Source organism: Vigna unguiculata, chromosome 5, assembly GCF_004118075.2.
Source record: "Vigna unguiculata cultivar IT97K-499-35 chromosome 5, ASM411807v1, whole genome shotgun sequence".
Classification (NCBI taxonomy): domain Eukaryota; kingdom Viridiplantae; phylum Streptophyta; class Magnoliopsida; order Fabales; family Fabaceae; genus Vigna; species Vigna unguiculata.
The window spans coordinates 3074941-3189460 of record NC_040283.1 but is presented as its reverse complement, the minus strand read 5'-3'; the positions used below and the strand labels follow the sequence as shown (position 1 = coordinate 3189460).

Here is a 114520-nt window from a genome sequence, read left to right as displayed (position 1 = left end):
TGTAAAAATAAATTCAATAATATAATTTTAAATACTCAAATATAATGACGAATTCTCAATAAATGTTTTAGGGGTGTTAAAGCTTTTATAAAGATATAAAAAAAAAAAAAAATTGGGATGCCTAGGCCTCACTCTATCGATACTAAGTTCTGTTTTTGTTGAAATATCTCCTCTTACAATATAGGTTGTTTGAGTTGTTAAGATGAACTTTTAACTCTAACAATACTTATGGATTTTAAATGAGACATAAGTCAATTTGATAAAGAAGATTAAAACCACTTCGATTCAAAACCTTAAACAATAAATTTATGACTTGATATTTCTTCTAGACTATCGCGTTTGTGTGTGTATGTATTTTTTAAATATGCATAATATTATATTAGTAGGTGATGATAATATAATGTTATTAAGTTAATATATAAAATAAAATTATTTATTTAAAATAAAGCAAAACATACTAAAAAATATGTGAGAATAACAGTTGATAAATAAAGAAAAAAAAAGAAACAAAGATACATCATTTTATAAAAAAACTTATAAAAGTAATAGTTAATTTTCAAAAATTTAATAAATAATAATATTTTAAAGGATAAAATTGATATTTTGAAATGTAGACAAAAAAAAGAAAATATTCTATATTGTAATAGATATAAGTCTTAAATTTACCCTTAAATTTCCAATAAATAATATAACATAACGGAAGTAAAAGGTGCACTGAACCTTTGCCCTCACTTACATTTTTCATTGTAGCCTCGCACTGCTATTGCGCTCTCATGAACTCAAGAAGTCCTGAAGTGTCGTGAAAAAGAAAAAAAAAAGTTTATCTTCACAAATTGATTATATTGAGAAAATACAATAAATAAATTTCTATGATTCCTATTACAATATCTAACAGCGTCTTAAATATAAAAAAAAAATGGTGGATAAGAAAAGGAAATGAAAGTTTATAAGAAATAATTTAACTACAATTAAAATTACTAACAAATAAATATTCCAATTATTAAATTACTTTTTAAATTTATAATAAAAAATTAAATTACAACACACAAAATTATTTTAATTGTGACAATTTTTTTAAATACTACAATTTTTATTTAGATATAGATAAAATATTATAAATTAAAGAAATAAATAATAAAACATCAAATATACAAAAGAACAATAGAAAGAATACTAATTGACGGTCGAAAGATCTTTTTACTTAATTAGTTATGATTGTAACTCGTGAAACATAACTCGAAATAAAACTAGCAATTCTAATATAACTCAAATTTATAATAAAAAATAATTATAACAAAATTTATTTTTCACTATTAATTTTTTCTTAAAATTAAAATTTAATTAATGGTAGAGACAAACGAGTTTGAATTGAAAGAGATAAGATATATATATATAAAGAAGATTATCTTATACAAATAATCATAGAGAAAAGGATACAGGTTGACTTGTTTGAAAGAAATTTTGTTATAGTTAAAATTTATTAAATATAAATTCAAAGAAGAGAGAAATTATTGAAAGTGTCCAATTATGAGAGGGAAGAATGTTTATTTATAATTTCTAATAGTTTATAAAATAATGTTTTGTGTATGTGTACAATTTAGAGAGGGGTTTGTAATATATGGCATTAGCTATGAACACGTTAAAAATCAGTGTGGTCGTTGAAACATATGCATCTGATCCTTTTAAGAAGAAAATGAATAATCTTATTTATATATAATTACAGAAACCATGAATCTAAATAAACATATTTTATCTGACGTTATACCGTGCACCTTAAATTAAGAGTCGAAATTAAAATCAGAATTCAAAATTACACGTAATTACAAAAATTAAAAATTGAAATTACTGAAAAAAAATTAAGTATCAGTATTATAAAATTCATAAAATACAGGATCAAAAAATTACAACTAAATATAATAATATGATATATGTTAGTTGGGGATATAACATTTGAATGTTTGTTGATGACAATTAGATGTTATGTTGATTATGTAAAAGAAGTCAAAAGATAGATCCTACCTAAACTAATAATATGCTAAGATCAAATGAAAGTTATTCAAAATCTATTTTATTAAATTGTGCGAGAATTAGTGTTATATGTAGGAGTATAAATTGTGTTGTGATATAATTTTGTATAGATTCAAGTTTTTTTCAGAAAGCAGTATAGAGCATTTAACACTGAAGTGAAATTCTAGAAATTAGTTCCTGCACAACAAGAAGTGTAGCATGTTTGGTAAGATAAAAACAGTGGCGGAGGATCACTGGGGCAGGGGTGGCCATGGCTCCTCCCCTCCCCCACAATTTTTAATTTTTTATATTATATATATATATATATATATATATATATATATTAATTATTTTCAATTTTTCAATTTTTTATTATATATAACATATAAAAATTGATAAAAATTAAATGAGATATATTTTTATTTATTTTATAAGACATAATATTTAATGTTAATAAATATTAAAATATAAAATCAAATGTAATAAATAATAAAAATATTTATTAAGATATTTTTTATTTATTTTTATTGTATTTTTCATTTTTTCACAAGTTATATTGATTTCACATTTTCACATGTTTTCTTTTTGTTTTGAGAAAAAAAAAAGTTAAATACAAACTTATTTTTTTCTCTTTCATTTGTGAAGACAAAAGGTAACTCTCTGACATTACTTGATAGTGAAATATTTGTTTAATAGTTAATATTATTTTTTACCTCATGAGCCTTATATTTATTTTTTATGATTATAGGAAAAAAAATGATTGTACTATGTGTTTTTTCATAATCAGCTTTTAATGGGAATGGATTGTCATTGATTTTTTTCCTTTTAGTAACTTAATTTTTATTTTTTTAATTATATTATGATAAATTATTTTTTAATCTTAAACTTAAAAAAAAAAATAGGTATATTGATGAAGAATAAAAGAATAAATTTATTTCTTAAAAGTGATAAAAAGAAAGCTATTGGTGAAGATGAAATCAATACAAATTCAATATCTTAACTTTATGTATCCTGAATCATGATACAAATAATCATATTGTTCTATTAGAGAAACGTGTTTTATATTAATATTTTGGAACATGTTTATCTTTACATTGAAAAAGAAATAGTTGAAAATTTTAATTTTGACTCAATTATGGATGAGTTCAAAAATCTGAAAAACAAAGGACAATTCTTTGTATATGTGTGATTTCTTTTGTAAATACACGATTATACTAAATTATTTATACATTTGTATTGTGTTAATGACAATAATTAAATATATAAATTTTAAATTTTGAGTATATTATTTTGGCTTCCCCAATATTATTAGTCAAGATCCACTGGATAAAAATATTAGGAAAATGAACACAAAATAGAAAAAAAAAAAAAACCTATAATAGTCAACTGTGGATCAACCTTTCCTACCGATCAGAGTGATGCACAATGTTGGTGTCAAGAAGAAATTCTAAGACACTGCACTAAAAAAGTTTACAGTTATTTTCATATCTTGCATAGGAACAAATAAGAGGTTGAAAAATGACGAATAAACCACTCCAACCTTCAACTTTGAAAACTTGAAAAAAAGCTAAAACGGATATTTGAAGTTTGTCCAAAAGACCCACGAGGAAGGCAGTTAAAAAATGACGAAAATATTAACAAAGGGAACACGTGTCAAATAAAAAAGATGGACAGTTTGAAAAATAGATAGTTGTAAAAATTTTAAGGATGGACATTTAGGAGTTTTACCTAATACCTTCTTTTTTATATTTATAGTTGATGATTACTTTTATTAACACAAAAATACATAATTACCCTTTAATATAATGTTATGATCGAGATAATTAACATAAAATTACTATATTAATAAGTCAATGAATTAGTCAAATCAATATAAATATATATATATATATATATATATATATATATATAAAAGGTCCTTTTAAGAGATCAAATATATATAGGAAAATTAAAAAATAAGTAGAGATTCCACCTATACAGACCATATCAACTATCAATAAAAAGTAAAGAATATTTTATTTAATCGAGTATAAATCACTGGTTAAAGAATTAAAAGTAAAATTCTTTAAAATACATTTACCTTTTGGTAAAGAATTTCAATGATTCTAAAAAATTAAAATATTTAGTAATTAAATTATTTGGAATTGAATCTTTTTTTATTTTTTAAATAATTAGTCTAGATAAAATAATTGAAATATTTTAATTTTTTTTTTGGATAAAATAAGTTAATTTTTAATTTTACTTAGCTTGATCTTCGATTCTATACAACCCTTTTGACTTTTGGTTCAAGTTGACTCAAACTTTCAATCTCACTTGGTTTAACTTGGATCAATTCAAATCGATTCGACCTTAGCCGATTTAGACCTTCGGCCTAGGTCGCCCAACTTCACATTTGGTTCAGTTTGACCATTTGCACAAACAAACTCGGTTCAACCTAAAATTCGGATTGACCTTCGATCTAACTTGACTTGGCTTGTCTTGATTTTCGTGTCGGTCCGGCTTAACCTACTATCCATGCCAGCTCGACAAATCGGCTTGACTTTCCGAGCTGACTCAACTTGACTTTTTAGATTTGTAGATTTTTTTTTGTCTTAACCAATGAACAATTCTATGACTTGGAGAATTTCAACTTCATCTTTTGAATGAATATAAAATTCTACTATTTTAGTTATTTAATTTTTTTTTTAAAAATGACATGTTTGAATGAGTAAACTAAAATAAAATTATTTAAATCAATGAACTCTTTTAAATTTGTTTCATTCAAACACAACATTAAATTTCCTATGTAAGTATCGAAAAACAAGAAACATCTGAAAAATAGTGTGACATTTTGTGATAAATTTATAAACAGAAATCCATCAGTAAATTTTTAGAGACACCAACTGCGAATACGAAAATCCAAATTAAATATACATCTACCGACAATATCCACTACAATTAAAAAGCGTAATTTTTTTTTTTCAAATAGAATAAAGCACTGGTTAAATAATTAAAAAAATCTTTTTTATGTTCATAAAAAATGCATTTATGCATCTTTCTTTCATAATTTCCAAAAAATCATTTTTTTTTTTAATTTCTTAACCAGTGCGTCTAGCAAGAACTTATTTTCTAAAGTAAATGAAACCTAAGTTTGAACTAATTGAAGTGCCTTCCTATGGAAAGAAAGGGATGAGAGAGATGGCGAATGTGGTAGGTTAATTAAGAAGAAAATCGCTCCATGTTTCACCTTCTGCAAGAAACTCAGAAGCAATGGAACCAAGTTCTTCATTCCAAAGTTCAAAGGATCCATCTTTTGCACGTGGGAAGCACGTGCTGTCGTTAACTGCAATTTTATCTTCATTCTCATCTAACAGAGTTTCCCACCAATTCTCAGAGGCTGCTGAAACAGCTTCACTAACACCAACTTTCGAACAACTCATGAATTGGCTTTGCACCAAGGGTGATGCTTTTGGTAAAGCTCGAGGCACAGGTTTTATCACTTGGTGGGGTTTCCAACTTCTTTCGGATTCTTTCACGTTGTCGTTGTTCTCCTCATCTTTGCTGTGAGATTGTACTTTGCGGCGCATGTTGGTGTTCCAGTAATTCTTCACATCGTTCGAAGTTCTTCCCGGAAGTCTTCCTGCGATCAGAGACCACCTGCATCCAACAAACTTGTCGTTTCATGATTCCTATTCTGTTGACCTTTGTATAATGTCGAATATGTGTACAAAAATTAAACACATTCTATAAATAATACTCATAATATAAAAGTATTTGTTTGTTTTATGTGTTTGAATAAATCTTATACACCAAATATAATATATAGAAACCTGTTCCCCAGAAGCTTATGCAATCTGATGATCAAATCGACCTCATCTTCACTAAAATCACCTCGCTTGATATTTGGTTTCAAATAGTTCAACCATCTCAGCCTACAACTCTTCCTGCATCTGTTCAACCCTACGTGTACAAAACATAACATCATATGACTCATAAAAATGTTTATGAGAATGTTGTGTAAAAGAAATGAAGAAGAGGAAAATGATAACATAAAGAAAGAGATGAAAGAAACCTGCTCTTTGAGGAACAAGGTGCCATTTTCCTTCCCCATAGAGTTGCACGCATTCTCTGAGAAGTTCATCTTCAGTTTGACTCCATGCTCCTTTCCTCACACCTGATAATCTTCCTTCCATAATCACACAAGCTGCTTGCACAATGGTGATACCTAAGGTGATATACTTGGAGAGAAAACGTTTTTCTCAAACTATATATAATATATGTGTCTTAAAAAGATAAAGTTATGCTCAGAATGCATAACCCTGTAAAATATATACACATGGAATTGAGCAGTGTCCTTTAGGAATGATCATTTTGATGCCAATGGACCAATCTTCAAAAATTTCGAATAAGTTTTCATGGACTATTGGATGTAGTGAATATAATGCATGCTTAAGAACTTAAGTCACTGTTAAGAGTTTTATACTAGGTAACATATATAACTCTTATACAAGAATTTTTTTATGGCCTTCGAAATCTTGGTTGCAGAAGATCAGTTTTGTAAACTTATATACAAATAAGATATTATCTTGTTTGGGATTTTTCTTTTTTATGTATTTGTTGATTATTTGAGATTATATCAATAGTCGTAAAACTTTGGTCCAAAATGAATATTATACCTAAAATAAGGATGAAGAAAATGATCAATACTTTGGACGTGGACAAAAATGTCATATTTACGAAAATGAAAACTTATTAGGATGTCAATTTATTAAGTTAAAATACAAAATGCGATTTTATTAAAATATAGAACTTTTTATTTAAGTTAAATTTCAATATCTTATTTTCAAAAGCAAATATAAGTTATAATTAGAGATGTCAAAAAAATTCGTACTCGATGAGTATCCATAATAGGTATGGAATGAATATTGTAAATGGATACCCACAAATAATGGTGCATGTATTTTTTATATCTGCATGTTAACAAGGTGGGTACGGATATCATAGTATCCGTACCCGTGAATACTTGTACATGTTATACTTTAATTTAAATTATTTTTTTTAAAATGATTAAAAAATTAGCACATTGATTTTTAATGTGTTATTTTTTATCAATTGTTTTAAAATATTTCCATAACGGATACCCGCACGAATATAAATACGATTCCGACACAGATATTCATCAAACGAATATAGTACGTGGGAGCTAATACCTGTATCCTACCGCCTAGTTAATATCCCTAATTATAATACATGCTTTGTTAATAATATATGCATTAGTTGCGAATGAGATTTACTTATATATTTTTTACCTTATTTAGAGAATAGAATTTTACCATTTTTAGGAATTTCAAATTTATTGAATTATAAAGTTTGTTTTTTTAAATGTTTTGTTTGAATAAAAAAAATTCAAATTTAGTAAATTTGAATTTTTTTTGGGATATTGTAGATATTTATAAAAAAAATAATTACTACAAATATTAATCCAAAAAATCTAGTTCATATTTATCAAAAGAATAATCATACCAATTTTGGTTGACAAAACTCTAATAACGATTAATCGAAAATAACTATATTTACACATAAAACATCTCAACAATTTCATCCAGAAAATAACTCATCAATGTAGAATAAAAAAATATATATAAAACTTACATATCTCTTGAAAAATACTTTCACCAGATGTCGATTAATCTTAATTGATATGGACTAAAAAAAATAGTTGTTCTAATGTTAGTTGAGAAAATGATGGTAAATATTAATCTAGAAAATCTAAATTAACATATGTCAAGAAATAATTTACATTTGATATCATCTCCAAAATATTCTTGATGTTGAAAGAAAAATCTAACTAAATTTAGTTAAAGAAATAAATATCCATAAAATAAAATAATTGTTAATAACCATGGAAAAATAAAACATATATTTATAAAAACTTTGATTAATATTAGTGGAAAAAAATAAAATCTACTCAATAACACATTTATCTTTACTAAGTTAATAACATCCCAATTAAAGTCAAATTTATGATATTCTAACCAAAGTTGAATTGAAGAAAAAGGTAAACAATTTTTTTTAATCATAATTTATTTTAAATTGAAATTTTATAATTTAAAATCAAATTAATTTCATACATTTTAAAAATTTCAATTTCTTTTAATTTTTTTTAAATAACAAATTTTATCAAAACATATTTTAAGTTCTTTATAAACGAAGGTGACTGATAAATAGTTTTAAGGTAAATGTGTTTTACAGTTGGCTCCGTGAAATTTGTAATTCCAAACCTATGTCATGTTATTGTAATGTATAAAAAGATAAATTTTATTTTTTATGTCTTAGTTTTAGAAAATTATATTTTAAATTAAAATAACTATCTTATTAATTTTACTCTGTTTTTAAATTTAACAATTTTATTTTATTTAATTATTCTTTAAATTTAATTATTTTTTAATTATAAAATATCTATCAAATAAATAAAAACTATTTGCAATAAAATTATAAAAATTTACATTTAATTTCATAATTATAATAATTTATACTTATATATAAAAGAAAATTTTTGATGTTTATATTTTTTTTTCAAAGTTATTTTTCTAAATAACAATTTTTTAAAATTAAAAATTATTTTATTAATCGTACCGTTTCTTAAAATTTAACCATTTTTAATTTAATTATTTTTAATTATAAAATTACCAAAAAGTAAATGAAATCTAATTACATTAAATTTGTAAGAATTACAATGAAATTATAAAATTATAAAATTATTCATATTTAATTTAATTTCATAATTATAAAAATAACAATAATAATAATTTATTATCTTTTACTCCTACAAAAAATAAACATGTGCCCGTAATAACTATATTAGTTATGTTTTCAGTGATTATTATAATATAATACTTTAAACAATAAAGATACTAAGTAACTTTTTCAATTTAACACATGTAAAAGTCAAAGAATAGCTTATAACATGCATCAAACCCTACTAAAAGTATGAGCCTTTAGGCAGACATCATACCCTACTAATAATAATATCAACTTTGTCCATGTTTTCAAATTCAATATTTCCCACCAATCAAAACTTTTTTCTAACGAATTATTGGAGGACCCGCAAAATTTTCTTTTCCAAAGTTGCTAGCAAATAGTTTCTTTTCTCTATCGTTTTATTTAACTTTTATTTAACGTTTTAAATCCTTATCTCAATCATAAAAACTGACTTTTTTGGAATGTGAGAGATAATTTAAAAATGTTAGAAGTAAATTGTGATAAAGTAAACTAGAGTTTAATGTGTGTGGCGTCAAAATCTAAAAGATAAAATACTATTACAAAATAGAATTAAATATTAACTTTGTCTTAATAAGTTGAGTTTGTTCAATTCAGTTATATATATATATATATATATATATATATATATATATATATATATATATATATATATATATATATATAAATTTAATTTTTTATAATTTTGTTTAATTTAGTATTTTTACTAAAATAATTTAAATAATTAACAGTGAATAGTTTATCTTTTTATCAGTTTGTATTTTTTTACTTTTGTTTTTATTGTTTTTAACTTTTTTTTATTTTTTTTAATTTAAAAAATGTTGTGTATCAATTCAAATCATATCACGGACCTTCACGCGGCATTGCTCCGTCAGGCTTTCGTCCATTGCGGAAAATTCCCCACTGCTGCCTCCCGTAGGAGTCTGGGCCGTGTCTCAGTCCCAGTGTGGCTGATCATCCTCTCGGACCAGCTACTGATCATCGCCTTGGTAAGCTATTGTCTCACTAACTAGCTAATCAGACGCGAGCCCCTCCTCGGGCGGATTCCTCCTTTTGCTCCTCAGCCTACGGGGTATTAGCAGCCGTTTCCAGCTGTTGTTCCCCTCCCATGGGTAGGTTCTTACGCGTTACTCACCTTGTTACACGTCAGTATCTTTATATTTATTGTTTTTATTCAATTCAGTCCAAATTTTTTTATAAAAATAATATATATATATATATATATATATATTTAAATTTGACAATTTCATTTTATAATTGATTAATATACTATTGTGTGACATTTTTATTTAATTGTTGATGTGATTTTTAATATTGTGATTCTTAACATTTCAAAATTTTAAAGAATGTCGTTAGTTCTCATTTTTTTTAATTTTCTTTCTAATTTTAAATCAACTTTAATCCTAAATTAGAAATATTTAATAAAAATATAAATTTTAATAAAAATATTAGTATAATATTTATATAAAAAATACATTTGATTTTGATTTAGAAAAAGACAAAATTACTTAATTAAAAAAAATTAAATTAAATAAAAATAATAAATAGTGCTGAAACCAAATTAATTATAAAATATTATACCTACTGTCACATAGCACCCTACAGTGGCATTGTAGGATGAACTGATATATATTAATACAATTATCATCTTTTTCATAAATTTAGTGTCCAATCTTGTAGATAAAATGGAAATAATTATGATAATATTAAAACTATATCGAACAAAAAATAATTAAAATAAGTTAAATCATTAATACAAATATAAAAGTAAAAAATATTATTAAATTTTATTACTACAGTTACAATCAGCCCAACTTTATTAGACTTATACAATTCTTTTTATTAAACAAAACGATATTAGCACTTGCGATCTAATTATAGTTCATGATGTGTGATTATATATGGATCCATTTTTTCAATGATCAAATCTATGAATTGCTTAGAAATAGAAGTGCAAAAGCCAAAATATTACAGTCCAATACAACAGGCATTACAAATGTGGGTCCATGCAGACGTAATTTTAATAAAAAAAATATTAGATTATTTTATTATGTAAAATTATTTATGATATGATTAACTTAGGTTTTTTATTAATATATATACATACATATATATATATATATATATATATATATATATATAGGTATGTATGCTTTTTACTCAAACTATTAGTAGAAAAATAATCGGGAATTAAGTAAGAATAAAAGTTACATAAAAATGTTCAAAATTGTTAGAATCAAATTTAAGTTTTTCATTAAAATTATCATCTATAGACCTTGCAAACATAAATTTATTATTATAAGAAATCAATACATATCCTTAAATAGAACCTTTAGTAATATTTTTGTTTCTTTCTAATAATAGAGTGTTAGAATAATAAAGAATATAATGTGACATGAGACTAACATATTTATAATCAAATAAGGTTGTCCTCATATTTCTATTTTTGACAGTAAAAAAATAAAATAACTTTTTAGTTAACACATGGTTCATGTTCTTTTAGATACATGATTGCGTTATATAATTTAGTTATAACTTATTTAATCCTTTTAATTTGACATAACATAATCATGTACTTATTATATAATTATTTATGTATAAGACTAATATCAGATCAAAGGTCTACTAATTTCAACTTAGACTCTACGAGTAGTCTTATGATTATAAATTTATAAATGCATTTTTTATAATTCAATCCATGAATCATACAAATATAGAATTATAATGTGTTGACATCAATTGTCCCGTAGTAGATATTAGGTGGGTCAGGTCACAATCGGATCGTGATGTTTGAAATTGTGTTATACCTTTAAGTAAAAAAAGTAGTTATAACTTTTGGTCAAGTAATAAACACTCAAGATAATGATCAGTTCTGTAACTAAACTCATGCATGGATAAATATATATATATGTTAATGCAAATGAATAATAGAAATCATGATATGAATGAGTAGTATAAAATTTTCATAATCTTAGCATGCTCAACTTCATTAGGTTCTTGTTAAACTCAAGTAAATAGTTAATGTACATAAATAGTAAAATAAAAACATATGTTAAATATATAAAATAAAATAATGAAGAAGCATATCCAAAATAAAACTCCTGATAATCAAACATATATTGAAACACTATAATCAATTGTTAAAATTAGATTCAAATAATATAGAATCATAAAGCAAGAATAATAAAAGGAAGAACAATTTGATCTTTCAATTCAACCTGTACTGTCTTGGAATACTACTTTAATAACATTTCTATCTCCTTTTAAATATAGGATTTATAGTAAAGATCACAATATATTTATAAACAAATAAATTTATTCTTTAATATTTATATTTTTTTTATCCATCACAAAACTATAATAATCCTTCACTTCTACACATCAAAGTTATATATCTTTCCTCATACATATTATTCAATATAATTTATAATTCATAATTTTATATATAATTATATGACTTTAATACATAGCTTTTCAAATATAAAATTGTTGTTGGATTTCAAGAAGACAAATGATAGGATAGAAAGAAAGGAGTTTAATAAAATTAACAAAAAGTAAAAAGTAGTTATAAAATTAAACAAATATTATAAGACAAATGGCTAGAAATATATTTGTTTATTTAAGTTCAGTTCCTACCTCTTATTTATTTTCAGTTTAAGTAAGCGATTCCAAATGACATCTTTTTGTTTGTTCAAAACTAAAACATAAATAAATAAATAATCTATTGAAATTATAAAAAAAAAGAAATTAGATATTTTATTGAATGTGTAACTGTAACTATCAGATATTACAACACGAAAGACCACTAGTACTAAGAAAAGGACGTTCAAACAATCATGTCGCTTGAATGGAACATAAAGTATCAATAATTTTACTACAAATCTGATAACAGATCTACCTCTGATAATTTTCATGGATACCAATCATTATCATCAATGATCATGGTGAATCAGAATCAGAGTATGCATGAAATAATACACGTTAAAGCAACTCCTAGATATGTATTTATTCATACAAAGAAGAAAAAACAGGAATGAAACAGAACAGCTAGTAATTAAGGTTGTTGATCCCGGCTAAAAGGAAAGAAGGAAAATGACTTTTTATTATTAAATTTTTATAATTTTCTCTTATAATTTTAGATGTTATTTTTTAAATTATTTTTTATTTTCTCATTTTTAATATTTCAAAATTATTTAAAAAATATCACAGAAAATTATTAAAATTTAAGAATCAAAATATCATTCCAATAAATAAATAAGAAAATCAGAGAGAAATAACGAAAAAGGGAGCGTTTAGATGTAAACAAAATTTAGAAGAAAATATTTTTATTATGATATTATTTAATTTAATTTATTATTCTTGATTTCACAGCTTATTACTTTTTATGCAAAAAAATATTTAAAAATTAAGCTGTCAATCAGTTAGTAACTCTAATTTATTATGGAAAGTTTGAAATATTACAATAGTTACAGAATACAATTAATCATGTACCTAATATAATACATTATGTTGTGTTAAGTTGCAATTCTTTTTTATATCTTTTCACATGAGTGTGGAGAAAAATAAAACAGTAGAGTCTTTAATGGACTTGCACTTAAAATTAAATTTTAAGAACTGGTTGTCTAGGGATAAAAAGAAAGCTGCATGTATATGTATATATTAATTAAGTTAAGAATACTGGAACAAAATTCTTGGATTTATTTAGTTAATATAGTGTAATTTTGTACCGAAATTATGAGAATGGACAAATTTGATAAAAAATAGGTTTAATTAGTCAGATAGTATCCATTTTCGTCCGGATGTGTCAGTTTGGTACTCGCTTTTAAAAATGTGTTAATTGAGTCCAAATTTTTGAAAAAATATCTCAGATAAGTCTATTTCAAAAAAAAAAGTAAAAATTATTAACGTCGTTAATGTATTGATATTTAAAATGACTTACAAAATTAAGTATTGATATTTATATTAAAATTTAGTGGTAAAAGTCATGAATAAATTTAACGACGTTAATAATTTTTTTCTTCTAAAATTAAGGTATTTTTTCAAAAGTTGAGACTCGATTGACACTTTTTAAAAAAACAAATACCAAATTAACACATTTGAACGAAAATGAGTACCATTTGACTAATTAAATCTAAAAAATATTACTTTTGGGTAAGTTATGTTTTACAAAGCACAATTTCATATAGTAGAAGTCGTGTGTCCAATAATTGAGAATTGAGATGTCAATCTAAGTTTCACATTGTGTAAAAATGAGAAAATTAAGCATTATATAGGAAGATGATTCATATAAATCCATTGTCTTAAGGGTTTTTTTTTTTTTTTGGAAGTAGTGTCAATTCTTTATGTGTGAATTTGACTCATATTTAATGATGTGTCTACTTGATGATCCTCACTCAAAAGATCCATCGGTGGTATCAGAGCCAAGTTCGTCTTGGTAGCCGACTTAGACAAGTATCAATATCGAAAGTCTTCCTGGTGAAGATTAGACAAGTGTGTCTTGTTTGATGAACAACGATACAAGAGGTTAATTGTGATTAGCTCGAGGGAAAACTGTGCCAATGTAAAGTAATTCAGACGAAGTTTTTTTGATGGAAGGTAAAGTAATATTATGAAGGGACTCATACCTGATAAGGAAATTGTTGAGAACATAAGTGTAAGTCAAAATCTAAACTCCAAAATAATGAAAATTTGTGTGAAAGTTGTCTGGTTTGATTTATATCATCTTACACTTCTCTAATAGTGAATTTTCCGGTTTATCTAGTAAGAAAATTTTCAACATCAAAATGTAACTGGTTTACACAAGGGATAAATGGAGGATATCAAAGATTATATTAACTCATGGTTTTCAACTTATTCTAATCTAAGAATAAAGGATAATACTTTGGATGAAACGCTTGTGTCTAAATTAAATGATTTTATTAACATAATGGTATTGAAGTTTTACCATGAGTGCAGTAGGTTACTACTTTTTGGGTTCTTTTTGTCAAGATCGCTTATTTTTTTTCGTGTCACATTCATTCATTAATTCCATAGATAACAAGGAAAAATCCAAACTGCAAACACTAACCACAAAGTTGTGTTGTTTTTTAGGCTTTAAACCACTTTTGGTACCATTTGTTTTGATTTATGAGAACACAATAAATGAAGTATAGGGTCATAACTTTCGTAAAGAACAAAAGACAAAACTCAAATCACATTATTGACAAAACAAGTCAAACAGTTAATTATCACTCTCTAATCTTGATCAATGAATGAACCCCAATTTTCGTTTGGGCTTCTTAAAGGATACATGCATCAGCCATGCAACATGCAAAACACGTACGACAATGACGTTATATTTTAATGCACAAATTACTAACTATAGTCTTGTTTCAAATGATAAGTTTATTATAACTTTATTGATAGGTTTCAACAATAACTATAATTATGCTCTGAATGTGACGTTGTTTGTTAATAATATAGTCTTATGTCAATCACTTTTCCTTTTTTTCATTTTGATTAAATGTTTATGACAAATTTATTGAATGGAACAAGGTGGAGTTATAAATAAGGTGAAAATCAGTCAAAACTTGGTTAATGAGGAAAAATTTAGTTTTAGGAACATTATTTCTACTTGAGACTCAATTTTATTATTTGAAAGCATATAAATTGTTTATTACATCAATATTTTTTTTACTTAATTATTAAGGTCATATAAGACATGTAAGTATCGAAGATTATTTTATATCAAATTTAAGTCTTTATTTGTTTACATGGTAGATAAATAATTTAAAATATGTATCTCTATATATAATTTAAAAATTTAAAAATATTGAAATAGATGACTTTACAAAATAATTATCTATGTATACAGATATTTTAAAAATTGAAAGTATAACTTCCATTATATAAATATATCCTCTTAAAGTGGTTCATGCGACTTTTATGAACCTGCACCATTGTTTACTCATGTGCAAGTACATAATAATTGCAATCTCAATCAACAAACATATATTCCCAAATTGAAATACATAAAAATTACTGTTTATATCCACGACATTAATGACAGACATTCTTTATCTTAATAAATGCAAAAAAGAGATCATAAAATAAGTGTAAAGTTACTAAAAAAACTGATTTTAACTATGGATAAAATCTATATATAATGTATATAACGTCTAAAATTTATATGTAATTAGATATTATTTACAGATAATATATAAAAACAAATTTATATAGGCATTGGAAAACTTACATACAAAACACATTTTATGGGAAACTTTACATATGATTTTTTCGTAGATATTAGAATTTGTATTTAAATTATATACAAATTATTTCGTATGTAATTTTTCAAAAATTACATACGAATTATTTTAATTTACATACGAAAATATCCATAAATAATGGTCAGAATACATGTGTGTATATTACATACGAAACAATACATGTATATTACATACGAAATAATTTGTATGTGAATGATTTAAGTAAATTTAGATATCAATTTTGTTACTTATCTTTATTAAAATGATTTAATCTCTCAAAAGTTACAAAAATAAAGATCACTTTTTAATATTTTAATTTTTAAAAGTTTGTTATTCTAAATTTTGGTAATTTTGCAAAAGAAGAGGATGGGGAGAAAAAAAAAACTTGAGGTGAAAAGATAAAAAAACTAAGATTAATTGAGTTCTTCAAAATTATTTCGAATTAAGTTTTTAATAATTTTTTTATTTATTAAATATTCAAACTTTTTTAACCTTTTAATCGAATATTTGTCATTTATTTTTGAATTAAATATGTTTTTTATCTCTTAACTTTCACTAAAAATTGGAATTAATTCCTTTTGGAAATTCTGGTTCAATTTAGTCCTTTAACTTTATAAATGCGTGAATTTAGTTCTTTTAACAAAATTTTATTAAATTTATTTGACATTTCAAACACATTTCATGATAGTATTTTAGTTTGTTTACATCATTTGATACATTTTTACCTTTAATGTTATTAGCTGAGACGCGTTTAAAACATTATTAGTTGAGAAACACGTTTGAAACGTCAAATAAACTTAAAAAAAAATTAAAAAATTGGTTTAAAGGACTAAATTCACGTGTTTTTAAGGGTGAAAGACTAAATTGGTTCAAAGTTTTAAAGAGAGAGTAATTCCAATTTTCATTAAAAATAAAGGGACAAAAACATATTTAAGCATTTATTTTTGTTAATAGAGGGACGTGATCGTTATTTTATTTCATTACTTTATTTATTTGTCTTTTTGTATGTTAATAAATGTAAAATTTTATGATTAAAATAGTTAATGTAAATTAAAATATGAAGACAAATAAATAAGATGACATAGCAAAACATTAAACATGTTATCCAATTAAAAAATTAAATGATAGAAACTTAATTAAAAAAACAAATAAAATTTTAAGTATTCAATAGATAAAAAAATTTAATAGAAAATTAATTGAAAATATGTAAGTAAAATGAATAAATATGCTCACTCACTTGCAGACCAAATCTTGCTTAAGTAGCATAATTATATCTTTGATTAAGTATTGCTACTGTGACGACCACAATTTTTTTTCTATTATTTTTTATATTATACTTACCAAACAAAAAAAAATTAACACATTATTTTACGATAACATATAACATAAAATATTCACAAATACATATATTTATATATTTTACAGTTCACGCTGTCTCTTCTCCCATTCTTTTTCTCCTTTTCTTTCATTGTCTGTTTTTTTATTCATAGAGATGCAATCATAATTGCTTTTAGTTTAAATTAAAGTAAGTTTAATGGTATAGTTTCTCATTTAGTTACTTATAAATTATTTTTGAAAGATATTTCATCTTCTCCTTATCACCACAATAGTTTCTTGAGTTTGAATTCTCTATTGATTTATCTCTTATATTATCATCTGTTCTATGCTTTGTCGTTAATAATTATTAGCTTTTTTTTTTTTATAAAAACAATAATGGTTTATATGTTTCTAAGTACAACATTCATACTCTTACAATTAATATAGTTATTCGATAAAATTTCACCATCAATATTATTTATTATATATATATATATATATATATATATATATATATATATATATATATTAGTTATTTTATATTATTGTTATTTAGTTTAATGATTAACTAACATATCATGATGCATAGTCATTTATATATATATATATATATATATATATATATATATATATATATATATATATATATATATATATTTGTAATTAATAAAATTATTTTATTATAATTATTTAACCAATATTTTTTATCCTATAAATGTTTATAATCTTTATATTTATATGTTCATAGTTTATTAGATTAGATACAACATACATAAAATATAATATATTATAAAAATTTTAGGTGTTAACGTACCGAAAACATTATGCTATAAATTTTGAAATGTTACAGCTATGACTATGACACTTAGGGGGTGATGTTCAAATATTGGTTATAAAAATACTTGTCTAAACACTAACCTTGTGTTTGGATGAAGTATTTCAACAATGCTTAGAAATTAAAATGCTTTGTATTTGAATTGCTTGTAATTAAATTCCATTCATTTTTTAAATAATTTGTTTGGATAAGGAAATTAAAATATCTGACATTTCAATTTCTTGTTTGGAAAAAAAACTTGAATTTATTGTGACATAAAATTTAATTTTAACAATATTTATTTTACGCTTAATTATGTTTTGAGTTCATGATAAATTTGGAACCATGCTCGACAATCCAGATGGGTCGGGCAAACCCAACTATGCAACCGGATTGGTTAGACCCAACGACCCAGCCGAGCTGGACCGACTGGGAAGCCCAAACAGGCTGGGTGGCCCGATGATCTAGAGGCCTGACGACCCATACCGCACGATTGTGTCGTCAACTTCGTCAATATGGCCCGGTCCAACCCGTTTAGGTCATTGGCCCAATGCTCCAAACGGGTCCGACGATCAAGACGGGCCCGACGACCTGGATGGGCCCGAAGACATGGACGGGCCTGACAAGCTGGATGAGCCCAACAATCCGGACGGGCCCGTACACCCAGACGGGCCCGAAGACCTGAACGGGTTCGACGACTAGGATGGGTCCGAGAAACCGGACGAGCCCGACAACTCGGATGGGCCCAACAACTTGGACACGTCCAACGACCCGGACATGCACACTTTCAGATCGTCGGGCATGTCCGAGTGAATGTGTTGCAGTCGTGAATTAATAGAAGTGATAAGAGGATCTAGTGATTAAAATGAAAAAAAGGAAGAAGAAAGTCGTGAATTCAATCCCTTCTATTAATAATTTCAAGAAATAAGATCGGTTTGTATAACACTTGCAACATAGTCCTTAAACTCAATATCAAAATAACCTTTGAATGTGTGATGAGAATAATTTTCAATTATTTTAATTGAAATCATGTATGACAAACACAACTCTAGTTGTTTTGATGAGAATGATTTTCAATTTCTTTTCACGGATGAAATCATGTATAACATACGCAACTTTAATTGTTTTTCTTTTGAACTAAAGTTGATAAAACAAGCATAACTACTTTACTTTTCTATTTAAACGTAAAGTTTTGATTACCATATTTCAATTAAAAAAAGAGAATTAGAATTCATTTTTGTCATATAATTTGAATACATTATTATAAAGTTAATCAAATTAAAGTCGTTTTCAAAATGAGTTATGAGTAGGAAAAAAAAAATAATAAATCAAAGTTGTTTTTGCCATATACAACTTCCATGTAACAAAAATGAATATTATTCTATAAACACGAATTTCTCCGACGGAATCAAGAACTAGTTTTACTTCTTTTTTAAAATCTATCCGTTTACGAAATTATATCATAATAGTAAAAGAACAGTTATCTGATGAGTTTTTATCTAGAGGAAACTTGAATTCAATTTTTTTTTATACAATATTGTACATAGATAATGAAAGGGAAAAAAATATACTGACTACTATGATAGAAATAATAAATGGAGAAATTGAAGAAAACTCTGATATACTTTTTTTTTTTTTTGTTTAAGATTTGTTAAAATTATTTTATTCATTTAATATAATAGAACACATCTCCGTTGATAAAATTACATGTATATTTTATATGATATATGTTTATATTTTGAAATACTTGTCTACCATTCTGTTTTGGACGTGTGAGGACTAACTGCAGAAAATATACACACTAGTCAAAATTGATAATGAATCAAACTAACTTTTGTATTTTAAATGGAGCAGGCAAAATTGGGAGTGATGAAAGTAATTTCCTGTTTTACAAAGGTTGAAACCAAATCTTTACATTTTCATGGCTCTGTTTCTCTTTTTTCCACATATGCTTATGTCACAGTAATTTCTTCTTCATCTTCATAATTAAAAGGCAGGGGCACTGATTTGAATGCTCGGTAGTTGCCAACATTGTTTAAATGTTCATTCTCCAACCTGTTCAGTGTTCACATTAAAACCATCAATCTTATTAGCTAAGTAACAATAACTAATCTTAAATTTCTAACACTCTCCCTCTTATGTCGGTCTTTTTAGAGGAGATGTTAGATAAATTTGACACTAGTGAATCATGAATACAAAAAATGTTGTTATATAGCATTTTGAAATTTTATTAGGCATCCAAAGTATATCAGGATTGATGCATAAATCCCTTGTTTTGTTAGTGAAAATGCAATTGAATTAGTCATAAATCATGACCAAGATCAGAATGCATTTCATACAAAATTCACATTCTGCTACATTGCAAGTAATGGTATTGAATTAAACAGAACAGAGTATACCTGAAAAAGTTCCAAATACCACGGCGAAGGATCTCCAAGCATGCTACAAGAGCAGTGAGAGCTGTTCTATGCAGGAAAGGAGCTTCTCTAATGCCTAAAACAGATTGCATCCATGCAAGCCGTAACACAACATTCAACACCTGAAAAGTTATTCATATTTGAAATACTCAACAGTAACCAACACAACAGTGAAGAGTACACATACTTGCAACTTAATAATAACTTACCATAGCAGCAAAATATACACTTTTGTTTGGTACAGAGAGTTTTTCTCTCAACCATGGATTTTTTGAATTTCTTCTGAGCAAACCCCAGTCAATGACTACATCCCAATATGTATTAACAATCGTTGCAATGCTTGAAGAAGTTGCAGCTAGAATTTGCCAAACCATTCCTCTGTGGAACTCATTAGTAGTCCTCATCACAAGTGCTACTATTGTTGATATGTACTTTAGCCCATTCAGACCATGCATTGCATTTTTTTCTTCAAGTAAGCGTCGAAAGCACTTCAAATAATAAGTATACAGTTAGATTCACTACATTTAAAAGACAATTATTACAAATGAAAACTTTCTAACACATTTCACACACCCCTCAATGCGATATGAAATTTAAATCAAACCGGGAAGGGGAATTTACCAGAAAAGAAACTCCTGGTAAAAATATCCTTCATGAGGGGAAACTTTTGTATCACATTGTTTTGTAGAAGATAATCAAATTACATATGTTTATAGTCCCTATTGTCATCAAGAGTTAACATTTTGTAACTTTCTCAAAATGAAAAACAAAGTCTATTAAATTTGGTCACTGTTTTTAACTGTGCAAATTAGTCTTTTTAAGATGAAATGTTTTCTGAGTTGAGAACTTGGTAGGGTTCATTTGTTAGCAAGTTGAAACTTCTAGGCACTAATTTATATAGACATGTATTTTAAGGACCAAAGCAACATAACTTGCCACTTTAGGGATCAAATTGTATATTAACTAAAAAAATGAAAGATGCTTTTCAAGTGTATCAAGTTCATACCTGGAGACAGCGGATCCAGAATGGAATAATAGCTACAATTAAGTAAAATGCCTTATAGAGATCACTCTGAAGACACTCGTTTGACCTGGTCTTGAAGTTTCCCCAGAAATAGTAGCAGACATAGAATTCCAAACTTCTATAGGCTTGCACCTGATGAGCTCAAAAGAAAAGAAGCATTGTCTTAATAGAAAATCTATAACACATTGACCACTTAATATTCTATTAGTGGAGGGTTAAAATATAATGAATCACAACAAAAAGATCTTGTGGTTATTCTTTTAAGAATTTTGATTTGCTAGAAGGAGATTTGAGGTAAGTGCAAATGCAAGTTTAAGCAGAAGCTATGCAAATTCGGACCGAAACAAATGAGATTATACACGAGTCAAAGTAGTGACCAATGTTAAGATTTAGTATAAGATACACTTATAAACCTGGCTGGTAAGCTGGTCTGCCAAGAAATTTTCTGGGAGATTGACCTGAAAGCATAAATAATCAATATTACTCAGTGAAATTTTGAGCATAACAGGAAAAAGTGCTTTTTCAGAATCCTCTTTCTTTACCTTGTAAAGGGGAGCACAAATGCAATGAAATGCACACCGAATAAGGAAGAAGCGACTGGATTTATATATGATGTTGAAGGGACAAAATGTAATGAGAAGCAGAACCTGTAATACAACAAGAAATATTGAGTTCCAAAGCACATAGACAATAAGATAACTAAGTTCAAAAAATGCTTTTATTTAACTTACAATCACAAGGCCTAAAGGGACTAACTCTGTAAATGCTGAGAAACTTTTTGTTCTCTGATCCATTTCCATATCCAAGTTTGAGAGGACTGCAGCCAATGAGAGCACTGCAAGGCCAGAGCTAAGAAGAAAGACTTCTCTATATCCCAATTCTGTTCCTTCCTTGAAGCCAAATATAAAGGAGTAGTTGATTTTATAACGCCTCCAGAAGTATACATTTGCAGAGTACATGATCATATGCAAGACTAGGTATCCAAAGAGGCTGCAAAAAACTTATGTTCATAAATCATGTTTCTCAACATCATTCTGCCAAAAGGGGTATACAAGGTAGTGGAATACCGTACTAAGAGCTTGAAATCATTAGTGGAGTACCAGACATTCTCAGAAATATACATACACAAAACTGTGCAACTGCATAATTCAAATTCAAATGAACAATGAAAACTTACCTATAAAGAGGAAATATGTTGTCCATATATTTAGTACGTCCCTCGCTATATAGAATATTTCTTGCATGTATGAGTATAATAAGAGCCACAATGAGAGCAATTGAGCAGCCAGTAAATAACCCTGACATGTAATACAGTAAGTGCAGTGAGAATATTTTTCAATGTTCACCATAACACCACAATGCACCTCAAGATTTGCAGCAATAATTTAAAATGAACCACTTCTTGGTGCCCTTACCCAGTAAGAATGTGATTCTATGCCGCTCTTTCTTAGCAGTTGGTCTTAATGTATTCATTCCTTTCCTGTGATTCCCATTTGCGAAGTGCTTAATGAAGGCATGTTCAACCCTTTCCATGAGCCTATTAACCTGTAGAAAGGAGGATTTTGGCTTTGAAAGACAACCTTATATTAATGGAAAGAATACAAAAGAATATGGTTTTAGGATAGAACCTCATCTGAACTGCCAACATATGAACTGTCCACCATCTTTAAGTAATCCTTTGATGCATTCCTTGAACTGACCTGCAATGGTTTTAGTCAGATAATGCCAAACATAGAACAACACAACCAATGATCCTCACTCAAACAATACATGACCAATGAATGACCTTGTCATATTTCTTCATGATTTTTGAGAATGCCAACAAGTTTAAGAAACTGCATACCAGTCAAGCATAAAGATTAGCATTGTAAGACATGATCAAGCTCTCTTCAGTCTTCACAACTAAGAAAGAAAGGGGAAAACTTTGTCACCTATAGCTTTTTAGAAGTCGAAGCTTATGATAGAATTCCTTTAAGGCTATGCTCATTTGTTCCTCCACTTTCGTGAGCTCTTTTCTGCTAAATGATTGGCCAGGTTTTGAACTCGAGAGAAGCCCTTTTATGGTTGATATTGGAGAATCTAGTGTGGTCATGTTGATCTTAACACGGTCAAGGATCTCCACTGAAGCTGGTCTAAAGCCTTCATCAGGAGTGGTTTGTTTCTCGTAGTTTCCAGTTCCATTTTCCAAATGACTTTCACTGCTCAACTCAATTTCATGAATCACATCCATGTGCACTCGTGAGTGACCTTAAAAATGATTTTACACCCGTTAGATTGTGACTCCTCAACATAAAAATTCATGCTCGTTGTATAAATCAAAAGAACATCATAATCACTATCATATTTCTTCATCTACTGCTGTGGAGAAACGAATACAAAACAAATAACGCGTTCTGATTTACCAGGTCTGGCATTATATATATGATCACTCAAGGAAATTGAATTTGAGCTCCCATTGCTAGCAACATTTCTGAATCCCACCTTATCAATCTTTATTCTCAACGCAATCAAAGCATTCATTTGTTTACTCAACTCCTCTGCCTCCTCAACCATTTCCTTCACCATTTTCTTGTAGAAGTTATTGACCTTGTTAAACTCACGATCAAGTTTCTTGAAAAAAACAAGATCTTGCTCTTCCCCTTCTTCAGAAGGTTTGAGGAACATGGTCTGGTACGACCCTTCTGAACCTTCACCCTCCTCTGCACGAACAAGTATAACTTCATCCTCACTCTTCCTAGGGGACCCTCTTTGTCCACCAGTTAGACCACTGAAGGCTCTATAGAGGGTTAACCTTCTCTTCAGTGACCCTTTTGGGGTTGATGCCATTGCTGCTGACTCGTTTAACTCCCTAAACCTCGATATGTGTTTCAGAGTGGCTTTCAGGGAATTGTAATCCATGTATGCTTCTTCCCATTCTGCCACCATCTGTGAGACGAATTCTTTCCCAAACTTCATCCTTTTTTTTTTTTCTGAGGAACTTCTCGTTCTTCCCAAATCAACAAAAAGTAAAGAAGCTCAGAGAAAAATCACTTTGAGCTGCAATGAACATAGGTTGGATAAAAATACAACCTTTATTTTTTTTCCGCTTAATAGGTCACACAGCTTCAGAAATTAAACAAAAAGCGGAAGTTGGTAAGAAATATAATACAGTGATATCCACCAGCAACGCTTAAATTAATCAGTGAATTAAAATCTTAAATATATAATTTTTATTTGGAAGTAGAATTTCATCATCATTTATAATAATTTTATTTGTTTCGAAAAACCATAAAAAAGTATTTATGTTCTTATTATATAAATAAAAAAAGTCTACTGATTTTTTTGTCTTTGTTATATCACTTACCTACTTAAATATTTTTTTCAATATCGTGTTTCGTGATTACCGTATACTTCCAAATTTCTTAACTAATTCATTCCTTTTTAAATCATGAACAAATATTTGGTTTGTCTGTATGAATGAATAGGTGTCACTGTGAACAAAAAGAATCTTCAGCATGATATGTCCTACAATCACGGTGTGTACTTTTTTCTAATGTATGTACTCCATGAATTAATACGTCAAGGCAAAAGAAAATTTGTTGATCACTTTAGAAATTGAAGAAGAAAATTGACTTTGAATCCATCTATCTAATCACATTTTCTGAAATTTTCTATTCTTCCTGTGATGTTTGATTCATCTTTAAATTTACAATATGCCCATAATATTTTTTTTTTACAGAATACTATGTTAAATATAACTTGTTTTGATTTTTAATTTAGTTGTGAGACAAACCATGTTGTTATGTTGTGATTGTTCACTAAGAAACAAAGTTTTGGCTGTTCACAACCTAGAGAGGAAAGAGTTGTGATTGTTCTAAAACCGGACCAACTACGCGTTTACTTTACAGAAGGGTATGATAAAGACGTGTGCACTAACTGTGAAAACGTGCTCGCATCAACTAGATTATTCAAACGTGCTTCTGAAACTTTAATATTTAAAGTACTCCTTGTAATGTTAACACTGCTGTTAATTTATGTAGAACATATCAATCAATCAGATGTAGTTTCAACAATTTAAAGGATCTTGGAAGTCTTCATTCATACAAAATATTCTAAATTCACATCATGGACATTAATACAGGTATTTAAATTTATATATATATATATATATATATATATATATATATATATATATATATATATAATGGGACATATTTTTATTGCTTAATTAAGACTTTATAAAAAATAGTTTACAAAATATATTTTAAAAATCAAATACATAAAAATAAAATATGAAAAAAATTATAAATATGTTGAGAAGCAAGTAAATCTTGAGAAAGATACCAATGTAGCATTTCAATATGTTAATGTAATATTTCTATAAATAAAAAGTTATACATTTTCTTATAAGTATGACACGATTGTGTTAGTTAATTAAGGTTTTAAAAGTTTTAAAATTTTATATCCATCTTTAGAACAAATATATGTGTGTATTTAATGTTATTAATAAATATGTAATCAATAAATAAATATTTTCTTTGCTTGAGAAGCTGATAAAAAATATTTTCTTTCTCATATAATATTCCATTTTTGTTATTTAATTAATTTTTAAAAGATTTTATAAAACATATTTTTAAAAGTGAATAAGGAAATATACATTAATTTAACATAAAAATGACCTCTCTCTCTATACACATAAATAAATTACACTTTAAACTAAATATTGATGTAACATTTAATATCAGTAATGAAATATTTATATTAATGAAAAAAATTCATTTTTTTATAAAGAATACAATGTAATTAATTTGTTAACTAATTAAGATTTAAAAGGTTGGTTTATCAGAAATATTTTGCAAATATAATAAATGTTAATATCTATAACAATATATAAATGATTCTTTTTTTTTCCACATTTCAAAATTTCAATTTTATTTTTTAAAATATAATTATTTATTAAATTTTTGAAAAATGACCAAACTTTTACAAATTTTTTATAAAATCGTTTATCTCTGTTTCTTCTCTTTCTCCTTATTTTATCAACAGTTATTATCTCATATTTTCTTATATATTTCATTTTATTTTTAATAAATATAATTTAATATATATTAACTTAATAACATCACAATATCATCCGCTATTAATATAATATCATGCATATTTAAAAAATACATACAGAAACAACGTAATAATGCCTGTGTTTAAGCTAGTAGTATTTAATGTCTTAGATATAATAGATAAAAAATTAAAATATTTTTTCTTATTTAATGGTATTTAGTGTCATATTTATGCAAATGTAATTTTTTTTCTTATACAGTGTGTAATTAATGGAAAGAAATAATATTTCTTTCATATATAAATTGAGGAGATATTAATGGGAGCGGATCCTTTCTCATTGAGAATAATTGTCCAATTAGAAAAATGTAAATTATTTGATTAAGTTTACTACGAATATTTATAATTTATAATTAACTTCTTTATATAGTATTAAATTCTAACTGTTCATATAAATTGAAATATTGAAATAATTAAAAGTTTATGCAATTTTTCTTTTCTATTAAATAAAAAAGAAGTATTCAAGTGTTGTTGATGGGTTCTTTTCTATTTACCGCCTAGCTTATAAAACTTCTTCATTTCTTTCCTATATTCAAAGGTATAAGAAACTATACATTTATTAATTAAATGAACAAAACTTATTTCTGCTTATTTTATTCTAAGAACAAAAATAAATTCTAAACTATAACTTTTGTTTTTCAATAGAAAATTAAATAAAATAACCAAAAAAACAATTAAAAAATAAATTCTCACATAAATTTTAATTTGTCAACAACTAAAATCATTCTTTTTTTTTGGAAATACTAAATGTATTTAACTATCTTAAAAACTTAATTTTAATTTCGACGTGTTTTTTTAGCTTATGGGAGTAATTTATTTCAGACTTTGGATTTTTACCAATTAATTCTTGTAATTGTTTCATCTAAAAGTAATCTGGAGGAGGCAGAATATTGTTTGGTTGACCTTAATTATAAAGTGTAATTAAATATAATTAAAGCAAGATAACTTTTTTTACATTCTATATAACTGATCATACAGTACATATTCATCACAAGAAAAATAATGAGTATCAGAAGAACTCAATATTCCTTTCTTCAGCCACCACACACTCTCACACACACATATACAATTAATTATATATATATATATATATATATATATATATATATATATATATATATATATATATACTAATTAATTCCCAGGTCAATAAACATATCGGTCCAAGTTTCAGTTTCTGTAAAAAAGTGAGAAGCAATTGAACTAAGCTCTTCATCCCATTTTTCAAACACTCCATCTTTTTCTGTAAAGAAGCATGTCTTGTTGTTAAGTGTAATATTGTTTCCCTTCTCATCTAACAGAGTTTCAAACCAATTCTCCGACCCTGATAAAGAAGTTGCACCTTCTTCAGTAACACCAACTTTGGAGCTATCTATAAATTTCTCTTGCAGTAACTTAGGGCAAGTTTTTGGTAAAGCTAGAGGCACAGGCTTTACAACATCATGGGGTTTCAGTGATGATTCTGTCTCATCCTGCTGTTTTACGTTGTTATGTTTGTTTTGAGAATGTGATTTACGTCGTGTGTAGGTGATCCAGTAATTCTTCACATCGTTTGATGTTCTTCCTGGAAGTCTTCCTGCAATCAGGGACCACCTGCATATTCATTCACAAACATAAATTTGTGTAATCTTATGACTTTAATTTTGATACGCAATCTATCATTTAAAAATATATCTTTTTAAAGTAATTCCTACGTAACTCTACACTGTTGTCATAAATAACAATCTAATTAAATAACAACGGACACAACCTTTATGCTGTCATTGTCAACCTATAATGTGTAAAAAAACAATAGTGCTACCAACATAATTTTTATTACATTCTTTTAACATATACTTCATTCATAGTTCGATTGAAATTTATTAAAAATCTCAACAATTATAAGACATATTGAGAATATTTAGGTATGTCTTAAAAATCTTTGAATATCTGCTTTCTGAATAAACAAACAGTTTATGCATATTTCACATATCAAATATAACAAACCTGTTTCCCAAAAGTTTATGCAATTTGATCATCAAATCAACCTCGTCTTCACTAAAATCTCCTCGCTTGATATTTGGTTTCAAATAATTCAGCCATCTCAATCTACAACTCTTCCTGCATCTCTTCAACCCTACGTATACCAAACACAGAAACATTTGGATTTGGCTCATGAAATCATAAAATGTTTTATTATTAATTGCAACTTTTACGAGGATGTCTCTGAGTTATATAATTAGGTAATTTTCAACCACAAGCAATGAACAAAATAGATAAAATTAAAAGCAATAAATAAATAGAAGTGCACCTGCTCTCTGAGGAACAAGGTGCCATTGTCCTTCCCCGTAAAGATGAACACATGCTTTGAGAAGTTCATCTTCAAATTTACTCCATGCTCCTTTTCTCACACCTGAAAATTCTTCCATGGCTTCCATTATAAACCACAATTAATTATAACTCAGCTTAGTTTCTCTATATAATTTGTTCACTTCAATATATTTCAATTCCTTCATCTCTTTAAAGTATAAGCACCGCTAGATGAGATATTTATTGAGACACACGTATCTAACAATTTATGGCGAAAACGTACACTAGCCTACACTAGTCTACTCTCAAACCCACCAAACCACACCTTCATCGGGGGAGTTTTCTCTCTCTAATAAAATACGTATATATTGCATTTAATGCTTCACATGTATGGTAAATTTACTTTGCGATAATCATCAATGTTATCATTTAATTTTTTTGAATTGACCAATGTCTGGTAGTAGTGATTAATTTTAAACCCAATTGACGCATCTTCAGATTTTTTATCTAATTTTATGATTAATTGTACGGTGGTCATGGATATTGGATGTTGTGGATAATAGCGATTAGGATGAAATGTGACGTAGACAAAGAAGATCAAGATTGCAAAACTCCTTATAGAACCAACTCCTTTTTTAGCTATCTTCTTTTTTTGTGTTTGTTGATATATTTGACATTACATTATAGGTATACAATTTAATCCAAAATAAATGTTGTACTTAATGTAAACTGATTTTGAAGAAGGAGATGAATATTTAACACTGCTTATTGTAGACATAGTGTAGTGACTAGTCATATGTCTTGGAAAAATTTTATTGGGTAAGTCTTTTAGGACGGATATTTTTTAATCTCTTTAATTATATTATTTTTATTTTATGTTTAGACACAAGAGGAAAAAAATAAAAAGAAAAAAATATTAAATTTAATTATTTTAATCTTAAGTTCAAGTAAAAATGATAAAAAATAAAGAAAGAAAGAATTTACTTCCAAAAATTAAATTTTTGTTTTCGCTTTCTTTTCAATATATAAGTTTTAAATGTTTCTCTTCTCCAAAATTGTCTTCACACCCTACTAGGTGTAGCCTATGTGCCTATAAATGTCCATCTTTCCAAGAACAACATCAATACACATAAAAGTTTCAAAGTTATAGTACATGTTTAAATGTAAAGACAGTATATATATATATATATATATATATATATATATATATATATATATATATATATATATATATATATATATATATATATATATATCGTGCTGCAAAACACATGTCCAAATTAAAAAATTAAGTAATCCAATGTTTATTTAGTGTTATACAGATTCTCTGTTCTTTTCATATTTATTTTGTTCAAACAATTGAGTCCTATTCAAACCCATATTAAATAAACTTATAACTAAAGCTATTAAGAAAAACCAGTTCCAGGATCCATATAACAGAATGAACTTGTTAATGTTTTAAGGACATGTTATTTAAGGTTTATTACAACAATTTGTTTGGAGAGACATATTGTGTTGTAAAAGTTCGTGTCTCTTATTATTATGAAAGTAGAATGGTCTAATACTGAATATTGTAAACATTATTTACATTGTTTCGTCTTTCATATTCTTTTATCAAACTAAAGAACTAGACAAGGATAAACGTTCAGATTTACATTTGGATGCAGGAGGAAAAAATAATAGAAGACATAATGAATTTTAGTATTTCTATTTAGACCTCTTTAAAGTTTTATTCATTTCATAATTTCAATTGATTAGATAGATGAACATGTTATATTAAATAACTAACATATATATATGTTTTCTAGTACAAATGACAGTGAAAATTTTCAAAGGAAAATGCATCTTAAGGTATATATACTGGTTTGAAATATGAAGGTAGAAGACATCAAAGGATTCACCAATCTAAACATCACGAGATCTAACAATAGGATACCTTGTTAAAATCAAATAATAAGATAAATTCTGAAGTAAAATTATGCAGACAATCGTACACAAAAGAAATAGTTGATTAAAACAAAAAAGTAGCAGTACAGTTTCTTGAGAAGAAAAAACACTTACAGTGTTACACCTAAAGTACTCCATGATAAACAAGGTGCCTTTTCCCTCCAAATAAATTTGCATGCATGTTTTGAAAAGTTCATGTTCAAATTTTCACCATGCCTCTTTCCTCGGACCTGAAGATCCTTCCATGAGATCAGGTGCTTAGTTTTGCGACATTTTTTGAGTTGTATATATCTCCATTTCTTCATCCCTTTAAAGAAAGTATCATCAGATTGGTTGTAAACTGAGACACACGTATCTAACAATTTAAGGAGAAAACGTATATCAGTTTATTGTCAAAACCACCAATTCAGACCCTGTCAGACTCTGTTTGGAGAGTTATTTATCTAATAGAATGGTAACTAATTGTACATTACATTTAATGCTCCACGGCTATGGTAAATCTATTTCGCTAATTAATGATCATGTTACTGCAGATTAATTAAGTTTTTGGGACCAATGTCCGTTCATTACCACCAATTTTTATTCAATTAACAGACTTCAAAATATATTGATTACTGAGTAATGGACCAATATCGTCATGGACCATTAGATGTAGTGTATATATATAGCTGCAATGTGGGTGAAAAGAGACGTAGCTCAAACATCCATATTACATATATATAAGATGTTAATGTTATACAGTCTTGTTGGGAACTAACTCTTCCTTTTTAGAGAGTATTTTCTTTGGTCTGTGTTATGTTGTAGGTGTAAAACTTTGACAAAAAATGTATATATATTGTACTTAATATAAACTGATGTATGAAGAGGAAAATGAATATTTTTAACACTACTTAACATCATGACAATGTGCTTTTCTTTTCATTTTTTGTATATAGTTAATTGAGCTGTCTTTTTATGATGAGTGAACTGACTTTGATGAATATTTACAGGTGTAGATGCCAATACCTAACTGTGCTATGATAGCTATAGGCTTGTTTAGCATATGGTTGTTTCAGACTTTTTCATTCACATGTCCTACCAAATTTCCTGGGTGAGTCTTTTGCATGAGTTTCTGTGCCATTCATTTGAAAGCTCTTTATTTCTGTTTTAATGTTTGGGAAAATGAAACACATAAAAATAGCAATTGTGTTTTTTACTTTTAGTTAGAGAGAAAGCAGAAAAAGAACTTTCAAAATTTTATATTTTGCATATTTTCTTTACCTTCATTTTCCTTTTTTTTTCACCCTACCATACATTTGTCTTGGTGTTTTGGAAGTTCATGTCCAAGAATAACTTTTGCTTGCAAGTGTAATAGTGAGTACATGTTTGAATTGAAAAACAATCATTCTATTATATAGCTCTATGTTGCAAAACACATACAAAATTAAATAAGCTAATCGAATATACAAATATTGAGTGACATAATAACATATGAATAAAGATATTGTTTAAAAAATTCTATATAAGTGATGAGATTAGTATATATTCACTATTAATATATACAAAGTAAACAATATCATATTAGAACTTTTGAAATACACATGACTATAATCTGATGAGTATGTTAATTAAGAAAGTCACAAGCAATTGAACCAAACTCTTCGCCCCAAAACTCAAATGCTCCAAAATTGTCTTCATTCTCGTCTAAAAATGTTTCCCACCAATTCCCAGAGCTTGACGAAGAAGTTGCACCTTCTTCACTAACACCAACTTTGGAGCTATGGATAATTTTGGCTTGCAATAACTTGGGGCAAGTTTTTGACAAAGGTCGAGGAACAGGCTTTATAACTTGGTGGGGTTTGTAATTTACGTCGTACGTAGATGTTTTACCTACGGTCGTCTCATCATGCTGTTTTACGTTGTTATCTTTGTTGTGAGAGTGTGATTTACGTCGTGTGTAGGTGTTCCAGTAATTCTTCACATCGTTCGAAGTTCGTCCTGGAAGTCTTCCTGCAATCAGGGACCACCTGCATTCACAAACAATTTTTTCTTCATCATATGATATGCTATTGAAAATTATCAAAGTTAATTAATATATAGTGTGATTCCAGTGAAATAGTTTATTTTCATTTAGTGCGAAAGCCCCCTTCTTCATTTTTTTTTTCAGTTATCTCTCTCAAGTTATTTCAAAATTTGATCACATCTTGTAGTAAGTGGGGCCTTAAGAAACATTTTCACATGATGAGATTTTCAAATAGAGAAAATTTATATTTGTTTCAAAGTTTTTCGAATCTCTATTTTTTTTTCTTATGTTTTAGACCTTAGTGGGATTAGTTTAAAAAAGTGACCATTTCAACTTGTTTTTATCCCATACGGAAATTTTGGATAACTTATTTTGGATTCTTAAGTTGTGAGAAGCTTTATTGGTTTGATTTCGAAATTTTGTCTTTGATGATAGCTTTTTCAGGTTAGGAAAGCTAATAAAAGTTATTCTACTACTTGTTTAACTTTATGATGATGAAAATGTGATAAGATGAAATGACAACATTTATTGTTGAAAAGTTATTTATATAATAATATAATGACTTGAGATGTCTATTTACGCATTGAATTAATTTGTCAACGAGTCAAACTGGTACGGAGAGATGTTATTTTAGTCTAAGTGTATGTTTTTACTGACGTAGAAATGGATGGATCATTTAGATTTAGTTTAATTCATTGATTTTTATTTTTATTTTTATTGAGTCGAGTTGTATAATTTAGTTCAATTGGTTTATTTTATATATATATATATATATATATATATATATTTGTTAATTGGTGTCATCTAAAGAGTATTTTGTCTTAAATTATATGTACTTAGATAGACCAATAGGCCTATATTGGAATCATAAATCAGCTTTTATATCTTGCAGCATGTTGAGCAGAAAATAGAGAAAATAGTTTTCTTTTAATTATATTAAAGTGTTTGGATTGAGATACGTGTTTTTGTTTGGTTACGTGAATGTTGCGACTTAAATGAAGAGAGTACTATAATAAAATATTGATGTTAGGTGGTTTATTACAGGGATAGCAAAAATATTTGATTATAAGTATATGTGGATAAAATTTGTGATGAGTAATTGATATTCGTGGATATTTGTTATATGTGGGTAGGTCGGGTAGATTATCTATTGTTCGTAAAAAATTAAAATTAAAATTATATTTTATTAAGTTAAATTTAATTAAAATTAAATTTTAATTTATATTTTATTAGATTAAGTTATATTTAAATTTAAATTTAATTTTAATTTTATTTTAATTTAATTTTACATTTTTTTGTAATTTTATTTAAATTTAATTTTAAATATTTGCGGGTATTCACAGGTACCCGCAGGTTTTAAAATACCCGTATGTATTTTTTAGATAGGTACCCGCACGAGTAGTAAGGATGGGTAATAGGTGAATTTTTTTGTTACGGGTCAAGTTACAAGTAGGCACATCTGTGCTCGATCCGACTAGTTGTCATCCCTAGTTTATTGGGAATGATTCTGTTATGAGACTATCTTGACTTTGCTAGCTAGTATGAGACTCACATAAAGATGAACTTTAACATAATATATATAGCTCGTGAGAGGTGAGAGTGAGTTATGATATGTGTAGGGTTTCTAGATCTATTAAATACACAAATTTTCTTAAAGTAGAGTCAAATTTGTTCTGCGATAAATATTTGATTTTTTATATGAATTATTAATTTAAGCTAATGATAGTGTTATATGTTATTGGAGTAAAAAGACATTTCATAACTAAATAAATTAATAAATCGGTGTATATGTATATGAATTAGAATAATAATAGGTTAACAACTAAATTTTTTCTTATAACATCGTCTAATTGTTTTAAGAATATAGAAAACATAAGAAAAATAAAAATTTGGAAAATCAATAAGAAGATGGCACACCAAGTTGTAAAAAAAGGGTGTTAAAATTTAGTTGTTAAAAAATAATTATCCTATATATTATTAAATATAATGAATTATGTTAAATTAGTGAAGTAATTAAATGAATGTGTTAACCTCGTAGTGTTATCTTTTATTTTTGATGTAGTAATGTTTTCAACCATGAACATGTGTTTTAAACTCGGAAGATAAAAGAAAAATAGAGGTAGTTATCAAAATAATTTTACATTTGTTTTTTCATTATTTTTTTTAATCAAGAACTTTGTAAATACTACGTTCATGACATTTGTATAACTTTTTAAGGTTAGGAATGTTATAATAAAAGTTTTAAATTTATATACTTTACTATTATTATATATTTTCATAATAAGATGAAATAAAATAAGATTATTTACATGTTTAAATCCGTCTCCAAATTAGATACTGATCATGTTTTTTTTTCAATTATTTTAGTTTGTTTTCATTTTATCAGTTAGATTTAATGTTAAACTTTATATATATATTATTTTTATGTATATTTAAATAGATAAGTATGCATAAATTTTAACACTTTTTTAGCGATAAATTCACCCCTCATGGACCAAATTAAAAAAAAAAAAAAAGTTAACAAAATGTAAAGAGATATTCAAACCTATTCCCCAAAAGTTTATGCAATCTGACGATCAAATCAACCTCATCTTCACTGAAATTCCCTCTCTTGATATTTGGTTTCAGATAATTGAGCCATCTCAATCTACAACTCTTCCGACATCTTTTCAACCCTATATACATACCAAACACGGCAACATCTGACTCATAAATATGTTTATTATTTATTACAACTTTTATGAGGATGTCAGACATATAATTAGAACATATGGCAAAAGCAATGAAGAAAAGGAAGATAAAATAATAAATGCACCTGCTCTTTGAGGAACAAGGTGCCATTTTCCTTCTCCGTAGAGACGAACGCATGCTTTCAGAAGTTCATCTTCAAATCTACTCCATGCTCCTTTCCTCACACCCGATGATCCTTCCATCTTCACACACTTTCACCTCAAACAATTATAACTCACATTACTTTCGCTTTATAATTTCTTCACTTCTACCAATCTCAATTGCTTCGTCTCTTTTTGGTGATTAGCTTTAACCACCATACTTATTGAGACTGACGTATCTAACAATTTCTGGACAAAACGTACTCCATCTTCATCTTCTTTGTTATTATTATACGGATTCGTGTTTAGAAATCGTAAGAACTTTAATTATATATATTATATTAAAAATATTTTTTATTAATTTTTATTAATTTTTAACATTAACTGTGAAATTATTTATTAAAATATTACTATCAGACAATTTTAATATCCCTTAAACATCAATTTTAACATTTTAATCAACACAATATCTATAAGGATTAATAATGTAAGGTTACTTACATTTACTATAAGATTTTTTTTTTATTTTGTTTAATTTCTATACATCACTTTAACTTTGTTTTCTATTTGCTTTGCCATCACATCAGTTCTGAAAGACATAAATAAACGCCACACTGACATCAAATTAATGTTAACATTTTAACACTTGATCTTTTATATTATTCAAATAAAAGTTAAAAGTGATTGAAGATTTGAAATATTATTTAAATTAGCTACAAATTAGAAAATTAGTTTACGTGCATTCGACATAATTAGATTGAAAATAGAAGTGAAGGAAATGTTCCATGATGCGTTCGTTATTTTAGATAGGTCATGATTTGACATAATTGAGATATTTATGTTAGATGTGAGTGTGGATGCACGTATCTCATTTTCCATTATATATACTTAATTGACGAAAATTGATCTCTTTTCTATTAATATTGTTATAGTTTTTTCTTCTTTATAGTTCTTATTATTATTATTATTATTATTATTATTATTATTATTATTATTATTAGTTGTCTCACCGTCGTTCAGTTTTTTTTTTCGTTGTCAAGTTTGTTGTCATTTGCGGCTGTTTAAGACATTTTCATTGATAATTGTTGGCATTATTGTGTAAAGTTTAATAATTTTAAAAAAAATTTATTTAAAAAATTTAAAACTGAAAAAATTATATGTTTTGATAAAAAATTAAAAAATTAAATTAAATTTTTTTTAAAATGTATTTTAAATAATTAAAAGACTTAGTTATTAAAAGGTTTTCTGTTGCTTATAGTTATTCTTTGATACATATAATTTAGATATATATTCATAATTTTATGGTATATTAAAATATAATTTTAAATGTTAGAAAAAATATGATAAAATGTGAAAAAAGTTAAATAACACAAGAATTTATTGTGATTCAATATACAATATATACTTCTGCTTTCATAGCTATATTAGAAAATATTTTTATTTCGGTGTGTATTTCAAATTTTAAAGAGGTTGTTTATCTAATAAAAATAGAGAATAATATTTTTCAGTACTCAACTAAACGATGTATTAAATCAAACTCCATAATTTTAATATGTTTTATTTTATTTTTTGAATAATTTTCTTTTAACTGTAATAAATCGTGAATAATTGTTTTAATTTTATAATTTAAACTAATTTGATATTTATTAGTTTCTCTAATCATAATTTTTTGTAGATATTAATTTCAGCTGATTGTAGTTATATTATATAAATAGTGAATAACTGTTTTAATTTTATAATTTAAACTAATTTGATATTTATTAATTTCTCTAATCATAATTTTTTTAGATATTAATTTCAGCTGATTGTAGTTATATTATATAAATCATGAATATTATTTTAATTTTATAATTTAAACTAATTTGATATTTATTAATTTCTCTAATCATAATATTTTTTTAGATATTAATTTCAGCTGATTGTAGTTATATTATATTCTATATTTTTAAAACTTAAAAACCAGTATATTTTTAAAGCTTAAAGAATGTGTGTGTTGATTTTATTTGATACATATTTTTCTGGTTCAATGAAGTTTCTTCTATTGAATTAAGTAATTGAATTGGTTAATGGATTTAACTCTTTAGTAAATAATGATACGATATATTGTTTAATTTTTGAATTTGTTAATTGATTTTTTTTTTTCAATCTTTTTTGTTTTGTAATCTGTATGTTTTTTATAAGTTTGATTCATTCTAAAAGTCCACAAATCAATTTGTAAGGAAAGAATATTAAAATTTGTCCTTTTATGGACAGACTTTGGGGTGTTTATCTTTGGTTTCAAGAGTTATATAAGATACGCACTACACAATGAAATATTAGACATTCAAAATATATAAAAAATAGAAACTTTTAAAGAAGAGACAAACAATCTTTTAAAACAAATGATATGCGATGACAAAAATATTTTGGAAGAGCACATGTATTCTTTTTTTAAGTCTAATTTGGAACAACAATTGAATCCATGGCATAATAATTTTACAACATGTGATCAACTTCAAAACTATTTAGTTTAAAAAACAAGAAAATATAAACAAATAAAATTTTCACAAAATTATTGGAATATAATATATATATATATATATATATATAATAACAATAATTATTATTATTATTTAATTTCATAACTTAATTAATATCCATATAAAAGATATTACTCTATTTAACATAAAGTTTTGATGAAAAAAAAAATGTTTTGTATCTTTCTTGTTATCAAAACCAACAATTTAGAACTCCAACAAGACATCTCTAAGATGAACATATATTTGTAAAATATGCTAAAAATAACATTATATTAACATTTTGGTGGATATGATCTTCCCTGATTGGCCAATATACGTGAAGACACACCTGTTTAACCATGGAATAAGAACTCTTCCTTCATAAAAATCACTATAAGTAGATGTGATAAAGTTATAACAGCCTCTAAAAACTTATTTTTATAAAATTAGGATAAGAATGTACTTTTAGAGAATCAAATAATAATTATAAAATATCTTAAAATAAAAAATATATTTTGTAAATTAATATTCAGTAATATCTATCATATATATCAAGACACCCGTATCTAACAATTTAACGAGAAAAAACACAATAGGTCATGTTTGATGTCAAAACCATCAATGTAGATCCAAATCAAGATTTCTATATTAAAATGATTTATATAATCGTATATCACTTTTATAAAAATAAAAATAAATTATAGAACAAAAAATTATAAAAAGTTGTACATTATAGTCAGGGGATAAGTAACAAACATCCATTAGCATATATTATTGAGACACACATATCTAACAATTTAATAATAAAATAAATATAATATCACGCATACATGTTTATCGTCCAAATCACCGATTCAAACATGTCTAATAAATAAATAATCTGACTAATAAAATGTAATAATTTCTACAGATTTTGTATCAACAAAACTTTAAAACATCTTAAAATGTGCTATTCAAAATAATATAAATTAACATATATGAAAATACATTATTAGATTAATGAGATACAACTATTTTAAGATTAATAGAAAAAATATATATCATATGTCAACAAAACTATTTAAAATATATTTAGTTTATGTGCATGTGTGTACACATTTGCAGGTAAACACCCATTCATATATATATATATATATATATATATATATGAATGAGTGCGTGTGTGCATGTCATAATAGTGTGTATATCATAATCTATGTTGCTATAACTATATTTGTAACATTTTTGGAGTAGAGTACTTTAATCTAACTAAAATTCATAAAACTAAACCATCCTTTTGTATCACTTTTGGAATTTCTTACTTGGTAATCAATCACATACTCTCTCTCGTTTCAAGGAGAGGAAATTAGTCTTGCTATTTCATTCACTTTGTTATGAGATATGACATAGTGCCACAAATTTTGCTTGATCCATGATTTTCTATTGAGCAAACTTTTGGTTCTATTCTCCAATCCTTGAATTTCAAATCCAAATCTTCTACTCCAGATTCAATATGAGTTGAATTTTTCTCAACTATGATAAGAAACACAACCAGTTAGAAGGCATGTTGCGTGCATTCTCATGGACAATAAAAATCTTTTACTTGAGACAATGGCACATTTCATTGACTTGAGTTCTTATAGGCCTTTTGGAACATATATTTTCTTCAATGGAAATGGACAGTTGATTGTGGTGAAAAACCCTGATGTCGTTAACTATTATTCCACATTGCTCAGCAAAGTGATTTGGCATAACTTCCAAAAGTTGCCAAAGTTAGCACATTGCAACAATTGTCCTATGAGGTTGAGTTGGAAGATAGCTTAGGAATGCAAAATATAACCAGTAAGAAGTTAAGCAACTTCCCTTGTCTATTGATGGTTCTAATAATGATGTCATAATAATAAGCACAACTACTTATTTAGAATATATTTAGTTTGAAGATAGCTTGGGAATGTGAAATATAATCAAGAAGAAGTTAAGCAACTTCCCTTGTCTACCGATGACTCTAATAGTGATGTCGCAATAATCAACACAACTACTTATTTAGAACATATTTGGTTTGAAGATAGCTTCGGAATGTGAAATATAACCAAGAAGAAGTTAAGCAACTTCCTTTGTCTACTAATGGTTCTAATAGTGATGTTGCAATAATCAATGCAACTACTTATTTAGAATATATTTGGTTTGTATGTGCATTTGTGTGTGTATGTATATGTGTGTGTATATATGTATATGTATGTATGTATGCACGTACGCGTCCGTGCGTTCACAAACACACCACACACACATATGTGTATGTGTGTGGATGTGGGTGGTTAGGTGTGTGTGGGTGGGTGGGTGTCTGGTGTGGGTGGGGAGGGGGGTTGTGGGTGTGGGTGTGAGTGTGTGTGAAATATACATATATGCATATGCACACACACACACACACATGTGTGTGTGGGTGGGTGAAACATACATATGCATACACACACACATGTGTGTGTGTGTGTGGATATGTGTGAAACATACATATACATATACACACGTGTGTGTGTGTGTATGCGAGGTTAAAAGGCATGCAGTACTGAGTTATTGAATGTTTAGGAGTAACTAACATCCATATTCACAGGTGTAGACGTAATGTATCTTAACTCTTTATGATTTTTTTTTATTCAATATGTTACTTTTTCATACTTTTTTGTTCTATTATCGATCTTACACTAACATAAAATAGGCTTTTTACATTTGTTATTTTTGGCTTTTTACGTCTATGGTAAGTCAGACGTAATATCAAGAGACGTAAATTTACGTTTGTTTCATTTATAACATACGTAAATTTACGTCTATTACAAAAGTAACAGACATAATTTTTTTTCAGATATGCACCAAATCTCTTCGTCTTCTCTTTTGCATTCGTCTTTCTCTCCTCCTCCATGATCTCCTTTTTTTTCTTTTCTTCTTCTTCTTCTTCTTCTCGGTTCTCTCCTTCTTCTTCTTCACATGTTGCACACCACACTGCAGATGATGGTTGAAGCAGACACTACTCTTGCAAGAAGTCATGTTGTCGCGTGTCAACTGCACTAGGAGCAAACACCCTCTACGACGTCGCCAACCACCATTCTCCATTGTTGCACTTTGACCAAACCGTTGCCGCTGCACTTCGACCAAACCGTCGTCGCTGCGTTTAAGGGTTTCAACGTAAATGGAGGTGCACCAAAACATAATCAAAGGAGAAACAAATCTCTAAACAATCAATCACACGATTGTCCACAAGTGCAGTCGCGAAAAGGAGAAAATTGTTTTCTTGTGCAGTCACAAAACTCAAAAAATTGTTTTATCTCACAGTTGCGGCTCCGTGGAGAAAAAAGTTAAGGATTTAAGTTTTAACGTTTACGTTTGACGCGCTATTGTCAGACGTAAGATAAATCATACGTAAATTTACGTCTAGTTGGGACAAATCAAACGTAAATTTACATTTGATGGGACAGATCAGACGTAAATTTACGTCTGACTATAAGGCGTCATATGTAAATTTACGTGCGACGCCTGTAATCAGACGTAAAAAAAGATATTTACGTCTAACCCTAGGGCGTCAGACGTAAGCAATTGATAACTTATTTACAAGTTTGTCACCGATCATTTTTTATGTCTGATTCTAGTGGGTTAGACGTAAAATCGTAAACATAAAATGTATATTTTGTGTTAGTGTTAACTACATGATAATTATTGATTGTATATTTGTGTGTATCTAATCATTGGATACGATATTAGAACCTAAACTAGAATAGACAACTAATTGATTGTGCATCTAGACATAAAGTACATCATTGGTCATTCTTAACATCCAAACTTAAGGCTTAATGTGAACTTTTAATAAGAAAAGGTCTAAGAGATTATGATTTTTATTAAAGTTTAGACTTTTCGTTGAGATATTATGACTTGTTACATAGGTGTGTGAATGCTAGAGATAGAAATTAAAAATATATTGTTAGTGTTTTCATATTAATTTGATGCATGAACTCCAACCCCAGTGAAGTGTTTAGCACATAAGAACTTTCACCAATTTAATTGCTTTTTAGATTTTAAAATTTTGGTAAACCTTCAATACTATGCATTAGCATACAAAAGTTGTTTTCACCTTAATTAATAAATAAACATAATTTTTTTGAACAACGTAAATTTATGTGAGAAATGATATCTCAACTTATCCATCATATTATTTTTGCGATTTGATACACTTGTCAAAATTGTAACATTTAATAAAAGTAGAAAATATTTCATTAAAATAAAAAAACCACTCAATAATTAATTTAGTCTCCAATCTAGTTTTGTATTTGCTTGTGTACGTGTTTAACCTCAGCCACCCATTTGGAGACCCTATTACGTGTAAGGATTTGAATCCCATTAGGCAATATATTCCTATTGCATGATAGAAAGACAATCTATATCGATTAGAGCCTGTTCAACACCTATCATTAAAAATAAATAAAGTATAGGATTGTGAAATCCGAAATTTGGACCCAAATTGCATGGGATGATTATTAAGATATTGGGGCAACCATATTTTTGTGTGAAAAATACTCATAAGTGGATGTAGTGTTAGAGTTTGTTTGTGATACAATAGGTGACTCATATATATGCATAGATACTTTGAGCGTCATGAGCATTATTGGAGGAATTGACATTATGTGATTTGTGTAACATTTAATCATGAACTTCATAAATTTCATGAGGATAATTAATACTATGAATATTAGTAACACATAACGAAAGAATAGATGAATTGATAATGAATCTCTTAAATTTGTCATTTAATCACGAATTTAATTTGTTATTAGATAAAGATAATTTAAATAACCAATTTTGTGTAATAAATAATTAAAGTGTGAAAGATAAAGAAAAAGAATATAAAAAAAAAGTAAAACTGTTGATTGATTACTTTAAATATCATAAAACGAATTAAATTAGAACTAAAATATAGCTTCTTATTCTACACGTTGTACTCATTAATACAACTAAAGAAGGGTACCTAAAAAACTATTCGAAGTGAAAAAACAAACTAAAAATATTCTATTTTATAACTGAGTGAATTATAATGGCATAAAAATGTAATATTTTTCCTATTTAGTTATCGACTTTACTCATATGAAACTGGAACAGGCCATGTGCCATGCAGGGCGAATAACTTAATTTTAACGCAAATGAAAAATGAAAAATATTTATAAAACAGTGACATGTGTCAACATAGTAGGCATGGACCCATTCTTATTATTGATTATTGATGAGGAAAAGACCCAATGAGTTGTTTCTATTTTCTTGGCCTCTTTTTGTGCACGTAACATCATGATTTACGAAACTTTTTCTTGTAAGATTATGTGGACATGCAATTCCACACACACTGATTTTATGCCATCTTTTCTAGAAAGAAAAGAAATAAGAAGAAAGTACTAAAAAGAATAAATAAAACCAAAACGAGAGAAAAATATCTTTCGTTAATAAATTTATTTATCATAATTCATTACTTTTAATATTTTTATTTTTATTTTTAACCAAAAAGTATTTTTTCTCTCTTGTTGCTATGTTTTTATGTTTTCATATAGATAACTTCATCTAAACCAAGTTATTCAAGAATAATGATTGACATGATTATACAGGTGCATGTAGATACTGATTTGAAGTATCTGCATGTACCTTTCCCTTTAATTATATTTTGGATTCAAGTATAGTGTATAGCTGTATCTTATCTTTAACTCGTTATACTTTTTTTTGTTTATGTCTCATAATTGGTTAGTTTCCGTTCCCGAAGAACTTTCCTTAGTTGGATTTTTTATTTATTAATTACTCTTTTTATTCTTGTTTTTGTCCAAAATTATTAAGTTAGCCCTTTAGTTTATTTTAACTTCAATTTTGATTTTGATTTTAAAAAAAAATATGTAATTTGATTGTTGTTGTTAAATTTTTGAAATGGATCAATGATTTTTCATCAAAATTGATATTAAGATTATGCTAATTTTACCAACAAAGTAAATCATCCTTAATAACAATTTAAATTTTCATAAAAAATCATTCGTCCGTCTTAAAAAATTTAACAAAAATATTAGATTACATCAAATTTTCAAAAATGGAAACCATTGTTACTAAAAAAACAGAAAGATAAACTTTGACACTTTTAACAAAAATAATGATCAAAAATTAATTAAACCTAATTTTTAAGGTTTTAAAAGTTGAATTATTGTCCATTTGGAACTGTTAAAACTCATTATTTATCTTTGGTGGAGGAAGTGAAAAGTCTTTACCAAAATAGATTTTATAATAAAGGTAAGGTATATTTTTTATTTTTAAATTATTACAATAAAAATTATATTTCATTTTTAAACTAAATCAAAAAATACCCCATTCTTATTTTAGGAAAATCATGTGAACATTTTTTTAATAAACAATATGTAAGATTATGTTATAATATATATTGTTTATTATATGAAAAGCCTTTCTATAATGTTTGTTAAAGATTAAGTTTTACATAATTTTCAAAAATATTTAAATAAGAGATGAAATATATATTTTTATAATAATTTAAGACAGAAAAATATTTGATCTTTATAATAATTTATATATATATATATATATATATATATATATATATATATATATATATATATATATATATAAATATGATTAAATATTTGAATTACTCTTGATAGTGAAATGTTATTATATACCAAAATTAAATTAGTTAAATAAATATACTTGTAGGAATTTTTGATAAATTGTTTTATATTTTATTGTGAACTAGGGAATCATAGTTTGTTTTTGTTTTCATTGGCATCGTGGGTTCATACACAGGCTCTTAGGTCCCCTACAAAGCCAAACTCTCTTTCAAACACTTAAATTTCATAAATCTAAATAAAAAACATAAATTCACAAAATCAAATTATAAATAATTTTCTTACTAATAATTTTATTTTTATTACTTAATTTAAAAAAAAAAATCTAAATTTAACAATGTATAGTTATGCAATTCAAACACATTTATTACATATTTACATCTATTAAAAGTGCTATTTAATTGTCAGCGATTTTATGTGTAAATAAATATATATACATAAATACGAATGTCTTTTTCCATCTCAATGACTAGAGTTGTTGTACATTGACTCTAGAACCCAACATTTGTTAGAACCACTACCAACCAAGTCTTTTTGATAACAACAATGATTGGAGAACCCCCAATAATTTTTCCTCCAATTCTTTTTTAGATTTAATATCTTTATATCATTTTGTTCAACGTTTTAAATTGTTATTTTAGAATCTTTTTTCGAAAAAAAAATACAAATTGAAATATAAGAAATATACTTTGATATTTCATATATAACCCTCTTTTTAAAGAATATATATATATATATATATATATATATATATATATATATATATATATATATATATATATATATATAAATAAAGAGTGAGAGACTAAAATCATGGAGTAAACTCCTAAACTAAAGTCACATATAAGAAATCAATGGGATAAAATTACGATTTAGGCTATTATATATTTTCTTAAAATATATAAAAGACGATACTTAAGAATGTTCAACTTATGTAAAATATCACGTTCATATAAACAATATGTGAAGACTTATGTCCAACTCCACACCTTGATTGTTTCTTTAAAAAGGTAGTCTTCATTTATTTATTTTTTCTTTTGAATAAAAAAATTGTTGAATAGTTGAATTTTTAATTTCATATTTTATAAAAAGTTATTAAAAAACAAATGTAAAAAGTAGGTAACCTTTATTTGTGCATTTACTCTTTATTTTTACTTTTTGATTAAAAAAATGTTATCTTATTTTTATTTTTGTTTATTTCGAAATATTTGTACAGAAAGTATAAAAAAAGGTGATTTTCTGTATTTCCTATGTAAGTATCGAAAAACAAGAAACATCTGAAAAATAGTGTGACATTTTGTGATAAATTTATAAACAGAAATCCATCAGTAAATTTTTAGAGACACCAACTGCGAATACGAAAATCCAAATTAAATATACATCTACCGACAATATCCACTACAATTAAAAAGCGTAATTTTTTTTTCAAATAGAATAAAGCACTGGTTAAATAATTAAAAAAATCTTTTTTATGTTCATAAAAAATGCATTTGTGCATCTTTCTTTCATAATTTCCAAAAAATCAATTTTTTTTTTTAATTTCTTGACCAGTGCATCTAGCAAGAACTTATTTTCTAAAGTAAATGAAACCTAAGTTTGAACTAATTGAAGTGCCTTCCTATGGAAAGAAAGGCATGAGAGAGATGGCGAATGTGGTAGGTTAATTAAGAAGAAAATCGCTCCATGTTTCACCTTCTTCAAGAAACTCAGAAGCAATGGAACCAAGTTCTTCATTCCAAAGTTCAAAGGATCCATCTTTTGCACGTGGGAAGCACGTGCTGTCGTTAACTGCAATGTTATCTTCCTTCTCATCTAACAGAGTTTCCCACCAATTCTCAGAGCCTGCTGAAACAGCTTCACTAACTCCAACTTTCGAACAACTCATGAATTGCCTTTGCACCAAGGGTGATGCTTTTGGCAAAGCTCGAGGCACAGGCTTTATCACTTGGTGGTGGGGTTTCCAACTTCTTTCGGATTCTTTCACGTTGTTCTTGTTGTTGTTCTCCTCATCTTTGCTGTGAGATTGTACTTTGCGGCGCATGTTGGTGTTCCAGTAATTCTTCACATCGTTCGAAGTTCTTCCCGGAAGTCTTCCTGCGATCAGAGACCACCTGCATCCAACAAAGTTGTCGTTTCATGATTGCTATTCTGTTGACCTTTGTATAATGTCGAATATGTGTACGAAAATTAAACATATTCTATAAATAATACTCATAATATAAAAGTATTTGTTTGTTTCATGTCTTTGAATAAATCTTATACACCAAATATAATATATAGAAACCTGTTCCCCAGAAGCTTATGCAATCTGATGATCAAATCGACCTCATCTTCACTAAAATCACCTCGCTTGATATTTGGTTTCAAATAGTTCAACCATCTCAGCCTACAACTCTTCCTGCATCTGTTCAACCCTACGTGTACAAAACATAACATCATATGACTCATAAAAATGTTTATGAGAATGTTGTGTAAAAGAAATGAAGAAGAGGAAAATGATAACATAAAGAAAGAGATGAAAGAAACCTGCTCTTTGAGGAACAAGGTGCCATTTTCCTTCCCCATAGAGTTGCATGCATTCTCTGAGAAGCTCATCTTCAGTTTGACTCCATGCTCCTTTCCTCAAACCTGATAATCTTCCTTCCATGATCACACAAGTGCTTGCACACATATATTAAAAATAAAGCTATTCTCGTAATGCATAACCCTGTAAAACTAAATAAGGTGTGTAGATGTATATGCATGAGGATATACTAATTATATGACAATATTTATATGCTGAAGATGGATACGTGCTTACCGTCAAAACCACCAATTCTCATTAACCATACTTCACATTTAATGGTACACATAAATTTATTTTGTCAATAATATATGTTACTGAATTTGGAATTCAGCAGGCTGTGTTAGTGTAACTATTCCTGTTTTTTTCTTTTTAAATAAAAATAGCATATAACATTTCTATTTATTTGATTTAATTAAATTATTTAATTGTACTTCAAAATAATAATATTTTATAAAAGTAAAATAAAGTTGGGTTTGTTTATAAACTCAATATGGCAATAAACAAGCTTAGAATTTATGCAATTTTTTTCAAATTACACTTATTTAATTTTTTTACTTTTAAGAGAAACTTTAATTATAAGATATGATATGTGAGGAGCCTAAGAATAGGTCTTAGCTAGACAAGTGAAGATAGGAATATCTATCTCATATATATAGATGCTTTAAGTGTGTTTTAGTAAACACTCACAACAAACATTCTAACATGAGTTTTCGACAGTTATAATCTTATTAGCTATTATATATTGATATATTATATATGTTATCTGATTAAACTATATCCTAAATTGTGTCAATTAGGATTTTAGAATTTAAAATGTTTTAATTGATGAATTAGAATTAATGATTCGTGATTAAGGTATAATAAGACTTTATGTTTACAGTGTTATAGACCGATAAAAGGGTATTTTGATCAATTACTAAAATAATATGCAAATTGATTTATTAATATATTTGAAATATATTGAAGTTGGATTTGGAATTTTAAATTTATTATTGAGATATACATGATAATAATATTAAATTGAAAATAAAGATAAAAAAATTATAATAATAGTTGTTATGTGTGCTACAAAAGTGTGGAGAGAGATTTATTAATGTAAAATTTACATTAAAGGTTCACCTATATTGGAGGAATACCGGAGAGAACAATAAGAAATATTATTTATGTATAAGAAGATCAAAAAAGTATATAAAAAAATGAGACAACACCCACATAAAAGAGGTCATGGTTATTATTTATGTCTAAGGTTGTGGTTATTGATATGTATAAACCTTGTGTATACTGTATAAAAAAAGGTATGTGAGTTATTGTATTTTGTGTGTGTAATGAGAAGTCTAAGCAATGAACAGTATAAAATCTAAGTTATGCTTACTCATTTTATATATACACTAAGAAATACATTTATCTTTAGATGCTTCATTTCATTTGTATTTATTGAGGTGGATAAGTGAATTTATACAAAAGGGTCTTCATTGTACCTTGGCCCGAGGGATTTTATAGTAGGGAATCTTTCATTTTTTTTTTATCAGCAGTAGGGAATCTTTCATGATTGAGTGAGATGAAATATAGGTGTGGCTATGTTATGGTACCTAGATCAAATATTAGATTTCATTCTAATTGAGAGTGAATGTTTTTTTATATGATTTGGTCCTTGTACTCTTATGTTATTTCGTTGATAAGAAAAAAAAAACACTTATGTTATTTCATTTGTGAGCACTTTATGTCATACCACCACATTCATTTAGAGAGAAACGTATAAGCGCATTTGGGTCAATTGTGTGAATTTGGGATTATGAATATGTTGGTGTGTGTGATGTTGTGAGTGTTTAATTCTACCCTAATCTTATAAAATATTTTCATACGTATCTCCAATAAAAACTTTTTACATCATTTATTTTGAATATTCTACGTCAATCAATGAATGAATGAATGTAGAAATGAGTAATATTTCAACACCGGTTAATAACTAATATAAAAAATGGGTTTCTACATCAATTGCATAGTTTAATCAATATAAAACATGTCATTTTATATATTTTATATATGGGGTTATAGTTGTAATCGATCTTATATTCTCTACCTTGATTGTAACATACAAATAATAGAAATTGTGTAAAATCGGGATGCAAATGTTTTTTCAAAAGAATATTAAAAATTTTCTACTAGTCAAAGATACACATAAGAAAACTTAGTATTTAAGTTTGTCAAAATTATAACAACAATCAAACTCTTCATATCTACAAGAAAAATACAATCTCAAAACTTAAAACACAAGATTAAAGTAGATTTTAAAGAAATATGAGTATGTAAGGGAGGAGTTGTGTGTGCAATGGAGGAAGAGGAATGGTAGGTAGAGGGGTGATAGTGCTTGATGGAAAATGCAACATTTGATAGTGTTTGGGAGTAAGATGTTGACATTCAATGACAAAAGTGAGAAGAGAGAAGTTTATAAAGATGTAATAAATGAGAAAAGTTTGGACGTAAGTAAGAAATGAGGGAGAGACGCTAGTTGCTGCTCTACTGTAACAAATTCTACATCACTTATATTTGTAATTTCGGTAGAAAGTAAATTATCATCCTATGTATTTTAACACCGGTTTCACCAATATTAAAAGCGGTGGAATTTAAGTCTAACTCAATCTTACAAAATCGACTTGTAAGATGAGAATATCACTTTTATTTATTTATTTATATATATATATATATATATATATATTATAAAATTGTCTTATGTCTAATCGATGTAATACTTTCAACAAATAAAAAAAATTATTAGGAAGGCATAAAACCATAAAATATGAGTTGAGATTTAGATTCAAAATTAAATTTTTAAACACATCAATGTTATATTGGCAATACAAATTCATGATAAAAAATGTGGTTTGGTGAAAAAAAAAAAAAATTTAAATGGCAAAGCTTATTAAATTTGATTTATTTGACTGATTAAGTGATATATATAAGTGATATATATATATATATATATATATATATATATATATATATATATATATATATATATATATATATATATAAATGATTATTCACTTTTTTATCGGTTATTTTAAATTTTATTATTAAAAATTTTGTGCATCATTTAGTGTTTAAAAGTACTTTTTTTACTGTAACTTTTATTTAAAGTAGTGATATATGTAAATTATTTTATTATGCTATTTTTTGTATATTATCATTTATTAAAGAAGACTGTTTTAAAATTGAAAGGTGTAGAGGAATTTAAAAGAAACAACCAATCTTCAAAATTTGAGTAAACTTATTATATGATTAATTTGAGCAACTTTCATAGACCATAAGATGTAGTGGACAGTATATTACGAGATGGAAAGAGGCGTGGCTAAAGAAGATCCAGATTCCAAAACCATATACGAACAAGACATTATAGCATAGACAGTGACGAATCTTCAGAAAAAAATTATTGATGCAGTTAAATATATTTTTAATTTTTGAATTTTGACATAAAATAAAAGTGTATTATCCAAAATTTTGATATATTTTAATTTTTAAACTTTCAAAAAATAATGGATATATTTCTTTTAATTTAATTACGTTAATTTTTTTATATGTCAAATGCGTTTTTGTAGTATATATTAAAACAAAAACGTGTCAAATCATGTAAACAACTCAAATGTTAACATGAAACGCATCTACACTATAAAAAAAATTTAACATAATTAAATTAAAAAAACTAAAAGAAAAAAATTTTAATTTCACGTCAACATTCAAAAATTAAAAATGTATTTAACACAAGAAATATACAAAAATTTTTAAAATATCAAATACATTAATATATATATATATATATATATATATATATATATATATATATATATTACCTATATAAAAAAAAAAAATTGGGAGAAGGGAGGGGGCCATCGCCCCCTGTACCTACACTAAGGTCTGGTCATCGGTGTAAAACTTTGGTCCATATAAACATTACACATATACATGTATAAAGGAAATGAACACTTGGGAAGTAGAAAAGCACATTTAAGAAAATGAAAACGTTGGACGACAAAATGTTAAGTTAAAATAGAAAAAAGATGTTATTAAAAGATACACTTATCTATTTAAATTAAATTCCCATCTCTTCTTTACAGAGGTATACATATATAATTTATAATAGATGCTTTCTTATATAAACTTACATTAATTGTGAAATGCGATTGACCTGATATTTATATGGTGAGAAGTCTTAATTGATGTTGATGTCTGATTATTATTATTATTGTTACGGTGAGAAATACTTTTAAGACTATGTTTCACAGTTCATACAAAAGACAGATTTCTTTTAATTTAACGACACATATAAGTCAAAGGACATACATAAGTCAAATGATAGCTCATCGAAACTAGTCTTCACTAGACATAACGTGCATGAAACCCCACTAAGAATATTACTCTGTCAATTACGTAGAAAACATGAGACCCTCAGTAAAAAAAATTAAGGTAAATATGACGATTTTAACATGACAGTTCTAAAAAATTGTCATAATTTATTTTATAATATGACAGTTTCATGATTATCATATTTTGTATGTAAATTATGATATTTACCATTGTCATTATCCTATATTATACTATTTTTTTTCTCATTGCAGGTATCTTTTGCCTGCACTCATCTTTCCCTCTCATTTTTTTTGAAATCTCTTATTTATTCTATTTTTTACTAAACAAAGATCGGTGAATCTCTAAAAAAAACAAAATCCTTGATGTTTAACCTAAAGTCAATTTAATCCTTGTGCTCATTTTTTCAACTCAGTGGACCTTGTCTCTTGTCGTCAGCCAACGACAAATCTTCATGAAGCTTACTAGAACTATTGCAATTGTTGGAGCAGTACTCGTTGGAGTCGGGTTGAGTTGAGAAAAATTAAGTTAGAGATGTTAAAATGAGTTTCAATTTGTTAGTCAATCTAACTCACCATGGGTTCGAGTCGGGTTGAGTTGAGAAAAATTAAGTTTTTTTAGAAATGGATTAAACTCAACTTGGCTTCCTTAACATACAGATTAAACGGTTTCGAGCCGGATTGAGGGTGAGTTGACCTACTTAATTCACCAACATTTTTTTACAATTTTTTTTAATAATTAATTACTACTCCTAATTATATAGGTTCACAATTTCATATTTTTAAATGTTAAAATGTTGCTCAATAATATTTGAATAGTTTAAATGTTTAATTAATTTGATTGTCAAGTTATATACATTAATACTTTAATATTTAACTATAATCTTTATAGTAAATTGTTCAATCAAACTGTCTTATAAACAAATTTTTCTAAATTAGCATTACAAATATGTGTAGTTATTTTTATTTATATTTTTTTGAATAGCATGACAGAAAATATGTAATATTAGCCATGTTTTCTTGGACTATATGAACATTTTTTTGGAAATAATTCATTATATATTGGTAGTGAGCATGATGAAGATATTGGTTCTTGATTTTCCTGTAATTGTCATCTCATGGATTGCTTAAAAAATTATTTAAATATATGAATACTTAAAAATAAATACATAAATATTTTTTTGATGTGGGTTGGTGAGCCAACCCACTTAACCCACCAACCTGTGGTGGGTTGAGCCGGATTACAAAATTTCTGGTTCACCATAAAGTGAGCCGGGTTAGGTTTACTCATTTTCAACCCAACTCGTGGCGAGCCAAACCGTATGAGTCGGATTGACCCACTTTAACATGTCTCATTCTTTTTCCATTTCTTCAAATTCAATAATGCATATGTGCTTACAACAAATATATTTCGCTACAAATTTTTTTTTTAATAATTAATAATTATTAGTATTCAAATTTAAATATGAGTTTAAGTCTATCATTAAATAAAAATAAAATATTTGAATACAATCAAAACTTATAATTCATAATCTTAAAATTTGGAATCGAAGATAATATCTATCTATTATATGTGTGAGTTTGAATTATGTGTTATGTTTTTAGTAATATTTTATAAAAGACTCATCAATTAATGATGAAGACTATGAAAGACAAAAAAATCAGTTCACATGATCATGTTTTGAATTATTTTTAGTTGATTTTCAAAAATAATTAAATTTGTTAATATTAGAATAGTACATGTTATGAATTTTACATTTTTCTAGTTATCAATATTTCTATTTATTTTCTTATAGTTTGTTGTCTCTGGTTGTGCAAGAAGGAAGTTGATTATCACTAATAAATTATGAAAAAGAAAAGACAAAAATGTAATCTAAAGAGATTTTCTTTAGAGTCTCGTTGTGTTGTATATTTGGCCCACCTATGGAGATATGGAGCATTAGGGTGTAAATTTTCTTCTCTTCGAGGACATATACATACAAGTTTTCTTTTGTCCTTCGTTTATAATTTGTTTTCATTTTTCCATGTATAAGTTGACTTCATTTAATGAAGTTAGGTGGATTTCTTTGTAATTTATGAATGTGTTTAACGTGTTTTCGAACATAAACCTTATAATCCTTTAAGTTCATATAGTATTACCATCATAGTATTGATATAACTTTTGTGTTTTCTTTATTTTTATGTTTGCTTTTTGTGAAAAATATTTAATAAATGCTTAAATGGAAGTAACATATCTATTCTTTACCCAATGAGAACAAAAACAAGACACAAATCTCATATCTCTCATGTGATTTACTCTCAATCACATCTTTCTAAGTTATGTCATCTCCTATATTATTCTACGTTACTCACCTAAACAATTTATTTTGTCATTATATATTAATAAATGAATTTTAAGTCTAACTCAATCTTATAAAATTAATTTATAAAGAGAAGTTTGGACTCACTTATACACTATAAATCATAATAGAGCACTAACCTTGATCCATGAGAGATCTTGTGAATATGCGTTCTTCAAATTTATAATCTTGTGTGTTCTTCAACCACCGTTTCCCAATCTATCTCTTTGCCTTTCTTTCTCTTCTCACACGTACTTGATGGGTTACAGTGAAAAGAACCTTATGGCCAGAGACAGAACCCCAATTCCTTTTATAAACCAACGTCCATCAAGTTGGTTTTTATTTTATCTTTATCTTTATTTTATTTTATTATCACTTCCCATAATAATAACCAATAAGTCTTTATATTTTATTAAATCACAATTGGCCCCATCATAATATTTCAAATGAGTCACTTGTCAGGTTTTTACAGAGGGGGTTTCACTGGGAAGAACAACACCAATGAGATCTGAGCTTAACCACATAAGACACTGACACCACTCTCAACCCAAAACCTTAAGGCAATGGGTTTATGGGCCTTGATCCTTATATGGTGCTCTACTTTCTCAATTCAATTCTGGTCAATGTGGGACTTAGACTCACACTTGTATTCCTAACAATCTCCCCCTCAAGGGTGAGTCCCTTCAATCACATTGGTACACCCCCCTCCAGCGGAAGCTGCCCAACCACGAGTACTCCTTTTCTGCCCTTTTTCTGTACCGCCGTTATTCTTAACGGGACACGCTTTACCTGAAACCCTTATCTGGGACCCTTGCCAGGAAGACTTTCGATACTAGGACCATACTGGCACTGCACTCGTTTGAGCCGGTATTAACCATCGGCTCTGATACCACTTGTCAGGTTTTTACAGAGGGGGTTTCACTGGGGAGAACAACACCAATGAGATCTGAGCTTAACCACATAAGACACTGACACCACTCTCAACCCAAAACCTTAAGGCAATGGGTTTATGGGCCTTGATCCTTATATGGTGCTCTACTTTCTCAATTCAATTCTGGTCAATGTGGGACTTAGACTCACACTTGTATTCCTAACAACTAATAGAATTAATTCGTCAATTAATTCTAACATTCTCCCACTTGACTCATATGATGTCATAACATTATGTGATTTAATACATAAACATAATGCGCAATAAAAGACCTTGCATAAATTGGTTCCATCATTATTCATAATTAAAGATACAGACATAATAAGAGTCATGGCGGTCACACATCATTTGATCGACATGATCCCTTCCATGTACTACTATATCATCCCTTTCTCCTTAATATGACCTTAAAAACGAGAAGTCCATAATGGGTTCAAACATAATGTCATTTTACAAAACAATAACATAACATAATTTGTTTTCTTCATCATAATTTGCATGCATAAACATAAAGAAGAAAACACAGATTTCAGAAATTTATACATTAGGGAGCTCAAAGTGTCACATAAACATTCAAAAAACATTAACATTCAACATTTAACATTCACTAGTAGACATAATGCCCATATTCTTTACATGACCAGCATACAATTTGGGCGGTAACCCTTTTGTTAAAGGGTCAGCAATCATAAGATCTGTGCTAATATGTTCTATTGACACTTTACGTTTCTGAACTTCTTCTTTAACGGCAAAGTATTTCAATTCCATATGTTTAGCACCTTTAGAATACTTGTCGTTTTTAGAAAAGAAGACTGCTGCGGAATTATCACAATAAATTTTCAGCGGCTTGGAAATACTGTCGACTACTCCAAGTCCTGAAATAAAGTTCCGCAACTAATTGGCCTGAACTGTGGCCTCAAAGCATGCCACAAATTCAGCTTCCATGGTGGATGCAGCAATGACAGACTGCTTCGCACTTTTCCATGAAATCGCTCCTCCGGCTAAAAGATACACATAACCAAATGTAGACTTTCTTGTATCCACACAGCCGGCAAAGTCTGAATCTGTATAACCTATCACCTCAAGGTGATCAAATTTTCTATAAGTAAGCATGTGATTCTTTGTTCCTTGTAGGTATCTTAAAACTTTCTTTGCAGCTTTCCAATGCTCCAGACCTGGATTACTTTGGTATCTACCAAGCATACCAACTGCAAAGCTAATATCTGGCCTCGTACAGGTTTGAGCATACATCAAACTCCCAACAACAGATGCATAAGGGATATTTTCCATCTGTTTCCGTTCCAAATCATTCTTTGGACATTGCATGAGACTAAACTTGTCTCCTTTCTGTATTGGAACAGGAGATGCTGAACATTTATCCATTCTGAATCTCTCTAAAACTTTATTAATATATGCATTCTGAGACAAACCTAACAATCCTTGTGATCTGTCACGGAATATTTCTATTCCTATCACATAGTATGCCTCACCCATATCTTTCATTTCAAAGTTATTAGAGAGAAACCTCTTAGTCTCACTTAATAGACCAAGATCATTCGTCGCAAGCAAGATATCATCAACATACAGAATCAGAAATATAAACTTACTCCCACTGACCTTCAGATATATACACCGATCAACGGTGTTTTCCTTAAATCCAAAGGACACAATAGTATCATTGAACTTAAGATACCATTTGTAACATCCCTGGCGTACCACGCCCAGAGCATGTCAGGTTACTACAGCCCGATGCACCCCAACCCCTCACCCTTCTCCGTCCATTCATACTGGGTGGGTTGTTGCCAGTGGGAATCGAACCCCCAACCTGACCTTTAACACCTCTGGCACACCAGCAGATGCTACCAGTTGTGCTGGTAGCATCTGTTGGTGTGCCAGAGGTGTTAAAGGTCAGGTTGGGGGTTCGATTCCCACTGGCAACAACCCACCCAGTATGAATGGATGGAGAAGGGTGATGGGTTGGGGTGTATTGGGTTGCAGACCTAACACAACCGGTTTGAGGGTGGCAGGTGGGATGCCTGGTAAGCCCAAGAGGATCCGGGGGTGTTACACCATTGCCGAGAAGCTTGTTTAAGTCCATATATCGATCTCTTAAGTTTACACACCATGTGCTCATTTCCTTCTTCAGCGAACCCCACCGGTTGGTCCATATAGACATCCTCTTCTAAATCCCCATTCAGAAAAGCAGTTTTAACATCCATTTGATGTAACTCAAGATCATAATGAGCTACTAATGCCATGATAATTCTAAAAGAGTCTTTCTTAGAAACAGGCGAAAATGTTTCCTTATAGTCAATGCCATCTTTCTGAGTAAAACCTTTGGCAACAAGACGGGCCTTGTAACGTTCAATATTGCCTTGAGAGTCACGCTTAGTCTTAAAAACCCATTTACACCCAACTCTCTTGCATCCTTCTGGCAATTCCACAAGGTCCCATACGTCATTATGTGCCATTGATTTAAGCTCATCTTTCATGGCATCTAACCACTTATCAGAATTATCACCATTAATGGCTTCTGAAAAAGAAATTGGATCATTATCAATGCTTAAGTCATTTTCTGACTCTTGTAGATAAACCACATAGTCATTCGAAATAGCAGACTTTCTATCTCTGTGAGATCTTCTTAATACTATTTCTTGTGGTTGTTCTACTATCGGTTCATTGTTAACCTCAGGATCAGTAATTTGTTGTTCTTCTTGATTGTTGTGAGTTTCTACAACATGTGGAACAACAACTCTTGATAAAGAAGTACTAGTTATAGGAACTTGTACTCTAACTTCCTTAATCTCCACATTTCGTGAAGCTTCACTCCCACTGGTTTCACCATTTTCAATGAACCGAGCATTTCCAGTTTCAACGATTCTTGTACTATGGGTAGGACAGTAAAACATATACCCCTTTGATTTTTCTGGATAACCAATGAAAAATCCACTGATTGTTCTTTCATCCAGTTTCTTTTCTTGCGGATTGTATATTCTTACTTCTGCCTGACAACCCCAAACATGCAAGTGTCTCAAACTGGGTTTCCTATTCGTCCATAACTCAAAAGGAGTCTTTTGAACAGCTTTACTAGGAACCCTGTTCAACAAATACATGGCAGTCTTTAAAGCATACATCCACAATGATACGGGTAAACATGAATTACTTAACATACTCCTAACCATATCCATTAAGGTTCGATTACGTCTTTCTGATACACCATTTTGTTGTGGTGTGCCTGGCATTGTGTATTGAGCACAAATACCACGTTTCTCAAGGAACTTAGCAAACAGACCAGGGTGTTGTCCACTTTCATCATATCTTCCATAATACTCACCACCTCTATCAGACCTTACGATTTTCACCTTTCTGTCTAATTGTCTTTCCACTTCATTTATATAAACTTCCAAGGCATTTACTGACTGAGATTTCTCATGCAGTAAATAGACATGTCCATAACGCGAAAAATCATCAATAAAGGTGATGAAATACTTCTCTTTATTGAAAGAATTTACATCAAACGGACCACATATATCGGTGTGTATGATTTCAAGAAGCTGAGTGCTTCTCGTGGCTCCTTTCTTTGTGTGTTTAGTTTGTTTGCCTTTAATACAATCCACACACACATTCAGATCAGTAAAATCTAAATCCGGAAGAATTTCATTCTTTACTAATCTTTGCATTCTTTCTTTGGAAATATGTCCCAAACGTTTATGCCACAAGAAAGCAGATCTTTCATCCACTAAACTACGTTTAGTGCCAACATTGTGATGCAAAGTCATAAGAGTTTCAGCATATAAATTATCCAAATTCAATTTATATAAACCATCATAAAGTGTACCAGATCCAATCATAAAAGTACGCTTAAACAAACTGAAACAACCATTCCCAAACTTAAAAGAATATCCAGCAATATCAAGCTTAGACAAAGAAATTAAATTCCTAGTGATACTAGGTACATAAAAAGTATCCATAAGGTCTAAGTGATATCCAGTGTCGAGGATTAGACGATAAGTCCCGACCGCTTCCACTGGAACTTTCTCTTTATTGCCCATGAAGACAAACTTCTCATTTGGGTTTATGGTTCGGGTTGTAAGAAATCCCTGCATCACATTAGAAACATGAGTCGTACATCCAGAATCAATCCACCACGTATTATGGGGAACTTCAGTTAAGTTTGATTCAAAACATACGTAAGCATTATGCTCACCTTTCTTTTCGAACCAAGCCTTACGCTTTATGCAGTCCTTCTGGAAATGTCCAGACTTCCCGCAGAAATGACATTTGTCATTTTTCTTCTGGATTTTGGTTGAGGACTCGTCAATCTTTAGTGGTCCTTTACCCTTTCCATGTTTCTTAGCAACTTTCTTTCCAACAGCTCCTTGATTCTTCACATATTGAATAGAGTGGCTTCCTAAGTTCTTCAGTCGGGTCTCCTCCTGAACTAGCATACTGTGCAATTCATGCACATTCCACTTGTCTTTCATGGTGTTATAGTTCATCTGGAACGGACCATACTCAGACGGTAATGAGTTCAGAATGAACTGCACGAGAAAACCTTCATCCACTGCCATTCCTAAAGACTTAAGTCTTGCTGCGATATTTGTCATCTCGATCACATGCTCATGCATAGTACGCGAACCGTCAAACTTCATAGTGGTCAACGTACTCATCAGTGTCCCAGCGAGAGACTTATCAGCAGTTTGGGAGCGCTCTTCCACAAATTTCATAAATTCTTTTGCGTCATCAGTTTTGGGAAGAGCTGACTTTATATTGCTTGCTATGCTCATTCTCATAAACATTAAGCTAAGTCTGTTTGACCTTACCCAGGCTTTATAATGGGCTTTCTCTTCATTGCTACTAGCATCCGTGATAACAGCCGGCTTTTCAACTAGAAGAGCTAGATCAAGATCCAACACACCTAAGTGAAATTGGACTTGCTCACTCCAGTCAGGGAAATTCAACCCATTAAAGACTGGAACAGACGAAGCATGCGCGTATAAAGATACCGGAACAGAGACTGCAATTAACACATGCCTAACATTAATGCTTTGAGTCATAAAACTAAACGTAAAAACAGATTCAGATATAAACAATCATTCTATGCATACTAATGTTCTCCTTTGGGAGATCCACTAATACACAAACATAAACATAATGATGCTAATCACATTATAACATTATTGATAATTAAAATATGCATCAACTAGAATCACCTACTACCTTTGGGTATATAAATAAAACTAGTGACGCATACAAAATTATCTACAATCATGTTCATTAATTATGAGAACAATTAATCAACCTTTGGGCGATCCTTAAATGTCTTATAATTAATGAATTTTAATTAACCCATAAATTTAATTATTCATAATTTAGCATCCATACTATGGGTAATTAAAATAAAAAACATTAATAATTTGAAATTATATAAACATTAAAATTTTGGCCACTTTGGTGACTAACAAAATTTATCATACTTAATTTCAAATAAATAAATACACATTTAATTGCTATAAACTTTATATAGCATACTCATTAATTTTAATTTAACAATAACAAACATAAATATTATTGCAAATTAAATAAAATTATTAATTATTTTAAATAAAATAATTAATATTAATTTTATTAGTGACATCAACTAAATAAAAGCATTACACTTTAATTTTAACAAATAAATTAGCGGAATGTAACTACACATGGTGGTGCACGTTCACACAATAATAGCATGCGTTCACGGTACTGGTTTTAAACTTTCGTTCACACGTTCATTCACACTTTCATTCACACAGGGTAGTGGTTTTAACGGCACACTTTCATTCACACGTTCATTATTCCAAATTAAAATAATAATAATAATAATAATAATAACACTTTTGCACATAACAGTATTATTATATCTTCATTCAATTGCCAATTAAAAACAAAACACCATTACAGTAAATTACAGTAAAGCACGCGCACGCATAAATTCTGATTAATGGCAACAGTGGATGCAACATTTTAATGGCAGCAGCGAAAAACGGTAAAACTCCTAAATTATATAATTAGGGTTCATCAAAATAAATTGCAAAGCATAAATCTTAAAATCCCTAAATTCTTGATTAGGGTTTATCTTATTAGACATTAATACATAATTGGAAAATCATAAATCTTATAACCTTGCTCTGATACCACATGTAAAACTTAATTAAGGATTTTTAAGATTTATAATTCTCACACGATAAATCATAATAGAGCACTAACCTTGATCCATGAGAGATCCTGTGAATATGCGTTCTTCAAATTTATAATCTTGTGTGTTCTTCAACCACCGTTTCCCAATCTATCTCTTTGCCTTTCTTTCTCTTCTCACACGTACTTGATGGGTTACAGTGAAAAGAACCTTATGGCCAGAGACAGAACCCCAATTCCTTTTATAAACCAACGTCCATCAAGTTGGTTTTTATTTTATCTTTATCTTTATTTTATTTTATTATCACTTCCCATAATAATAACCAATAAGTCTTTATATTTTATTAAATCACAATTGGGCCCATCATAATATTTCAAATGAGTCACTAATAGAATTAATTCGTCAATTAATTCTAACAATGTCATCTCCTATATTATTCTACGTTACTCACCTAAACAATTTATTTTGTCATTATATATTAATAAATGAATTTTAAGTCTAACTCAATCTTATAAAATTAATTTATAAAGAGAAGTTTGGACTCACTTATACACTATAAACTCTGGTCAATATGAGATTTCCAACACATCCATTAAGGTATTTATATTTCGAACGGACTAGACATTAATAGATGATTGGAAGTGGTTCAATAGCGGATAAAACGATAAGTCTAACAAACAACAAATCTAATTAAGATAGAAGGAGAAAGCTGCAAGGTTGATATAGAAAAAATTAAGATTCACTTTACTATTCACTCAAGGTATAAATATTTTATAAATTAGGGGGTGCAGAAAGAAAAAACATGAGGTGCAGGAAGTATCAGCTCTCGTTCCAACGTATGTTTGACCTTATATAAAGTCAATATAGACTTCGAACATGTTTGACCAAATGTTGCTACGAAACCTTGGTGCTTTGTTTCTACAACCCTGTTAACCAAAGAATTACTGTATGTCACTATTAACCAAAGCTTTGGTGACAACGCTCTTGAAACCAAAGAATATCGAATGATATTTTCCATTGCATTCTTTAAATTCTTAAATTTATTATTATTTTAATCTGTATACATATTAATATTATTATTTAAACAGACGTTGCAGGTTATAGTTGAATTAATTTGATTCACACATTGCAATTTAGAGATTTCAGAGACTAACTTCGTACATTTTGAGGATCAAAATGACCTCTCACAAAAATGGAAAAAGGAAAATTGTGACAGAGGCGGTAGTTAAGTTCGTTGTGCATTTCACCCCCTTTGAGTTGGGCGTGTTCTTGTGGATTGTCGTTTTGATTGCTTCTTCATTTCCATAGAAAAACAAATGCGATTTTCATTACCCTCAAATCCCAAATCGAGAACATTCCATTGCCACAATGTCCAATCTTTATCTTATGGTTTTTGTTCTGGTCCCTGCGTTGATGTGTAGCACTGTGGAATCAATGATGTTCGAGCTGAAACCCTCTCACACGAAGTGCATTTCCGAGGACGTGAAGGCCAACGGCTTCTCCTCCGGCAGTTACAACGTCGTTAATCCCAACAATGTCGGCACCGTTCCTGATCATCACAAAATCTCTGTTAAGGTATGGGATTCGATCCTTTTCGGTCGTAATTTTAATGTTTGATTTTCGTTTCTAAAATAATATGAAATTGTTGCTGTTGTTTGTGTTATTGTGCCTTACTATAATCTGTGTCATTACCTCATTGCATCAAACACTTTTCAAGAAAAACGGATATGCCTGATATATATTATTTATCTATTCTAGAATAAGCATAGAAACTAAGATTTTTGAAAGAAACATAATCAAGAAAATGTTTGAAAAAATGAGTGTTCATCGTGTAAATCATCCCATCACAAATCATTATGGGGCAATGTTTTATTTATTTGTATGGTTTTTTTTTTTTTTTTGTTGGCAGGTGCGTTCGCCTAATGGAAATGGTTATCACTATGGGGATAATGTGCTGTTCGGTGAGTTTGCATTTACTGCAGCTGAGTCTGGTGATTACAGTGCTTGTTTTTCGGTGGCAGGACATACCCCGGATACTGTTACCGTTGAGTTTGTTTGGAAAACTGGGATTGCTGCCAAGGAATGGAATAATGGTGGCGGCAGGAAAAACCACATTGATGTAAGTCTAGTCATTGTAACACCTGAAAGATGTTTCATGAATAAGCTAATTCATTCTAAAACACCGTCAGGTTTATAGATTTAAGTACTAGTGTGTTTTCTAACGTGATATTTCTTGACATCTTAGGTAATGGAAATGGAGTTAAAGAAGTTGAATGATGCTGTCACTTCTATCCACGACGAGATGTTTTATCTTCGCGAAAGGTACAAATTCATATATAGTTTCTGCTTTTACCGCAAATTCATATTGGAGACTCATCTTTTTATTGATTACAAGGATAGAGATTTTGCTCAATTTTGATGGCATTATTATTGGATGAATGATACAGGGAGACAGAGAGGCAATATCTTACGGACGAGACTAGCAGCAAGATGTTCAGCTACAGTTTTCTTTCAATTGTAGTTTGTTTGTCTGTGGCTAGTTTGCAACTATGGCATTTGAAGACATTCTTTGAGAGGAAGAAGCTCCTCTAAAATGGGTTTTTCTCATTTGGATTTCTTCTTTTTGACACGTTATTGAATATATGTTAGAATATGTAAAAAAATGTTATATATTGTACAATAAGTTATTTATCAAAAAATTGTTGATTATACTGATTGAATGTAACACTGGATTAGTAAATTTCAGATCTTTTTAAGGTTTACAAAATGTGTACATTGGTTTAAGTTTATATTTCTACTGCTACTTGTTTTAATTCATTGCTTTGAAAACTGACCGAAACAGTTGGTCGGATACGAAAATCTATTATGATTTTATTGTTCGGTTCAAATAAACTATAGACTAGAACTAGAAAAAGTACTCAAAAAATAGAATAATAATAATAATAATAATAATAATAATAATAATAAAATAACGAAAACAATAACCGAAAACTAATTTATATCTGTAAATAAAATGTTTAATTGATGTTGTTATGATAGTTTTCTTTAAAAAATAAAAAAAATTACATAAAAACTTGTTATTGAAATTGAGGACAAAATGATAATTAAACCTTATATTTATTATTGAAATTGAGACGTAAGTATTATAATATATTTAATTTAGATTGTTACGTGTATCTGGAATTGGGAATATATGTATAATTTAAAAAAAAAATAGTGTTAAATAATCATTATTTAATTATTTTGCTAAAGACAAATTTAACCATACTTTAATCATATTAAAACTTCATACAGATAGTATTTTTTTACTTTACTTTTAAATTACATCATCGTGACATCACATACAAGCATCTTCATTACGTTGTGCTGTTACAGTTAGACTCTTCCATCTAAGGGGACAGAAAGCAAAGGTTACTATAATATCTTCGTTTCATTCTTCCCCAACGTTTGGTATCTGAGGAACAGTGTTCGTCTTGCGTTGCAGCAACAATGGGAAGCGCCACTGTTGCGTCAACCCTCGTCCAAATGGCCCAGAGGTGCACGTGCATGCGCGACCTCAAGCTCCTCCACGCGCACGCGTTCCGTACTCACCTCGACGACCACGTGGTGGTCCTCGGCAAACTCTTCCGCTTCGCTGCGGTGTCACCGTTGGGAGACTTGAGCTATGCTCACCGCATGTTCGATATAATGCCCAACCGAACCACCTTCTTCTACAACACCCTCATACGCGCCCACTCCCATTCCACCTCCCCTTCTCTCTCTTCCCTCTTCTTCAACGTCATGAGGCAAAACGACGTCGCCCCGGATCAGTTTTCCTTCACGTTCTTGCTCAAGTCCCGCTCAAGAACCACTCCTTTGACCCACCACAACGATATACATGGCGCCGTTTTGAAGTTCGGGTTTTGCAGCCACTTGCACGTCCAGAACGGGCTGATACACTTGTATGCCCATAGGGGGATGACCCTTTTGGCAAGAAGGGTATTTGAGGATGTTTTACGCCTGGGTTTGGAGGTTGATGTTGTGTCCTGGTCTGGGTTGCTTGTGGCGCACGTAAAGGCTGGTGAGTTGGACGTTGCGAGGAGGGTGTTTGATGAAATGCCCCAGAGGGATGTGGTTGCGTGGACTGCCATGTTATCTGGGTATTCTCGGGCGAGGCGACCCAGGGATGCTCTGGAGTTGTTCAGAGAGATGAGGCATGCTGGGGTGTGGCCAGACGAGGTTACCATGGTGAGTGTGATTTCAGCTTGTGCTACTTTGGGAGATGTAGAGACAGGGAGGATGGTTCACCATTTCGTCGAGGAGAATGGGTTTGGGTGGATGGTTGCTCTTTGCAATGCGCTCATTGATATGTATGGGAAGTGTGGATGCTTGGAGGAGGCATGGTACGTGTTTCATGGGATGACGAGAAGGAGCTTGATCACATGGAACTCGATGATGACCGTATGTGCGAACCATGGAAATGCTGATGAAGCTTTCAGGTTGTTTGAATGGATGGTTTGTTCGGGAGTTGTGCCTGATTCGGTGACACTTCTGGCGCTTCTGGTTGCGTTTGCTCATAAGGGGTTGGTGGATGATGGAATTAGATTGTTTGAGAGAATGGAAAGGGACTATGGAGTTGAACCTAGGATTGAGCATTATGGAGCAGTGGTAGATATGTTGGGGCGTGCAGGGCGAATACAGGAGGCTTATGATCTACTTGCAAATATTTCAATTCCATGCAATGATGTTGTTTGGGGAGCTCTGCTTGGAGCTTGCAGGATTCATGGTGATGTTGACATGGGGGAAAAGATTATAAATAAGTTGTTGGAGTTGAAATCAGATGAAGGTGGATACTATATTCTCCTGCGTGATATCTATGTTGCTGCAGGCCGGACTGTTGAAGCCAATGAGATGAGGCTAGCCATGTTAGCTAGTGGAGCAAGGAAAAATCCTGGTTGTAGTTGGGTGGAAGGATGAAGTTTAGATGTGCATCGAAAGCAATCATCATGCAAGGCAATGGTAATACCCTCTGTGCAGTGCAGGATATAGAGTTGTTTGCACAGAATCTCCATAAGCCAGTGTGTTGTTGATTCAAGGCAGCAAATCGGCAAGTAGAAGGGTTGAAAGTATTGTTAGAGACCAGATAACGTTTTCCATTCACTGTTGTACTTCAAATTTGAATCACCCGATGATTTCTTGAAGTCTCGTTCTTCAATTTTCTGTTGAGCCATTGGTACTGATGAAGATTTTTAGGAACCCACTGTTTCTTTATATATCTCATGAAGCAGCAAGTTTGAAGTTATTCTTGCAAATAAAAGTTGATGATTTTGTTCTATGATGGATTAAACAAGCAGAAGCTGGATCTGACTCTAAAATAATGCCCATCTACAGTTACTCGGTGTTTGCTTCAAAGTTTGGGTCGTTACAGTGTGAATGTTTTTTCTTTCGTGGAACAGGTCTAACCATAGATACTGTACACTCTGGCGACTAGAACACAGTCGACTTACTTGCACAGATGTACAGATCTAAAGTCGGACCTACGTGCAAAAATGTGATGGACTCGATCTGTAACCGATATACATAGATGAAGGCTCAATTCATAAACCTGCTGCTCATCTCCTTTGTCCAGGATAACGGTTAAACGATTATGTAACACATTCTCGCAAAGATCAGGATAACCTCGACATACGTCAATCATTTATCGCGATCCTAAAATAAACTGAAGCAAAGACGAGTTGAAGACCTAAAACTAAGCAGCTAATTTCCAAAGAGGGAACGAGAAAAAGGACCGAGAAAACCACGACTACAGAAAAAAAAAAGTATCCCTTTACAAAAACATCTAGTGAAGAGGACAAGTTACGACCATTATACACCTCAGATTTCCTTTTGCGAGAACAAATACCATAACTAGTTGAAATAATGATCAGATGACATTATTGTGCTGCTGATTTTTGAAGGATTATCAACCCTAGTGCTGTTAATAAAGCATTCAATCATACGGGCATGTATATGATTGATCAGATTTGTTCTTTAGCTTGAAGATTTTCTACCGAGGCAATTACAATCTTATGCTCACCAGATGAAACATTGTAGTAACACTTCTTTAATCTACATTACTTTGTAACTACCTTTATTACAACCTATATGATCTAGCAGAGAAGTTGAGGCCCAAGGCTCCAATTGAAACCGGAGGGAGTGGTAGTTCGGTTGTCCCGTTTGATTGCGGTAAATGTTAAATAATTTTTTACCTTATATTTTAGCGCTCACAACTTCTTGTGGAGAAGCCTTATTGTGAACCTTTATAATGGTTCTGTATTATAGTTTTTGTCTAGTTTTATTTATTGATTTTAAAATTCTGTTGTATTTTTTGGTTTTCTTATCTGATGGTAAACTTCGGTATACAAGAAATCTTTTAAAATATTTAGAGGCATTGTTGGATTCCTCGTAAAAAAAAAATCGTTTCAACTTTTTATTTTTAGATATAATTACTGATTTGGTATCCCAACTTTTTGGGAATATTCAATTTGGTACCCGAACTTTATAAATGTTCAATTTAGTACCCAAATTTTTTAAACGGGTTTATTTTAGTACCTTCCGTTAAACAAACATTAACGCCGTTTGGCTACTGGTGAGGTGGCACTGTGCAGGTGATACGTGGCAAAGAATAGTTGGACACGTGGTTTTTGTAGTCAAAACAAATTTCAAAGTAAATAATTTCTGAAATAAAAAATTTTCCCAGCAGCGTTATTATGGAATTGGGGAAAAATTAGGGATGAGTGAAATCGAATTTTTTTAGGTGGGTATGTAAATTGGATGTTGTTGCAAGACGTTAGATTTTCATTAATGGAGGCTGAGTTTGGGGGTAAGAATCAATACTTGTATGGACCTGTGGTGTCAGGAATGAAGAAAGCTATTGTGAATGGGAAGAGGAGCTTGGAATGGGATTTGAATGATTGGAAATGGGATGGTGATCTTTTCACCGCTCAGCCACTCAATCCAGTGCCATCAAACTGTAGGAGTCGCCAATTTTTCCCACCACATTCTGAAATTCCTGTGAAAAAGGCCAATCTTGCAAACGATTTGTCTTCTTCTGTAATCAACCCAGGTGAGGGAAAGAAGGAATTGGAGAAAAGGAGGAGGAGTGTTATAAGGGAAGGTGAGGGGGAGAGGCTAAATGATGAGGGTGGTTCTCTTAGTTTGAACCTTGGGGTCACAGTTACCCTTTCATGGTGGAAGAAGAGGAAAAAAGTGGAAAGAAGACAAAGGTAGTTGGAATTACTACTGCTGCTAACACCACATCACTCATCCCTAATTTTTCGATTTCACTCCTTCCTAATGTTTTTCCCCAATTCCATAATAACGCTGTTGGAAAAATTTTTTATTTCAGAAATTATTTACTTCCAAATTTCTTTTTACCACAAAAACAACGTTTCCAACGATTGTTTCTACCACATATCTCCTGTACAGTGTCATCTCATCAAAAGTCAAACGATGTTAATGTGTGTTTAATGGAATATATTAAAATAAACCTATTTAAAAAATTTAGATATCAAATTAAACATTCGTAAAATTCGGATACCAATTCAACATTTCCAAAAAATTGGGATACCAAATCAATAATTATATCTTATTTTTATTTAAGCTTATTTTCCGAACCGGTGTCTTTTAGCACTCCATTTTTGTTGGTTGAATATATATGGTGAATGAAAACGAGCTATTATTAAATGATAAGGAATGCAAATATATTGAGCATCTAAAAAAGAAACAGCCAGAAAAACGATAGTAAAACACTTTCAAATAATCGTTGCCGAAAACAAAGGAATGCCGTGAGAAGGTGCATGCATAGATTAGTCGTTCCTAAGTAATTTTAACTCTAGTTGTCATAAAAAGAGTAATTAGTGAATGGAAAATTTCTATAAACATAACCAGTATCAGTCAAATCTCGTAAAACTATGGAATAACTTGCACCATACATACCCGCCCCTCAACTCACCATACCTTATCAACATAAGAAATGTAGATAGTTTTCTTTTTAAATATAAGTTAATGTGCAAGAAATACACAGCGATTACCTAATACAATCAACAAATAATTATTTTAATTCACTCATGAAATACTTAAGATTAATAATAGACAAAATATATTTTAGAGGGCTTGAATACACCTCTCTTATGATTTCATATTTATAATGATAAAATTTTTACACAATGAGAGAGAAAAGATCAAAAGTCTAAACTAGAAACCTAGGTACAGAAGTAGGTGCAACTTATAAGTACACCAGGTACTAGTTTCCAATACAACTACTTTCTACCCAGATTTAATATTTATTCTAACACTTATTCTAACAGAAATTATATAATGTTGTAGAAGTGAGGTATAATCAGCCAATAGAAACAATGATTTAGTAAACCCTATCCTAACCGAGTACTTGGCAAGCAATCATTATAACATTATTAAATTCCACTTCCATGTTACACAGCCAAAGCTAGGCAAACAGGATAGGCTTATGGTTGGTCAATAAAACAAGGCAAATCGATGACCAAGTTAATATTTGAGCGTGTAGTTTCGTTTCATCTCCACGTCCCTCTTTCATCACAGCCAAAATTGTAGCACTGGATTTAGCTAGACATGGAACACTGCAAAATCCATATGAACCTGCACGTATATAGTTACCATTTTATTAGAAAATTCAATCAAAAGGACACAAGATCATCTTCATGTAGTTAGTTAGATGTGACAAACCGACTAATCTCATCAAATTTAACGAACAGAATACTTATAACACCACAGATGAGGCAGCTAAATTGCCAGACCTACACCAGTATCTAGTTTTCATGTGTTTAGAAGGGAGACATAAGGAAAACTAGAATTGAAATAAAAGTTAGCTTACCAAAGAATAGTATTCGGATAGCAGTATAACATCATGATTGTGTTCTTCCATCAACAGATACTTTACAGAGTAATTCTTTATCTGATTTCACCGTTAGCAGAAGATCTTCAAGCATATTTGTTGAGGGAAAAATAATAATGCCAAAAAGAATCTGCAGAGAGAATCAAACTGGAGATCAATATTGAATCGCAACCTAACAAAATAAAAGATGAGAAGGATTATATGTTTTTGATATCAATACTCAACTAGAACATGGGTCGAGCAAAAAAGTAAATAACGAGGCAATTTAGTATTTACTTACAAGGTATGGCCAGCAGTGTTTAGAAAGAAATGCCACATACCATGTGTCCAGTTAAAAGGTGTTTGAAAATCACTTGAAATCATAATAACTTCTCATGAGAATAATTAAACTAAGCATTCCCCAACAAAGGCCAATAAACTTAAGTAGTAGAAAACAGCAAAACATCTTTCCAAAAATACACTAAATTATTTTTTGGAGATGCAAGGGGAAATTTGCCAGAATGTAAGTTTCAAGTTTAACAGAAATATGGGTAACATATCAACAGTTTCGTCATCGATATAGAATAAACCTAAAGAAAGTAACAAAAATGATCAGATAGTTCCATCCAGATTTTAGTATCATATTACAATTATTTCCCTCCTTAAATCCGATTATTCTTAAAAACCCTGTTAGGATTGACTCCAAGAAAAATCGATAGGTGGAAAGGGTCAAAGTTGTAACGGTTGTTAGTTGGTTCTGCAATTTTTTCTATTATCCGGTTTACCATAATTCCTCTAAATAGGTCCTCTTATGTGTATAGGGGGATCTTGTTTTAATTTTCAGTGTACTGGTCTTATTCTAGTTTGAAAAGCAGAAAGCTCCTTTGGGGGCATACACGTAAACCCTGATTCTAGGGTGATTATTGACTTTCTTCAGAAAAAAGAACCTATAACAGAAACATTTCCGAGTAGATTAAGTGAAGTATGTAGACTAATGAAAGAGAAAAAGGATATAAAGAGGACTAAAAGGGATAGATACGTTATGATATCATCCGCATATTTCATAAATCAAGAGCCAGAATACCAGTAGGCCCAAAATTTCATACCACCATAATGGTAAAGCAGGCTGTAACTACTGAAAATACGTTACCACCAGGGTCCATTTTGGAAACAGTCTTAAAGATCATCCAAAAGTAATCTTGTCACACTGACTATTTTAAACCTGGATTGAGGGATTAATTTATTGCATATTGTTTTACACAAATAAAATAATTGACCATGACAATTAATAAATGGAAGAGTGAAAATCATAGATGGGAAAAAAAACATTTTATGTTGAGCTCTCCACTTGCTACACTGTCACATGGTTGAGTCTCCAGGACTGTGCTCCCAAAGGCCAGAGGCTCTTCAGGACCCTAACAGGTTCCTGAAAAGAAGATCTTATATTCAGCTTATATACTATGCATTCTGACATTTTTATGGAACAGATAGTCCTCATTCTAGATTTATAATTAACTTTCGTCAGTGGTTAGCTTTTGTTTGTTTGGTGGAAGGCTTATTTATTGAATTTTGTAGAAGGGCTTCATCACTCTTCTTTTAATTCCAATTTTCTTCTTTAACTGTCGCCTTTTAGTTACAAAATAACAAGGCATCCAAAGACAAATCATTTCATTTTATTGGAAAATAACAAAAATTGTGTCCTAATTGACTGTAACCAACCAAGGATGCAGATACAATGGGAGATTACTCCTGCATATCCTGACTTTATTAAACTAAATGCTAATGGCAATGCTTTAATTAATGCAAGAAGAGATGTAAGAGGGAGATTTAAGATGTGTGGACCATCATTGGATTGTTGGTTTGTCAAAGTTTATTTTCATCAGTATAATCACTAAACTGCAACTTGTGAGCAATAAAATCAGATTCAACAAATCTTTATTTCATTCAGTGTAGGGATGGTTTTCATAACAGAGCACAGTTACTTGATATTCACAGGATGGTTGATATGGGTTGGGTTACAAACCTTTGGCATACTCTGAGAGAAGGTAAACCAATGTTTAGATCACATGGTAAAGACAGGGTCACCCCAGGACAAAAAAGCCAAGTCAGGAAGATGCTACTGGAACATAAGGAATGTCGAGCCTTACTACTCTGTAGAATATACTTTTCTGTTTCTATACAATGCAGAACAAATTCTTCATTAGATGTAGAAGAAAGACCCCGGTCCAAATTTAAATTGCAACAAACTCAAATTACTCAAGTTCAAACACAATATGCATGTTATATTAAGCTAAACAAGTAAAACCAAGAAAAACTTTCTTAAACACTGCCTAACTACACTCCTAATACTTTCGTAATTAAGTATCATTTTAATTTAGTATAAAGCATGTCCATACCTACATGCAATGACCTGGTAACCAATATGCAATCTCAGCATAGTCCTTCTCTTTTCAACCTGTAGAAAGAAACACAACCCTTCAGCTCAGTAATTAAAAGACCATGTTTCAGTCATATGTCTTAGCAAATAAGCCAATAGCATGTGGTTTTGCTTTACCTTTAGGTTTTGGCAGGATAAACTTTAGAAATCAGAACAAATCCAAGTGCAAACCGTCTAACTGACCAACTACTCATGAAAATGCACCCTTCTAGCTTTTATAACACCACGTTTCAAAGCTGAGATGACACGCGCATCTGGTTCCATTCCCTTGGAAGACATTTCATTAAGCAGTATAATGGCCTTTTCCATGTGCCCTCCCTTACATAAGCCAGAGACCAGAGCAGCGTATGTTACAGTATCTGGTTCTAGTCCACTGTCAATCATTTTATTAAATAGGCTTACTGCTTCTTGAAAGTTGTCTGTCTTCATGTGTCCATCAATCAACACAGTGTAACAAACAACATCCGGATTTATTTCCATTTGCTCCATATCTCTCAAGATGGAAGAAACATTCAATGATGTTTTATTTCCTTTCCCATGAGGAGAGACACGCCTTCTTAAATTTTCTTTCAAGTTCCCATCAAGTAAAACTGTGTAGATAATGACATCAGGTTTGATTCCTCTCCTCCTCATATCCTGGAAGAGGTCATAGGCCTCTTGCAAGCAGTTCATCCTACAATAACTATTTATCATAATTGTGTAAATTATAACATTAGGAGTGAATCCTCTATGCACAAAAAAATCAAACAAAGAGCGAGCATTGTTCATATCCCCAATCTGGCACAGTGAAGCTATAACTTTTGAATACATTGTTATGCCAGGTTCAACATTTGACATCATCATTCTCTCCAGCAACATAACAGCTTTCTCAATGTCACCTGTCATACAGAGTTTAGTAATTAGCTTATAACAGGAGGCTTTGTTAGCCATATCTCCTTGGTTTGACAGCTTAAGGAAAATTTCATAGGATTTTTTTACAAGGCCCGCTTCACAATAGCCATTAACTATGGCAGAATAGATTTCAATACTCTTATCTTCCAGACTGTTAAAATACGCCTCGGCTTCCAAAACCTTTCCCACTGAACACAAATTTTCAATGATTAACTTATGTGTAGTAGAGTTTGGCTTCACGCCTTGACTCTCCAAACAATCCAAAAACTTTAATGCCTCACAAGCATGACCATTTCTAAACAACCCAGTCGCCAGTACATTATATGTTACAATATCAGGTTTGAAACCCTTATCACTCATTTCCTTAAACACTTTAAACCCACTAACGAGATCACCCTGGAGGCAGTATCCATTGATAAGCGTTGTGTAGTGCTTAAGATCTAAAGCCACACCCTTGCTCTTCATGTCTTCCGACATCTCTATCGCATCCTCCACCTTCCCCAACTTACACAAAGCATCAAAAACAATGTTGTAGGCAACCCCATCAAGAAACATCCCCGACTTCTTTAGTTCCTTAAACTGATCCACCACCTCCAAAGTCATGCCCATCTTTCCCAGACAATGCAGAATGTAACTAACAATAACACAATTCGTCTTCACACCCCTCGAAATCATCTCATCATGCAAAGCCAAAGCCTTGAGCAGATTATGACCCTTACAATACCCTTGAATCAAGGCAGAATAAACAAACACATCAGGAACCAACCCTTGCCTCTCCATGTCATCAAACACACCCTGAGCCTCATCCAACTTCATCTCATTACAAAACCCGCGAACAACCGCAGTGTATGCATAAACCTCCAAAGGGGCATTCCCCTTTCTAAATGCCTGCAGCACCTCATACCCCAAATCAGACCTATGGTTATTACAAAGCCCTTCAATGTAAGCAGCATAGCAATACGAATGAGGGGTGATCCCAACGCTCTCCATTTCCTCAAAAACACAGAGAGGTTGACTCAAGTCACCCTTTTTACACAACGCCTTGATGACAATTGCATAGGAATAACAATTGGGTCTGAAACCAAACCTCTTGAGTTGTTCATAAATAGCCAGTGCTTTATCCACCTCGCCCTGTTCCACCAACCGGTTGAAGAGGAAGTTGCAAGTGAGAACATCAGGGACAATTCCACGGCGTCGAGTTTGGAACAGGAAATCAATGGCCTCATCAAACATGTTGAGGCTGACGCAGGTTTTTACAAAGCCACTAAAAGCTCTGAGCAAGTAATGGTTATGGTGGTCGAAGTCCTGGAAGAGTATTTCGAAAAGTTGAAGGAGGTGAAAGGGAAGATGGTGGTGCTTTGAGAGGGTAATGAGGTGGAGGAAGAGGGAGTCCAGTTTTCTAGGGAGGTTCCAGAAAGCGAACATTTTGGTGATGGCGGCGTAGGTTGAGAGGGTGTGCGGGAAGCCGGTGCGGTGGAGGTGGTTGAGGAAGGAGAGGGCGAGGGAGGGGTGGTGGTGGAGAGAGTGGAGGGTTTGAAGGACGTGGAGGGTGGATGGGTGTGAAGGGGGCGTGGAAGGGGTGGTGTCGGAGAAAGAGGGTGGGGTGGAGTGAGCGAGTGCAGTGGATGCAAATGGGTGTGAAAAGTGTGTTAGGTTGGGTTTGTGAATGGTTCTGAAGAGAAGGTTGAAAGCACGAAGCCGCATGGACATGGAAAGGAACACAACACGCGGTGGTGGCGACGACGGCTGCGACTTCACCCTTCCAACAACCTTCGATTTTCGTTTCAGCAAGGTTCTTTTGTATTTGCTGTTTGAAAACATTAAAAATTCAGCATTTTTCTTTTCGAAACGTTTTACCTCTTTTCAAAGGAAACCATGTATATTTTGTATGCATTGATATATAATTATATTAAATTAAATGATAATTCAGTTGTATTATTCTGAGTTGGGTAAGAGTAAAATCAACGAAGAAGTAATATTTTTTTTCTTTAATAAAAATTCATGATTAATTTGTGAATTATAATATAAATCTACCTCTTAACCTTAGTTATTAATATTTCAACTATTTTATACTAGCATAAACACATGCGCGATATGTATATATTTTTTAAATATGCGTCATATTATATTAGTAAGTGATAATATTGTAATATTATTAAGTTGTTATATAAACTAAAATTATATTTATTAAAAATAAAGTGAAATATATCAGATGAAAGAATAATTATTGATAAATAAAAAGAAGAGAAGAAGAAGAAATAGCTGAATTTATAAAAATATTGTAAAAGTAACGGTCAATTTTTAAAAATTTAATAAATTATTATATATAAAGGATAAAATTAGTATTTTGAAATGTAGACACAAAAAGAAAATTCCCTTTATATATTGTTATAGATTATTTATTATTTATTTTAAATTAGTTTATATTTTCAAATTAGAAACTAATTTAAAATCAATAATAATAAATAATTAAAATCTTAATAGTTAAAATAATTTGGACCTTTCACAAACTAATTATAATTTTTATTAATAATAAAAATTATTCTACGTATTAATAATTTTTAATTTATAAAATAATATTTAATTTAATTAATATAATTATTGATAATTTTGAATTTTTAAATTTAGTTATTATTTAATGATTGTGTTATACGAAAGCAGTGAGATACTGTCAAAATATCTTGAATCACATTTTCAATATTAAAATAATGAGAACAGGTGGATTTTGTGGTGCAAAATATAATTATTTGCTTTAGTTTTCTAAGAGTACTAAGGATATCCAAACTCCAAATTTGTGAGTTCAAACGTAACTTACACCGTATATAATAACACTAAAACAAGAAAAAAAATCTAAAATTGTGAAAGATCAATACTTAAATCAATTAGGATATATACTCCACATTGTTATTGTTTTCTCTTTTTTTTTCAATTCTGGCAAATCTACTATTTCTATTATTTTTCCAACATTAACTTCACTTAAATTATAAATCACATATCACACGTAGAAAATAGTAATAATAATACATATACTTTCATTCAAACAAGAAATCCATTAATATAATAAAAAATACAGAACGGGTTTCCAGATAATGTAGGTGAGGAAAGTTTGAAAGTAGAAAAGGATTAACTTGAAAAATTAAAATGAGTAACTGGAGACGAAAAAAAAAAGTGTATATATATATATATATATATATATATATATATATATATATATTTTATCCTTGAATGGTGTTCCTTTCCCAAAACTAATCACTGAGGAATCTAAGGGCAAAAGATTAGAGTGATCGAGTAAAGAATAAATGTAAAGAGTGTGCCAGCAACTGTGTTAACTGCTGACACCTCACTGACTCACTCACTCGTGTTTTCCTCACCGTTCCATTTGTTTCCTCAGTCACATAACACACAACATTACAACATTCTATTCTATTCGATTATACTCTTATTCCATCCTTTTGTGAAATGTTGTGAGTGATACCTTTCGTGCGTTTTCTTTGTCACCAAAATCTCTTTTTTCTCTCACTACAGAATGGCAGCGTGCATAATCACGGTTTCCCAGGACGGAACCGCTGATTTCCTAACGGTACAGGAGGCGATCGACGCCGTGCCGCTTGGAAACATTCGCCGGACGGTGATTCGGGTATCGCCGGGAATCTACCGGCAGCCAGTATACATCCCCAAGACCAAGAATTTCATCACTCTCGCTGCTCTGTCCCCTGAGGACACTGTGCTTACCTGGAACAACACTGTCGCCGGAATCAATCACCATCAAGTACGCACCTGTTCTTCTCTTCAACTTCTTCCTCAGATGGGTTTGTGGGCATGTGTCAAAATTGTTCATTTTTATGATATTATCGTCGTTTGGGTTATTGGGTGTTTGTTAAAATTGTTTATTTGTTTTGATCATTTCTTTCTTTGAATCGAGGATTAATGGGTGAGTCAAAAATGTTCATTTTGTTCTTTTTTTGTCATTTGAATAAGTGGGTATGTGTCAAAAAAACTTTTTTTTTTCTGTTGCCATTTTTGCAGCCTGCGAGGATAATAGGGACTGGGACCTTCGGTTGTGGAAGTACCATTGTGGAAGGGGAGGACTTTATTGCTGAGAATATTACTTTTGAGAATTCTGCCCCTCAGGTAATGGCATTGGTTTTGTTGTAAAATTTCACTGTTTTCACGGTTTTTCTTTGTACTACCCTCCCCTTTGTCAATACTTGACATGTTGATACATGTCATAGTCTTCCAAATGTAATCTTTATTTAATAGAAAGAATACCGGTAATTTGACGCTTTTCATTTTTGGATCTACTTATTACTGAAGATAGAGAATTGATATCCTTTGACATTAGTTGCTTTGGTAGGCAATTATCTGGTTGTAGATTCTTTACATGATTTGGAATTGTTGCTTTATACACCTATATCCCAATTTATTTCTTCCTAAGTTTAATGGAGACAAAACATATTTACAGGTAGAAACTATGCTAGACTTTTTATAGTGCTCTTTCCTTTTCCTTCTCTTTTTGACAGGGTTCAGGTCAAGCAGTTGCAATTAGAGTAACAGCAGATCGATGTGCCTTCTACAATTGTAGGTTCCTTGGATGGCAGGTAGCTCCAATGTCTTGATGTCATTTTATATAGCTTTTGGGCTTCATGGCATGATTGTCTGTTGGTGATATACGTATGTTGAATTTCTGAAAAAAAATTTGAAGACCCTATGCGTTAGTAATGATTTCTTTGATGGATGTGTTCTTGTGCAAGTTATGATCGTTACTTTTCTGGCTCATTCTCTGAAAAGAGTGGTATGTTAATTAACTTGGAACTATTATCAGTAGAGCATCTGGTCTTACGTTCAGTCCCCCGATTCTGTTTCACTAGTCTTATTTTATCAAAGTTACAAGTGGATAAATTTCTTCAATGATTACGGTGCAGGACACATTGTACTTACATTACGGTAAACAATATTTGAAAGATTGTTACATTGAAGGAAGTGTGGACTTCATCTTTGGCAATAGCACTGCACTTTTGGAACATTGTCATGTCCACTGCAAGTCTGAGGGCTTCATAACTGCACAGAGCAGAAAATCATCACAGGAAACAACTGGTTATGTATTCTTAAGGTGTGTAACTGATCACTTTCCAGTGTTAACAATCTTACATACGCTCTGACACTGTGCTTTAGTCTTTAGAAGTTCTTAAGCTGTCCACTGAGGAAGGAGTTAGTTATTATCTAAGCGTAATTTTAATATATAATCTCCATACAGAACTACTAGAATTCATTTTCTACCTGTGGCAAGGTAGCATGAGGGAGTTTCTCTTATGGTATTATCTTTACTTTGCATGTGAATAAATGATATAAAACGGTTGTATCATCCTTAATCACTAACAACACTGACCCTGGGCTCTACTCTCAGAGAAAAAGTTTTGGAAATTGAAATGATAGATGTGGTGATGGGATTGGGGTCATATAGATCTACAACCAATGACTTACAAAAAGTACTGGCCATTATTTGTAAACCAAATGAAAAGTATTCATAGAGTAAAGTTCCAAGTCTCAAAGGACTTCCAAGCCTGGAACAGTATGATGCAGTTATGTAGATTTCTAGAAACAACAAAGCAGAAATGATACTGACTTATGAGTTAAAATGCTTAAAATGACAACTTAAACCTTGAGTTAAACCATTCCTTTTACAATCTTAAACCTAAGGAGATAGACCCTTGTGAAAGACAGGGTCATTGATGTCTTGTTAGTCACCATTTGACAATTTCTGCACCACCAAACAATGCTAACTTGTGCATTCACTTTTCAGCCTTCTAAAGTTATTGGTTACTGTACAAACACACACACACACACAAACAAAATTTGGTTCACAAAAAAAATTTGGTTCCTCATAAGTATTTTACCCGAGTGGTCTCTGGTGCCATTGCAGATGCACTATCACAGGTAATGGAGGAAAATCATATGCATATCTTGGACGACCGTGGGGCCCTTTTGGAAGGGTGGTCTTTGCATACACTTACATGGATCAGTGTATAAGACATGTTGGCTGGGATAACTGGGGGAACATGGAGCACGAGAGAAGTGCTTGCTTTTATGAATACAGGTAGCTCATGTCACATTCCATTTTAGATTGTTTATGCTTTGCAGCGTATCAAACAGTTCTAGAATTCTGCAACAATTATAATGTAGAAATCTCGTATTGAGCTAGTGAACTGCCTCGTGTTAAGGAGTTTGATTTGAATAAATATTGTGATGTGTTATGCTGACACCATGAATATGCTGATGGAAACATCTTTTACTTGCCTTAAATGCAAAATGTGTTTGCTGAGTTAAAGAAGTTTGAAGTAATTTTATCATAACTGTAGGTGTTTTGGACCCGGTTGCTGTCCATCGAAGCGAGTAACATGGTGTAGAGAATTGTTGGATGAAGAAGCTATGCAGTTCGTCACACATCCTTTCATTGATCCAGAACCAGAGAAACCTTGGCTTGCTCAAAGGATGGCCCTCAGAATTCCATATTCTGCTTGAACATTAGTGAGGACCCTTGATGAGAATGTTCCAAACAGCCAAACATAGTTTACAGGCATAAAATATTGTGTTTGTTTGCTTAAGAAAATATGCCTTGTTTGCATCCGTGTGACGTGATAGATGATGTTTTTTCCTGTATGAAATCTCCCATGAGGTTATATATTTCCTTCGTTAAATTGTTTTGTTAATGTGTAATAAATAGAATACTCCTTCATATCCAAAATATAGATGTGATTTAGTGGTTGCCATTGTAGAAAGCTTTCATTAGATCAGAACCAATTAAAAATAAGCACACATCACGATTATTTGAGTTTGGATGATTATCTGGTCAGTGCATTGGGTGGATGAAGTACTATTTGAGTTAGCAAGGTTTAACTTGATTTGCAGTTAGTTTTAATCAGTTGATACATGATAATTTTTTAATTTATTCCATCTTATTTTACTTGTTCGGCTCAAATTAAATATCACAAAGTAATAATATCTAGTTGTATTATTAAGCTGTAAAATAGGACAGTTGGTGGAAATAACATCATTATTTTTCACCATTCTGTTGGTAACAAACAAATAGCTAGAGTAGAACACATTTATTAATCGAGGAAACAAAGGGAACACCTTTCTTGGAGTTTCTCATTTCCTAAAGGTGTCATTCTACAACTAATGTTAGGTTCATTATGTTACCACTGTCAATATACTTGTTGTAGAAAATTGAGAATGGATTGTGTCTATGATCAAAAGAGTAATGGTCTGGTAGTGGTTATTAAGAAAGCTTGAAATACAGAATCAGGGTGATAACAACTATCAGGACCACAACAACGGTGCTTAAAATCCACTTGTTCCTGTTCATCCTTCTTGATATGTTAGACAATATTTTCTTGCTCTTGCCTACGTTATCATCCACTCCATGAAGCTGCATGAGAGAATATAACCATCAGTGGTTGAAGTGCAAATATAAAACCAATGTTCAGAAAGTTCATAAAAGACGTGTACATTAGAGCTGGCAAGTATATAAATTCTGACAAGCGATTTCTCGCAATACTCAAAAGTCTCAAGGTTACAATCCAAATAAATGCTGCATATCAAAGTAAGTACTTTACCACTACATGAAAGTAAATTTTGAAAAGCATCTTGTTACTATAAGAAAACACACAAAAAAGTTCAAGCAGGAGAGAGAGTTACCGTGTCATGAGTATGCAGCAGAGCTTGTCTCTGGGAATGCAGATCTTGAAGAATCATAACTCCCAGATCTTCTGTCTCCAACATTGTTCTTCTACTGTCCTTGATTCCGTCACTAGACTTGTTCAACCTTTCTGTTGATGTCATTAATCTTTCTCTGTGATCAGCTGATGCCTATTGTAATCAAAGCAGCAATAAGTATCAGATTGGTGGTGTTGTTCCGATGAACATGAGTGTTCAGATTGAATCCCCTTAATCAATCCCAGCATCTACTATTACTTATCAACCAGTTAAAATACTATTTTCCACTCAAGGACTGAAAATATCACCATTTTTCTGTAAAGATGACAACAAAATTTTAATGTAACCTAAATCTCCCCCTCCATCCATCACTGGGCAGACAATAGTGGATGAAGTTATCTCTATGATGTAATTGTGCTTGGCACCAAAATGGTATATGTATCATCAGTCATCATATGATAACTTTGTAATCCTTAATGTTTTCTAATTCAGTTTTACCAATCAAAAGATTAATTTTATTAGAATATCTGATACATCCCTGGTCTAATCTAATCTAAATTAGCATACAGCAATATGCATCCAAAAATTTATTCTTTACTTAAAACTTTCAACGCAATCCAAAATTAGGAAAACCAAACTGAGACAAATGCTCTTGAATGTTAATAACCTTTCCAGACAGTAAATTTTATACTTGCCCTGAAAATAAGTTAATATTTTTTGTTGTTGTTTTACTTGAATATGCTTCACTAGAAGATGGAAAAAACACTAACTTGTTCTTTTCACTGGAACATTCAATTAGCAGCAGTGGCCACTACTTAACCAATTAGTGCATTATAACCATAAAGGAAAAGGAGGACCAAATTGTTGCCTTGGTTAAACAGGACAGTGAAATTTCCCTTAACATCGGTAGCAGATGTTAACTTAAAAATATACCTTCATAACATTTGCCATGTTTGATTCTAACAACTCATCTCGTGCAGAAGGTTTTAACACACCAGATACAATTTTCTTCACTTCTCTTTTTATGTTGTTCAGATCTGCTTTGTACTCCCTCACCTTAGCAAGAAGCACAACCTTAGAGTCTGACTGGAAACTTCTTGCCTCAAGGTCCATTTTTCGAATCTACAAATTCATAATCACCAACACATCAGAAAGTCAGAATACAGAGGAAATAAAAGAAGCTTTACCAACCGAGAAAATAAAAAGTGAAGAGGATACCATAGCTTCTGCCTCCTCAATTCCCTCCTTTATTTCTGAAACTTTTTGTTTCTTTAGCTCTGCAAATTGAACAAAAATATACAAATTTTAAAAAACATCTATATGTATATAATGTGTGTGTGTGTGTGTATATATTGTGAATGACTTTTTAACACTTCTTAAGCACCAATTTAAGAAAATAAACATTTAACAAATTTAAGGTGAAAGACTAGAAGATAATGCAACCATCCAATTCAGCAGGAAGATATATTATGCAAAGGCAAGACTAGAACTGCAGTGAAAGAGACAAAATGATTAATTTTAAGACTTCATATTTTGAATGTGGAAACTTCTTTGAGTATTATTATCTGGTAACTAAGTGAAGTGTGGTTTCATTTTTCAATGAAACTTCTATCAAAGTGGTTAACTGTGTATCTTTAATGGAAATCTCTTTTTTTTTCATCTTACAAGACTCAGGTTGATATCATACTTAAATAATCACATTTTTTTTACTCAAATCAATGACATGCTCGTCATAGTAGTTAAAGCACACTAATAGAAATCTTTACCAAAAAAGAAAAAGATCCACAAAGTAAATATATTTGTAATTTAATTTTCTCCAAATTCAATTACTTAAATTTGAGTTGAATTTGAAAACATCATGCCAACAGATGCAGAGATTGTGCTTTGAATGAAGTCAATCATCTCTTTGTGCTATTTATTCAATTAAAACATTGTATTATTAACTAATTAAAACTATAAATATGTATATAACAAAATATGTAATCAAAATAGCAAAGATGAAAAGCAATCTTGAGTACCTCCATTAATAGCAGCAGCTTCAATGCATGCTTTTGATAGTTTTGCAGAAAGGTGGCAGTATTTGCGCTCGTACCCCTCAAACTCACCACTCATTGTCTTCAACCTCTTTTGAACAAACAAATTTCAGTGTTATCCAAAATTTTCCAATTTGGAAAACAAAAACAGAATTCAGAACCTTCTGATAGGAAATGAGCTTCCAGAAAAAAAGAAAAAAACTAATAATTACTTAACTAGACTGAATGAGAGAGATTGAGGATGCAAGCAGGGGTTACCTGAAATTTGGGTGGAAAATGTCACAAAAATAAGGAGCAGAGTCTTGGTTTATGACAAAAGAAGAAGGTTATTTATGTTGGGAAAGAGGACGATGATGACGTGGCAGCTCTGCACGTTTTTGTGTGGGAGCTGACGTGGATTGTTTACGTGGACACTTGTGTAGATAACATGTGTTATGGTATGATATTTGCGTGGCACAAAGTTGATGGGTTTATTATTCTTATTTGTTATTAAATTATTATTGTTAAAATAGTTGAATATTAAAGTAATATTATTTGAACCACTAGACTTAAAGAGAGTGGTTATTTATGAGTAAGGATATGCTGTTAAACAAATGATTTGGAGAGAAATTTCATTGTGGTATTTTGTAAAACTTTAAATAAACAACTGATCTTTATAGAGTAAAAATAAAAAATAAGTAAAAAACTATCTACCTGAACTATAAATACAATTTTTATAACTAAAATTGATTGAGTTTTGCTTTGAATTAACATTTAGATGAAAAATATAAGTGAATAAACAATTAATAATGTATAAATATATTTTGAATTCAGGTAAATATGAAAGGTTAAGCAAAAAACACTCATTATTGAAGGTTAATTTCTTTGAATATGTAAGAATTTTTTTTTCTCTTCTAGCAAAAATCCTTAGATGCATGTAATAATCAAACTATTTAAAAAAAAATTAGTTATTTATCAACTATATTAAGGTAAATTAATCTTACACATCATACATACAAATTTGTAGGAAGCCTCTTTACAATCTTAAATATTAAAATATCACATTCAACTTGTTCTTAGAATAAATTTCACAAAGTGTGAATTTATGTATATTTCATGTATTTTAAATCTCATTTATTACTATTTTTTTTTTTGGATCCACATATTTTCAAAAGAATATATTTTCGGAGTAATATAAACTTGCTTTAGGATTAACATATGCATTCCATATTTAGAACATTTGAAAATGACATTATAGATTATCATAGCATTATATCCATTGAGGTCCCTAAAGTGCGCAAGATGTAACTAGTAGATTTAGTCTAAATTGGCATTTAATGTACTAAACAATATATATATATATATATATATATATATATATATATATATATATATATATATATATATATAAAATGAAAATTTATGTTAAACTTATCCCAAAAACACCATTGTCCACTACTATGGCTTTAAGGAACTTTCGCATTTGCTCGTGAACACGCAATCTCAAAGGCATCGAAGCAATGCTCATTTGGGTTAAAGAAAAATATATGAAACCAACAGAAGCAAACAAACCAGGCATTGACACGTGGATGTACGTGGAGTTTCATGTTGGCCACCAAAAAAGGCGGGAGAACAAACTTGATCGGTAGTTTATTTTGTTTTTTCTTTGGGTACCATATTGTTGTTGTTGTTGTTCATATTCACATACACACAAATTCCTTCCTTGCATTTGTATCATGAATCTTTCCTGCAACTGTACTCAGTGATGTTTCTCTCTTTTGCTTCCTAGCCAGGTTTCTCTTTTTCCACAAACTCTTCAATTTCTATCATTTGGCCTATATATCGTATCTTCGTTTCATTGTGAAATCTACCTAATTGGTTGTTATCATATCTAACAAAAATTTGTAAAGCAACATATCATTGCATGATGTATGGTTACAGGAAATCTTCTTAGAAATTGTACAAAGAAATGTTTTTGATGTAGATCTGTTTTGTGATACTTGAATATATCAAACAGGCCCTTTGAAATCTGAAGCCACTATCTTGTATCAACCATATACAGTTCTACCTTCATGTTGAATTAATGGATGCGTAAATTAAATTAAAAAAAAAATAAAGTGTTAACAGCGGAAAGGAAAATGGGGTTAAAATTCAACCATTGAAGAGTTCCATTTATTTGATTTCAGGTGTTGTGTTGTGAGTTACACAGAGTTGATCTGCTGGTTTTGAAGCAGATTTCAATAATGATTCTTGCTGCTCTTCTAACTTCAGTTGGAATTAACCTTGGACTATGTTTCATATTTTTCACCCTCTACTCTATATTGAGAAAACAACCTTGTAATCTTATCGTCTATGCTCCACGCTTAGTTTCTGAAAGAAAACGTGAAGAGGGTGGTCAATCTAACTTGGAACGTTTATTAGCTACTACTGATTGGGTCTCAAAAGCCTGGGAGACCTCTGAAGAACAATTTCTATCAACTGCAGGCTTAGACGCTTTTGTCTTTATGCGCATATTTGTCTTCAGGTGATTTAAATTATTCAATGGATTCTAGATTTAAACATTTAAACAACTATCATGTCATTTTTCTAAAACTCATTATGCTGGCTAATCAAGCCCCTTTCACTAATTTTGATGGAAATTCCTACATCATGAGTTTAACTTATCTACGTTTAGGCAAGTTCATGCATAAAAGGTAAAAGTATGTATATGTGGTTTCTGCATCTGATTTGAATTCCCATTGTTGTGGTAAATTTGATTCAAATGTGTATTCATTAGTTAACTCAGACTAAATTGTATCAGTGGTCACTGTGTCTCTGACTACTTTTCCATATATATATTGGTGTTTCAATTTTCTGTCACCATGTTGAATGTTTTTGAAGGGATCACTTTTTTTGCTTATTAATGTTTTTCCTCTTTGTGCATTGTGCAGTTTAAAAATATTTACTTTTGGTGGAATTGTGGGGCTCCTCATTCTTCTTCCAATTAATTGTATGGGGAGTCAGCTTCGTGATAACTCTAATTTTCAAAACAAGTCTTTGGATTCCTTCAGTATTTCTAATGTTAACAATGGTTCAGACAGGTGAATATTATTGATCAAGATGCTTTTCTCCTCCGATTTGGGCCTTGATTATTTATTTTTTAAATTTGTTTTAGCTATAAGGTGTTAGAAAGAAATCTTTATAAGAAATTAGGATTGATCCATTCATATTATCCTAAACGGTGGAAGGGGAAAACTTCTAGGTATGTCACTGTCATCCTTATTAAATAGAAATTTTAAAGCTTTTATCATGTAGTATTATGACATGTTACTAGATGGTTCACCTCTCCATTTTTGTGCAAGTTTTTATGTTTTTGTGCCTCTCATTCCCTTTTTCATTTCTCCATTGAAGGTATACCATTGTGGTTTCAAATCTCTATCTGATTGCTCTGTTACTTTTATGAATGGAAGAGGAAGTTCTGATCACTACTGATTTACCACTGTCATGAATTTATATAGGGTAGCCCTGGTTTTCAATTACTATTTTTCTTCTCAAAATATGCAACTCCATCCTAGCACTTGGGGCAAAAACATCTATTTGTTTGTTGTAATTACACCATTTGTGAGCATGAAAAGATTTCCTCACGAGTGTTAATGATTTTTTATCTATATCATAACATGGTAACTCTGATCGCTAGATTTGGCCTTTCGCAAGGTTATGGATCCACTTTTGTGCCGCATATGTCTTCACTGTAGTTGTCTGCATTCTTCTTTATTATGTAAGTAGTTTTTGTTCAAATTGTTTTGTAAATGCACAAGATTTTTCCAGTTTGCTAAATGACAAAAGACAGTGATTCAATTTCATGCTTCATGTTTTTGCCATATTCAGGAGTATGAGTATATTTCATCAAAAAGAATTGCTTGTTTCTATTCATCCAAGCCTGAGCCTCATCACTTTAGTATATTAGTAAGAGGTATTCCTGTTCCAACTGGAAGCAATTGTACCGATATTGTTGAGCACTTCTTCCAGGAGTATCACCCTTCTACTTATCATTCACATGAGGTTGTTCGTCGAAGCAGTAAACTTCAAATCCTAATTGTAAGCAGTTTAATGGAGGTTTAGTTGGTTTAAATATTTTCTCTTGACATTTGCTTAATTTTTCTTCTTTTAGTTTTTTGTTATAGTATATGAATCTCGGACACGCCTCACTCTGTGTCTGACAGGTATCGGACACCATGTTATGTCTAAGTGTCTGTTTCCGGTGTCCATGTTGGTGTTCATACTACATATGTTATGGTGCCTCAAATTCTTGATCCTATATATGTCTTCTCAATATCTACAATCCATTAAGAGAAAAGAAGTATGATGATAGGAAACCAGGAACATTACTATTGAAAGAAAACACTAAAACAGAAAAAACGGATAAAAAGAACAGCTAGTGCATTCATACCATTTTAAACTTCCTGTGAACACCAATAAGTTCAAAGGCACAAATAATTCTTTCCTTTTGGAGGCAGACGGATGATGGTGGGTTTGGATTTAAATATTTTTTACTGTGAAGTTTTGAACTTCTTAGAAATCTTCAATGGGAATAAGCAACCTAAGTGTGTATGCTCTTAGAAATGTATAGTTGTATCTAACTTCAGTTCTTTTTTCAATATTGCCTATAGATCTATATTATACTCTTTTCTTATTAAACTATATTCCTCACAGACAGATGCAGAGAGACTGTACAGAAGGCTCACCCAACTGAAGAACAACGACGACACTCCTCGACGGCAAAGGCGTGATGGATGTTTGGGACTTTTTGGTCATAAAGTTGATATGTTAGATCATTATGAAAAGACATTAGGAGACATTGCAGACAATGTGAGAATAGAACAGCGTTCATTGGCAGGAAAGGTAATTTATCTATCATGTCTCCTAATAATAACCTTCAGGACTTAAGTAATAATTTTTTTTCCAACAGGGTTGTTTAATGTCTAGTGTGGTTTACACCCTATACCAGAATAACAACTTTTCATGGTTAAATTGAATATATAATATATGCACTTGTTTAACAACTACTTTCAATTTATAAGGAAGTTCCAGCTGCATTTGTCTCATTTAAGTCACGATTTGGTGCTGCAATAGCTCTAAACATTCAAGAAAGTGTAAATCCCACACACTGGATTACTGAGCAAGCTCCAGAACCTCAAGATGTTTATTGGCCTTTCTTTTCTGTCACATTCATTAGAAGATGGATCAGCAAGCTGGTGGCTTTTGTTGCCTGCAATGTTCTTACAATGCTATTTTTAATCCCAGTTGCTCTGGTACAAGGTCTTACCCATCTTGATCAGTTGGAAACCATGTTCCCTTCTCTGAAAAGCATACTGAGAATGTAAGTAGGAAATGTTACCCATTGAACTTTTCCTTTCCCTACTTACGCATGCTATATAACCAGATCATATATATAAACATTTGTGCATTGCGTTACATGAGAAATGGGAATTATTTTCAGCCCAATTTAAGTACACATCTTTGGGAAAGACTTGATTTTCTATCCTCTTGATTGTTTTCTGTGTGTTTTTTAATTGAGGGTCTTCAAGTGATACTCAGAAGGGTTACATTTTGTTCATAGTTTTTGGTTGCATTCTGTTAGTTGGCTTGACTAGTATTCTGAGTTGTTGCGTTTTTTTTTTCTGTCTTTCATTATTTACTCTGGCTAGGGAAGGAAGCTACATAATTCCTCTCCCTCTCTTTGATTTTTTCTTTTTCGCTCCACTATTTTTTTCTTATACAGGAAAATGAAAATGATACATTTCTTATTTTCATTTTCGTGCTGTGTACTTCTAATTTCTCCAGCTTGTGCAGTTTTTATGAGATAGAACATAGAATATATGCAGGCTAATTGGATTAGATAGGTAGATTTGGTGAACCAGTATTGGTGGGTGTACTGAGTTGCAAAATTGGATGTATTATAAAATTTTAAGAATTTTGAATTCACTTTGACGGCTTGTAAGTTGCAACAATGTTTTATTTTTTTTGATGAGAAACAGTAACAGTGTGAATGGCAACTAAAGTAGAGGTTCCTATGTCTGCTTGTTGCAGGGCAGTTGTCAGCCAAGTTATAACAGGATACCTTCCCATTTTGATTCTTCAGATGTTTTTGTCAGTTGTGCCACCGATTATGATTATGCTTTCATCTTTGCAAGGATACATATCATGGAGTCAAATACAAAAAAGTGCATGCACTAAAGTATTATGGTTTACTATATGGAACATTTTCTTTGCAAATGTATTATCAGGGTCAGCTTTCTATCGATTGACGATTTTTCTTGAGCCCAAAGAGTTTCCCAGAGTACTAGCTGAAGCTGTACCAGCACAGGTCAGAACAATTGCTTGTTTCACAACTCAAAATTCTGCAATATTTTCTATAGATCTCACCATATTGAGGGAATACTTCAAATGAAAATTTATGATTATTTGCTGATGCTGTGAGGAAACTGCTTCATATGTTGTGCATAAGATGTTCATAATTTATATACTTCATATCTGGTGCAGGCATCATTCTTCATAGCATATGTTGTGACATTCGGATGGACTAACATAGCATCAGAACTCTTTCAATTGATTCCACTTCTTTACAACTACTTTAATGTAATTTTTTGTGGAGATAGTGACACTGATGATTTTGAGGCACCATCAATTCCTTACCACAGTGAAATTCCCAGGATTCTTTTCTTTGATCTTCTTGGTGTTACATATTTCATCCTTGCTCCTCTAATACTTCCATTTCTCTTAGTCTACTTTTGTTTGGGATACATCATTTATCGCAACCAGGTTTGCAAATTGTTTTTGTTTTCCTCTTTCCATATATACTCTTATCTTCCTTATTTCTTGTATAATATGCATTTAATATAGCATAGCTAGCATATTACCTTATTAAAAATGATCACTTTGCAAACTTAAGACGATTTGAGATGCAAATACAAGTGTTATCAGATTATCACAACAACAGCTTGTCACATATGGTCTAACTCTGGCAAGTTTGAACATGATGTCTTAAATTTCCCATGTGATTACTAAAGTTCTTATGATGTCTTCAATTTTGTTTCTGTGACAGCTTTTAAATGTTTATGTGCCAAAGTACCATACTGGAGGAGAGTTTTGGCCTACAGTGCACAACTACACAATTTTTTCATTGATACTGATGCATATTATAGTAATTGGGATATTTGGGCTGAAGAAGCTTCCACTTGCATCTGCTTTGATTCTACCTCTTCCTATTCTCACTCTTCTATTCAATGAGTATTGCCGGAAACGCTTCTTTCCTATTTTCAAGTCTTATCCTACAGAAGTATGGTGGTTGAAAACTCATTCTAATTTGTTTTAACTTTTTGTTGTTGATTACTTTGTCTACTATACATTTTTCTTGTTTAGTTACCAAGTTATGAGTATTACTACTGCACTTTTTGCATGCCCTGATAAGCATTTAACTTCTCATTGTTAACATTGTCTTGGTTCTTGTCACTCATAAAAGTCACCTTATAATGTCTTATTGTACTTTTTATGATGTTCAATTGGTTGTTGGGTTGGCTTCACCAAAGTTGTCACAATTATGAGGAACTGTGTTCAGTGTAGAGAAACACATGTTGCTATTATGATTATAGCATTTCCTTCTGCTTTGAAGTAACTTACAGCTGAGTATTGTTCTTGCAATCTGATGAAGCTAAGTGTGGTGCATGCAGTGTTTGATCAAGAAGGACAGAGAAGACCAAAATGACCCTAACATGTCTGAATTTTATGATAAGTTGGCCAGTGCATATAATGATCCAGCTTTGATGCCAATCAAATATTCAGGAAGGTGTGGTAATAACCCCAGGCTTCCTCTACTTAATAACTTAAAGGTTTAAGTTCATAATTAGCTTCTTATGGCTTCCCTTGTAAGTAACAATGTAGAGTTTAACACATGGTTTGTTATGCTGGTAAGACAATGTACCTTCAACTTCTGACTTTGAATTTATATTTGATTATCCTCTGTAAGTTGCATATGTTCTCTTGATATTTGCATGAAATATTGTTGCCACTCAATTTGGATAAACTTGTTCTTACACAATACTTATGAAACAAACAAAAAAATGTTGCTCATTTTCTAAAATTAATTTTTGCATAAATGCTATTTTTCATACCTTGGTTATTGTGTAAGTTAAATATTAACTTTTGAAAAAACAAACAACTAGTATTAGAGAGTTTTGGTAAATTAAATTATGCATAAAATAATTATACGTTTGAAGAACTTATTTTATTTGTTAAGAAAAAATTATATAATCATGCCCATGTCTGAATTCCCAATCATTTTTTAATTGCATAGTCAATAGGTAAATAAATATCATATAATAAATAATACATCTAAATACTGTATTACTTGAGAGTAGAAATATGAAAAACATAATTTAGTCTATTTTGTTGTTGTTGCTTATAAAAACTAAGAGGAATAAAACGGTGTAAAATAGTATTATATATGTCATTAATCAATTGCAAACCACCATGATAAGTTTGTGATTTGCGATTGCATAATATAAGGAAACAACGCTTTTCCATTGTCTATGATCATATAATTCATTGTTTGAGAAATATCTTAATAATCCTTGTTTTGAATACAAAATTCACCTTAAAAACTGATTCAAAGCCTTGAGTAATAATAATATATATTTAACAACACTTTTGTTTTATGGACCATTTTAATTATACAATTTTTACTCCTACATTAACTTTACATTCAATATTTGACAAAAATGCTAAACGATACTATTATCCATTTACGTTGAGACTCAATTGTGACATCAACATTTTAAAAATAAAACATTAGAAGAATGGTATAAATATATCAGTACAAAATATCATGATATTTATATTTATAAAAACATGACAGTGACAACTTTCTTTGATCTGTTGGTAGAGAACAATACCTTCCAAATGTTCCTCACGAAAGCATTATTCATTTTAATGTGTTTTGTGTTTGTTTTCTTGTCAACTTCTTATTTGTTGCCAGTTTCTGTTAAGACCTTTTATTTCTTGCTGAGTCAATACAAATAAAATAAGTCCAAATGGACCAAACTTTGTCCTAAAAAACATTTCATTCTGTTCCTTACAACTGTTTAAGAAAAACAAACCATGAATATTTCTTAAGACACATTATAATGTTTAATGATCTTGTGATCAAATTTAAGACAAGTTTTTGGGTCCCAACTTACTGAATTTTGTAGTGACTATAAGAAAAAGTAAATGTACTTGTAAGAAGTTTGCAGATAAAAACATCAAAGATGACACAACAATGTAAAATCATCTGAATAAATTGATGTACTATAAGGTTATATAATTGTGGCTTGAACGAAATTATGTTCCTGGTGGGGTATTGAAGCAATTCTATTCTCTTGCCTTCATTTCATAAGACAAGAGCAAAAAAACACCTTAATTTTATATTATTATGTTTTTTGTGTTTTAAGATACTACCACATTCAAATAACTATGGTTTTTATTCTAGAACTCAAAGGATCTTAAATAAATCACAAAACAATATGAAAACATAGCTCAACTAATTCCAAGCTATAATCCAAACGCCAACTGCAACTTCCTATGGTTTCTGCATCTTAGTTCATAGATTTTGGCTACACAGGATTTTTCTTTTCTGTTTTTCCTTTTCTTGACAAAATGCTGCGTAGTTCTGTCTGAAATCTTCTGCATGTCTAGAAAAATTTGCCAGAAAGAGCAAATGGTGAACAGCGTGAAAATCATAATCTTAAAATAGATACTAAATCAAATATTGTTTTAATATGTAGCAGTGACCAATTCAAGCTAGAACTACAGCATAAAACATATTTAAATTCTTATATATGTTCACAGAAAGTGAAATCTAAATACCCTTTATCCAGATCCAACCAGCTTGCACCAGTTACAAAGTCTGAGAAGCTGCCAAATGTTCTATATAAAGCTTAATTTATACAGAAACAAACAAATGGAGCCAATATCAGTGTGTGACCTTTTCCCCTCTAAAAACTGAACCATTCCAAAGTTTCACTCACCACACTACCCCTCCTTATAAAAGCCTAAACAAGCACAAAAATTTCACAGCAAAACCAAGTTAGGTACCTTAAAAGAACCTGTTAAGAATTGGACTTTAAGTCTAACTTAACCCTACAAAACTAGCTTGTAAAGTGAGGTTTGCATCTACTTATATACTATAAACTCGTGTTACTTATAGTCGACGTGGAATCTCCAACAGAATCACTTAGAACTTAAAAGTGTAAGAAAACCAAGGAGGCAAGCAGTGTAACTTCTCATAGGAAAATGGCAAGGAAGAGAAAGGTTTCTGAAGAAGTTGAAGAGAGAAATCCATCTGATGAAACCATGGCATGGGATGAGGTGATAAAGGAAGCTGCTGCACTAGGAAGTGGCAGAAGATTGAGGAAGAGATTTGTTGGGGTGAGACAAAGGCCTTCAGGAAGATGGGTGGCTGAAATAAAGGATACAATTCAGAAGATAAGAGTGTGGTTAGGAACCTTTGATACAGCTGAGGAAGCTGCAAGAGCCTATGATGAAGCTGCATGTCTTCTTCGAGGTGCCAACACCAGAACAAACTTCTGGCCTAATTCTCAATCTTCCTCAACTCCTGTTCTTCCCTCAAAGATTACCAATCTCCTCCTTCAAAGGCTCAAAGCAAGGAACAACACTAGAACAAAGCCTTGCACTGTTTCTTCAACCAACCAGCAACAAAACCAACAAGAAGATGTACGTGGAACTGAGTCAACATGTTTCACATTGGACCAATTCTCAGATTTGCTTAATGACTCTGAAGATTACAGCACGAACAACAATGAGTTTGGCAATGACAGTGCACAAATTGATTGCATCACAAGTAGCCTTGAATCGTGTTTGAATGAGAATGATGATTGCAGGGAAAAGGAAAAAGAAACGGAAATGGAATTTGACTTCAACAGTGTGACACAGACATCAAGTGCTGATGTAAATTCAGGAGAGGAAAGAGAGGAAGACAGTGAAGAAGGAAGTGATTTGAGTGTTCAGGATTTTCAGTTCCTGGACAATGTTGTTCCATCCAGTTATCAATATTCAGTATTTGAGGTCACTGAAGAGATTGAGGAGCAGTTGGAGGCTGAGAACTGTGGTGATGAGCCTTCAATGTTTAGAGATGTCATGAAGAGAATGAAATATGAGAGGAAGTTTTCAGCTTCCCTCTATGCCTTCAATGGAATACCTGAATGCTTGAAGTTGAAAGTTGAATCAGGAAACAAAGATAGAAGTGGGGTTTGTATTTCTAATGAACTAACCAACCTCAAGATGGCTTGCAGCAAAAACAAAATTGAGGGTATTGAGAAGAATGAAGAACAAATAGAAGCAATGGATAGGAAAGAACCACAAATATCCAGTATTGATGATGAACTGTTACTATGGAATTCACTTGATCTTCCTGTTATTTGTTGTGTTAACTAGCTACCATTCAACCAGTTTCATTCATTTATGTAACTTTTGAAATATGCTATGAAACATGTACGGTAGCATCGGATTTATGAAATGAAAAATATTTTATAGTAAATACTGTGTAGTTATTTATTTCTACAATCATATTTCCTTGGCTAATAGTTCCAAACAAACGTCCCCTAAATTACGCAACCTGGCGACAACGTCCAATTAAAAGAATTTCAAATTATGTAACTTAATAATATTTTTATATTGAGTAATCTGTAAACCATTTTTGAAATCAAATTTTTACTTTCGGATTGGCCAATCTGCTATTTGATTTTTTACTTTTGAAGGAAATTGCATGCATGTGGTGCAAGAGAGACATGTCTTCTAGTGTTTTCAGTTCGACTTATATCATTTTAGGGTACTAAATTTAAAATTTGAATTTTATAAAAACTTGAAACATAATGTGAAACTTATTTATGACCCTTAGTGATATCAATTAAAATTTAATTTGCCATGAAGGCATTTATCCTCCTGTAAATAGTACTGTTTCCATTGCTTTTTAGGTCATCGCACGTATTATTTTGCTGTAATGTAACCTTAATGTGAGTCCTAATGAAGATAAATTACAGTTTTATTGGATATTTGGATGAATATATTCTTCTAACCAGGCATGTTATATAAAATTAAGTATATCTAAACTTCCAACGTTTCTAAGATCCCGAATCCATTTTTGAATTATTAACCAGTCAAAATTGTGAAACTATAATCAAAATAATAACTGTGAATTAAATAACCAAGAAGTCTTTCCCTAATGATCCACAATATTATCCAAAATTATAAAATCTGAAAATATTATGAATCAATCAATCCAAAAGATCTCGGACAAGTAAAATCCTTCAAAATTGCCAGCGTACAGTGAGCCAGGAAAATTTAAATTCTCAGTACCAGTCTGAAATGAGGTTGCATTCAACATGAGTAATGTGAAATTAGATTTATGAGAAAACAAGGGCTAATCTGCAAAAGTAGTAGGCAGCCTAGGCATCCCTTCCAAATAGCAACAGTCATTTACAGCACTTGGTTGAAAACCATACACATACTGTGAGTTAGGGGCTATTTAGCTTTTCCCAAGAAATTAAATGACCAAGAGATAGGAACAACTAGTTGAACACCATTGTTAACGAACCAAATCCCATATTTAGGATTGGCTCATTATAATGTTTACCCATAGAAAAACGGGGGGTACCAGAGGAAAGATACTTATATGTACAATGAAAGCTTATTCACATAAAACACAAGGCTTATTTAAGTCTCTTGTGATCCTAAGCTCTTTGCTCTAGAGGACGCGAAGCTGTGCAAGGAAAGCAGCACACAGATCCAAGAAAAGAAACTGTGGACCCTGCACCCTTTGAAGATCAAGCAGATACTTTTCTTCCCGAGTTTTGTAAAGCTGTGAAAGTGAACGTAAGAATTAGAGAATATTCTGGAAAAATACAAATACCCAATAACAACAGATGAATTAGTTAATTAAGAAGACAATCTCCGTCCCCCAAGGGTATACCCCTGCCAAAAAACAGGAATGATTTAAATATCACGTGAGGGAAGGAAAATAATAAGACGACTCTTTAGGTTTTTCTACTTTTGCGATTCAGCTGTGGCTTTAATTTAGCAACTACTCATCCGACCATCAGAGCAAAAACGTCATTACTGATGCCATAGAAGATTTTTTTTTTATATCACATTATGTAAAACATTATGGTTTTAAAGGTAAATTACCTGCACTTCAAATTTGACCACGTTTGCAGTAGAAATAGCATCATTCTCAATAATGTTGGAGTCATCTCCAAAGTAATGGTTGTTACCGTGCACATTATTGTTCACCATTCCTTCGTGATGGCCAGGAATGGCAGCAACCCACCTGCACTTCATGTTGTAGTGTCCAATTTTCTTCCAACAAACATTTAACTCTTGCAAAGCTTTAAGGACCTCAGTCATTATTTCTCGAGGATGGGCTCGTGACTGTCACAAGATAATGAACAAAAGTAACACGACATCAAACTACATTTTTTATGGCAACTACTACAAAAAATCAGACAACCGTTAGATAGAAAGTATAAACACTAGTTAGTTCTTCACAACTGCAATATCGTGGTGCACATATCCAGAGAGGAAATAAATTGTACAAAATACAACACAGACAAATTAAACATTGACATCCAACAAATTCCTCTCAAACAGCAACATCACCATGGGTGACACTGTCGTACCTGAAGCCCAAGCGCCCATTTCCTTTCAACGGGGAACTGTGGCCTCGATCCTACTCCTGGATAATCCATATAGCCTGGAAAGCGTTGTCCAACAACTGAAGAAGCAACTTCATTGGAATGCATTTGGTTAAAACTGGAATCCTAGCAAAAACAATATAAACCCAAAATTAATGAGCTTTGCATTGGATTCAGTTTTAAATGGAAATATAATATCAAGTAACGTTAGGTTCCATTGTTATAAATCCACAAAGAACCAAAGTCAGGCTAGAAAGACATTTAATGTCAAGGTTAAAATGATAGAAACAACTGAGATCAATGTGATGAAACTCGTATTACAGGAATCAAATCCAGGACCACAGCAGCTCATTGAGGAGCTGGTTTCCCACCCTAAGTTTACCCTGCCCCTCCCCTTCCTCTACTCCCTTTACATTCTATAAAATCCCACCTCTTCCCTCCTCCTTTACACCTTACTAAAAAGCTCTTATAAAGCTCTCCCCCCTTCACCCCTTTTCTCACATTTCAAATGCAACCTTCGGTTGGAGTATCCAATTACCCAATTTTCTGCTGTCCCTTCCCATCACTTTGGCTTTCACCAACAGAACACAGAGGTGCCAAACATATACTAACACATATCACAAGCAATCATATAGCCCAGTTTGCATAGGGATAATATACACAAACATCAGAAAAATGTCTTATTTCTGAATCATTATCAGAGCTAAATGACTAAATCAGAAAATGGGGACCAACTACTTATGAAATATTAAAAAAAGGGGAGCTTAAAGAAACCCACCATGGACTCCTGAAACTCAGCACCAAGATAACCACTGGAAACCCGGAATCGATTGTCCAATAGCAAATAGTATGCTACAGTACCCTGAAATATATAGATGGTAGTAAGAGACAATCTAGCAAACGTAGAAGGAGAAAGCCATAGGCACAAACCTCATTTTGTATCCTGTTCCGAAGGGATTCAATCAATTGATTCCTGTCAAATCCCATCTTCACCACTTCCTGAAGAATCTCTTCATCAATCTACAAAACCATGATATCATTTAGACTGATTATAATACATCAAGTAATACACACAACAATTTCCAATGTGAATGAATGAGAAGTGCAAAAGTTTGAAAACAGAAAGTAGCTGAAAAGATACCAGAACCCGAAAAGATACCAGAACCCTTAAGACTTGTGAAGTCACTCAAGGTTTCCAACCAGGCATTTCACTTCAAAAATAGTATTCTCAACTATATTTCTCATGAACCATTTATAATATAATATAAAGAAGAGTGAAAACGGAAGCAGAAAGAGAATGACAAATAAAGATATAAAAATAAACCTTTTTGGCCTGTTGCAGTGTATCTGGTGGGGGCACAGCCAAATAACGTGGAAGACGAGCTTGGAACCATGGGTGTTGACGGATCTCAGGTATGGTCATTCTCCTCATAGGATCAACCACAAGCATCCCTGGTATCAAATCCCTAGCACCAGGTGATAGATGACTTGGAAGGGTGTATATCCCACCCTACATGAAACAACCAATGTTTAATTCAAACACTCCTGTTGCATTAATATAAATAACTCAAAACTACAACCTTTCCATTTGCAAAGTTTCAGAAGATTAAAATGATTAAAAAATGGACAAAGGAAAAAGAAAATGCACATAGCAGAAATAAACATAAAAAGAAGCAGGAACTGAACACATGGAAAATTAGCCACATATCCAAGGCCTGGGTAGTTTTCACACTCAATAAAAAGAAGGAACAGAAAGCAGGAAACCTATTTATTTAATATTAATCAATACTATTGATTAACTAAATAAAATCAATATCAATAATACCTTTATTTTCTTGAAGAGATTTGGAATGTTTTCATCATCAAAAGGAAGAGTGCCGCAAAGAAGAGCATATAAAATTACACCACAGCTCCAGACATCCACTTCAGGTCCAGCATACAATTTCCCGGAGATAACCTGTGACAAAATAACCAAGTATAGCAGCTAAGAAATACAAATCACAAGATAAAATATAAACACACCACACACGCACACATTCCTCAACAATAATAAAAAAAATAACCATCATCATTGTGTATCTCATTACAAAACAAAGAATTTCAAACCTCAGGAGCTGCATAGTTAGGGCTTCCACAGCTGGTTTTAAGAAAGTGACCATCACGCATGATGTTGCTCAAGCCAAAATCAGCAATCTTGACATTCCATTTGGAGTCCAAAAGTAAATTCTCAGGCTTCAAATCTCTATGAACCACCATATTCCTGTGACAGTACTCCACACCAGAGATTATCTGCTTCCAAAATCAGAAATTAGCTTGAATAATGTGTGACAGTTGTCTTCTCAACTACACAAAATAGTAAACAATCCCACCTGTTGAAAAAAATTGCGAGCTTCATCTTCCTGCAACCTACCTTTCTCTACTATGTAATCAAAGAGCTCTCCAGATTTCACATACTCCATAACAACATATATGTCAGATGGAGTTTCTATGACTTCATAAAGCCGTATAATGTGAGGATGCATGAATAATCTTAAAATTTTGATTTCTCTCCTCACTGCAACAAGTTTTGATAAAAGAAAGGGGGAAAAGAAATGATAAGTATATTTAATTAATAAATGACTGAGAAGTAGAAAGCATAAATTTTGTAAACTCAAGCATCAGGAAAACAGTAATATTTGTCCTCAAACTCCACACCATTAGAATATAAGGATAACAGGATTAGAAAATGCAAAAGTCCTTGAACCTTACAGATCAATATTCACAAACCAAAGCAAAATGCTGCAAATATTGGAAAATCTAATACCAAAACAACAATTAGATGATGATTGAAATTTATTGATAAAAAACAACAAACCTTTTTCTTCCATTTCCATGTTCTTTATCTTGCGGCGATTTAGGATCTTGATTGCAACCTTATGACCAGTCAATACATGTTCTGCAATTTTCACCTTGCCAAAAGATCCAATCCCAAGAGTTTTTCCCAGTTTATAATTTGGTAGAAACATGTCGAGGCCAGCACCACCTCGGCCAGCTGGTCCATCCATTTCTAAATCTATAGGCAAATTTGTGGAAGAAACAACATAAAAAATCAGGCCAGTAAAAGTATATCCAAGCATAAAATGGAAAGTATATTGAAATCTACTTCAGATGCAAACATAAAAAATAATAGTAGAATGAAGGGAGGAACAAGCAAAATCATCCATGAGCAGTCACAAGGGTTTACAGCTCAAGTACAAATCCAATTGTCACCTCAGCTGCACTTTTCTTTGAGAGCAAGGATTGATAATCCAATTGAAACCAACCTTTAAAATGAAGGACGGGTTCAGAGAATAAACAGGGATGGTTCCCATTGTGCAACTTACACTAAGGATAGTGATATTTTGACCCACTTTTTTTGACCCACTTTTAACCCACAATCACCCTTCAATTATCTATTTTGATTTTTTTAGTGGTGTGATGTGATAATCTAAGGGTAATTGGAGTGGTGGGTTAAAAGTAGGTCAAAATATCATTATCCCTACACTAAAAGACTGAAGATAAATAAACAACTCCGCAATATAAAGGAAATATTAATTGTTCAATTTCTGAAACCTGTTAAATACTTTCACTGGTAGTAGTCCAAAGGTGGATAACTAGTCACTTCCACCATTTCAAATAATTGGCATCTAAGGTTTTGCACAACAGGGATTAACATGGTAGTAGAGTTGGGATTCAAATCATGAATTGGAAGGCCTATTTTCTGAAATAAATATCAAACCATATCATAAACAGTAAGATTCATGAACAATAATAAAACATAGTGTGTAAAACTAACACATTTAAAAGCACAAATTCATACCTAAAAATATAAATCTAGTAGCAATTTAACATAAAGAAATGTATAAAACATCAAAACACACCCACGCATCTATTAGCATTTCAAACTCAAATAGCTAACAAAACAGCATATAAAGCACAAAAACAAACAAAGATCCAAATCATAACAGCATGGAAGAAAAATAGTGGCTGCTGCAACAAAGCAGAAAAGCTGAGGCACCACAATAAAATACACAGAAATGGTGGAAAAAGGAAGTGGTTTACTCTGTTTCATCCAGAGTAACAAACAACAGGTGAAGAAATGAAGGAGACCACAAGAATGAGTGAAAATTTACAGAGGACCACCCTGGTTCAGATTGGATATAAAATTCAGTGTGTTCCCTCTCATTTTACCCAATTTTTCAACAAAAGAAGACATTACTGGGGCACAACCAATTCTGCCTGGATGGCACAATTCATGTGCGTGATGTGATTCATGTAGGATTCGTTTGATTCATCAACATTTCAAGAACAAAATCTCAACACACAATTGTTAATGCCAAGGCCTAGAATCGTATCCTATCATTATTGTATTGTATATCAGATTACGAAGCACCTAACATAGAAACGGAAACTGCCACACCTATAATCTCCAAAATGTAGGACATGACAATATATACATATATATATATATATATATTGAATATCATTATGAAATATTTAAATCAACAATCAATATAACTCCATCCGGCGTCAAACTATACAAGTAATAGTGTCATTAATTATCCTTAATTTGGGGGAACATTCCTATATTCTCTAAACTAACCTTTTCTTTGATAAAAATCTCTCGTTCCACTAATTGGAAATGCAAATTGATAATAATAAAATCCAGATTAACAAAAAATAACACTAAACTATTTCTTTACGGAGACTAACAATTTGAAACAAACTAAACTTCTGAACTGACAAATATTTTGAAACTGAGGAATTATTTTCTACCATTCATACAATTTTACCGTGTTTAAGTATCACAGTTAGCAACTTGTATCAGCGGGCTCCTATGGTATTCTACAATTACCAAAAGTAGAAACAGAAACAAAGCATAAAAGGCACCCTATGTACCTCAGTGACCCATTCTGCTGCCTTACCTTAGGTGCATCTTTAACTTTACTGTTTTTCAATTTTTCCAACCATGAATAAGCTACTATAAGCTTAACAACAACAGATTTTTTCAAACGTTGACATCTACCACTAAACACCAGCTATTGTTCCACTTTGTTGGAAGTGTAAAAGGCATCTACTGCTCCAAAAGTAATGGATGTACATACCATAATAGTAACAGTAATCACAGAAAACAGAAGCTGAAAACTGATAGACGTTACAACAATAACAATAATACATCATGAAGAAAACAATAATATACGAATCCATTCAATATTAAAAAAAATAAGGAAATCAACATAAAATTAAAACTAAAATTTAAATTACAATAAAATCTAAGAACAATTCAACGGAAAAAAAATTCTAAGCAATGGTAGCCATTTGTTATTCACACGCAACGCAATCCAGAATCTCAAATCTGGAAATTGGTAAACTTCCGAGATCGAAAGCGCTTGTTTATGTTCCCAAAAGTAAAGAGAAGAATATAATCTTAGCACAAAGAGAAAAGCGAAATTAACGAAGAGAGCAAGAGAGAGAATTGTTTAAGGATTGAGAAGGGATAAGGCTCACCCTAGTGGTGTTGGAGTGAACGGAGCTTGAGATTGAGGAAGAACGATGAGATTAAAGGAACCCTAAAGTTGAAGATTGGAAAGAGGAAGAACAAAAGAGGAACAAAGCATCGCGTTCTCCTTCGATTTTTGCATCTGCGTCAGCGATGCTATTACGCGACAAAAGACGGTGCGTTTCAATCTCAGATGCTTTGGCTAATCGTTGGATTCTAATTCTAAAACATCTATTTTTACGCGTTATTACCATATTACCCATGCTAACGGAGAAATAAGTGACCATTGTAATTACAATATTACATCTTGGTTGTTTTTTCTTATTAACAAATAACGAATATTAATACAACAGAATCTTTTACAATTAAAATTATCTCGATGATGATTAAATTATAACACCTATAAAAAGTTTCCACATATAAAAACTTTTCAATATTAACTTGTTAATATAATTTTGAAGAGATGTGTTGTTATGGACAAGAAACACCTGGATCTTCTTTTCCTTCAGACAATGAAGACTCTGATCAAATCCTTGAAGAAGACCATGAAGACTTAACATCCACTGTGGTCTCCAGAAAAGGACAATAAAGAAAGTTTTACCTGTGACACAGTAATTTTACTCTTTCCTGAGTAATAGACTGAAGGGTAAAACAACACAGTTACCACATTACCGACACTACAAGTTTGTGGTCATTTAAAACCGGTTCAACAAGTTACAAGTCAAAAAATTTTCTATAAAAAGAGTCTGTAAGACCCTTATGCTGGGCAAGAAACTCAGAACCCCTCCCTCTCTCTAAAATCTCTTTCCTCAATATTAACCTGTTAATATAATTTTGAAGAGATGTGTTGTTAAAACCTTAAACATGTAATTAAAGTTTTTGTAGTTAAAAGTGTATTGTTTTTTTTTTTTATGTATGGGTCTTTTGAAAATTTCACCGGAGTGATATAAATAAAATATGAATTTAACTTACTTAAAATATTGATATTATTTTTTATCCAAAATTTAAAAATAATAAATTTAAAACTTTTTTTTATATTGTTCAATATAATCTTTTGACTCATTTAATTTTCTGACAATTATTTTAAATGTAAGTAATGCTCTACCAATAACATTTACTCAACTATGCACTTACATAAGGATTGTATTGAAGCAAAAACGTATCTAGAGTTTCTTAGAGTAACACCACTCCCATCCAAATAATGTGAATATTAGGAGGCTAACTTAGTGGAATGAAAAAAATAAAAGGAAATGTACTCACTAGAGAAAATATATATATATATATATATATATATATATATATTACAGAATTGCATAATAATTTATATGAAATATAAATTATTATGATTACATTTTAAATTAATCTAAGAACTTTAAACATAGGAGAAAGAGAATATGTACAGTAGTAATTAATAATATAACGTTGTATTCTTAAATTTTTAGTAAACATGACACCTACTGAAATCTTACATAAATACAAATGCATGATTTTTGTCCATACATATCCAAATCAAGATTTATTAGCACAAAGGATCTTACTTAACATAATCTACCCTATAGAAAATGAATACAATTTGGTTTGGCTCATTACATTGCATCTATTCGAGTCCAAATTCTCAATTTTGGTGTTGTTTTTTGCTGAAAATTAAAAATATAATATATTAATATTTTAAAATTAGTGTTGATCGATATATTTAAAAGACGTACAAAGAAATGGTACAGAAAAATTCAGCAAAAAAATCCAAATTTATATAGATTATGTTAGGTCAAAGATGAAGTTGCAACCATGGGTGTTGTTGGATCTCAGATACTGTTATCCTTTTGATAGGTTCCACATTAAGCATCTTTGATATCAAATCTCTAGCTTCGGGAGATAGGTAAGATGGAAGAGTGAAAACCCCTCCCTGTAAGAAAATAAAGAGAAAAACAAGAAGACGAAATTAGATCTTCTTTAAACTAGCATCATTCAGAGAATAATGTTTATTTAAAAGTTTATATCAATCAATAACATAATGCCATAAAATTAAAAATACCTTTATTTTGGTAAAGAGATTTGGAATGTTTTCATCGTCAAAAGGTAGAATTCCACAAAGAATAAAATACAGAACTACACCACAACTCCATACATCAACTTCAGGTCCAATATATAATTTTCTGCACATAACCTGTGAAATTTAAAGCAACCAATAAATAACACGTGTTAGCAGCATACCATTTAATATTTACTAAATTCGTCTTAATTATTCATACTTAATTAACTAGTCTTGTTTTTTACAACTTTTATTTTTTTAATAAATTTGAGGTAATAGTAAAGTGAGAGGTTTTTTAACATATGGACAAATTTATTCAAAAACAAAAATTGACAAGTCGAAAAATAATTACTGGTCATAGATTAAGTCGTTTGAATTTATGACGACTTCAAAATAAAATTGTGAGAATTTCATATGATGGGGTTTCACTGGAAAAATACAAACACAAATGAGACCTGAGTCCAATTACATAAGACATTGACATCACTCTCAACCCAAAACCTTAATGCAATGGGTTCATGGGTCTTTATTCTTATATAGTGCTCTACTTTCTCATATCTGGTTAATGTGGAACTTAGACTCACACTTGGATTCCTAACAATCTCTCCCTCAAGAGTGAGTCCCTTCAACCACATTCCCAACCACGAGTACTACTTTTCTGCCATTTTCTGTACCGCTGTTCTTCTTAACGGGACACGCTTATCTGGAACTCTTGCTAGCCTTAAGGTTTTGGGTTGAGAGTGGTGTCAATTCCTTATGTGGTTGGGCTCAGGTCTCATTGATATTGTATCTCTCCAGTGAAACCCCTTCTGTAAACCTAACAAAGTTCTCATAATTTTATTTTTGAAATCGTTAAAAGTTCAAGCAACTCAATTTATAATCAGTTATTATTTTTTGACTTGTTCGGTTTCGTAATTTTTAGAGAAATTTGATCGAAATAGGTAAAATGTTCAAACCTCAGGAGCTCCATAATTAGAGCTTCCACCACTTGTGTTAAGAAAGTGACCACCATGCATGATGTTGCTCCAGCCAAAACCAGTTATCTTGACATCACAAACGAAGTTCAGAAGTATGTTTTCAGGTCTCAAATCTCTATGAACCACCATTTTATTGTGACAATACTCCACTCCAGAGATTATCTACTTTCAAAGAATGTAAAAGAATTAAAAATACTTTATACACAATTAATTCAGAAGTTTTTCCTTGCAGTTTGTAGAATTTTTTGTGAGAGATTCAAAATGTCTTACCTGCCGAAAAATATTACGACCTTCATCTTCTTCTAACCTACCCCTTTCTATTACGTAATCAAAAAGCTCTTTGGAAGCATACTCCATAACAACACATATGTCAGTTGGAGTTTCTATGACCTCATGAAGTTTTATGATGCTAGGATGCTTAAGTAATCTTAAAATTCCATGTTCTAATTTCACTACGAAACAATTTGACAAAAGGAAAGAGAAAATGTTAGGAAATTGCAAGTCAAGTAGATATAAAATTAATAATTTATAATATATAAATAAATATAAACTTTGTTTTACAGTTTGATTTTGCTGCATTGAGTTCCATGTAAATTTCATATTCATTTGAAAAATACAACACCAATGAACATCAACGACACTTGAGTTCAATTAGATAAGACATTGACACAGCTTTTATCTTTGTATAATGTTCTATTTTTTCATTTCTAACCAATGTAAAACTTAGATTGAGACTTAAATTCTTAACGATAGGTATACACCGGTATATTCCGCAACAAAAAAATTGTCAGAAAAGAAGGGCAAAAGGAAAAAGAACTAAAGGCATATAATTAGTAACGTATTAATAATAATAAAATATATATAAACCTTGTTCTTCCATTTTCATATTCTTTATATTGTCACGTTTAAGGATCTGGATGATGACCTTCTTCCCAGTCAACACATGTTCTGCAATTTTCATCTTCCCCAACATAGATACAAAGCCAAGTGTTTTTCCCACTTTATAATTTCTTAAAAACATATCCATGCCTGCATCACTACCTTCTTCAGTTCCTCCATCCATTTTTGAAATCTAGAAGCAAAAATATTGAAGAAATAAAGCAAAAATTAGGCACCTAGAAATAATATCTATTTTCACAAGCATAGATTATAAAGTCTTTAAACATCCTTAAACAAAATATTTGATTAAATTAGCATTCACTAACAGTGATTCCACCAAAAGAGAGACCAAGAAATAAAATTTGAAAAAAATAAAAAATAAAGCTTTATTTTTGAGAAATCTCCACCTGATGATATACTGTTCTATACTTATTCTTAAGAAGAAGAAAAAAATTCTCCCTCAAATATTAAAAATATAAATAGAGGGCTTAAGGTATCTATATATATTTTTTGTAATAAGAATCATAAAAAATGAAAGGTGAAAGAGAATTGTGTTTGGAATTGAAAATGGAAAAGAAACTCTCACCAGTTATCAGGGTGTTAATGGAGATTGGAACTTTGGAAGTGACGAACCTAAGATTAAGATCATAGGTTACACGGAAACAACTATTGAGCAGAAAATTATAACGTATTTTTTTATCGACTATTTAATTTTTATTATTTATTTTTTTGGTTTTGAAACAATGAGTAAACTGTTGTTTAAACCAATCCAAACACATCATGACAATTTCCTATGATGTTTACGTAATGTTACAATATATTACCAACAGTTGGCCAATAGTGTAATTAAGGCGAAGTTGTTTAATTTTTTAATTGTTTAAAACTTTACTCCCTTATCTATTCCCGGTCTCTCTACTCTCCGAGTTTTTCCCTTGAAAAGGCTAAATATAAACTATATGTATGTATACGTGTCATATTCACTCTATTCATCGTGTCAAAAATCTGTTTTTTTTTTTTTTTCAAATTTGGGTGACTTTGGTCCAAAATTATAAAATGGGATTGGTTAAAGTAAAAATTATTGATCGTGCACTTTCAGGTCGTGCAGATGCTGAGCGACTTTCAAACAGAAGTCGTTATGTATATGAACGGTTTCATATAAATTTTGAAAAAGATAAAGTCATGCATAAATTGAAGTTGTTACGACTTTACCCTTTTCAAAATTTACATAAAAATCGTCTAGATACATGAAGACTTCTATTTAAAAATCGTCTTACTCGACTTGAATTAGATACGTAAGTATTTTGTCAACCAACTTCATTTTGTAATTTTGGGTTCAAAGTCACCAGATTTAAAAAAAAAAAAAACCAAAAATCCCAAATAAACAAGAGGGCATTTTAGATTTTTGGTCTAAGATTCAAAATATAGTCCATCCCAAAACATATATAACACTAATAAGCTAATTGTACCATAAATATTAAACATACTTGTAATCTTTCATTTCTCTTTTTTTTTTCATCTTTTCTTTCTGATTTTTCCCCTCATATAACTTGTATCATTTTATCATTTTATCTCCTATTTTCTTCTATATTTCCCCCTTTCTGTTTATGCCTTTCACTTAGTTTAGAACTAATTCCTTAAGAAATATTCGTAGAATACTCTATCTTAATTTCTTACAACTAAAAGTAAAATTAATTAAAATTAAAACTGTTTAATGTGGATGACGTGATCTATATTATTCAATGATATACATATCTGAAAGACAACGTTAACTAACTAAGAAATTTTCCCTTCATTTCTTACAACAGAACTATTAAAATCTATATATGCTACTCAAATCTTCAGCTAAGCCTTATTCTCATGATTTTGTCTATTACGAAACTTCTAAGCATCATTTTCTTTTATTTATAACAATAACTAGAATAGAATATGAACATATTATTGGAAGAAACATGGTTGATGGATCTGAAAAATAATAAAATAAATGCACCTAAAAGATATTGGTATCGGAGCACTAATTGAGAAATCCACACAGAAGTTAATACCAGTACAGTCAAAAGATACAGAGAATCTCTGAGTAAGAAACAAGACGACAAGTACAATAATTGAGTGTGAATTGTTACCTCAGAAATTTTCTACTTTGGTTTCTATTAATTGTTGACATGTGCAGTGGTGATAATATGATGCAGAGCGTGTGCACCGTGGCTAGGACGGTTGCATTAACCCAAATAAATTCCCTTTTACATCAACGTACGTGCTGGTGCACGTGCGTCACTGCACTTGCATGTGAACACAGATCCTTCTTCACTTGCATGTGTCTTTGCCTCGTTCTTTGCTTTCATCTTCAACGCTACCATTGGTAATGCAGAACCATAATATAATAACAAACACAGATTTTCAGAAAGGTTCGAATTAAACAAATAGTGTGTAGTCTTTGATCTCTAAAAGCTTTATACACACACACACACACACACACATATATATATATATATATATATATATATATATATATATATGTTTTACTTATTAGTAAGAGGATAATATCCAAATTTGGAAGAGAGAAAATAGAATAATTACGATGACATGATCGTGCGTAGTACAAAATGGTTGCTAACGTGGGAACTGTTATTGTTGCTTATGTTTCATTGGATAAATCCAGCTAAATATCGTGGATGAAGCTAAACTCAAGGGGAACACCACGACCAAACAAACATCAACACCATTTCCACCATTATCATCATCTTACGGAACCTTCCACTTTTCTGATATTGTATATATATAAATGTAGCTATTATTATCCTCACCAAAGTTTGTTCAAACCCCACTTCATCTCTCCTTTTAATTCTTTCTTCAACATTAACAATGATTGATTAGGTAGTTTGTAACGGAGCAATTATTGCACAGGAAGACACATAGAAGGTGTTGTGTTTGTGCAACGTTCTGGATCCGACATAGCCATTGTCGGACCCACCTCCACATGTTCTTCCTTCTCCCTCTATTTTGAGTTCTTCATATTTTTTCCTTGTTGCATGGAGAGGAAGATCATACCCCACCCAACAGATCTCTGATAGAACAGGTAATTCTTTCTTCTTATTATTGGAGCTATCCAACTATGAATATTCAATATCAACGTTAGGTATAGATCTGTTAAATCAAAGTTTCAAGTTAAAGTCTGATGAAAAACATAATGGAGAAAGGAAATGCTTCACTAAAACTTATTAACCAGATCTTTTGACAGAGACTAGCTACAAGCAAAGATTAATACTTTTTTTATTTTATTTATATAACACGCTACAAAAAAACAACAACGTCTCACTCCAATTCTTACATAGGCCGGTGTCAATCGAGTTACAAGTTTGTTTGGCACCATTCATGTTGTTGTTCTTCTTTTTTATCGTTTTTTTATGTTGAATTGGCCGGTCACATATCTTATCTGCTACAGTTCTATATAACTTTTCTGGTATGAGTGTCAGACATTTTTCTTTTGGCTTATAGATATTCTTTTAAAAGTGATTAAAAAAGGGATTCCAGAATTCTTTTGGAGTATGTTTTTTAATCAGATAACATTTGAAGGAAGGAGGCACTCCAGTATGATTCAGATTTCTATGCGTTGTTGTCTTCTTCTTGTTGTTTGTGAAATCTGCATGTTCTTTTGCCTGTGCCATTATCTTGTGTTCCACTTTTGATGTACCTTTTTCTTTTCACACGATATTTCACGTTATACAAACAACCTTTTACCTATACAACAATAAACATTTATCTTTTATATCTATAGGATATCATTTAATTATTTTTTCTCTGTATAGATACATTGTACACAAAAATGATAACAGCTTTTCTTCCGAAGGTTGTTATAATGTCATTTCTCTTTACCATTCTTTACATGCTTTTTGTTTGTCTGATGTATCACATGAGGATCTTTTGCTTTTCTTCGGCCTTTTCCATATATATGTAAGTGCATTTGCTCTCCCTTTAAGGAGACAACAGTATAGCTTCCTTGAAACAACCTCAAAAGGAAAACCTCTCTGCATCCATGACTGCATGTGTACTATAAATTTGTTTTGGTTGTGGCTATCTTCATTGGTTTATCAGCCTTCCTTTTTTCATTCATTTCCTCCACACCGAGCCCAAAGGTAAAACCAACCTTCATAGTTATGAAAGTTTGATTTGTGTTATACAAATATAGATGATGTCGTTTATCCACATGTTGTTTTCCAACATTGCTTTGCTCTAGAATTTGCTTTCATACATTGTGCAGGTTTTGAGTTTTGTGATCCGTTGAAAGGAAGTTCCGAGGCTTTGAAATTGATATTCCTAACATTATACCATGGGGGGTTGCGTATCAGTGCCTTCTACTGCAAAAAAAGGACCAAGGAATTTCCGTAGACGGATAACAAGACGGCGTCAAAAGATCTCAAGTTCTATTCCCATTCCTATTCCAGATGATATCATCCTGAAAAAGAGTGGCAGCGCAGGGGGGCGTGTGACAGATTATTCTGTAAGTGAATTTGTTCATATGGACTTTGAAAATGGTGCAACTACTGCTTGCAGGCGCTCAGAAGTTTCTAATTCAGTATTCCATCTTACTCAGCTTCAATGGCAACTCAGTCAGTATGACAACGATGCAAACTGTAAGTTCTCTTCACTTTACTGTTTTCAATTTTTATCTTCTTGGGTGTTGTAAAATGAATTTGTTATGTCACACTGCTTGCAGTAGTGACTCAAGAAGAAACATATTTTGATTCGGTCAGCATTCTGGAATCTGATTCAGATGAAGACTTCAATAGTGTTCATGGAGGTAATATAATATGTATTACCTGTTATGTTATGTTATGTTTGGACACTATAGATTGCTGTTTTTTTGTTTAGTTTCTTTCCTTGTGTTGCAGATTTCTATGCAGATGGTTTTCCGATAGTAACCGGCACGGTCGGAAACATCCCATGTGGTCAAGTGCTCAAGTATGGAAGATCATCACGTTTTGCAGATTCCAGGTGTCAGTATGAAGAATATCATGAAAGCTATCTTAAAGTTGATGGAAGCAATCAAGACAAATTAAAGGGAAGAGATGAAAGTGGTTTTGGCCTTGTGGGTACACCAGGTCGTGGAATGTGTCGCTTAAGCAAAACTCAGGGAAGCTTCAAAGCTATAAAGGAATACAAACATGGTTTGGAAGAGAAAACTCCAGAGACTGCACGCAAATCAGGCCTTCTTCGGATCCCACCCTGTGTTAGTTTCAATGACAAAACAATGAATCGCCAAAGCAAACGACTCTCACATATGTTCAAGCTTTCTTTCAAACGAAAGTCCTGTGATGTAGAGGACGCAAATGAATATATTAGTAAGTCATCAAACACTTTAATCTTCATTGCATCAAATTAAATTTAACAGAACAATGCTAATTAAGCTCCTTAATACTGTATTTGTATGTAAGGTCGTTCACAAAGATACTTGTTGCGACCAAGAGCAGGGCTCACAGTTCCATGCCAGAATGGAGAAAAGCCATCTCCTGGTTGTTGGTCAGAACTTCCGCCCTCAACATTTAATCTTCGAAGTGAAAACTTTTTCAAGTATGCTGTTCTTGAACTTCCTTGCATCATGTTTTCATTATATACAGATATAACCAATTTTAGTTCTGTGAAAATATAACTTTCTAATAACCATTCTCTTTGTAGAGATAAGCAAAAGTCCCCTGCACCGAATCACAGTCCTTACACTCCTATTGGTGTTGATCTATTTGTCTGTCGAAGAAAAATACATCATATTGCTCGATATCTTGAGCTACCCAATGTGAATGTGAAGACCAAAGGAACAATTCCACAACTCCTTGTCGTAAATATCCAGGTATAGTTTTTTGGAGTTTTATTCAACAACATCATATGCATCATTAATTCATTGTCAAATTATTAGACTGTGTACTGTTGTTTGGTTTCACAAACATCATGTATCTTCTGTGCTTTGTGGCAGTTGCCTACATATCCAGCTGCAATGTTCATTGGTGATAGTGATGGAGAAGGGATGAGTCTTGTGCTGTATTTCAAAGTTTCTGAGACTCTTGATGAACACATTTCTTCCCAGTTTCAGGAAAGCATTATGGTAAATATATTGTCCACTGCTATATGGAAGTGTTGTTAAAATATTGTTTCTCTCTGTTCATTTGGGGTAACATATTTAAGCTGAGTCCTACACAACATACTATATTCTAATACGCAACAATCCATATTACTAACACGGTTCATGTTTCTTGTTTGTTTATGATGTAGAAATTAGTTGAGGATGAGATAGAAAAGGTCAAAGGTTTTGCAAAAGAAACTAGTGTTGCTTTTAGAGAAAGGCTAAAGATCATGGTAGGACTCGTGAATTCAGAGGATATGAATTTGAGTTCTGCTGAAAAGAAACTAGTAGATGCTTATAATGGAAAACCTGTACTCTCACGCCCACAGCACGACTTTTACAAGGTACATCAATGTTTTAAAGTAATCATATTTCTACCTTATTATACAAAAAAAAAAACATCAAAACATTTGTTGTAGCACCTTGCATGGAATTGACATGTTTATTCATCTCCTAACAGGGTCCTAATTACTTTGAGATTGATCTGGACATTCATCGATTTAGCTACATATCAAGGAAAGGACTTGATGCATTTAGAGGTCGTTTGAAAGATGGCATTCTTGATTTAGGCCTAACCATTCAGGTATTGTATCATGTTTGCATACTCTGGCATTCTTAGATATAATATTTGGCATCCATTGTCATCAAAATAAAATATTTGTCTTTTAAACTTGTTAAGACTACAAATAACCAGCCAACATTTGTCTCTAAATTCCTAATACAGGCACAGAAACAAGAAGAGCTTCCAGAGAAAGTAATGTGCTGCCTAAGATTGAACAAGATTGATCTCAATGACAGTGGTCAAATACCTAGGCTAATGACTCTTGAGGGTGAATTGTAAAGGTTTTCAGTTGATTGGAGGCAATAGCATTCAACAGTATAAATAAACATATGTATGTATTAGCTACTTTGTATAATTCCTCGGTCTAGGAAAACTGGGAGTCAAGGTGTTTTAAGTCGAATGCAACTCCTGCAGTTATGTTTTCTGTTCAAATGTACATTCCAGGAAAAGAAGTTTAGAGGATGATTAACATGTTTTGCCACATAAATGGAAGGTAGAAGTGCTTCTTTATTAACTATTGTAATGTAACCTGTAAACAAGTGAAAGTCATTGCATTATTGAAAGGACAAATGTTTCCAATAGATGTTTCTCTCATGCGCTATATGATCAAAATTTCACATCTGACCGAAGATAATACAAATTTTACGATATATAAGTAATGCAAACTTCACCTTACAAACCGATTTTGTAAAGTTGAGTTAGATTTAAAGTTTCCTTTTTAATATTGTATCAGAGTCATCTAAAGTTTGTCCTAACAAGAGTTATTATTTGTTGAACCTATCATGTTATATGTTATGAATTGCTATCAGGCCACCATAATATCTAGTCGTACACCGATTTTGTAAATTTGAATTAGATTTAAAATTCATTTTTTAACACTATTAACTACAAAACATTTGTCTATGTATGGCGGCATTAAATATTGACCTGATCTTCAAATATGCATCGAAAAGTTTAGGAAAAGATTCTGGTAGCTGTCTCACCTATATCATTGTTCTTTTTGGATAACTTTCTTATTCGAACCTAAATTTACCTCATTACTAAGTTCTTATATATGTTTTATATTATTTGAGTTTAATTTCTTTACGGCAATCAATAAGAAAGCATAGTAGGGTATTACTTTTAAGTACTTATTACAAAAGTTAACAAATTGATTTACAATGTTTTTTTATACTGTCTGGATTATTTTCTCATGATTTTATAAGAAAATTATGCCTACAAATATGCCACCACTTGTAAGAGCCATAATATACCATCAATTGAATGAAGTTAAGTGAAATATTCCTCTCTCTTTCTCTCTCTCTCTCTTCAAGTGGTTGCATGTGTTAGGTCAGCAATATTCTCCTATATTCTACAAAATCAATAATACGAGGATGGTGAACAGAGCTCTACCATTGGGTTTAGTGTTGACACAGATTTAAAGTAAAATGTATCTGGAAACAAATATAACACTGTGGTTGACAAAATATTCCTGCACATTTTCATCACAACGAAAATAATCTTTCAAAATTCTTACATCTTCTTAGAATGTTATCAGAATGTAAAAAGATTCTGCATAATTG

General features: G+C 30.7%; 15 protein-coding genes and 1 pseudogene across 27 annotated transcripts; 7 read left to right on the top strand and 9 right to left on the bottom strand.

Annotated features, from left to right (window-relative positions):
* Positions 1–5201: 5201 nt before the first annotated feature.
* LOC114186193 (transcription factor MYB114-like) lies at positions 5202–6179 on the bottom strand. The gene is made up of 3 exons (XM_028074234.1): positions 6059–6179; positions 5817–5946; positions 5202–5643 (listed from the first exon to the last, which is right to left on the bottom strand). Exons 1-3 carry the CDS (start codon positions 6177–6179, stop codon positions 5202–5204), a joined length of 693 nt encoding a protein of 230 aa, XP_027930035.1.
* Positions 6180–19959: 13780 nt separating this feature from the next.
* LOC114183010 (phosphate transporter PHO1 homolog 9-like) lies at positions 19960–24694 on the bottom strand. Its single transcript, XM_028069837.1, has 13 exons — positions 23988–24694; positions 23517–23832; positions 23372–23420; positions 23214–23285; positions 23001–23130; positions 22763–22883; positions 22317–22575; positions 22128–22232; positions 21999–22043; positions 21568–21717; positions 20771–21049; positions 20544–20683; positions 19960–20199 (listed from the first exon to the last, which is right to left on the bottom strand). Exons 1-13 carry the CDS (start codon positions 24538–24540, stop codon positions 20097–20099), a joined length of 2322 nt encoding a protein of 773 aa, XP_027925638.1. The 5' UTR covers positions 24541–24694; the 3' UTR covers positions 19960–20096.
* A 3115-nt stretch (positions 24695–27809) lies between these two features.
* Positions 27810–29203, bottom strand: LOC114186176 (transcription factor MYB90-like). Its single transcript, XM_028074204.1, has 3 exons — positions 28970–29203; positions 28666–28795; positions 27810–28272 (listed from the first exon to the last, which is right to left on the bottom strand). The coding sequence occupies exons 1-3, from the start codon at positions 29094–29096 to the stop codon at positions 27810–27812; spliced, it is 720 nt and encodes a 239-aa protein (XP_027930005.1). The 5' UTR covers positions 29097–29203.
* A 3315-nt stretch (positions 29204–32518) lies between these two features.
* LOC114186167 (transcription factor MYB114-like) lies at positions 32519–35934 on the bottom strand. The gene is made up of 3 exons (XM_028074194.1): positions 35733–35934; positions 35463–35592; positions 32519–32921 (listed from the first exon to the last, which is right to left on the bottom strand). Exons 1-3 carry the CDS (start codon positions 35848–35850, stop codon positions 32519–32521), a joined length of 651 nt encoding a protein of 216 aa, XP_027929995.1. The 5' UTR covers positions 35851–35934.
* Positions 35935–39396: 3462 nt separating this feature from the next.
* Positions 39397–40855, top strand: LOC114186163 (annotated as a pseudogene).
* A 5358-nt stretch (positions 40856–46213) lies between these two features.
* Positions 46214–47587, bottom strand: LOC114186063 (transcription factor MYB90-like). The gene is made up of 3 exons (XM_028074066.1): positions 47396–47587; positions 47154–47283; positions 46214–46980 (listed from the first exon to the last, which is right to left on the bottom strand). The coding sequence occupies exons 1-3, from the start codon at positions 47538–47540 to the stop codon at positions 46530–46532; spliced, it is 726 nt and encodes a 241-aa protein (XP_027929867.1). The 5' UTR covers positions 47541–47587; the 3' UTR covers positions 46214–46529.
* Positions 47588–62463: 14876 nt separating this feature from the next.
* Positions 62464–63958, top strand: LOC114182958 (transmembrane emp24 domain-containing protein p24delta9-like). Its single transcript, XM_028069769.1, has 4 exons — positions 62464–62813; positions 63148–63357; positions 63484–63560; positions 63686–63958. The coding sequence occupies exons 1-4, from the start codon at positions 62607–62609 to the stop codon at positions 63828–63830; spliced, it is 639 nt and encodes a 212-aa protein (XP_027925570.1). The 5' UTR covers positions 62464–62606; the 3' UTR covers positions 63831–63958.
* Positions 63959–64607: 649 nt separating this feature from the next.
* LOC114184043 (pentatricopeptide repeat-containing protein At5g48910-like) lies at positions 64608–67537 on the top strand. The gene has a single exon (XM_028071277.1). It carries the CDS (start codon positions 64728–64730, stop codon positions 66192–66194), a length of 1467 nt encoding a protein of 488 aa, XP_027927078.1. The 5' UTR covers positions 64608–64727; the 3' UTR covers positions 66195–67537.
* A 2039-nt stretch (positions 67538–69576) lies between these two features.
* On the bottom strand, positions 69577–75273 carry LOC114183850 (pentatricopeptide repeat-containing protein At2g26790, mitochondrial). Of its 5 annotated transcripts, XM_028071006.1 has the most exons (6): positions 72662–75273; positions 72504–72562; positions 72131–72281; positions 71435–71533; positions 70108–70258; positions 69577–69872 (listed from the first exon to the last, which is right to left on the bottom strand). In XM_028071006.1, the coding sequence occupies exon 1, from the start codon at positions 75254–75256 to the stop codon at positions 72731–72733; it is 2526 nt and encodes an 841-aa protein (XP_027926807.1). In that variant the 5' UTR covers positions 75257–75273; the 3' UTR covers positions 69577–69872; positions 70108–70258; positions 71435–71533; positions 72131–72281; positions 72504–72562; positions 72662–72730. The 5 variants fall into 5 exon arrangements, with proteins under 5 accessions (XP_027926807.1, XP_027926806.1, XP_027926808.1 ...); XM_028071005.1 differs by having other exon boundaries at positions 70108–71533; XM_028071007.1 differs by lacking the exon at positions 71435–71533.
* A 1418-nt stretch (positions 75274–76691) lies between these two features.
* Positions 76692–80264, top strand: LOC114183851 (pectinesterase 31). Its single transcript, XM_028071010.1, has 6 exons — positions 76692–77204; positions 77462–77566; positions 77956–78033; positions 78358–78545; positions 79356–79529; positions 79792–80264. Exons 1-6 carry the CDS (start codon positions 76962–76964, stop codon positions 79952–79954), a joined length of 951 nt encoding a protein of 316 aa, XP_027926811.1. The 5' UTR covers positions 76692–76961; the 3' UTR covers positions 79955–80264.
* A 261-nt stretch (positions 80265–80525) lies between these two features.
* On the bottom strand, positions 80526–83503 carry LOC114184280 (vesicle transport v-SNARE 11-like). 2 transcript variants are annotated; one of them, XM_028071570.1, is made up of 6 exons: positions 83440–83503; positions 83167–83272; positions 82367–82425; positions 82082–82270; positions 81131–81301; positions 80526–80861 (listed from the first exon to the last, which is right to left on the bottom strand). In XM_028071570.1, the coding sequence occupies exons 2-6, from the start codon at positions 83258–83260 to the stop codon at positions 80712–80714; spliced, it is 663 nt and encodes a 220-aa protein (XP_027927371.1). In that variant the 5' UTR covers positions 83261–83272; positions 83440–83503; the 3' UTR covers positions 80526–80711. The 2 variants fall into 2 exon arrangements, with proteins under 2 accessions (XP_027927371.1, XP_027927372.1); XM_028071571.1 differs by lacking the exon at positions 83440–83503 and adding an exon at positions 83399–83419.
* A 1338-nt stretch (positions 83504–84841) lies between these two features.
* On the top strand, positions 84842–91153 carry LOC114185913 (CSC1-like protein HYP1). The gene is made up of 11 exons (XM_028073864.1): positions 84842–84953; positions 85347–85684; positions 86091–86240; positions 86854–86917; positions 87028–87237; positions 87853–88041; positions 88221–88519; positions 89230–89506; positions 89683–89961; positions 90245–90478; positions 90870–91153. The coding sequence occupies exons 2-11, from the start codon at positions 85404–85406 to the stop codon at positions 91032–91034; spliced, it is 2148 nt and encodes a 715-aa protein (XP_027929665.1). The 5' UTR covers positions 84842–84953; positions 85347–85403; the 3' UTR covers positions 91035–91153.
* Positions 91154–93447: 2294 nt separating this feature from the next.
* LOC114183167 (ethylene-responsive transcription factor ERN1-like) lies at positions 93448–94629 on the top strand. The gene has a single exon (XM_028070084.1). It carries the CDS (start codon positions 93469–93471, stop codon positions 94627–94629), a length of 1161 nt encoding a protein of 386 aa, XP_027925885.1. The 5' UTR covers positions 93448–93468.
* Positions 94630–95534: 905 nt separating this feature from the next.
* On the bottom strand, positions 95535–102627 carry LOC114184942 (SNF1-related protein kinase catalytic subunit alpha KIN10-like). 4 transcript variants are annotated; one of them, XM_028072363.1, is made up of 13 exons: positions 102411–102606; positions 100476–100623; positions 100108–100186; positions 99739–99936; positions 99254–99438; positions 98991–99173; positions 98710–98841; positions 98209–98394; positions 97815–97904; positions 97663–97746; positions 96870–97010; positions 96379–96621; positions 95535–96052 (listed from the first exon to the last, which is right to left on the bottom strand). In XM_028072363.1, the coding sequence occupies exons 4-13, from the start codon at positions 99926–99928 to the stop codon at positions 95939–95941; spliced, it is 1548 nt and encodes a 515-aa protein (XP_027928164.1). In that variant the 5' UTR covers positions 99929–99936; positions 100108–100186; positions 100476–100623; positions 102411–102606; the 3' UTR covers positions 95535–95938. The 4 variants fall into 4 exon arrangements, with proteins under 4 accessions (XP_027928164.1, XP_027928165.1, XP_027928163.1 ...); XM_028072364.1 differs by having other exon boundaries at positions 100134–100186; XM_028072362.1 differs by lacking the exon at positions 100108–100186.
* A 1286-nt stretch (positions 102628–103913) lies between these two features.
* Positions 103914–106970, bottom strand: LOC114186086 (SNF1-related protein kinase catalytic subunit alpha KIN10-like). The gene is made up of 6 exons (XM_028074104.1): positions 106874–106970; positions 106276–106480; positions 105679–105860; positions 105388–105570; positions 104435–104566; positions 103914–104305 (listed from the first exon to the last, which is right to left on the bottom strand). The coding sequence occupies exons 2-6, from the start codon at positions 106469–106471 to the stop codon at positions 104168–104170; spliced, it is 831 nt and encodes a 276-aa protein (XP_027929905.1). The 5' UTR covers positions 106472–106480; positions 106874–106970; the 3' UTR covers positions 103914–104167.
* A 1919-nt stretch (positions 106971–108889) lies between these two features.
* LOC114183651 lies at positions 108890–113528 on the top strand. Of its 5 annotated transcripts, none has more exons than XM_028070739.1 (11): positions 108892–109360; positions 110543–110782; positions 110876–110915; positions 111002–111082; positions 111174–111623; positions 111717–111852; positions 111958–112126; positions 112250–112378; positions 112546–112740; positions 112857–112979; positions 113121–113528. In XM_028070739.1, the coding sequence occupies exons 2-11, from the start codon at positions 110612–110614 to the stop codon at positions 113235–113237; spliced, it is 1611 nt and encodes a 536-aa protein (XP_027926540.1). In that variant the 5' UTR covers positions 108892–109360; positions 110543–110611; the 3' UTR covers positions 113238–113528. The 5 variants fall into 5 exon arrangements, with proteins under 5 accessions (XP_027926538.1, XP_027926536.1, XP_027926540.1 ...); XM_028070738.1 differs by having other exon boundaries at positions 108893–109360; positions 110999–111082; XM_028070737.1 differs by having other exon boundaries at positions 108890–109360; positions 110543–110915.
* Positions 113529–114520: the final 992 nt, after the last annotated feature.

Coding starts and splice junctions, on each gene's coding strand:
- LOC114186193 (XM_028074234.1), bottom strand. CDS start 6,179: ATGGAAGGAAGATTATCAGGTGTGAGGAAAGGAGCATGGAGTCAAACT. Junction 5,947..6,058: donor CCTTGTTCCTCAAAGAGCAG/GTTTCTTTCATC, acceptor TTGTACACGTAG/GGTTGAACAGATGCAGGAAG. Junction 5,644..5,816: donor CATAAGCTTCTGGGGAACAG/GTTTCTATATAT, acceptor TGTTGGATGCAG/GTGGTCTCTGATCGCAGGAA.
- LOC114183010 (XM_028069837.1), bottom strand. CDS start 24,540: ATGAAGTTTGGGAAAGAATTCGTCTCACAGATGGTGGCAGAATGGGAA. Junction 21,718..21,998: donor CAGACCAGCTTACCAGCCAG/GTTTATAAGTGT, acceptor TGAGCTCATCAG/GTGCAAGCCTATAGAAGTTT. Junction 20,200..20,543: donor GGTATTTGGAACTTTTTCAG/GTATACTCTGTT, acceptor AACACTGAACAG/GTTGGAGAATGAACATTTAA.
- LOC114186176 (XM_028074204.1), bottom strand. CDS start 29,096: ATGGAAGCCATGGAAGAATTTTCAGGTGTGAGAAAAGGAGCATGGAGT. Junction 28,796..28,969: donor CCTTGTTCCTCAGAGAGCAG/GTGCACTTCTAT, acceptor TGGTATACGTAG/GGTTGAAGAGATGCAGGAAG. Junction 28,273..28,665: donor CATAAACTTTTGGGAAACAG/GTTTGTTATATT, acceptor ATGAATATGCAG/GTGGTCCCTGATTGCAGGAA.
- LOC114186167 (XM_028074194.1), bottom strand. CDS start 35,850: ATGGAAGGATCATCGGGTGTGAGGAAAGGAGCATGGAGTAGATTTGAA. Junction 35,593..35,732: donor CCTTGTTCCTCAAAGAGCAG/GTGCATTTATTA, acceptor GTATGTATATAG/GGTTGAAAAGATGTCGGAAG. Junction 32,922..35,462: donor CATAAACTTTTGGGGAATAG/GTTTGAATATCT, acceptor TTGTGAATGCAG/GTGGTCCCTGATTGCAGGAA.
- LOC114186063 (XM_028074066.1), bottom strand. CDS start 47,540: ATGTGTGCAAGCACTTGTGTGATCATGGAAGGAAGATTATCAGGTTTG. Junction 47,284..47,395: donor CCTTGTTCCTCAAAGAGCAG/GTTTCTTTCATC, acceptor TTGTACACGTAG/GGTTGAACAGATGCAGGAAG. Junction 46,981..47,153: donor CATAAGCTTCTGGGGAACAG/GTTTCTATATAT, acceptor TGTTGGATGCAG/GTGGTCTCTGATCGCAGGAA.
- LOC114182958 (XM_028069769.1), top strand. CDS start 62,607: ATGTCCAATCTTTATCTTATGGTTTTTGTTCTGGTCCCTGCGTTGATG. Junction 62,814..63,147: donor ATCACAAAATCTCTGTTAAG/GTATGGGATTCG, acceptor TTTTGTTGGCAG/GTGCGTTCGCCTAATGGAAA. Junction 63,358..63,483: donor GCAGGAAAAACCACATTGAT/GTAAGTCTAGTC, acceptor TTGACATCTTAG/GTAATGGAAATGGAGTTAAA.
- LOC114184043 (XM_028071277.1), top strand. CDS start 64,728: ATGGGAAGCGCCACTGTTGCGTCAACCCTCGTCCAAATGGCCCAGAGG.
- LOC114183850 (XM_028071005.1), bottom strand. CDS start 75,256: ATGTTTTCAAACAGCAAATACAAAAGAACCTTGCTGAAACGAAAATCG.
- LOC114183851 (XM_028071010.1), top strand. CDS start 76,962: ATGGCAGCGTGCATAATCACGGTTTCCCAGGACGGAACCGCTGATTTC. Junction 77,205..77,461: donor CCGGAATCAATCACCATCAA/GTACGCACCTGT, acceptor CCATTTTTGCAG/CCTGCGAGGATAATAGGGAC. Junction 79,530..79,791: donor GCTTGCTTTTATGAATACAG/GTAGCTCATGTC, acceptor TCATAACTGTAG/GTGTTTTGGACCCGGTTGCT.
- LOC114184280 (XM_028071570.1), bottom strand. CDS start 83,260: ATGAGTGGTGAGTTTGAGGGGTACGAGCGCAAATACTGCCACCTTTCT. Junction 81,302..82,081: donor ACATGGCAAATGTTATGAAG/GTATATTTTTAA, acceptor TGATTACAATAG/GCATCAGCTGATCACAGAGA. Junction 80,862..81,130: donor TGCTGCATACTCATGACACG/GTAACTCTCTCT, acceptor TCTCTCATGCAG/CTTCATGGAGTGGATGATAA.
- LOC114185913 (XM_028073864.1), top strand. CDS start 85,404: ATGATTCTTGCTGCTCTTCTAACTTCAGTTGGAATTAACCTTGGACTA. Junction 89,962..90,244: donor ACATCATTTATCGCAACCAG/GTTTGCAAATTG, acceptor TTTCTGTGACAG/CTTTTAAATGTTTATGTGCC. Junction 90,479..90,869: donor TCAAGTCTTATCCTACAGAA/GTATGGTGGTTG, acceptor TGGTGCATGCAG/TGTTTGATCAAGAAGGACAG.
- LOC114183167 (XM_028070084.1), top strand. CDS start 93,469: ATGGCAAGGAAGAGAAAGGTTTCTGAAGAAGTTGAAGAGAGAAATCCA.
- LOC114184942 (XM_028072361.1), bottom strand. CDS start 99,928: ATGGATGGACCAGCTGGCCGAGGTGGTGCTGGCCTCGACATGTTTCTA. Junction 99,439..99,738: donor CATGGAAATGGAAGAAAAAG/GTTTGTTGTTTT, acceptor AACTTGTTGCAG/TGAGGAGAGAAATCAAAATT. Junction 97,011..97,662: donor CTGAGTTTCAGGAGTCCATG/GTGGGTTTCTTT, acceptor TGTTTTTGCTAG/GATTCCAGTTTTAACCAAAT.
- LOC114186086 (XM_028074104.1), bottom strand. CDS start 106,471: ATGGATGGAGGAACTGAAGAAGGTAGTGATGCAGGCATGGATATGTTT. Junction 105,861..106,275: donor TATGAAAATGGAAGAACAAG/GTTTATATATAT, acceptor ATTGTTTCGTAG/TGAAATTAGAACATGGAATT. Junction 104,306..104,434: donor ATCTCTTTACCAAAATAAAG/GTATTTTTAATT, acceptor ATTTTCTTACAG/GGAGGGGTTTTCACTCTTCC.
- LOC114183651 (XM_028070735.1), top strand. CDS start 110,612: ATGGGGGGTTGCGTATCAGTGCCTTCTACTGCAAAAAAAGGACCAAGG. Junction 112,741..112,856: donor CACAGCACGACTTTTACAAG/GTACATCAATGT, acceptor ATCTCCTAACAG/GGTCCTAATTACTTTGAGAT. Junction 112,980..113,120: donor ATTTAGGCCTAACCATTCAG/GTATTGTATCAT, acceptor TTCCTAATACAG/GCACAGAAACAAGAAGAGCT.